Below are 109,928 nucleotides of genomic sequence, written 5' to 3' on the forward strand. Positions count from 1 at the left end.
TTTTTTTTCTTTTCTTTTTTTTTTTTTTCTTTGCAATGAATAACTTCACTGTTCAGAGTCCCGTTTGATGTGAGTTTTCCTAATTATGTATTTCTTTGGGAAATTATGTCAAAATCAGCAGGTTAACTTGACGTGGAGATGAGTGGAAGCGGGTGTCAGGTGGTATTGTGGCACTCCGCAGTCGCGATGCCCAGACAGATGGTGCCAAGCAAGATCCTACCGGACACTTTCATACACTGAAAATAAATAAAAATTATTAAAGTTTGTCGGTAATATAACCAGAAAATCGGAGAAAATATTACGGTACAGTCAAGTGTTATAATCAGCCAGGGTGGCATAAAAATGTTAAAATGTATATACTTTCAAAAAAACAAGGTCAAGCTAAACAAATTACCATAAACCATTGACAAAGACAATTTTTTTAGGACGAAGCTTAAAAAAGAAGTTATACACACACACACACACACACACACACACACACACACACACATATATATATATATATATATATATATATATATATATATATATATATATATATATATATATGTATATAAATATATATATATCATAGATGGGTCTTACTAGAAGCAGCCGAGGTCCACCGTGATAATTAGGGAATCCTAACGATTGTTTTATAGAATTTTTATTTTCTCCAGTTTCTTTTCTTTTCATTGATCGTTGAGTTCTAGAAATTAGCTATCTGATTCCAAGTACATTTCTGTGAGCCTGGACCCGTGCGCATGTGTGTGTAGGTGTGTGTGTATGTAAATGTGCGTGTGTGCTTTTGTATTTATGCATGATGTGTAAATCTAAGTTATATGTTCTTATATGATAAAGTTACACTTACACAAACACCACACACAAACACACACATATACACACAAACTTACACACACACATACTCACAGACTCACACACACACACACACACACACACACACACACGCACACGCACACACGAGTTTAAGCAACTGTGTCGGACACATGTGTCTGCGAACTCCTGCTCCTCGGGGACAATGGCGCTTACAGCAGCAGCCTAAGGTCAGTCTGTTGATCTCGCCCCACTAGACTTGAGGAACCTACTGTTAGTGAAGTGATAAAATATGCAGCCCTCCATTGCACCGACCCAGTGATACAAATCTAAACGAGGGTGCGGTTACCCACTAATCAAAGCAAACAACATGTAGGAAATAATTTAGTGTTCACTACAGGTCAATTCGCATGGGAGGAGGGGGGAGGGGTAGTATTGACCCTCCTCACTAACCTGACACCATCCCTCTCAATCTAAACCCCCAAGGGACTTGACTTAGTAAAGTCAAATCTCTTGGCTCCCACCCACAGCACAGTACAACGCTGCATCTGTCAACGAATGCGCACCAACGGACGGCCTGACCTTATCTTCATTGGTAAGGCCCTGAACATCCGGTCATCAATGCTGCGAGTGGTTATCACAAGGGAAAGATTGCCACGCCCTGCATACACATATGAACAGTACTGTATCTTTACTCAATATCTAGAACTTTTGTTTGAAAAACCTCACTAGGTTTTTATTTTTTGACTGCTGTTTTCTTTTCCCCTGACATGTTTGATGTAATATTGATCAGCCAGTACATGTCCTGGTCTACAGAAAAAAGAATACAAGTTTTTGTATTTATTTATTTATTTATCTGAACTCTCTTAAGGCCTCGAACTGGCACCAGATGATTTTTTTTACAAGGGAAGGATGAGTTCCTCGTAAAAATTAGAATAATGAATAGAAAATTAAGATGACAGTAACAACAACAACAAAAACAAAAACAACAACAACAACGACAGCAACAGCAACAACAGCAACAATCACAAACCCACAGGAGAAATGATAAGGAAATGATAATAAGATCTTTCGTATATATTGTCTGAAGATGTAATATACAAAAGATCTTACTGTCATTTCGTTACAATATCACCCGTGGTTTTGTCGCAAATATATATATATATATATATATATATATATATATATATATATATATATACATATATATATATACACACATATATATATATACATATATATATATATACATATATGCATATATACATATATATACATATATATATGTATATATATATATATATATTTGTATATATATGTATATACATATATATATATGTATATATATGTATATATATATGTATATACATATATATATATATATATATATATATACATATATATATATATATATATATATATATATATATACATATATATATATAAATAATGGGTCAATTTTTCTCACGTTAGATTGAAGGTACTCCAGTTCAAAATTTTGGTGGAAAATTGCGTAACATGATTCATATTTTCAATTCTTATATATGTATCTATCTATTGATTGATCTAATTCATTCATTCGTTTATTCATTATTTATCTTTGTGTTCATCTGTTATTTATCTATTCATTTGTTTAGTGCCTTTTCATTTATTGTTTTATTCGTTCATTTATTCACTCAAATTTATTTATTAGTTTATTTATATATTTATTCGTTTATTCTAACTATTCATATAATTTTTATTAATTTATTGATAAATTTATTTATCTATTTAAATATCTATTCATCTATCCATTCATTAATTTGTTTATCTGATAACTCATTTAATGTTTGATTATTTATCAAATTATTTCTGGAATCTGGATTTACTGTAAACTAAAAGGTCTCCAGATGTCAGGTTTTCTTCCAACGCAAACAAAAGCGAATCTCTTCATTAGGTCTGGCCTCACGAGACCGATCATTTTATTCAACATGACAGTTGCTGAGAGAATATTTAGAGGAGACACCATGTAGGAATGAAATATCTATTACATACATATATCAACGGCTTTTTCCCCCTTGCAAGGGAGGTAGCCAAAGTCAAAAGGCATAATTCCACTCCCACCCATTTCATCCCCACATACTCCACACACATTCACCACCCCTCCCTCCCTCCCTCCTTCCCTCTTTTCTTAGCTCCTACTGGATGACAGGTCATACCTGCATCGCCCTTTATGAAAGATCCAAAACACTTTTTCGAGTATACAGTGTATTTGTAAGTTTCAACAAATGAAACGTTTTACGTTTAATGAAGGTTCCATCTTCACGTGGTGTCTACTTTGACTATTGATAGATTGCTTCAGACCATTCCTCTGCACGTGTAAACTGAAGTAGACTTCTGACCCCGGCTGTCCAAACGTAGAATGGCTTTGTGGGTTGCAAACTCACGCCCACATAGACACACATAGACACACTCGCCCACATACGCCCACATAGACACACTCGCCCACATACGCCCACATAGACACACTCGCCCACATACGCCCACATAGACACACTCGCCCACATACGCCCACATAGACACACTCGCCCACATACGCCCACATAGACACACTCGCCCACATACGCCCACATAGACACACTCGCCCACATACGCCCACATAGACACACTCGCCCACGTACGCCCACATAGACACACTCACCCACATACAAGCACACATACACGGGTACACATACACGCACGCATATTGCATACATACATTCGTGGTGGTGAGGTGTCTACGCCAGGAGACGCTGAGTAGCTGCAGCCGAAGCGGTCATCTTTGCCCTGCTGGGAATCGGAGAGGAGTGTGGGACTCGAACCCACAACCAAGCGAAGGCAAGACCAGCACGCTTTTCCGAATGACGTCACGAGCGCGCATATATGCACACAAGCGGACATTTTCACACGGAATGAAAACACAATAAAATGATGATTATTTACAAAAGAAAAACAGAAAGCCATTGGACAAATATTCACACAGGCACGTGCTGTGTATAACACTGTAATACAACACTTGAAATAATTATGTCGGCTCTCTGATTCAGAACAGATCATGGAAGCCATTAAAAACTTCCAAAATAATTACGAAAATATGTATTTCCTTTTACTCCTCTTGTATTAGTTACAGGTCAAAATGTAATTTGGCTAAAATGTGATTTCGTTACTCATCTTTCTCCAGAGGTCGTGAGGACAATGTGCTTTGTCACGATACGTATCTGCATATACTCTGTTTCATTTCCTTTCGATTTGGGGTTCATTTCTCTCGTGAATGACCAACAAATCCCTCTCTCCGAATCCTCTCTGCCCTGAGAGGACAGAACTCACTTGCCCCAGACCGCGCTGCAGCCACATCATCCACCTCTTCTAAAGTTACCAGAAGAGGAAGCTGAATGACCGCATTACAGATAACTGTACAGGGTGTACCACTTTACCCCATACTATATAACACGTTATGGAAGACTACATGTTACACTATGACGCATACCAACAACACAATATACTCTTTATAAAGGATTTGTAGGAAAATTCCGTTCAAACTGTTGCGGTCCTCAGGGAGACGGGACTGCTCGGCCAGACAGTCCAGGGAAGAAGAAGAAGAAGAAGAAGAAGAAGAAGAAGAAGAAGAAGAAGAACAACAACAACAACAACAACAACACCAACAACAACAACAACAACAACAACAACCATGAAGTCTTATAGGTCCTGTTCACGATAGTGGCTTGAACCGCGGTTCAATTACAATGGCAGTCAAATGAGGCGTTCACACACAACCGCGCAGGTTTTCCTTGATTATGCGGTACTGCCGCGGTTTCTGCGCGGTTCAGACAGATTGTGTTAATATCGCCTTATACAAGGATACTGTAGCCCATCTAAAATGATTTGACTAAATCATCTCAAAATACTTTGTTAACAATAATTACTATCCTTTTTATTTCAGCGTTCACTATTTGGTTATTAAGTCTATTTCATTCGTTAACCACTCTATTGATAAACTAGTTCATGCCTATTTCCTTTTTAAACCTAGATTTGTCCAATTTAAACCCATTACTACGAATCCTGTCCTGCTGTCTTAATATGATGACCTTGAGCGCATCACCTTTGTTAAAACCCTTGACCTATTTGAATACCTCTATCAGATCACCATGCCCTCTTCGTCTTTCCAGAGATTGTAAGTGAAGGTGCCTAAACCTCTCTTCGTATGGTAAACTGTATACAGATATACATACACAGCCACGCCCACACGGACAGAAGCATGCGCGCGCAGATGTACACATATTTACGTACATAGAAGAGAAAACAGAACCAATGTACACATGATTACACACAAACAACACACGCACACACTCGAACACACAGTCATAAAGGTAGTCTTAGAACACAGGGACAGGAAGATAGCTGACAAGTGAACATGGAATAAAATATTCCCTTTTGTAAATTGGGGTGGGGAACCTTTTTAAGTGTGAGTGCCAAATCAACTAAATCCTTAATACAAAAAAATTCTCGCAAGGCCCCAATACGCCGCCCAGCGCAATATGCGGACCAGTGGTCATATAGTACAAAAGAAGTTCGAAATTTATTTTATTTTATATTATTTAGTTATTTATTCTATTTACTTATTTATTTGTTTATTTATCTTATTCATTTATTTATTTATTTATTCATTTTATTTTATTTTTTAAGTAGAAATCTGGGTTTTGCGTGCGGAAAAAAGTCGTTAGCGTGCCGAATTTTGCACGCGTGCCAAATGTTGCCCACCTCTGTCCTAAGGGTTTAATTTACGCAGATAAATGCGACAATACAAGAGTAAAGTTTGGTCTTTCCTAATTCCCACATCTTGGTAAATACATTCAGGCAAACAAATCTATAAACACACATGATGCATACATGTGCGCACGCACACATTCACGTACACAAAGTGTATGTACAACTTAATCTAAATATGGAGAAATAAGACCTTGCAGAATGGCTCTACCTACTAGATGAGAGAGAGAGAGAGAGAGAGATAGAAAGGGGGAGAGTGAGTGAGAGAGAAAGAGAGGGGAGAGAGAGAGAGAGAAAGAGAGAGAGAGAGAGAGGGGGGGAAAGATAGGGGAGAGAGAGAGGGAGAGAGGGGCGAAAGAGAGAGAGAGAGAGAGACAGACAGTTCTGTTTAATGCTTGGCGTAATAGACGTTGGGCCAGTGTAAACACACACCGCTGGAGTGTGTGTGCACTATCTAGAGAGGAAAGCCAGATGCCTCTAGATTCTTCACCAAAGTAAAGCCACATTATGTCCCCGGCTGTCGCCAGGCATTTTTATTCAGCTAACGGCGTTATTTTCCCTCCAACCTCCGATTAATCGGCGGTACCGACTACTTCCAGAACTTTTTCCGCCGTAAACTCACTATGGGAAACTATTTTGTTTTTCAACAATTTACGTAGAATGTCATTTGATATTATGCTGGAGGAAAATTATTTTCCTCCAGCAAATTTGCTCCAACATTCGGAGGAAAAATAGCCCAGTGTGACAGAGCCTCAAGGGGCAGTCTCCGGGTCGCATGGAACTCTCCATTTGGTGATAGCATAGTATATCTACAGCTGCTGGTGATGAATATATGCGTCTAGCATCAGCTAGGATAAAGCCTTTAAAGGGCGTCCCTATGTTGAAGGGTGTTATGAAACTGTTTGTTTTCGTTTTATATATATACATACATATATATATAATATATATATATATATATATATAAAATATATATATATATATTATATATATATATATATATATATATATATATATATATATGTGTGTTGAGACATTCTGACAGGTTGACGTAAGTGGGAGTAGGAAACACAGGAGTCTTAGTCTGAGTTTATTCATGACTAACACTCCTGTTTCCTATTCCCACTTACGTTATATATGTATATATATAAATGATATATATATATATATATATATATGATATGTATATATATATATATACACATATGTATATATATACATATATATTATATATATATTATATATATATATATATACTGTATATATGTGTGTGTGTGTGTGTGTGTGTGTGTGTGTGTGTGTGTGTGTGTGTGTGTGTGTGTGTGTGTGTGTGTGTGTGTGCGTGCGTGTGTGTGTGTGTGTGTGTGTATGTGTGTGTGTGCATACATTATGTATATACTCATATACAGTATGTTTAATGTTAAAAGTTATAGGTAGTACTCTATGTCAAGATTGTTTGTTTTCTTTGTTTTTGATGAAGTTGAGAAACAAGTCAAATAAATCCTTGAAAATAAGAAGTTTCTGATTATAATCACAAAGCTATAGATAAGGGGTTATCACAATGGACTATTTTTCCTTCAACCTCCGATTAATCGGCGGTACCGCCCACCTCCATCACTTCTCCCGCCGTAAAATCACTATGGCAAAATATTTTGTTTTTTCAACAATTTACATAAAATGTCATTTCATATGGTGGAGGAAATGATTTCCTCCGCCACATCAGGTTTCTTCCCGAAAGTCGGAGGAAAAATAGCCCAGTATGATAAGGCATCTAGTTACATGACGGTGCAGAACTACTTACTTTGGACAGAAATGATCTGGAATTAATCAGAATAAAATCCACAAATGACATCCATCACTTGGTCGAAGAGGCTAAGTTCTGTTTTTGGGAAGACTATATATTCCCTTTTTTCTTTTTCTTTTTTATCTTCCCTTGTTCATGGCGTATATTGTATGTTTTCTTACAGTGTCATGTTTCATATATTATAGTTTGTTTACATTACCTTGGAGACAATCTATTATAGAACAAAAGTGGTACATCAAAAACGTCTCAACGGATTCCATACAAATAAGAAAAACAATTAAGATATACAATTCAACAACTATGTCCATATGATCAATGGCTTTGGTGGTTTTGAGTGTTATATCAGAACTGTTCGATTTATTCTAATAGTTTCATAAATAAATGTTCCGTTCCAACAAAACGATGACGTCATGTCGTTTCCAGGGGAAGGTATTAATTTTTGTGTCGCTGAAAAATATCAAAACAATTCCACATCTGAAGCTCATGTTGAAGTTCATTGGGTACATGCCACTGTTTCAGACACAGGATTCAGTCGATTTATGAAACCTATTACAAAACCTTGCGAATCCATTACATATTGTCAATAATTTATAGGCTTCGGGAAAGTTTCCTAACAGTTTTTTTCACGGTTATGATTTTTATTCCATTGCGTTGGAGTTTATTTGAAGAATTTTCGAGTCACATAATACAACATATGTTCATGAATAAGCCGAAAATTACGTGAAATGTGAGTTTATGTAAAGATTTACAAATTTAGATATTTTTCAAATGTTCTGTGACGTCATGTCGTTGTAAAAGCTTCTTCATAGTCGAGCGTATTTTCACTAAAGGACAGAAAACATATTCTAATATAGATTTCCCTAATTTCAAATTAATCTCAAGAACTAAAATTACCTGAATCGAATCCAGTTTCCTTTTTATCAAAATAACATGAAAACAATTATAAATAAAAATCCCAACTTGCCAAAGTATCCAAACTCCATAGAAAACGTTATTCACTTGTTTCAGAAAATTTTCCTTTCTTATTTATCATGTATATCTAATACCAAAACATCGTGGGGCTTGTGCCCTTCTCGACCATGCGTTTCCACGCTTACACACAAATCCACGCACACACAACCATACACACACACGCTCAGAGAGAGAGCGGTGAAGAAGTTCGCAGACTTACTCGACAGTACGCGTGCTTCGCCTTTGTGAGCTAAAGCTCGACTAAGTCGGCAGATTGCTCTCAGTGCCAGACGACGATGGGGAGGGGACGGGAGGAAGGGGGTGGAGGCAGGGAATCATGGAGTTGGCAGTTATATTTTGTCGAATTTAATGATCTTCGTTCATTTTCTTCATTGTGTTTGTGAATTACACTGAGGCTGTTATGCCACCGGTTGTTATATTCTTATGTTATTATATATCTTCGCTAAGCTGGAACGAAATGTAGGTAGGAAAGTAAAGGGTTGGTATGGAAATTAACTGGCATAGGACAGTGAGAAATACTGTATATAAATACCGACTACATATATATATACATATATATATATATATATATATATATATATATATATATATATATATATATATATATATATATATCAGTATATTTTGTCGGTAAAATTTCTTTTAGACATATGTTTAAGATCAGGGCTAAATCTATTTCAACTATTGCTTTCTCCATTCGTCTTATGAACTTTTTATATTCCAATGGTAGATCAGACACAAGTCTACCGTGGCAGGAAAAGGTAATTATCAAATATGCTGGGGAGGGTGATTGTGCATAGACGGGGCTTTTATGGTTCTGTGTAAGTAAACGAAATTGGCTGAGTCTAATGCCCACGTGTATGATTAAGGTACCTAATGTGTTAGTTTGTGTTGTGAAATGTATATTTTCTTAAAAGAAAGAGAGAGAGAGAGAGAGAGAGAGAGAGAAAATCTGATTCTAAGGACATACAAATACTCACCTTTTCCATAATCTTCTTCTTCCTCCTTCTCTGTCATTTTCTGTCCCCTTCCCGTCCCTTCCTCCCCATTCCCCTAAGTCCCTCTTCCTAGTTCTACTTTTGCCCTCATCTCCCCTCTGCTCCACGCCTTTCCCCAATAGCCAGGCCTTATCGTCACCCTTTCCCCTTCCCCTTTCGCCTTCCCCTTCTACTTCCTCTTCCCCGTTTCCCTTCCCCTTCCCCCTCCCTATCCCCTTCCCCATCCCATTCTCCATCCCCTTTTCCCTTACCCTATCCTCTTCCCCCATCCTCTTCCCCTTCCCCCATCCTCTTCCCCCTCCCCCTCTCCTTCCCCTTCCCCTTGCCCTTGCTTAACCCCTTTTCCATCCCTTTCCCCTTCCCGCTCTTTCCTCTTCCCGCCTCTTCCCCTTGCCCATCCCCTTCCTCTTCCCCTTCCCTTCCTCTTCCCCTTCCCCCTTCCCTTTCCCCTCCCCTTTCCCCTCCCCTATCCTCTCCCGTTCCCCCTCCCCTTCCTCTTCCCCTTCCCCTTCCCTATCCCCTTCCCCCTTCCCTATACCCTTTCGCCTCCCCTTCCCCTCCCCCTCCCCTTTCCCTTCCCTTCCCCTTCCCCTTCCCCTTCCCCTTCCCCTTCCCGACAGCAAGCTTCGCTTGCAGTCGTTTTGACGGTTGCGTCGGTTAAAACCGTTATATCTCAATTCGTCAAGATGGCGGCGAGGAGAGGGGAGGGACCAACGAGTACTTGAAGGGAAATAGATGTGGAGGAGGGGAGAGGGCGAGGGAAATGGGAGAGGGGAGAGAGCGAGGGGAGAGGGCGAGGGGAGAGGGCTAGGGGGGAGGGTTAGGGGGGCGAGGAGGGATAGGTGAGGCGGAAGTAGGGAGGGAAAGGAAATAGGGAGGGAATATGGGGAGGGGAAATGGGGAGGAGAGAGAGGTAAGGGATGGGGGAATAGAGACGGTTAAGAGAGAGGGGAAAGGGAGAGGGGAAGGGAAGAAGACGATGGGAGAGGAAAGTAGCTAGGGAAAGGGAATGGGGAAAGAAAATTGGGAGGGGAAAGGGGGAGAGAAGATGGAAAGGGGAGAAAGGGAGGAGAGATGGTTAGAAGGGAGGGGGAAAGGGAGATGGTGACGAAGAGAGAGAGAAGAGAGGGGGAGGGGAGAGGGGAGAAGGAGAAAGAGGATGGAGAGATAGGTGTAGGGGGGAAGAGGGGAGAGGGGGGATAGGAAGAGAGGGGAGTGAGAGGGAAAGGGGGAAGATAGGGAACGAGGGAGAGGAGAAGAGGGGGAGAAGAACGAGAAGGGGGAAGAGGGGGAGAAGGACGAGAGGGGGAAGAGGGGAAGAAGGAGAGGGGAGGGAGGGGAAGAGAGGGGAGAGGTTGTGGGTACCGCATCTAATTAATTGATTAATTAAATGAATTGTTAACGCTTATTCTAGATTGTTTGAAATATCTAGATCAGTGATCAGCAACCATCAGAACGAGGGCGTGGCGTCATGTACTGTACATTTGTACAACATATGTAGCTATCAATTATCATGATTTGTTGACATGTCTTTCCCAATCTGAACTTATTTTGTTTTATTTTTGTATTGCGGCTCCGACAGCACAAAATGCTTTATTAAAGTTTAAAAAAAAAATGGCTATAAGGATTACCGATCACTGACCTAAAGCCCCAGTCACACCAAGCTCACGACCGGTTTCCGACCACCTTCGACCAAGCGATTGGTCGGCGACACAAAACCTATGGAAGGAATTGAAATGGATAAAGTTAATGTGGTTGATACGATGAGAATCTATGTACTGGGGAATATTCAGTGTGTGTTGTAATATATCTATCTATCTATGGATCTATCTATTTATCTATCTTATTACCGACAACCAACGATTTCCAAAGACAACCTGCAACTGGTCGGCGACTACCTGGTCGCCGGTGGTCGGAAACAGGTCGTAAGCTTGGTGTGACTGGGCCCAAAACTACAAGTATATCCAAAACATAGGCAGCACCAATTTCCAGTATTTTGATCGATAATTTCTATTATTGATGATCGATTCGGTTTAACGTCGCTAGCTGCCCACTGTCAGGAGTCTAGGACGGTGCCTCTTACTCTAGAGGAGTTTGTAGCGCGAAATTTAATGAACCATACCCTTGGTCCAATTCGCTAGCGGCAAGGTTCGAGCTGCCGTCACCTCGACCTCCGCCGCAAGTAGCGACGCTCTAACCCACTCGGGTCATTGATTTTATAAATAAATTTGTTTCTTGAAGCTGGACACTGCCTTATACATATTTACCTAACTTTGAGCAGCGACGAGCACAAAGTTTCAAAATTAATCAAAGTACTCCAACTTTAGTTTGTGTAGTTATTGTGGATTCTGTGGACAAGCAAGAGCACGAGTACTCCACATCTGTACTTAATTGCTTCATAGGAAGGGGGAACGTCTTCAGCTCAACTTAACAAAGTTTGATATAAAGAAATATAATAATAATTCTAACAGATAATAATAACAATAATTATATCAGTAATAATGATAACAACAACAGCAGCAACAACAACAACGAAAAACAACAACAACATAAATACTACTACTACTACTACTAATGATAATAATAATGATGATGATGATGAAGATGGTAACAATTATGATAATGATAGAAATGATAATAATTATAGTAATAACAACAGCAACAGCAATAGTAACAATAACAATGACGATGATCATCATCATCATTTATGCAGGCTGAACATTTGGGCTGATCTTTTAAAGTTTTCCTTTATGTGTTGGTTCATTGTTTGATTGATGGGTCTATATATTTATTTACTTGTCTCTTTATTAATCTGTTTATCTATTAATTTATTAATTTATGTGTTTATTAATATATTTATCTAATTATCTACATATCTATTCATATGTCTATTTATTCATTTATTTGTTTGTTGTTTGTTTTTTGTTTGTTCATTCATTCATTATTTCAGTAGTGGGGGCATACGGACTAATCACGTGGATAATTGCTTTGAGCGGCCGGACTACTTTGAACTGGGTCAGGCCTAACTGTTCAATAACTACTTAGATAATCATATTCGTGTGGTTTAATGAGGAATTTACGAAAGGACTCTCTATGACGCTCTTGTATAAGGACTACCTTACCTTACTCTTCAGAGGAGTCTTTACTCTTTTCGCTCGGGAAGGGAAGTGGTTGGGGGTGGGGGATTCTCATAGTTGAATAAAAATCGCCCCGGCTTTACCAAAAAAAAAAAAAAAAAAATAGATAAATAAAAAAAAAGTTGGACAGCTTCACTACGATCTCTTTAGATTCGATTTTGTCTTCTCGCGCACCCCATAATTTTATGCATTGCTGTTCGCCTTTGGTCTCTTTGAGCAGACGACCCTTATTCAAAACTAATTTGTATCGTTAAAGACCCTGTCACACCTACGCGACTTAAGCGAGTTCGTTTGAGTAGAAACGACTTCGGTTACAGTCTTTTATTTTTTGAATCTACAAATGTCAAATCACCTTTGCGTCATATAATGAGAAGGTGAATGACGAACTGAGAGAAGTTAAAACCTGTACAAATGTTAGACACATTGTTGAATTGTCCTAAGAGAAGTGAAAAATACTTTAAACGAAGTCGCCTTCGAGCTTTTTAAATTCACAACATTTAACGAGAACCTTGAATGTGTAATCAGGACTTAAGCAACGCTGTTTTTCTTTGGCTTTCTGGAGCAGGTGACCTCTTTACAACACTAAGTTTTTATCGCTAAGCATCCACTCATTGCCACTAGTTTTCGTTTTGTGGACCCCCTCGGGTACTTCCGTGGCTCTCCCAGGGACCCATGGGTCACGTGTTGTGAGCTGCTGGGCTACGTCACCTCCGTACGAAACACTTTGAAACCACGAACGAAAATCATGGCACGGGAGCCCTTCGACGCAGTGACGTATGGTTTTTTCTTTAGCTAAAGGTACGTCTTCCTCAGCGCGATTATCGCTTAACTATGATCGTTCACGACTCAATGATGATCGTCAAACGATTGTCTAGTACACTAATTCTTCGTTTTTGAGTGATAGGGCTGTTATGCTACGAGCTGCAAAGTATATTTTAACCGGACGTACCAACACTTTTAGCCAAATATGATTCCAGCTACTTGTCCAAAACAAGCCTAAAGGTGTGGCGGCACACATGCTATTTACTTTTGCTATTTGGTTTGAGTAGGAACGACTTGGGTTACAATATTCTAGACTCACTTAAAGACATCTCAACAATGTGTCTAACATTCGTATTTTAGGTTTAAATTCTTTTAGTTCGTCCTTCAATTCCTCACTCTATGGCGAAGGAGTAATTTGACACTTGCAAATTTGATAAACAAAAGATCGTAACCGAAATAGTTTCTACTCAAACGAAGTAATAAAAACAAGAAGCCTTGAGACCTGGCGAGGCTGGGAATCGGACAGGCGGGAAGTGAGACTTTCTATTGGTCAAATACGAACAACAAAGACGACGACGTCTACCAATCAGAGGTGAGGTAGTTCATTTCAAAAGTAACGGCTGTCGTGGTGTGTGTCGTCGTTCAGTTCTTTACGTTACGTTATGGTTGTGTTACGTTACGTTACGTCAAGATTAAGTTACGTTACGGTGTCGTTTCTTTATCGTTACGTTACCGTTGCGTTACGGTTACGTTGCGGGGGTACTGAACACAGGTCATTTTCATTATACAATATTATACTCAAGATCGCATCTTAATCCAAGTGCCAATGTCGAATGGCGAATCTAACTCAGTCATCAAGCACCACAGCACAACATAAGAATGAAGGAGACTGCAAGAGACCATAAGGCCTACATTTGGCAGTTCTATGTCCCGTACCTACTGCCATCCCCTGCATCTGAAGTGCTTCATTGGGTGAAAAATGTCATTTGAGGCGAGTATGGTAATTCCACTTTTTACTCTGTCTAGTGTTTTGGTGGATTTCTCTTTCTCCATTTGGTGTTTATAAGTCATTTCATGTGGTTAATCCAGTTTGCCACCTGGTAATTCGGTTTAGTTGGAAAGAGATCTATATAGACGTCGAAATATTAGACCCATCTTGATTAACCCTTTGCCTACGTGTTTCTGTGTGTATGCCTGAAATGGTTATAAACTGTGTGTATCCCAGTAATGGTTATAAACTGGACAAATTTAGATTTAAAAAGGAAATTGGCAAGAATTGGTTTACTAATAGGGTGGTTGACAAATGGAATGAACTTAGTAACCATGTAGAAAGTGCTGAAACTATCAGTTGTTTTAAGAAACGATTAGACAACTTTATGGATGGGGATGACAGGTGGTGATGGATACGGAGCTGCCTAGTGTAGGCCTTATGGTCTCTTGCAGTCTCCTTCATTCTTATGTTCTTAAGTTTGTGTGCATTGTATTTGTGTATGTGTGTTTATTTGTGTTTGTGTGTTTATTTGTTTTGTTTATATAAATCTATTATGCTCATAGAACGACAAACCTAGTACAGTAGGTACTTTCTATTTATACATAGTGTGCGTGACGCGTATGTCACGTTACTACGTACAGTGAAGCTGTACGGCAATAATAAGAACACAAGAAAAAATAAAACTGGAGAAAGACCATAAGGCCCACGCTAGGCAGTTCCATTACATCCTGTAAGGGGAAATATATTGGTAATCGAGGTGAGTTAGCTTTAGCATCCACCAAAGTGTGGGTATCGAATTAGGATAAGGATAGTGTCTAGATCACCGTTTATCAACCTTTGTACCCTTGCGTAACCTATAAAATAAATTGTATGTCTCAAGGAACCCTTGCGCAAAGAAAGATTGAAAAAAAAAACATACCATATATTTCTCATTTTATTTTCATCGTAATAATAGGTTAGATAGGATGATGTTTATATTACATTATTACAATAACCAAGAATATGTCGTGCGTGTTTAATTATATTACGTATATGAAATTAAATAAAAAATCAAAAGTGCATTAGCTTATCTCACTTGTTCTCGCGGAACCCTTAGGGACCTTTTGCGGAACCTTAGGGTTCCAGGGAACCCTGGTTGAGAAACGCTGGTCCGGATTATTGAACGTTAAGAGAAAGTGACACACATGTATTAGGTCTTGGCTTTGGGGCAATAAGTCTTACTGAGGGACATTCGAGGCAGTAGTGGGGAGACTGTTGGCGTTGAGACTGTCGCATAGCTTGCAGCTGGAGTACTGTGGTACGTCTCCCGCCTCAGAGACTTGCCACAGTGGTCTGTAACCCAGGCGGAGCCGTGCAGTCTCAATATTGTGTCTCCTAACGAGGAGTCCGTGCTTGAGATATCTCGGGAGAGAGAGAGAGAGACGAAAGTGGTCATAGTGTTGTATTGATACGATTTGTGCGCGCAGTGCATTCATGCGGTGGAGTGGTTGGAAGAGCGGCAGAGTGTATGATCTTGTAGCAGAGGGGAGAGGGTGTGGTATCGTCGGGCAGTGGCATTAACAGGCATTTTTGGTGAGGAGATCTGCCTTTTCATTGGCAGCGATTCCAATGTGGGAGGGAATACACGGGAAGCTTATGGTGAAAGTGTTCTTGAGCTGTGATTAGCTGTTGTAAAATGTGATGGATGAGGGGGCGGTGTATGGGTTGTGAAGACGTGACGGCCTGTAGGTCGGACTAGGAGTCACACATTACCACGTCATTCAGTCGCCGCTGACACGGTAGGTTAACAGCCAGCGGGAGTGCCCGTACTTCGGGCTACCGTCTGTCTGTAAGGACCCGTCCACGTAGATACGGTGCGCGGCAGGGACGGAGGAGGACATTGAGGTGATGTTCCAGGGCTAATTGTTTCTGGAGGAGCGGTGGGTCTATCTTTGAAGTGGGTGTGAAGGTGACACGAGGCTGTGGAATCCTCCATGGAGGCGGTCCGTGAACAACCTCGGCCATAGGGACTTCGATGTGAATACGCTGCAGGGTGGAGCACACTGAGGGTGTGGACGCCGGGACGCAGTGGAGGGCGGGGTGCGACGGGGTCAGATGGGGTGAGTGGAGGCACTTGACGCTGAAGATGTTAGCGTGTATTCTTTCAATAACTAAAGGAAGATTAAGTTTGGTCCGCATGTTTACTACTCTAGTGGAGGTGGGGCATCCAAGAGTGTACCGCATCACTCTGTTCTGGAATCTTTCTAAAGGCACCAAGAAGGTCTTGGAAAGTTGTGCAAGGGAGAGTTAGTCTATGACTGACCGAATGAAGGCAACATAGATGGTTCTTGCCAAATGGATGGATAGTCCAGCGGCATTGTTGGTGAGCCATGTAAAGGGGATAAAGCGCTGATCTAACCGGTGGAGGTCTTGGATGCGCTGCTGAACAGGTATGGCTGGAGTGATGCGTACTGGCGCTCCCAGGTACAGGTATTGTGCGCTGGACGGGATGACACTGTCCTGCGGTGAACACTGGCAGTGTTCCGGAGGCCCTAGGAGAGAATACTCGATTCTTTTCTGGGGAAAGGAGGAGGCCAGAGGCGGATGTCGACTTGTAGAAGGATGAAGGTGCTGTAGGACGGCAGCAGAGGTGGAGTGTACACAGATATCGTCAGCGTAGCAGGTGACAGTTATGCCGGGAATGTTGGGGAGAAGGGATATCAAGCGGTGCATCAGGACGTTAAAGAGAAAGGGACTTAAAACCCTACTCTGTGGAGTACCAGGTTCGAATTCCCTGGAGGTAGTGCACGTTCCCTGGAATAGTACACGTGAAGTCCTGTTTGAGGGATAGCCACGGATCCATCTCAGGAGGTTGCCTTGGGCGCCAAATTCTACGAGCTGGTCGAGAATAATCTCCCTGTTGGCTACGTCGAAAGCACTCTTGAGATCAAGAAACGCTATCACACATGTTAGGGGAGAGGCGGGCACGTAGGTCCATCAGGCTGTGGTGTGTGCTCCGCTGTGGTAAGAAACCACACAGTTGCGGTGATAGTTTATCCTGTAGGCGAAACATAAGTCGAGTAAGAAATGTACGTTCGAGGACTTAACAGAAACAGGAGGTGAGTGAAATAGGCCTATACTTGTCTGTGGCAGGTTTGGGGATGGGCACAATGTTGCTAGATGTCCATGCACGAGGTACACATCTCTTGCTAAAGCAGTGGTTTCCAAACTATCTTACCTGACGCCCCCTTTTACAAAGGATTACAAAGGCGGAGCATGCCGACAGGAGACCTTTTGGTCCATATCTAGGTCGGATGCGAAAAAAAATCATATTAATAATAAAACAATAAATAAAAACTATAATAATGTAAATAACAAATAAAATACATAAATAAATGCATAGGTATAGTTAAATAATAAACAAACAGGTAAATAGTAAATAATAATAAATTGACATATAACTAATGATAAATGAAAATCAGACAGACAAATGATAACAAAACAAAAACAGTAGACCCGCACGCCCCCACTCCCTCTTTTGTTCATGTAAAATGATTCTTGCATTTATTTCATAGCATTGTTCAGGAAAACAGATTTCTGTTTGTATTAAATTTTAATAATGAAAGCCACTCAAACAAATAATAGTACATTCCAGAGACATTTTTCTAAGTAACTAAAAACGAAACATTTGGTTCAAAGGGAGCGAAAAAAAAAGTTTGAACATTAGCAAATTGTGGTTGGTATCGGTGACGTGTCCAAAACGTGTAAGGAGAACTAGCTTATAGAAAACGGGTTGGAGTGACTGCTATCATTATACTTTGCATGTATGTAATGGCAGATATTTGATCTTTGAATGATTTTATTATTCTAAATAACAAATATTTTTGAGCAGACGACTTCACGCCCCCCTTGTATCCTCCTCACGCCTCCCTAGGGGGACGCGCCCCCTAGTTTGGGAACCACTGTGCTAGAACAGAGGTTGTAGGGTTGCAGCAAGGGATTGCCAGGTGCTTTAAGAACTTGATTATTGATAGCTGATGCCATCATCCCCGGGAGCTGTTGTTTTGCTTGTGACAAGAGCGCGACGCAGTTCGTCCTCAGTGATGGGTACGTGGTCATCCTCATTCGTCCGTAATATTGCAGCCATTAGACGCAGGGTGCGGATATTCTTGTGGGTGGAGAGTGCCTCTTGAACGGGGCGGGAAGATTGTTTGCCTGTGCTTGTTCAGGTCAAGTACTTAGCAAGTCCAGTGCAGTGTATTCACCTCGGATCTGCTGCAGCCTCTTTTCGAGACAGCCAGACACCACCCTACGGCAGTGAGCTCAGAGCTCATTATTAGCATATCTCTGGGTAGGTCTGAGACCGCTCACACTCCACACACCGGGAATGCAAGGTCACAACTCCTTGACTAACGTCCCGTACCTACTCGCTGCTAGTGTGTGTGTGTGGGTGTGTGTGGGTGGGTGGGTGTGTGTGTTAGGATGTAATCTAGAAATAAGAATTGTTTTCTACTTGTTACAGAAAAAAAAATCAATTATTTTCTTTAAATATGTAAATTAGTATAGAGGGCAATGACCGGGTTCTATGACAATCGCGAAGCACCCTGAGAAGATACAAGTTGCCGGTTTATCAATTTTCCTGACTCTTTTTTTTTTTTTTTCCACCAGGTTATGAATTCGAGAATGTTCTTGATTTCTCTCCCTATCTCTATAAATCATTGCACGTGTCTATAGATATTATCCCGCCACTGTTAAGGTGAAGTGATATCTTCTAAACACCAACAATTGTGGAAAGTTGACGAAGCATTATGGGAGTTGGATCTACGTCGTTGCTGTTGCCCAGATTACTATTTATAGAGCAAAGTTGGTGGTGGACCACGGCAGAAGGAATTATGAATCTATATATTATTTTCTAGAAAATATTGAGCCTAATATTCTGGTAAAACAGAATCCACAGCATTAAAAACGTATGCTCACCCAATTCCCCATTCCCAGCACACAGTCTCGTATGGAAATGTATACCCGTTGAATTAATGAAATACAATGATCCTACATACTGTCACAATTTTTGAAATTGTGACACCCGGCTCGCTGTCCCCCCTTCCCATTTTCTCGTCTGTTTTCTCACCGTTTCAGCCCTTCGTTCCCTATACTCGGGGGAATTACCAGAGTCCTTAAGACTTCTAGTAGCTACATCCTGTCCTTTCTCCTCCTCGTTATCCTCTTCATCTGTCATGTCATTTTTGACAATCAATTTCAGTGCCTTAACGAAGGGAGAGACTTCTAATTATCTAGAAACACCCCCCCCTTTTGATTTGTGTTCTCAGAGCCAGGCTCAACGGTTTTCGCGCCCACACAAAGCGCCCAAACACACCCCCTCCCCCCCCCTGCGCGCTGCCACATATTTGTTTAAGCTAGGCAATTAGAATAATTAGGATTGTGTCTAACCCGCTCGTGAACAGTGTCTACCTCAAGGAACAATTGCAACTGTGTCACCTCCCACATGAACATTATTCGTAGTACCCTTCACAACTAGGGACGGAGACGTAGAACTATTGGCAACGTCGGAAGCCGGCTAGCGGACATCGTGACCTGACCTACCGCAGGACACAGGCAGTCTAAGCATCGAGTTCATCAAAGGAGGTCAGACCGCTCGATCTCGGAAGACCAATAGTGTCCTTTCCTCCCTCATGTGACTGTTGGGGATTTATATCCTCGTGAGCAAATCGAGTGTCGATTATTTGGGTATAAACCCCTCAAGCAAAAACTCTGAGTGTAGTGCGATTGACCGGGAATACGCCGATGAAGTGACTTACAACCCCCATCACAGCGCGCCCAGGCCGTCCACCCCCCGCCCCCACCAAACGAAGCGGCGCCGATCGAAGCTCAGCAGAAGACCATGCTAATTGAAGACGTCTCCACAAGCAAGACACTTATTAAGTACTAATTCATTAACAATTTCTTAAGCTAGGAACGCGCGCAGGGAATAGATAGGATGTATGTATGAAATCCAACTGTTAAAACCCTTATTTAATCAAGATATATTTCTAGTGTTTAATTATTTAAATTCATTAAAACTCACAATAGGAGTTCTGGGTTTCATTAGCCTAGGACGGTTCACTTAATGAGTTGTCCCATCATACCCCTCCCCCCTCTTTGATTTACTCTCACGCTTGCCTTGCCTGTATCAACATGTAGTTATAGTGAATGCTACACTGCAGCTAGGGTCACCTATTAATTAAATCTAACATTTAACCCGAATCTCAGGACGGAGTGGGCAATTAGTATGAGCACTAGGGAGTAGTACGTTATAACCTGAAGCACCAGAGGTAGGGTACAGGGGACCAGTACTCGAATGAGTAAACCAACAAGGAGAACGAGGAAAAAGGTCAGATCATAACTGTTCTCGGACCCTACCTTAGACATATACCATATCATTACTGGCAAAACAATGTTTGATACAAATTTGTTAACATCAATCATTGTTATACTAAACTAAACTTCTGAAGAACATAAAAAAAGGGGGGAGTTCAGAACAGTTATGAGTGAACGCAGATTTGGATGGTATTACTCATGGAATCAGGTATCCCTCACTAAGCTACGAGTACATAGAATAAAAGCTGTTCTCTGTCCATAGCTGAGACATATAGTAACCCTTGACTTTTTTCTTGAAGGTAACCTTATTATTTGACTTTTTAATGGACACAAGTAGTGAGTTCCATAATTGAGCACCTGTGAAGTGAAAACTGTTTTTGGTGAAGGGACCTGAATGAGGTACAATAAGAGACTCTTGACTGTTCCGGGTTCGGTTCTCAGCCGATAATGTAAAATTACAGCTCACATATGAGGGAGCAGAATTATGAACGACATTGTAAACCTGGTTTAGTTTCAGCTGCTGGACACGATATTTTACAGGTAACATTCCTACCTTGCTAAATTCTTCTATACCAATATGACTACGTTGAGGTAAATTTAGTATGAATCTAATTATCTTATTTTGTGCAACCTGTAGCCGAGACTGGTTTTTTCTGCTCAGACTACTGTACCAAGAGCTACAAGCGTAATCAAAGTGATGTTGTAACAAGACTGAGACCAGAAGCTTCTTTGTTTCCAGATCAAAATTTCTGGCTTTTCTGTAAAAAAAATTGACTTTATGTGAACACTTGGATACAATCTTATCCGTTATGGCATTCCCTGAGAGAGACTGATCTAAGGGTAGATATAATGCAAGAAAGGGACGGATGGGCAGACTGTGCTTTCCTGGATTTACAAAAGGCGTTTGATAAAGTACCACACAAAAAGCTATTAAGAAAACTCAAAACAACAGGAGGTGTACAAGGAAAATTATTGAAATGGAAGGAAGATTTCTTTCAAGGGAGAAAAACGAGAAGGGGTTTTAGAGATAACTCGACCTGGTAAGAAATTATAAGTGGAGTCCCACAGGGTTCAGTATTAGCTCCGATAATGTTTGCTATATATATAAATGACATGGATGAAGGTGTAGAATGTTATATGAATTTCTTTGCAGACGACGCAAAACTACTAAAGAAAGTACAGAAAAAAAATTGTGAATCACTACAGAGAGACCTGGACAAAGTCTGGGAATGGAGCCAAAAGTAGAAAGTGAACTTCAACATTAAGAAATGTAGTATAACAGAGTTTGGAAAAAGTAAATATATATATATATCTCTATATACTTATATATATCTATATATATATATATATATATATATATATATATATATATACATATACGAGTACTATATACAGTATATATATATATATATATATATATGTATATATATATATATAATGTATATATAAGATTGAAGGTGAAAGAAGTAGACGAGGAGTAATGTGAGAATTTCACGCCTTAACGTTTCGACCCCCAAGGGTCTTGATCACAAAGCTAACAACTCACACGTAACAGGATATTTTATACACGGACGGGTCATCTTATGGGACACTTCGGAGAGCTTCTTATTTTATTTACGTATTCTTTTATTATTAATAAATTTGTGGCTTTTGCTAGACATATAAAGCCTTCTCTATGGTTAATGTTGTTATTAGTGTTAATGTATGCTGCCTCAGTTATCTTCCAAGAAACTAAGGAAGACAATTGAGGCAGCATATATCAACACCAATAACAACATTAACCATAGAGAAGGCTTTATATGTTTAGCAAAAGCCACAAGCTTATTAATAATAAAAGAATACGCAAATGAAATAACAAGCTCTCCGAAGTGTCCCATAAGATGACCCGTCCGTGTATAAAATATCCTGTTACGTTTGAGTTGTTAGCTTTGTGATCAAGACCTTGCGGGTCGAAACGTTAAGGCGTGAAATTCTCCCATTACTCCTCGTCTACTTCTTTCACCTTCAATCTTATTTGTCATAATATAGTCAATATGTATATATATATGTATATACATGTGTATATATATATATGTATATATAATGCATATATATGTATATATATAAATATATATATCAGGACAATATAAAATCGGTACAAAGGAAGTAAAGAAAGTTAGCTCCGAAAAGGACCTAGGAATAATTATCACTAAAGACATGTCCCCAGACAAGCATATAAACAAAATAGTCTGAGAAACCTACAATTTACTAAGATCAAAAAAGGTGGCTTTTAATTACTTGGATGAAGTAATGGTTAAAGAAATATTAGTCACACTGATAAGACCAAGATTGGAGTACACTGCGACACTATGGACACCCAGTACAAAAAAGAAAATAAGGAAATTAGAAAGAATCCAAAGAGCAACGACGCCGTGTTTGCAGCAGTGTTTTCTGCAGTATTTGTAAATTTTGTTTTTTATATTTACCTGATGTAAAGGCCTTTGTGTGGTCCGGGTTTGAGAAGCAGTCTTGTTGACCTGTGTTTCCGTAAGGTGCTCAGCATTTTTCATAGTCTGGGGTTGGAAAACTTCTACCTGAGAAGGTGAGGTTTCTCACGTGGTGGCTTCAGCTTTATCTAGGTAAATGCCCTCCGGTGAGGAAACTAGGACATTTGAGCCACTGTAAGTAGAACTGTCAGGGTGAAAAGCTATCCCTCTAAAATTTTGGATGTACTTAGAAATTGATTCATCATCCAACTCTAATATCTTTAAATTACTATTGTAATCATTAAAATTAATTATAATGAAATCCATAAAAAGGACTGTATTCGTCAACAAACTCTATATATGTATATAGATATACATACAATTAATTTTTTTTTTTTTTTTTTCTGTCGCGGTTCGCCCCGACAGAACGTTTGGGCCAGGGGACAAAATATTACTTTTTATTTATCTATTGATTCATTATTTCTAATGAACAATCACTTTCACTTCCTATCACAGCATAATATCTACATATTGTTACGAAGGTGATGTTAGGTTAAGCCAGTATGTATCTATGTGTAATGCGTAGATTTGTCTACGTAGGTAGTGTATGTGATGTCATACGTCAACCAGTTCGGTAATGCCCAGCACTACTAAATATCCTGGTAGGCCTACATCAATCTATTTCTTTTCATTTCTTCGAATAAAGAACACAAATGAAACTATTACACAGTATAAGTGCATATCATACAAAAAGGGTTGCCGTTGGGAAAGCAATACCTCAGCGATATAAACCCGTATGAACGAGGGTGCACGCAGATTGGACTAAGGAAAAAAAAGTCAAGTCTTCATTTATACAAGGTTTTTGTAGATTATAAGTGGTATATAGAGTGAATGAAGTGTTGATATTCATGTAGCAATAGAAAGGAAGAATGTAGGCTACGGGAGGCAGGTAAAAGGAGCTTCCTGGTATTGTTAAGGTTAGCCAAAGGTATCGTCAGACAGTAGGCTTAAGAATCTACAGTCTGGAGGAAAGCGAGATTTTTTTTTTTACTTTATTTTCTTTATTTTGAATATGAATAATGTAACATGTTCTCACATCTGGCACTCACATGGTCAAAGAAGAGAAGGAATGGAAAAGGGAATTTAAGTAGAAGAGAAGCGGGGAGAGTCCCGGGAGTTCCTGGTGTGATTCGATGGTGGTACGTGAAGAAAGCAGTTCTCCAGTCATCTCGGGGCTTCTCACCTGCGGTCAGGGTAGAACATTATTGGGGATTGCTACATCGGACGATCTGACGTGGTCGGAGCAGGAGAGGGGGAGTATGGAAAGTCAGCATCAAAGGTCATCCGGACTTGCTTGTGGCCTGCCACCGTGACCAGGATAAAGGCAGGAGCAGGCGGAGGGAAGCTTGTAGATATCGATGAAGAGACCCTTGTAGGATTCGCAGGGGTCGAAGGAGAGGAGGCGGTGGTAGATGTACTTCTGGGTGCAGTGGCTATGGTAGCAGGGAGCGAGGCCACGGCACGAAATATCGGGGTACAGGCACGTCTCGAGACGGGCCGTCTGGGTGTAATAGTGGACGTCGTTGACGATGACTCTCCAATTGCCATCGACGTTCTGGGCGCGTTTGGGCATGGCGTAGGCCACGTCCGAGGGACAGATGAAGCCCTCGGGACCACTCCAGTGAGTGGTATCGTAAGGAGAGTCACCGGTCGACGCCCCCGTGTAGAAGGAGTCGTCGAAGGCCTCCTCCTGATCCTTGGTGATCATGTCGATCAGGTCGTCGGCGGACTGGTCAGCGATGTCATGGTATTTCTTGGCGAAGACGTTGTCTGCGGAGATGGCTCCCTTGATTTCGTACTCAGGGTATTGTTCATCCTCCAGGCAGTAGGTGATATTGGAAGTGGCGGCACAAGCAGGGCGGGCCTTGGGATCACAATAGGAAGGTGGTGGGTGATGTCCATAAGCGGGCTGGAGTTGGTGTCCGTAAGAGGAGGGATGAGTGGCCAGAACAAGTCCGGCGCACGCCAGAACGACCCACTGCATAAGGGAGAAAATTATGTCATATTTCAAATTAAAAAATAAATAGTATCTCGCAACATGAAGAGAGTAGGTTTCCACACACATATTTCCCCTACGCGTGAAGTAAAATGTGAATAATCTTATGACAACTGTAACGAGTAAACAAGGTGCAAACAAGGCATACCAGAGTGAAGACCATAATGAAGCGTGTCTGCGTTGTGTGTATTTGAATATGGCCAATCAGTCTTTATATACAACTACTTGGCCTGACGTATTGCAATGTGTGTGAATACAACTCTCACTTATTACATAAGTCTTGTTGAGAAAGTAAGACGTGTCAGGTGGGAGATTGACTGCATTTGGTGTCCTCTGATCCATTAGCATTACTTTTATCCCGCAGGGTGATGCACTACCGTGTTCGGTCTGAGGAAAGGCTAGAATTATATGCTGAAGGATGTTGAACCCTCTCAGTATGGTGAAACTCCTTCAGATACATGAAATATCCTGGGGTTAAGTAGAACAACCTTTCTCAAGGGTGTCGTTCTTTCGAGGGGATCGATCGTGTTTGTTTCCGTCCCTTCAGTATGGTGAGATCTCATTTGAATGAACCTGTTTGTCGTTGGAATATAATTACAATGGATTGCAACGCCAAAACATGCCATTGAGAGACGTTTCTATCCACAGGAAGATAATCAACTGAGAAACATTGCGATAAGTTGCAAACGGGTTTACTCAGTTGAAAAAAAATCGAACTGCGCTACATACAATGGCTTCCACAGTAAGTTTCCTTTTTTATTCCATGCATGATTTCAGTAGATATTCAGGCCACCCTATAATGGTATCGATAATCCCTTGCCGATGCTCCCTCACACATTTTTCCTCCTCCAAGTATTCCATGGCTGCCATTGTAAACTGTTAAGGGCCATTTACACGGTCGAACAGTTTGACAAACCCGGTTTGTCAGGCAAGTGTTTGAAGTGATGTTTGACCGTGTGAATGGGATATTTGGTCGACAAACACGTTTGTCGAACGTGTTTGACAACCAAATACCCTATTCACACAGTCAAACATCACTTCAAACATTTGTTTGACAAACCGGGTTTGTCAAACCGTTTGACCGTCTAAATGCCCCTTTAGGCTGGTTGAAGCAAACTCTGATAGAGAGAGAGTGGTTTTTATTTAGTAATAAACTTAGGCGCCAATGTTATGATAGGGCTCGCTCTAAGGGCGAGAAAAGGAAGAGGGAACGAGACGGCAAGGGAGGTGACGATTGTGTATTTCAAGTCATGTCCCAACTTGGTCTACTTGCGGGGGAGGGGAATGGGGGGAGGAGGTGAGAAAGCAATAGGGTAGCCAGCCAGGCTCACAGTACGATGCTCCGAGGCAAACTGGAATGGTTTCAAGGAAGCATTTTCAGAGGCCAAGACTCTGCGCCATACAGGAAGGTGGAGATACATACAGCTCCACATACTCTCATTTTTGTGTCCAGTTTTAGGTGCTTGTTTTTGGAATACTCGGATCCTTGGTCTGCCAAAGGACAGTGCCGCTTTGTTGGTGTTGCCTAGTACGGCTTCGTCTATCGTCCCAATTGGAGTTACAATGCTGCCTAGATATTTAAAAGTTGGCACCATTTGTAGTTGGGTGCCATCTATGGAAAAAATTGGTACGTCTTGATTAGGGATGTTGTGATAAAGGATAATTTCAGTTCTTCTTGCATTCACCTAAAGTCCCAATACTCTGTAGATATTGGAAAACACATTTTAGATGTGTTGCACTGAGTAGGCTGTATGGGAAATGAGAGCATCCTTGTCGGCATACTGAAGTTCTATGACCTGACGTTTATTTTATTTTTATTTTTATTTTATTTTTTGGGGGGAGGGGGGCTTGTAGCCTACGGATATTGAAAAGACTACCGTCAAGTCTAATTACCAACTGTACTCCATCCTCAACAATTAAGGTATCCTGCACCAGGGTCATTATGGTGGATATAAAGCTGTTCAATAGAACAGGGGCGAGAGCATCACCTTGTTTGACCCGTACTTGTCTCGCCTCCATATATGTGGACATCGTGGGTCCCCTGCCCATCTCCGAGTGACACCGCTACCTATTCACGGCAATCGACCGTTCAACGCGTTGGCCAGTAGCAATACCCATGGCCTCCTCTTGCGCTGTCGCCCTTGTATCCGCATGGATCGCCAAATTCGGCTTATCTGACCACATCACATCAGACAGTAGCACTATATTCGCCTCATAACTGTGGACTTCCCTGGACCACCACATCACCCCTTACAACCCCGAAACCAACGGCAAAGTGAAACGACCGCAAAGAACGCTGAAAGCCGCCCTGATGTCCCGTTGTATAGAGGCATCATGGCGCAGACAACTTCCGTGGGTCCAACTCAGCCTGCGGACCTCACCAAAGGACGGTTTCGACGCCTCACCCGCCGAAATGGTTTACGGCGACTCCCTCGCCATACCAGGCGAGTTTTTCCCCGACACTACCCCTAACGAGGACCTCAATCGGCTCAGGCACATCGTCGGAAAGTTCAACCCTTGCCGACAGACCTACAAGCCAGCAAACCGCCGATACGCCTCCAAGGACATACACTCATCAAAGTACGTCTTCTTCAGAAACGACGCCAGATCGCTGCCGCTCACTCTGCCCTAGTCAGGTCCCTTTGGAGTGGTTCAGCTAAAAGAAAAAAACTTCCTCCTCAGAATTACGGGCGCGGATGACTGGGTATCGAAAGATTGTCCCAAGCCAGCATACCTCCATAAAGACAAATTCAGCTCTCAAGGACAGTCCGCCCGCTATCTCAGCAAAATCGACACCCTTGTTTAGGGTAAAATATTGTGAAGGTCCTGCCATCTACATGAGATTAGGTGATTAGCCGCGGGGCACAGTACATGAGGTTGCTGGTGACAACAGGAGGTCAGATCAGGAAGCGCGTCGACCTCACGGAGCTAGGCAGTTAAGTGACCGCGGCCGATCGACCTACCCTCACCGCCGCTCCTGATTGGCTTGTGCCTTACACTACCAGAGTTACTACTATAAATAACCCAAATATCCTGCAAATGAATGAGGCAACAAAACTCGAGGTCAAATTTTTGACCGGCTAATATACATCAACGGTCAGATTGAACATTTGAATACAGGTATGTAGGATATCTTAAACGGAAATCTTAGACGAGTGTTCATAAAGAAAACACTTTTTACTAAATCTTTATCTAAATTGTGTAATTTCCTGAACGAAATCCAAATCATGTACCATAATTCTGAAAAAATTAGAGGATGTATGTATTATCGTACGGTTATCAAAATACCGGGACCTGACGATTGGCACCCAGGAAGTATACAATATTTCTTTGTACCTTCCTTAGCTGCAGGAAATTAATAGAAAGTGTAAGATTTTTTGTTTTATTTCGAACATGAGTATTGTAATAAGTTCTCGCATCTGGCACTCACATGGTCAAAGAAGAGAAGGAATGGGAAAAGGGGATTTAAGTAGAAGAGAAGCGGGGAGCGTCCCGGGAGTTCCTGGTGTGGTTAGATGGTGGTACGTGAAGAAAGCAGTTCTCCAGTCATCTCGGGGCTTCTCACCCGCGTTCGGGGCGGGGCATTACAGAGGGTTGTTCTATCGGACGATCTGGCGTGGTCGGAACAGGAGAGGGGGAGCAACAAAGGATATCTGGACTTAATTGCGACGTGGTACACTCCTTAGTGAGGAGGCACGTGGCAGGAGCAGGCGGAGGGAAGCTTGTAGATGTCAATAAAGAGACCCTTGTAGGAGTCGCATGGGTCGAAGGAGAGGAGGCGGTGGTAGATGTACTTCTGGGTGCAGTGGCTCTGGTAGCAGGGGGCGAGGGCACGACACGCGGCCTCGGGGTACAGGCACGTCTCGAGACGGGCTGTCTGGGTGTAGTAGTGGACGTCGTTGACGATGACCCTCCAATTGCCGTCGACGTTCTGGGCGCGCTTGGGCATGGCGTAGGCCACATCCGAGGGACAGATGTAGCCCTCGGGACCACTCCAGTGAGTGGCATCGTAAGGAGAGTCACCGGTCGACGCCCCCGTGTAGAAGGAGTAGTCGAAGGCCTCCTCCTGGTACTTGGTGATCATCTCGACCAGGTCGTCGGCGGACTGGTCGGCGACGTCATGGTATTTCTTGGCGAAGATGTTGTCTGCGGAGATGGCTCCCTTGATTTCGTACTCAGGGTATTGTTCATCCTCCAGGCAGTAGGTGATATTGGAAGTGGCGGCACAAGCAGGGCGGGCCTTGGGATCACAGTAGGAAGGTGGTGGGTGATGTCCGTAAGCGGGCTGGGGTTGGTGTCCGTAAGTGGGTCGGGGTTGGTGTCCGTAAGGTGGGGGACGAGAGGCCAGAGCAAGTCCGGCGCACGCCAGAACGACCGACTGCAAAAGGGAGAAAACGATAACATATTTCAACTAAAACCAACAAATAGATGAAAAATGTATTTCGCAACATGAGGAGCGTAGGATTTTACACTAGTTTTCTCATTAACGGTGTAGTAAAACATAAATAATTTCATGACAACTGTAAGGAGTAAACAAGGTGCGACCAAGCGTACCAGAGCGAAGACCATGATGAGGCAGAAAATGCGAGTGTCTGCGATGTTGTGTGCATTCGAGTGCAGCTCACCACTCTTTATATACGACTGCCTTGCCTGACGTCACCGCAGGCGTGTCAATGCAACTCTCACTTCTTACGTGAGTCCTGTTGAGGACGAAAGATGTGTCAGGTGGGAGAGTGACTGCATATGGTTTCCCTGTGATGTATTTCCGTTACCTTTCTACCCCGGGGCGATGCACTACCGTGTTCCCTCCGAGGGAAGACCAGAATCCCTTGCCGAAGGATCCACAACAACACTCTCAGTACGGTGACGCTACCTCAGTTGAATAGAATAGCTGGGCGTTAAGTAAATCGACATTTCTCAAGAGTGTTGTCCTCTCGAGTGGATCGATCGTGAATGGCCCTATCCCTCTGGCATGATGACGACGTTGTAGTGATTGCCTGCTTCTATCCTGTGCCCGTGACCTCAGACTCTTTATCGCTGTCCTGGTCCCCTCGTCTTGCTCATGAAATACCTACAGCGGGGAATATTCTTCAACGTGGAAAGGGATCAATTACTCGTATGAGATTTTACGCCCAAGATATAGTTTATTCTTTACTTGTGTCAGTGAGGGATTGGGTAGATATACAAATTGTTACATATATCTCTAAAATGAACAAATGAACCCATAAATAAATAAACAAAAAAAAGTAAACAGTAGAAGACAAATTCATGAATGGCTAAACAAGTGAATAACTGAAACCAAACAACTGAATAAATTAGTAAACGATTAGATGAATGTACGAATAAACAGATAAACATGTAGATAAACGAAGATATGGATAGACAGGTAAATAGACAAATGAGAGAATAAGTAAGTAAATACAGAAATCAACAAATCGCTAAGCTATACGACAGTAGCAGTCAAATGCGGACATTCGATAAATACATAAACCAATAAGTAAATAAACAAATAAATAAATGAATAAGTCGGTAGATAAATAGTCAAGCAAATAGATGACATTCCACCCCAAAGCCACAAAGGCCTTGAGGCCCTGGTTGCCTCACATTTCGAAAGGACTTCTCGATCTGCGCCAGTGATTCTCAACCAGGGGTAAATTTACACCTCGGGGGGTAAAATCTTACATAGGAAGTGGTAAATAGTTGATTACCTGATAATTGAATGATAATTCAATTTAATTTTATTTGATAAATTGTGTGTACATTAGAGAGAAAATGTGTGTGTGTGTGTGTGTGTGTGTGTATGTGTGTTCAGTCCGAGGGAGAGAGGTAGGAGGGGGGAGAAAGGGAGAGTGTCTGTCAATCCTGTTCAGTCCTGTTGGACTGTGGGTAAGTGAAGAAATACATCAAGCCGAAGGGGGTCAATGCCTGAGGGAAAGTCGAGACTCCTTGATCTACGCACTCTAGCGTCGGAGTCTCCTTCGCTCCGACCGATTCCCGACAGGATCTTCCCGGGCGATGGCGCTGACGCTTGACGCTGAATGCACTCGATGATGCGAGAGGTTCTTGGGCGACAATGTCCAACGACAGCCTGCTATACTCGGCTTCATCGATGGTGTTAATTCTGGTGTTGATATTAATGGTGGGCTGAAAGCGTGGTGTTGTACATCATCACCACCTGGTTGTGTTGACCGGGAGGAGCCATTGCACTGGCATTGGGAGTAGTCCAAGCACCTCGACAATTCCGCAGGTTCGGGTGGATCCTGGAGACCAGCAGTTTTGAGGTGATGCAACCCGTCCCCGATATCGACGTTTAAAAAAATAGATGAATAGATAAATGAATGAATAAATACATAAATTAATAGATAGATAAACTAGTAAATAGATAAATAGATAAACGAATAAGCAAATACATAGATAAATAAATAAGTGAATAAATACATAAATATATAAACATGAGCATATATGTCAAAACAAATTGAAATGTATATGGATCTGATTGAGAGTCTTCTTGGATAGACACTACTATTTGTTGATGAATTTTGGCGAACTTGTGAAGCTAAAACTGGGCATTAAATCTCTATTTGGAGGAACTGACTGGATGTTTTATGTAGTCGACATTCTTTGGCTCTTAATGCCATCCCGACGAACCAACTCACGGGACATTCTTTTATGAATAAAAACTGACCTCCGCTCAAAAAATGTCGCTCATCACTTTTGGGATTGCTTGTACTCCGTTCAGTTACCCTCCTTAAATATCTCTTTTTTTATATTTCTTTGATACCACCACGTTATTGCCAAAACGAGCATATTCCTAATGAGTTCTCTTCCGGAAGATTTATTTTTTCAATCCTAACATCTTAATCTGCTCCCAGTTAGAGATGATTCTCTGTCAGTTGGGTCAGCCTTTCTCCATTCTTGTCTGTCCTGCATTATTTGGTCTTTTCCGAGTTCTTCCAGTGTGTTGGTATATCGTCCTTTTTAGTATCTCCAAACCTGCGTATTTCCACATCTTTCCTTTTCGTCCTTCTGGTCTTGTATCATTTGACGTCCAATTCCATCTTCTCTTAGCAACTTTATCCTCATCCACCTTTCAACTAAGTTGCGCAATTTTTCCTTGTTACTAGAGTAATTCCCACGTCTTCTCCAATTTTCCCAATCCATTCACCCAAGATGAAAAGGAATTTCTGTATTTAAGTATTTCAGCTTACAGAAGAAGGATAACTTATAAAACGTTTCCTCTTAGGGATGCTCGCCTTCACTGCTAACACAAACACCAGTCTTGCGGAGTGAAGCACTTTCCAGAATTCGATGTGGTTGACGCTGCGTTGTTTTATACAACTGACCAGGGCGTCACTGTATTGATGACCTACACGTGACCTGTACAACATTTAGAATCAGATTCTACTCTTTCCTCTGATCAGGTTTGGATCAAATACTCTTTTGAGAGGCCAAATACAAATGCGTTTGAAAGCGCGATGCAAAACTACAAATATATTCATTCCCAAATTAACAAAGTTGCAAAAGACGGGAAGCCAAACGCATTCTAGTCATCACCTAACACGTCTTTCGTCGTCCTGAACGACATTTGCATAAGTGAGAGTTGCATTCAAGCCTGCGGTGACGTCATGGAAGGCGCTTGTATATAAAGTGTGGGGAGATGCACTCAAATGCACACAACAACGCAGACACTCGCATTTGCTGCTCCATCATGGTCCTCGCTCTAGTATGTCTTGACCGCACCTTGTTTACTTATCGCAGTGTCCATTTGTATAATGTAATGTTTACTTATCCTTCAGAGGAGACGTTAGTCTGGGAAGCTACTCTGTATGTTTGAAACATGTTATCGTTTTCTCTCTTTTGCAGTCGGTCGTTCTGGCGTGCGCCGGACTTGCTCTGGCCTCTCGCCCCCCACCTAACGGATATCAACCCCGCCCCACTTACGGACACCAACCCCAGCCCGCTTACGGACATCACCCACCACCTTCCTACTGTGATCCCAAGGCCCGCCCTGCTTGTGCCGCCACTTCCAATATCACCTACTGCCTGGAGGATGAACGATACCCTGAGTATGAAATCAAGGGAGCCATCTCCGCAGACAACATCTTCGCCAAGAAATACCATGACATCGCCGACCAGTCCGCCGACGACCTGGTCGAGATGATCACCAAGTACCAGGAGGAGGCCTTCGACTACTCCTTCTACACGGGGGCGTCGACCGGTGACTCTCCTTACGATGCCACCCACTGGAGTGGTCCCGAGGGCTACATCTGTCCCTCGGACGTGGCCTACGCCATGCCCAAACGCGCCCAGAACGTCGACGGCAAGTGGAGGGTCATCGTCAACGACGTCCACTATTACACCCAGACGGCCCGTCTCGAGACGTGCCTGTACCCCGAGGCCGCGTGTCGTGCCCTCGCCCCCTGCTACCAGAGCCACTGCACCCAGAAGTACATCTACCACCGCCTCCTCTCCTTCGACCCATGCGACTCCTACAAGGGTCTCTTTATCGACATCTACAAGCTCCCCTCCGCCTGCTCCTGCCACGTTCCTCCTCACTAAGGAGTGCGCCACGTCGCAAGCAAGTCCGGATATCCTTTGTTGCTCCCCCTCTCTTGTCCTGACCACGCCAGATCGTCCGATAGAACAACCCTCTGTAATTCCCCGCCCCGACCGCGGGTGAGAAGCCCCGAGATGACTGGAGAACTGCTTTCTTCACGTACCACCATCTAACCACACCAGGAACTCCCGGGACGCTCCCCGCTTCTCTCCAACTCAAATCCCCTTTTCCATTCCTTCTCTTCTTTGACCATGTGAGTGCCAGATGCGAAAACTTATTACAATATTCATGTTCGAAATAAAGAAAAAAATCTTACAACCCATATTAATTTTCTGTACCTAAAGGTAAGGTTACACTAGTTGACGAAATGCTTGCAGACCAACTTTTGCATTCGTTCATACTATCATGAGTGGTTACACGGAAGTCTAACCTTACTGTGTAGAGAAATTCCCACCAAACGGGTAAAGGGAGCTGTGTGTGTTGGTCGAGGGCTAATAATACACACTGTAGGTTCTTAAGTACATTCAGCCTTAAACACTAACACAGTTACAAGAAGGTACAATATAATAACAGAGTCAAAGCTAGCGCCCATGCGTGACTCTGCGTCCCCTCTAGTCTCTCACTCAAGCACTGTTGCTAAGCACCTATGCATGCCTACCCCGGGCATGTGAGTTGCCACATGTCGCCAGACGGGGATATCAATAACCCACACCTCCCTTCCCCCTTTCGCGCCCGCAGACTTTAGTCACGGGCGGACAATCTGCGCTGGAGTCTCTTGGAGCGACGCAAATCAGCAGGCGGGTCCTCGCTATGGGCCTCGTGTGGATGGGAAGGGGTGCAGGTGACAGGTCGCAAGAAGTGGCGGTTACGCTGCAACACACGGCCACTTGTGGTGCGTATTTCATAGGTCCTGGCTTTGCCAACGCGCATGACAATGCCGACCTTGTCCCAGCGGTGGGTCTTCGGGTCCTGGAGCCGAACATGCTGGCCGATATACAGCCTGGAGAGTTCACGTGCATGGCTGTCATACCGAGCTGCAGCATCCTTGGCCTGGGTTGCTGCGCGGCGGTCACATTCCTCCGCTTTGGTTTGCCACTCCGTGGAGAAAGCATCTGGGTGGGCCGGAACGCAGGAGCGGAGGGGGTGGCCATATAACACCTGAGCTGGGGAACGACCAGTGAAGTTGGGAGTATTCCGAAGTTCCAGGAGGCCTCGGTCGAATTCCTCGCAATCTATGTTGCCTGAAGGGGCCACTTTGAGGATGAGGTGCTTGATGGCCTTCACAGCGGCCTCGGCATGGCCATTGGATTGCGGGTAGTGAGGTGATGTGACAATGTGTCGCACACCCCATCGTGCTGCAAAGCTCCTGAACTCCTGGCTGGTGAACTGGGGGCCTCCGTCTGTTCGCAAGCGGAGGGGGACACCAACCTCCCGGAAGTAGTTGCAGAACATGCGGATGGTGTTGGACGACGTCGTATCGCCTTTGCAAGGGACGACCACAGGCCAGCCGGAGAGTCTGTCAGCGATGACAAGGAATGACTTGCCTGCAACGGAGAAGAAGTCCGCTGAGACCGACTCAAAGGGCCTTGTTGGGTGGTCGTCGCTGAGTATGGGTTCCTTCTGCTGGCTAGGTTGGAGATACTGGCAGGGTTCACACGACTGGACCGTGTTTGCAATGTCCGAATTGATGCCTGGCCAGAAGACAGTTTGACCTGCCCGACGTTTTGTCGCCTCCACGCCCCTGTGGCTATCATGAAGACGGGCCAGGATGCGGCGGCGAAGGGCGTTAGGAACCACAATTCTCATGCCGTAGAGGACGAGGTCACCATCGGCATGGAGGTTATCCCGAATTTTCCAGTATGGGAGCAAGGGCCTAGGAAGGGCATAGCGGTCCGAGGGGAATCCGGACGTCACACAGCGATGCAATTGGACGTAGTCTGGGTCGGTCCTAGCTGAGTCACGTAACTCCTCCAGAGTCCTATCTTCATCGACGTGGGACTCTGTCACAGCTCTCACCGTGGCTATCGTATGTAGAGATGCAATGGAGTCGGTGCAGAGTGTGTGGTCTTCCGGCGCTGGGTAGCTCACTGGGGCACGGGATAGGGCGTCCGGGATGCGAAGATCCTTTCCGGCACGCCATACTGCTGTGAAGATGTATGGGGACACCTTCTCCTTCAGGCGCTGGAGACGTGGGTTCTCCACTGCGTCCAAAGTGTAGCTGTTCAGGATGGGAACCAGGGGGCGATGGTCGGTCATCAACGTAAAATTCTGAAGTCCCATCAAGTAATATTTGCATTTGAGCATCGCCCAGACGGCGGCGAGTAATTCTAACTCGATGGTGGCATATCTAGTCTCCGCCTCCGTCAAGAAACGGGAACCGCATTGGATTAGGCGTAGGCGTCCGCTGCCGTGGTCCTGTAGTAATGCAAAACCAATGCCGTTAAGCCGAGATGCATCCGTCTGGAGGATAGTTGGCAGGGTTGGATCGAATGAGGCGAGAATTGGGGGGTCGATGAGGGCGGCTTTCACCCTTCGGAATGCCTCGTCATGATCCGGTGTCCAGAGAAATTGTCTCTTAGGGCTCATCAGGGGCCGGAGAGGTTGGGCAGCTGCGGATATCTCCGGGGTGAATTCAGCCAACTGGTTAACGAGACCCATAAAGGACCTAAGGTCTGTTAAATTTGCAGGAGTTGGAAAGTCCCTGATAGCAATCACTTTGTCTTGGTCAGCAGCGATACCTGCCACTGACAATGTGAATCCGCAGAAATCCACCTTAGGCGCGGCGACCTTAAATTTTTCCTTATTAATGGTGATGCCAAATTCACGACATCTGGTGAGGACTTGGTGGATGCGGGTAAGGTGAGTGGTGTAGTCGGCATCGTAAAGGAGGATGTCGTCCACCACTTTGACGCAATTCTTGACACCTTGCAGTGCAATGTCACCTCGTAGGCAATAGGCATCGCCTGTTGCTGCAAATCCCATTGGTCCTCTGCAATATTGGAATCTACCATGTGGAGTTATAAAGGTGGTAAGGTGTCTATCCTCTTCGGCGAGTTCGATCTGCCAGTAGCCGCAGAGAGCGTCCATGGTCGTGAAGTAACGAGCTGAGGTCGGTACGCTACGTACAGCATCAAAGGGTGTGGGCGACGGATGGGGTGGGCGAGCCACCTGTGCGTTAAGTTTGGACAGATCCGTCGTGATCCTCACACCTCCATTTGGTTTAGCTACGGCGACAAGTGGGTGGCACCATTCTGAAGGTTCGTCGCCAGCCGGTCGAATAATCCCTTGAGAGACCATGGACTCGAGCTCGTCCTTGACGTGGTCTCTGAAAGCCAGGGGAATTTGCCGGGGTGTATGGATTGCAAAAGGCACAGCATTATCCTTCAGGTGGATTCGCATTGGTGATCCCACCATGGGCTTAAGTGGTGTGGACTGAAGAGCTGCTTTAGCCACCAGAACGTCCTTAAACTCCTTTAAGAAGTACTCCTTCACGTCTGAGGGTGGTGTGGAGGCAGAGAATGGGAGTTCCACACACTTCTTAACGTGCTTCACCTCCAATATTGGCTTAGGGAATTCCTTGGGAATGATGGCCAATGCCTTGCAGTGGCTGAAGGAGAGGAGTGGGGTCTGGATGTCCTTGTGTACTCGGATCTGAGCAGAGCACGACCGCTTACCTAAAGTAAGGGTAGCCGTGAGCGTGCCAAGGGCAGGAGTCATTTCAGATCCGTCGGCTGTGAGTGTGGTGGTCTGCGGGGAAGCGTGTAGTGTCCTTGTTGAAATGGAAAGGTTTCTCAAGTGCTGTGGTCCTATCACAGTGATATCCGCACCGGTGTCTGGGATCATCTGCAAGTATGACGATTTACCACCGTGTGTGATAAGGACGCTGACGTGTTGAGGCACCGCAGGGCTGGGGCTAGGAGACATCACTCGACGGCAGGACGGCTGTGGGGTTGGCGGGTGTTCCGAAACATGTCCACCGCCAGAGACTGAAACACCTCGCTTGTGTTTCTGACGAGTCTCCTGCTTGCAATATGTGTCGAAGTGACCAATACGGGAACAGAGGCGGCACTGGGTCTTACTAGCGGGACATTTGATCGTGGAAGGAAAGTGTCCCTGCCGACCACAGTTGCGGCAGGTAGCCTGAGCCGCAGGGCATGCTCCTGGCTCATGGTGCCTAGCACAGCACTGGCATGGGTCCGTTGCCTTCGATGTCGGTTGCTTAGGGGTTTGCCTGAGGAAACTTTTCTGCTTCTTCCTTCTTTGGTGGTGGGTCAATGCTCTTACTTGTGCAGGTTGGGCACGAATATCAGACGTAGCACACCTGGCTGCCTCATAGGAGCGGCATGTATTGACCATGTCCTGCAGTGAGCACTTGTCGTCCAGGGATATGAGTCGCTGAATCAACTCATCATCCCGAACGCCCATAATAATCACCGACTTCAACTGAGTCTCTTCGCAAATTGGCGATTTACCAGGGCATATGTCGATCTCCTCGGCACTGCGACGCAACCTTACGTAGAAATCTGCAAATGTTTCGCCTTCCATCTGCCTGCAGCTAAGCAATCCCCTCCTGCGTATTGCCTCGTTCCGCAAGCCCTTGATGTGTACTTCCAGAGCAGCGACCACCTCATCGACGGTCTTGTCTGTAGAGGGAGGTATTTGCAGGGTATGCTCTAGGACACGTTGTGTTTCAAGGGTGAGACACATACGTAATTGTATGAGCTGCTTCTCATGGGGTAAGCTATACAGGTCGACCATGGTAGCGTAATCTTGCCAACGTCGCTTCCATTCGCGGAACAATTGGTAGGTGGCATCTGGTTTAAGTGGAGGTGGCGTCTGAGCATTGGCCTTTTGAGTGGGTGGAGGAAGCGGGGGCTGGCGATGACGGATGTCATCGGAGGCCGCAAGGTGCTCTGGGGGAGAGTGAGCGGGTTGCCGTTCCGGGTTTATCAATTTGAGCAGAGCTTCAAATCTAGCCTGGTCTTCTCGTCGTCTGCGTTCGTCTTCTGCTAACCTCGTCTCTTCAATCCATTTCACGAGGGAAAGCATGTCTGTCGGTGTGGTTGGTGGGAAGGATGCGGCCTGTTGCTCATCGGAAAGATCTGGCTGCAATTCTTCCTCCTCCTCCTGCTCGACTGCTCCTGAACGAGTATTAGGCATTTCGCTAGAATAAAGCTAATAGTGTGGGCCCGTAATGCGCGGATGAGTACCCGTAATGAGCGGGTGAGTACGTAAGCTGGCGGGTACCTGGGGCCCAGTAGGCCTGCGGGCGTGTAAGCGAGGGAAAGTATCGCGCACACGTCCTGCCAATGTTCAATACAAGCGTCTCCTACCGACAAGGAGGCAGCAAGATTTTCACAAATACCACTCACAATGCACTGCGACACTATACGGGGAGGCACTATAAACCACACGTGTAAGCACTAGACACTATACGAGAAGGCTCCACGCATATACGCATAACGCGTCACATGGATGAACGCAATATGGCGTCGGAGCACTGCCAGTCACTAACGAACACTTGCATATGCCGGTTTTTCGTTTGAAACACTTATGTTGTACGTGCGAGCGTGTAACTCTGTCACTGGGACTGCACACGTTCGTGAGCCCTTGTCGCACACAATTACGATATGTGGGTCACGGTACACCAAAATAATGCAGGACACGGTACACCAGAATAATGCATGTATAGGCTGAGTTCATTGCGTTGCACTGCCCTGTATGCACTAACAATGTTATATATCTCACTGCGCCATGTGTGTGTTGGTCGAGGGCTAATAATACACACTGTAGGTTCTTAAGTACATTCAGCCTTAAACACTAACACAGTTACAAGAAGGTACAATATAATAACAGAGTCAAAGCTAGCGCCCATGCGTGACTCTGCGTCCCCTCTAGTCTCTCACTCAAGCACTGTTGCTAAGCACCTATGCATGCCTACCCCGGGCATGTGAGTTGCCACATGTCGCCAGACGGGGATATCAATAACCCACAGGAGCTACAACAAGCCCCATCCTCTGTCTAGGATGAAGAACTCCCATTGGCAGATCCAATGCCTATGCCACTTTCTCAAATATTTTATCCCAAATAACTTTCAACAACTCGCGATCTCTCTAAAATGCATATCTGATGATCTTTGCATATTTTTACACACACACGCGTTGATCCTTTCCTGTATACTACAATTAGGTAAATACACACACATAGATTATCGAGCACTAGGCAAAAGATATTTGTCATCCATAGAAAATGGTAATTGAAGGGCTGACTCAATGCGAGAAATTATATTATCATTGTTTCTTAATGTAGTCGGGATGCCTCACATCTCAAAGCGCCTCTTGTAGTCGTATCTTTTCTATTAGAACATGGATAATTTCAGTATTCCACTCCATCACGGTGAAAAGTGTAGCTATGAAGTAACTGGTGATAAGAATTTTCGCGCGTAAAAAAATGACGAATGTTTACATACAGCAGTATTCAGATGACTATTTGATTATTGCCACAATATACATTCCATAAAATTCATTTTCTATTTCAAGATAATTTTATACTGTTAAACGATTTATCTGTTATTACTGAATAAGTTGTATATATATATTTTTAGATATGTGGTACAGTATGAATAATATCATCATATATCGTCAATTTCTTTCCCTCGGACGTCTTCTCTTCCGAGGTGTGGACTACAACGGAATTGCGTTGGGCGTTCGTGGGCTTGGATTCCAACCCAAATCCTCCAACGTTGGACGAAATCCATCCCTAGGCTCGGAACCTAACCCACCCATTGACTAGTGTAACCGTTCCTTAAGGAAGGTACAAAGAAATACTGTTTACTTCCTGGATGCCAATCGTCAGGCCCCGGTGTTTTGTTAATCGTAAGCTAATGCATACATCTTCAAATGTTTTCAGAGATATGATACATGATTTTGACATGGTTTAGCAAATGACACAATTCAGATAATAATCTACTTAAGAGTGTTTTCTTTATGAACGCTCAACAAAGATTTCCGTGATATCCAACATACCTGTATTCTAATGTTCAAGTTGACCATTGGTTGATATTAGCCGGTCAAAATTCTGAACTTGAGTTTTGTTGCCTGATTCATTTCGAAGACCTCTGGGTTATTTGCAGTAGTAGTTTTAGAATAATAATTAGGGGATTCAGAACTTTTTTTACCAATACTTTTGTCACATCGCCTCTTAACTTGGCTGATCAGAGGGGGAAGAGTCTTTAAATAGAATGTAAGTATGAATGATATGAAATATCTCTAATCAGTGGGTACTTATTCTAATATTGTCACCCATTCAGTGAGCTGTGGCTCTCTCCACAGGCTGTTATTTATTCTTATTTTTTCTCTCTCTCTCATCAGGATTACGGATATACAATACTCTATTTTGATTTTTTAACTGTAGGTACTGACATAGTATTGCAATTCTGGTGATGGTAATTTCCTATGGACAACTCAGCTGCTTAGTGGGTGGATTCAATTTTGAGTATGTATGTATGTATGTTTGTATGTCTTTTGTGTATGTATGTTTTCCTCAGTTTTCTTCTTCTCATTTATTAGTTTTCTGTATGAAAACTACGGTTTAACATTTCAGTGATACATTTGAGAACCTACCGGTAACCTGCGTGGATTCTCTAAATGTAGTTGCTTTAGAAATACGATATCTTGAAGGCCTTCTGAACCGAAGACGTGATCCCTTGGTTAAAGGTTTCCAAAAAAGAGAAGTCCTTCTTCGTCCTGAACTCAGGGTAATCTAACAACTGTTCCGACGTTAAGGCCCCTATACATTGTCAATCATGATTGCACAGTTATCGAGATTATGCAAGCAGTGTTTGGGCCACACACTTTCAGTAAGATTGAGCAATCATTATTTACCTCTTGGAGTTTGTAGAGTGAAAATGAGTAAAGTGGCTACATGCATAGCCATTCTTGGCTACAAAGGAAAGACTGAGCTGTTGGCGAAACCATCGCCACTATCATTCATGATGGTGTAACTACAATGCTTGAGCTTACAAAATCAAACCATGTTGGAAATTCCTCAATCATCTGCGCAAACACTCAATCACACCCACTCACACAGGATATGCTTGCGCAATCATGAATATTGTACAATCATGATTGACAGTGTATAGGGGCCTTTAGTGCGCACATTATACCAAGGGACTCTTACGAGTTCGAAAAGAGCTCAGAAGGCCACGGGTTAGTATTTACTTTAAGTAATTTCTCAAAGTTAATTCCCGATTTATTGAACCAAAATAGTTACATAGATTTAATAAACAAAAGAAAGAGGAGGGGAGTTTAATTGTATCTTATTTAAAGTTACGATAGGCGTGGTTCAAAGTTTCAGGAAAGATTCCTGAATCGAAGAAAATAACACTGAGGTAAAGTTTCCCGAACTAAGGTAAACACTAAGATTCCCAATAACAATGACCACATCTGATGTCTTTTCTTGCTGTGGCAGTTCATTTTCTCGTATTGTTTGATTTTTTTTTCAATTTAGTATATTCATTCATTTCTCCATTGATTTATTCATGTATTTATTTACTCATTCTTTAGGGTGGCTATCTCTGGTATGTAATTGGGGCTCTGTTTTTTCTTTAACATCTTGTAATATATCTGTTGTTGGTCTTTTAAATTATATCTCCTCCACAGCTGTGTCAACGAATGGAAACTCGTATATGTCGAGGATCTCCACGTTTTTTTTTTCTTGGCATTTTCGTGTAGTTTATAAATATTTTCTTGGATGTCATGTGTAGTATGTAAATATCTAATATATTGTAGGTTGTATTTCCTTATTTGCGATTGGTTTGAGCTTATTTCTGTTTTGGCGTCTGTTAGCGTTTGTTTAGTTTCATTTTTGTTGGAAAAGGGTGTTTATTCAGCTAATGTGGGTGGCGTGGATTGTAGTGTTAGTTTCGTTTATCTGTTAGTGCTGTACGTATGTAGTGTCTATGTAGAAACTGAGGCATCTGCGTGTGATTCCACTGTAATATATTTAGTGGGTTTTTTTTTTGCGTGTTGTTGCGTCGTGGCTGCAGTCTCAACTCTGTGCATTCATTGTGTTGGTAGATCCATTTGTGGCACAAGTTACATTTGATGGATATGTGTGAGTTTACAAATTTTGTACATGGTGGATGTGGTGTACACGTACCCCACAAGCATGTTTGTGCCTAAAGTGCTAAGTTTATGCATTGTAGAGTTGTGTGGCAGTTGATCTGATTCAGTGGTCGGAAAGGCTAGAAAGGGTCACCGCAATTAGGTCGCGTCTGGTCATGGCGTCGGGTGAGTCCCTTGTATATTGTTATAGTCACTGGTCACCACCGTCATTTTCTTCTGTCAACCTCCCGAACCACGGCTATTCAACGACTCACGTAAACGACCTATCAACCCCTTGCACCCAAGTCAACAAGTTGCTACCAGCTTAAATGGGTTGTTGGTTTGATCCTGTTTCAAGCCGGACTCGAAGCTGACGAGGCCACGTCATAGCTCCGTCCACTTCGACCACTTAAGGGCGGTCACCCCCGTCGGAACCCAGACTCGCTCTCCAAGACTCGCTCCCCGAGATTCCCTCCGATATCCAAGAACCGTGGCTTCAAAGGTCTCCATACGCTCCGTTCCAGTCTGTTTCACCAGCCGTCCGACCACCGGCCTTCTCTTCCAGGACAAGCTTCATTCCGTCTACAATTAATAAGTACCCCCATACTCTTGTACCTGGTAGAAGTGGAACTCCCCCTTCTTTTCATTTGTCTTTTGCTATGTATTTATTGTATATTATATGTTATCTTATTACTATGTCCCAGTGTATCTATGTACCTTTATTTAACTGTATTGGTGATGGTGAATATTAATAGTTTTTATGGTATTGGACTTCTCGACTTGCCTTTACGTGTGTATATTTAATCCGAGAGCCATTGCGAACATAATTTTTTTTACGGCTGCTCCGTGCCTTTGTAAACTATCACTTTCCACCCCATATAGACCTGGCCACTACTCTCGAGTCCTGGAGTACTTAGGCACATTTTAAGCAAGTCCTTAATGATATATACTGCCCGCCCCGAGCGGGCAGACCATTCAGTTAGTCAGTTAGTTCTCTGTACTCAACTTGTTACACGTCACTAGGCCTTCGCGTTCGGCCCGTCACCTCGGGGTCCACCACGCCACGTCTGCCTCTGACGCTCGTATCTGCACTAGAATAAAGTAAACAAAGAAACTGCGCATCACACTCTCCCTATGTCACCTTGCCCAAGTAACACACCCATATGTTACAATGGACATGTGTATAAATGAATGAACGAACAAGGGGCTCGGGTTTCAAAAACTTAGTATTCTCTAGTCATACATGAGGCTTGAGCTCTGGAATTCCAAATTCAATTTTGAATAGAACAAAATAATGAAGAGTTGTGTTTGGTCTGTCAGTGCTTTGAGCCCAGGGTTACATAAGAATGATGACTATAGGAAGCAGTTGGGCTGTCATTGCTTTGAGCCCAGGGTTACATAAGAATGATGATGGTAGGGAGCAATTTAGTCCATCAAAACACCCCCACACCACCACCACAACCTCTACGAACAGGGGAAGCCGAACGATGGGGTCGTAGCTTCATTGGCTTAAAAAAAAAATCAGAGTTGGAGTAAAGGGGTTAATATAGTTTCAGGCCATTTCATTTATGCCTCCGCTCCAACTGATTTGAAACTCAAACACACACACACACACACACACATACACACGAACAAAATGTATAAGATAATAGATTGCTCACTCAAAGAAGGAAAGGTACCACAAGACTGGAAAAATGCCAATATTGTGCCAATATATAAAGGGTGAGACAAAGAAGACCCATCAAACTATAGACCGGTCTCCCTTACAAGTACAATAGCTAAAATATGTAAAAAAAAAAAAAAAAAAAGTAATCAAAAGTAGATGGACTAAACATCTGGGAGAAAACAATATACTGGATCCAAAACAATTTGGTTTTAGACAAGGAGGATCATGTGCTACAAACTTGATTTTTTTCGAGGTTAATAGATATAATGCAAGAAAGGGATGGATGGGCAGATTGTGCTTGCCTGGATTTACAATAGCCATTTGATAAAGTACCACACAAAAAGCTATTAAGAAAACTCGATATACAAGGAAAATTATTGAAATGGATGGAAGATTTCTTTCAAGAGAGAAAAACAAGACGGGGTTTTAGAGATATAAACTCGACCTGGTAAGAAATGATAAGTGGAGCCCCACAGGGTTTAGTATTAGCTCCGATAATGTTTGCTATGTATATAAATGACATGGATAAAGGTGTAGAATGCTATATGAATTTCTTTGCAGACGACGCAAAACAACTAAAGAAAGTACAGAAAAAAAATTGTGAATCACTACAGAGAGACCTGGACAAAATATTACTTTTTATTTATCTATTGATTCATTATTTTTAATGAACAATCAATTTCACTTCCTATCACAGCATAGTGATGTTAGGTTAAGCCAGTATGTATCTATGTGTAATGCGTAGATTTGTCTACGTAGGTAGTGTATGTGATGTCATACGTCAACCAGTTCGGTAATGCCCAGCACTACTAAATATCCTGGTAGGCCTACATCAATCTATTTCTTTTCATTTCTTCGAATAAAGAACACAAATGAAACTATTACACAGTATAAGTGCATATCATACAAAAAGGGTTGCCGTTGGGAAAGCAATACCTCAGCGATATAAACCTGTATGAACGAGGGTGCACGTAGATTGGACTAAGGAAAAAAGTCAAGTCTTCATTTATAAAAGGTTTTTGTAGATTATAAGTGGTATACAAAGTGAATGAAGTGTTGATATTCATGTAGCAATAGAAAGGAAGAATGTAGGCTACGGGAGGCAGATAAAAGGAGCTTCCTGGTATTGTTAAGGTTAGCCAAAGGTACCGTGAGACAGTAGGCTTAAGAATCTACAGTCTGGAGGAAAGTGAAATTCTTTTTACTATATTTTCTTTATTTTGAATATGAATAATGTAACATGTTCTCACATCTGGCACTCACATGGTCAAAGAAGAGAAGGAATGGAAAAGGGGATCTAAGTAGAAGAGAAGCGGGGAGAGTCCCGGGAGTTCCTGGTGTGATTCGATGGTGGTACGTGAAGAAAGCAGTTCTCCAGTCATCTCGGGGCTTCTCACCTGCGGTCAGGGTAGAACATCATTGGGGATTGTTATATCGGACGATCTGACGTGGTCGGAGCAGGAGAGGGGGAGTATGGAAAGTCAGCATCAAAGGTCATCCGGACTTGCTTGCGGCCTGCCACCGTGACCAGGATAAAGGCAGGAGCAGGCGGAGGGAAGCTTGTAGATATCGATGAAGAGACCCTTGTAGGAGTCGCATGGGTCGTAGGAGAGGAGGCGATGGTAGATGTACTTCTGGGTGCAGTGGCTATGGTAGCAGGGAGCGAGGCCACGGCACGAAATATCGGGGTACAGGCACGTCTCGAGACGGGCCGTCTGAGTGTAGTAGTGGACGTCGTTGACGATGACCCTCCAATTGCCGTCGACGTTCTGGGCGCGCTTGGGCATGGCGTAGGCCACGTCCGAGGGACAGATGTAGCCCTCGGGACCACTCCAGTGAGTGGTATCGTAAGGAGAGTCACCGGTCGACGCTCCCGTATAGAAGGAGTCGTCGAAGGCCTCCTCCTGGTCCTTGGTGATCATGTCGATCAGGTCGTCGGCGGACTGGTCAGCGATGTCATGGTATTTCTTGGCGAAGACGTTGTCTGCGGAGATGGCTCCCTTGATTTCGTACTCAGGGTATTGTTCATCCTCCAGGCAGTAGGTGATATTGGAAGTGGCGGCACAAGCAGGGCGGGCCTTGGGATCACAATAGGAAGGTGGTGGGTGATGTCCATAAGCGGGCTGGGGTTGGTGTCCGTAAGTGGGGGGATGAGTGGCCAGAACAAGTCCGGCGCACGCCAGAACGACCCACTGCATAAGGGAGAAAATTATGCCATATTTCAAATTAAAAAATAAATGGTATCTCGTAACATGAAGAGAGTAGGTTTCCACACACATATTTCCTCAACGCGTGAAGTAAAATGTGAATAACCTTATGACAACTGTAACGAGTAAACAAGGTGCAAACAAGGCATACCAGAGTGAAGACCATAATGAAGCGTGTCTGCGTTGTGTGTATTTGAATATGGCCAATCAGTCTTTATATACAACTACTTGGCCTGACATATGTGTGTGAATATAACTCTCACTTATTACATAAGTCTTGTTGAGAAAGTAAGACGTGTCAGGTGGGAGATTGACTGCATTTGGTGTCCTCTGATCCATTAGCATTACTTTTATCCCGCAGGGTGATGCACTACCGTGTTCGGTCTGAGGAAAGACTAGAATTATGTGCTGAAGGATGTTGAACCCTCTCAGTATGGTGAAACTCCTTCGGATGCATAAAATATCTTGGGGTTAAGTAGAACAACCTTTCTCAAGAGTGTCGTTCTTTCGAGGGGATCGATCGTGTTTGTTTCCGTCCCTTCAGTATGGTGAGATCTCATTTGAATTAACCTGTTTGTCGTTGGAATATAATTACAATGGATTGCAACGCCAAAACATGCCATCGAGAGACCTTTCTGGTCACAGTTTTGTCAGATGAGAAAAAATATCAGAAAGATAATCAACTGAGAAACATTGCGATAAGTTGCAAACGGGTTTACTCAGTTGAAAAAAATCGAACTGCGCTACATACAATGGCTTCCGCAGTAAGTTTCCTTTTTTTATTCTATGCATGATTTCAGTAGATATTCAGGCACCCTATAATGGTATCGATAATCCCTTGCCGATGCTCCCTCACACACTGTTCCTCCTCCAAGTATTCCATGGCTGCCATTGTAAACTGTTAGGCTGGTTGAAGCAAACTCTGATGGAGAGAGAGTGGTTTTTATTTAGTAATGAATTTGGGCGCCAATGTTATGATAGGGCTCGCTCTAAGGGCGAGAAAAGGAGGAGGGGACGAGACTGCAAGGGAGGTGACGATTGTGTGTTTCAAGTCGTGTCCCAACTTGGTCTGCTTGCGGGGAAGGGGGGAAGTGAGAAAGCAACAGGGTAGCGAGCCAGGCTCACCGTGTGATGCTCCGAGACAAACTGGAATGGTTTCAAGGAAGCATTTCCGGAGGCCAAGCCTCTGCGCCATACAGGAAGGTGGAGATACATACAGCTCCACATACTCTCATTTCGGTTATTCTTGCATTCACCTGAAGTCCCAATACTCTGTAGGTATTGGAAAACACATCTTAGATGTGTTGCACTGAGTAGGCTGTACGGGAAATGAGAGTATCCTCGTCGGCATACTGAAGTTCTATGACCTGACTTTTTTTTTTTTTTTTTTTTTCTTTTAGGGAGGGGGTCTGGTAGCCTACGGATATTGAAAAGACTACTGTCAAGTCCGATTACCAACTGTACTCCATCCTCAACAGTTAAGGTATCCTGCACCAGGGTCATTATGGTGGATATAAAGCTGTTCCATAGAACAGGGGCGAGAGCATCATCTTGTTTGACCCCTACTTGTTTCGCCCCCATCCATGTGGACATCGTGGGCCCCCTGCCCATCTCCGAGTGACACCGCTACCTATTCACGGCAATCGACCGTTCAACGCGTTGGCCAGTAGCAATACCCATGGCCTCTTCTTGCGCTGTCGCCCTTGTATCCGCATGGATCGCCAAATTCGGCTTACCTGACCACATCACATCAGACCGTAGCACTGTATTCACCTCATAACTGTGGACTTCCCTGGACCAGCTGCGCTGTACCACCATCCACCACATCACCCCTTACAACCCCGAAACCAACGGCATAGTGAAACGACCGCAAAGAACGCTGAAAGCCGCCCTGATGTCCCGTTACACCGAGGCATCATGGCGCAGACAACTTCCGTGGGTCCAACTCAGCCTGCGGACCTCACCAAAGAACAGTTTCGACGCCTCACCCGCCGAAATGGTTCACGGTGACTCGCCATAACAAGCGAGTTTTTCCCCGACACAACCCCTAACGAGGACCTCAATCGGCTCAAACGTTTTGGCGGAAAATTCACCCCTTGCCGACAGACCTACAAGCCAGCAAACCGCCGATACGTCTCCAAGGACCTACACTCATCGAAGTACGTCTTCCTTAGGAATGACGCCAGATCGCCGCCGCTCACTCCGCCCTACTCAGGTTCCTTTGATGTGATTCAATGAAATGAAAAGGCTTTCCTCCTCAGAATTAAGGGCGCGGAAGACTGGGTATCGAAAGATTGCCCCAAGCCAGCATACCTCCAAAAAGACAAATTCAGCAAAATCGACACCCTTGTTTAGGGTAAAATATTGTGAAGGTCCTGCCATCTACATGAGATTAGGTGATTAGCCGCGGGGCACAGTACATGAGGTTGCTGGTGACAACAGGAGGTCAGATCAGGAAGCGCGTCGACCTCACGGAGCTAGGCAGTTAAATGACCGCGGCCGATCGACCTACCCTCACCGCCGCTCCTGATTGGCTTGTGCCTTAGGCCGGCCATACACTATCATGTACACCTGACAGGTACGCCTGAACAGTCACGCCTGTCAGGTATACCTGATAGTGTATGGCGGGAAAAACTAGCCTCTCAGGCGACCTGACAACTGATGAAAATTCGATCAGTTGTCAGGTCGCCTGAGATAATAAGGAGAGAAAGTACAACTCATCTTCTCGAGAATCCATGGCATACCTGACAGGCATAACTTTTCACCTGTCAGGTGTACATGATAGTGTATGGCCGGCATTACACTACCAAAGTTACTACTGTAAATAACCCAAATCTCTTGCAAATGAATAAGGCAACAAAACTCGAGGTAAAATTTTTGACCGGCTAATATACATCAACGGTCAGATTGAACATTTGAATACAGGTATGTAGGATATCTTAACCGGAAATCTTATATGAGTGTTCATAAAGAAAACACTTCTAAGTAAATATTTATCTGAATTGTGTAATTTCCTGAACGAAGTCCAAATCATGTACCATAACTCTAAAAAAATTAGAGGATGTATGTATTATCGTACGGTTATCAAAATACCGAGACCTGACGATTGGCACCCAGGAAGTATACAATATTTCTTTGTACCTTCCTTAGCTTTAGGAAATTAATATGGGTTGTAAGATTTTTTGTTTTATTTCGAACATGAGTATTGTAATAAGTTCTCGCATCTGGCACTCACATGGTCAAAGAAGAGAAGGAATGGGAAAAGGGGATTTGAGTAGAAGAGAAGCGGGGAGCGTCCCGGGAGTTCCTGGTGTGGTTAGATGGTGGTACGTGAAGAAAGCAGTTCTCCAGTCATCTCGGGGCTTCTCACCCGCAGTCGGGGCGGGGAATTACAGAGGGCTGTTCTATCGGACGATCTGGCGTGGTCGGGACAGGAGAGGGGGAGCAACAAAGGATATCCGGACTTGCTTGCGACGTGGCACACTCCTTAGTGAGGAGGCACGTGGCAGGAGCAGGCGGAGGGGAGCTTGTAGATGTCGATGAAGAGACCCTTGTAGGAGTCGCATGGGTCGAAGGAGAGGAGGCGGTGGTAGATGTACTTCTGGGTACAGTGGCTCTGGTAGCAGGGGGCGAGGGCACGACACGCGGCCTCGGGGTACAGGCACGTCTCGAGACGGGCCGTCTGAGTGTAGTAGTGGACGTCGTTGACGATGACCCTCCAATTGCCGTCGACGTTCTGGGCGCGTTTGGGCATGGCGTAGGCCACGTCCGAGGGACAGATGTAGCCCTCGGGACCACTCCAGTGAGTGGCATCGTAAGGAGAGTCACCGGTCGACGCCCCCGTGTAGAAGGAGTAGTCGAAGGCCTCCTCCTGGTACTTGGTGATCATCTCGACCAGGTCGTCGGCGGACTGGTCGGCGACGTCATGGTATTTCTTGGCGAAGATGTTGTCTGCGGAGATGGCTCCCTTGATTTCATACTCAGGGTATTGTTCATCCTCCAGGCAGTAGGTGATATTGTAACTGGCGGCACAAGCAGGGCGGGCCTTGGGATCACAGTAGGAAGGTGGTGGGTGATGTCCGTAAGCGGGCTGGGGTTGGTGTCCGTAAGTGGGGCGGGGTTGGTGTCCGTAAGGTGGGGGACGAGAGGCCAGAGCAAGTCCGGCGCACGCCAGAACGACCGACTGCAAAAGGGAAAAAACGATAACATATTTCAACTAAAACCAACAAATAGATGAAAAATGTATTTCGCAACATGAGGAGCATAGGATTTTACACTAGTTTTTCCTTAACGGTGTAGTAAAGCATAGATAATTTCATGACAACTGTAAAGAGTAAACAAGGTGCGACCAAGCCTACCAGAGTGAAGACCATGATGAGGCAGCAAATGCGAGTATCTGCGATGTTGTGTGCATTCGAGTGCAGCTCACCACTCTTTATATACGACTGCCTTGCCTGACGTCACCGCAGGCGTGTCAATGCAACTCTCACTTCTTACGTAAGTCCTGTTGAGGACGTAAGACGTGTCAGGTGGGAGACTGACTGCATATGGTTTACCTGTGATGTATTTCCGTTACCTTTCTACCCCGGGGCGATGCACTACCGTATTCCCTCCGAGGGAAGACCAGAATCCCTTGCCGAAGGATCCACAACAACACACTCAGTACGGTGACACTATCTCAGCTGAATAGAATAGCTGGGCGTTAAGTAAATCGACATTTCTCAAGAGTGTTGTCCTCTCGAGTGGATCGATCGTGAATGGCCCTATCCCTCTGGCATGATGACGACGTTGTAGTCCTTACCTGCTTCTACCCTGTGCCCGTGACCTCAGACATCCCGCCCGACTCTTTATCGATGTCCTGGTCCCCTCGTCTTGCTCATGAAATACCTACAGCGGGAAATATTCTTCAACGTGGAAAGGGATCAATTACTCGTATGAGATATTACGCCCAAGATATCGTTTATTCTTTACTAGTGTCAGTGAGGGATTAGGTAGATATACAAATTGTTACATATATTTCTAAAATGAACCCATAAATAAATAAACAAAAAAGTAAACAGGAAAGGACAAATTCATGAATGGCTAAACAAGTGAATAACTGAAGCCAAACAACTGAATAAATTAATAAATGATTAGATGAATGTACGAATAAACAGATAAACATGTAGATAAACGAAGATATGAATAGACAGGTAAATAGACAAATGAGAAAATAAGTAAGTAAATACAGAAATCAACAAATCGGTAAGCTATACGACAGTAGCAGTGAAATGCGGACATTCGATAAATACATAAACCAATAATTTGATGAACAAATGAATAATAAATGAATAAGTCGGTAGATAAATAGTCAAGCAAATAGATGAAGAAATTGGTGAGACATAAAACTGTTGGAGTCTAATGGCTGAGGCGGACATTGCACCCCAAAACCACGAAGGCCTTGAGGCCCTGGTTGCCTCACTTTTCGAAAGGACTCCTCGATCTGCGCCAGTGATTCTCAACGAGGGGTAAATTTACACCTCGGGTGTAAAATCTTACATGGGAAGGTGTAAATAGTTGATTACCTGATAATCGAATAATAATTTGATTTAATTTAATTTTATAAATTGTGTGTATTAGAGAGAAAATGCTAAGTGTGTGTGTGTGTGTGTGTGTGTGTGTGTGTGTGTCTGTGTCTGTGTGTGTGTGTGTGTGTGTGTGCGCGCGCGCAGTCCGAGGGAGAGGGAGGAGGGGGGAGAAAGGGAGTGTCTGTCAATCCTGTTCAGTCCTGTTGGACTTGGGGTAAATGAAGAAATACATCAAGCCGAAGGGGCTAATGACTGAGGAAAAGTCGAGACTACCTGATCTACGCACTGTGGCGTCGAAGTCTCCATCGCTCCGGCCGATTCCGGACAGGATCCTCCCGGGCGATGGCGCTGACGCTTGACGCTGAATGCACTCGATGATGCAAGAGGTTCTTGGGCGACAATGTCCAACGAGAGCCTGCTATATCCCGCTTCATCGATGGTGTTAGTTCTGGTGTTGATATTAATGGTGGGCTGAAAGCGTGGTGTTGTACATCATCACCACCTGGTTGTGTCCACCAGGAGGAGCCATTGCACTGGCATTGGGAGTAGTCGAAGCACCTCGACAATTCCGCAGGTTCGGGTGGATCCTGGAGACCAGCAGTTTTGAGGTGATGCAACCCGTCCCCGATATCGACGTTTGAAAAAATAGATGAATAAATGAATTAATAAAAAACACAAATAAACACACCAATAAATACATATAAAGTAAATAAGTAAATAGATGAATGAATAAATACATACATAAATAATAAATAAATAAGTGAATAAATACATGAATATGAGCATATATGTTAAAACAAACTGAAATGTATATGGATCTGATTCAGAGTCTTCCTAGATATATACTACTATTTGCTGATGATTTTTGGCGAATTTATGAGGTTAAAACTGAGCATTAAATATATATTTGGAGGAACTGACTGGATGTTTTATGTAGTCGACATTCTTTGGCTAATGCCATCCCGACGAACCAACTCACGGGACGTTTTTTTATGAGTGAAGACTGACTTCCATTCAAAAAATGTTGCTCGTCTCTTTTAGTGGTTGCTGTCCCTCCGTTCAGTTACCTTCCTTAATTTTTTTTTTCTATGAAACCACCACTACCGTGCAATATTAACTTCAAGGGTAAAAGCGCTGGTTATTGCCGAAAAAGCCATCAAATTTGCTAAATTGCCTCTCAAGATCGTAATGTCAGTGGAGGGTGGTTTTAAGAACAGAATTATACAAACGAGCATACTCCTAATTAGTTCTCTTCCGGAAGATTTTTAATTTTTCAATCCTAACATCTTAATCTACTCCCAGTTAGAGATGATTCTCTGTCAGCTGGGCCAGCCTTTCTCCATTCTTGTCTGTCCTGCATTCTTTGATCTTTTCCGAGTTCTTCCAGTGTGTTGGTATATCGTGCCTTCCAATATCTCCAAACTTGCGTATTTCCACATCTTCCCTTGTCGTCCTTCTGGTCTTGTATCATTTGACGTCCAATTCCATCATCTCTTAGCAACTCTGTCCTTACCCACCTTTTCAACTAAGTTGCGCAATTTCTCCTTGCTAATAGTGACTCCCACGTCTTCTCCAATTTTCCCAATCCATTCACCCAAGATGAAAAGGAATTTCTGTATTTAAGTATTTCAGCTTACAGATAAAGGATAACTTATAAAACGCTTCCTCTTAGGGATGCTCGCCTTCACTGCTAACACAAACACCAGGATTGTGGAGTGAAGCACTTTCCAGAATACGATGTGGTTGACGCTGCGTTGTTTTATACAACTGACCAGGGCGCCACTGTATTGATGACCTACACGTGACCTGTACAACCTTTAGAATCAGATTCTACTCTTTCCTCTGATCAGGTTTGGATCAAATACTCTTTTGAGAGGCCAAATACAAATGCGTTTGAAAGCGCGATGCAAAACTACAAATATATTCATTCCCAAATTAACAATTAAAGTTGCAAATGACGGGAAGCCAAATGCATTCTAGTCATCACCGAACATGTCTTTCGTCGTCCTGAACGACATTTGCATAAGTGAGAGTTGCATTCAAGCCTGCGATGACGTCATGCAAGGCACTTGTATATAAAGTGTGGGAAGATGCACTCAAATGCACACAACAACGCAGACACTCGCATTTGCTGCTCCATCATGGTCCTCGCTCTAGTATGTCTTGACCGCACCTTGTTTACTTATCGCAGTGCCCATTTGTATAATGTAATGTTTACTTAACCTTCAGAAGAGACGCTAGTCTGGGAAGCTGCTCTTCATGTTTGAAATATGTTATCGTTTTCTTCCTTTTGCAGTCGGTCGTTCTGGCGTGCGCCGGACTTGCTCTGGCCTCTCGTCCCCCACCTTACGGACACCAACCCCGCCCCACTTACGGACACCAACCCCAGCCCGCTTACGGACATCACCCACCACCCTCCTACTGTGATCCCAAGGCCCGCCCTGCTTGTGCAGCCAGTTCCAATATCACCTACTGCCTGGAGGATGAACAATACCCTGAGTATGAAATCAAGGGAGCCATCTCCGCAGACAACGTCTTCGCCAAAAAGTACCATGACATCGCCGACCAGTCCGCCGACGACCTGGTCGAGATGATCACCAAGTACCAGGAGGAGGCCTTCGACTACTCCTTCTACACGGGGGCGTCGACCGGTGACTCTCCTTACGATGCCACTCACTGGGGTGGTCCCGAGGGCTACATCTGTCCCTCGGACGTTGCCTACGCCATGCCCAAACGCGCCCAGAACGTCGACGGCAAGTGGAGGGTCATCGTCAACGACGTCCACTACTACACCCAGACGGCCCGTCTCGAGACGTGCCTGTACCCCGAGGCCGCGTGTCGTGCCCTCGCCCCCTGCTACCAGAGCCACTGCACCCAGAAGTACATCTACCACCGCCTCCTCTCCTTCGACCCATGCGACTCCTACAAGGGTCTCTTTATCGACATCTACAAGCTTCCCTCCGCCTGCTCCTGCCACGTGCCTCCTCACTAAGGAGTGCGTCACGTCGCAAGCAAGTCCGGATGTCCTTTGTTGTTCCCGACTGACTTCCCATCCTTCACCCTCTCCTGCCCTGACCACGCCAGATCGTCCGATAGAACAACCCTCTGTAATGCCCCGCCCCGACTGCGGGTGAGAAGCCCCGAGATGACTGGAGAACTGCTTTCTTCACGTACCACCATCTAACCACACCAGGAACTCCCGGGACGCTCCCCGCTTCTCTTCTACTCACACCCCCTTTTCCAATCCTACTCTTCTTTGACCATGTGAGTGCCAGATGCGAGAACTTATTACAATACTCATCTTCGAAATAAAACAAAAAATCTTACACTTTCTGTTAATTTCCTGCAGCTAAGGAAGGTACAACGAAATACTGTATACTCCCTGGGTGCCAATCGTCAGGCTCTGGTGTTTTGATAACCGTAAACTAATGCATACATCCCCCAATGCTTTCATGATTTGGACACGATTTAGGTCAAAACTTACTTAGAAGTGTTTTCTTTATGAACACTCATATAAGATTTCCGTTTAAGATATCCTACATATCTGTATTCAAGTGTTCAATCTGACCGTTGATGGATATTAGCCTACCAAAAATTTGACCTCGAGTTTTGTTGCCTCATTCATTTCCAAGAGATCTAAGTTATTTACAGTAGTAACTTTGGTAGAATAATTTGTTGGTTAAGAACTTTTGATTTTGGTCAATACTTATGTCGTATCGCCTCTGAACAAGGTTGATCAGAGAAGTCTTACTTAAATAGAATGTATGAATGATATAAATACGGATGTCGATAAAATGTCCCTTAATCTAATTTTGTCACCCAGTCAGTGAGCTGTAACTCTCACTGCAAGACACTCAAATGATTTTCTCTCTCATCGCATTAGGCATTGCAAATATGCAATTATCCATTTTGGAACTTTTGGAACTTAAAGCAAATTAAATTGCGGTCACCTTAGGTAATGTTCCTACCAAACCCTACTTCACTTAAGGACCGTGGGGCTGCTACGTAGTCTGTGGAATCCTTCCGAAGATCTCCGCTGACTGCATTCAGAAAAGTAGAACAAAAGAGATCAATGAAAAGATTCCAGGCGTCACGAACTTTGTGTTTTTGACTGGATCCACCTCACTCACAGATTCAGAGAAGTTCTTTTAAGTCGGTGTCATGCCAGATGGACGCGTGTGACATACGGGTTTATGTCACTGGACTATGGTGCCGAGGAAGGAACTGACACTCGGTGTGGCTTAAGCGCTTTATTCAGGTGGAATACTGGTGCATCGTTCGGTTCCCTGCGGGAGGAACCAAACGCGAAGGCCTAGTAACGTGTGTACAGAAGTATGGCCCAACTGTCCGGGTGTGGTACAGTGTGAGCAACTGGTTGACTGAGTGTCTTGCCCGCTGATGATGATGATTTTTTAATGCGAGGTATGGTGGAGCCCGCCGCTGGTTTGGGCGGCAATGGGACGCTACCCAGGAGCGTTGATATCCTCCCATGGTCTATCGAGGTATTGGAGCAGCTCGCACTACCCTCAGGAGCCTTGCCCGTTCGGAGCAGGCGGTACATATACCCAGGGCCGATCTGACGCCTTGACCAAACGCGACCTAACTGGGGTGACTCAACCTAACCTTCGAGCGTCGAGTCAGGTCACACTACCATCCAACTCTAGATGCATCAACTTGCACGGGGTACATGTGTACGCCACACGCGTCCCAGATAGACGCGTCCCAATTAGACTAATTTCATAAACAGTACCCGCTATTGCCTGTATTAGTTATTGATTTGATAGTTTTGTGTACATTCCCATAAAGTATCGATATTTCAGTATATATTCTATATATTGTACAAGATGCCATCGGATGAAACTTTGTGATATAAACCTATTTGACATGAGTAATTTGTACACTGTGAAATAGATTAGAAGTGGAAAACCAGATGTTGCAAAAAAAAAAGTCAAAGAATTCCTCTGTTGATGTATCTCCAGCCAAGTACTGCTCTCGGATACAACTTCAATTTGCATGTCCATGCCATGCCGAGGTGGGTCTCAATTAGTTTTTGTAAAATAGTGGAGTGATGACAATACGGAATCCCCATAGCAAACACCCTTGTTCAACACTAGTTTCATCTTTGCGTTGGGAAAATGTTTTTATGTCTTGGTCATTTTCAGGATAATTTTGACATCCACTTATAGTACAGTGAAATACCTTGATCAGCACAGGATTTGGTAACAATTTTCTTTTTAATTTCTGGTGTGTTACAGTAGTCAATAATCACTTTCTAAGGAGTAGCAGTCAACAAATCCCACATCACATTTTACAATATTACCCAAAGGAAGCCTGGGCATAGTATCAGCATCACCGTGAGCAGCAGTATTTCTATAATCAATTTTATATTTGAATGAAGCCAACTTAAGAGCCCATATTTTCAAACTATCAGATGCCTGTGGTGGAACCGGCTTCTCGAGACTCAATAGGAATCCCAGAGGGCTATTATCAGTAATGTGCGTAAATGGGCGGCCATAGAGGAACTGTCTGAATCTTTCAACACCATATACAATACTCAAAACTTTCTTATCCATCTGGGAAGATTTTTTTCCGAGCAGCAGTTGATATACAGACGTAGAAGCAATAAATCTGTAATGGCCATCTAACACATGCATCAATACCATGTGAGGAAGCGTCACAGGATAAGTATAAATGTTATTCGTATGTAAGAAAAAATACTTGGTGTGCTATTATTACAAATTGTACAAGTAAGGAAAAATCAGTGGATAACGTTAGTGATCAACACTAGCGACATCTAATGACTGAACTACTATACTTGTACGTCCATTCATGTTTATGTCGTCTGCAATGATAGTTTTCTTATGTTCATAATATTCTGATAATGCTTCGATAGACCTGAGCAGAGGATCGTAAACCCCAAGGGAATTTGTTTGACCAAGCTATTATCATTTATAAGCACCATGTACGGTTTGTTAACAATAACTTTTAATGTGTATATTATTGTCGATTATAATTGTCAGCAGAAGAGTAAACAGTTTAGAAATAATATAACATTTGCGTAGAAGTAAACATTTGGGAATAGGTCAGCTGGTACTGTAAACAGTTCTGTTAATTTTTTATAATGATACAACACAGACTTTACCAGACATCTCCACAACAAAAATCTATTTTATAGAGTAACCAAGTAGATGACTTAAACTTAATGTTAGTCAAGAAATCAGGGTATGCTGATATAGAATTAAGAATACTTGTGACTCCGCCCATGGTAGAAGATCATAATGAAATATAATATACAATTAACCCATTGAGTAATGAAGGTTCTTTCCAGCTGAATAGAAAGACACCCTATAAACAACAAAATAAGAATAATGAGTGATGGAATAAGAAGAGACCTTCATGTGATATCCCTCACCTTTTCCCTTTGATTACCCAAGCTTTTAATTTGCACCAGTGTTGAGTGTCTGTTGTGCCTCACATTAACAGCACCTACAATTGCTGTGTTTAATGATTGAACACAGCAATTGTAGGTGCTGTTATTATATGCTCTAGAAGAGCATTCTATGGGTCAATGGCTTTAATATCAAACCAGTTCCCCTTCACGGTTGTTCTGGTAAGACTGCATTAAATTCAGGCAATGACCTCTCGGATTGTTGTTACTACATGTGAAAAATTTGGAGTACTGGATGTTGTCGTATCATTGGAACAGCTTGTACACCTCAATCATGTCTCCTCTATGTCTTTGGTCTTTCAGTGTTGGCAGCTTCAGAGCCTCAGATCTCTCTTCATAGGGGCACTCTCTTAATGCTGGCACCAGTCTGGTTGCCCCATGACCATGTTGGACCCATTCAAGTAGTTTGATATTCCTTAGTACATGCAATGACCAGCACTGGGCTCTGTAGTCCAGGATGAGTCTGACTAGTGTTGTATAGAGGGAGTAAAAGATCTCATTGTAGATGAACATGAAGTTTCTCGTGATAATACCAAGTCTGCTATTTGCTTTGGCCTCTATGTGCACTAAGGATTTCAGATCGACAGATATGTGTACCCCTAGATCCTTCTCCGTAGTGGTTTTGGGCATTTGTGAAGTTTCATCTCACCCACTCGCACAGCAATTTGTATAATTTTTATATCTGTATTACAACAACTCGAACAACTTTTAGTAATATTTATTGTAGGAATTAAAATTAAGAGATGGTGAAAAAATAATTCCTGCAACCTTCTTGCTACCTGTCACCAAAGTGCCATTTTTTTTAGAGCATCACCCACTATTTTTATATGAAACATATGTTTTTCTTCCTATTCTAACCTAACCTAAAATTACATACAGGGACAGACATATATCTTGCACACTGGACAGCTATGACACCACTTCGGTGGAAGGCTGTGGGAATTATCTTTTCACCATCCCTTAATATTAATTTACATTATAAATATTACAAAGAAAAGTTGTTAGAGTTGTCATAGTATAAATGCAAAAAAGATACAGATTGCTGTGTGAGCAATTGAAATGAAATGGCGAATAGCGGGAAGGTTGTGGGAATTATTTTTTCGCCATCCATTAATATTAATTTCCACAAGAAATTTTACTAAGAAAAGTTGTCTTAATATAGATACAAAAAATATACAAATTGCTGTGTGAGCAGGTGAGACAAAACTTCACAAATAGGGTACCTAGTCATGGTCTAGAATGTTGTACAACTGGTAGTCTGTGCCCAGGTTTTGCCTACTAAAGTACATAATTTTACACTTCCAAACATTGAATGACAATAGTCATTTACTGCTCCACTCTCCAATCCTGTTAACATCATGCTGTAGTGGTTCAGTATCCCCTTGTGTCTTGATGATTCGATAGATCTTAGCATTGTCTGCAAATATGTTTACCTTTGACTCCAGTTCTTCCACCAGATCATTTATGTATATAATGAACAAGGTTGGCCCCATCACCGATACTTGCAGTACTCCACTTCTGACTGGTATCCATTCTAAGTTGGTCCCTCTTATAACCACCCTGTGGGACCGCCTAGACATTGTAACCATTCCTCTAGAACATTACTTGAGTGGTAAACAAGAATCCTTGAACCTATCCACCCCTCACTCAAGATGATATACACAGTCCACCGAATGTATTAATAATTAAGCAACATTCTGCTCAAACATCTACAATAATCTCCCAGCCCCTGGCACTCCACAACACATCTATACAAAGACACACACACACACACACACATTCAGATAAAAAAATAATTATTCCACAATAGATCTCCAAATTCTGTAATTTACCAGGTTCCCCTGACATCAACCCAATTGAGAAATTACTCCCAAGACAAATAAGAACTACACAAGCATGATTGACTTCACATCATTCCACATTGAAATAGCATCAATACAAAATTCATGTGACAGACTCCAGTCACACAGAAGACACAAGATACCTCATTTTACACAGCCCTACTCTCACTATATCCAGATATTAACAGAAATCTCTTATTTGAATGACTTATTTGTTAAACCAGTAATCTAGGGGTCACAGGTTTCTTGCAAAATATCTAGCATAGCAGGTTCATTGATTCTGTGATAGAATTGTCTGGTATTACCTATAATTTCTTAGTGCAGGGATACTCCTCAGCAGACAGTAATTCTTAACCTTCTTCAGTGTTCATACACCCCGAAATATTGTTGGATTACTTTGTACCACCATATCAAAAGAAGTCATAATTTTAGACTTGTATGTTTCAAGTTAAGACATATCTTGGATAATAAAAGAACTTTTAGGAATGATAGAAAGAACTTTTCTAGTGCTTATTCATAATTAGCCATTGTGGCTCACTCCCCAAAATAGATATATACACTCCTGGTTGAGAAACACTGCCTTGTAGAAAAGAAGTTTTCTTCCAGTTGAATAAAAAATTCATATATATGTATATATATATATATATATATATATATATATATATATATATATATATATATATATATATATATATATATATAGATATATATATACGGTATATTGTTTATTTTTTTATTTTTTTATTTTTTTTTTTTTTTTTTTTTTTTTTCATAAGTGCACACCTACACAATAGAAAATTAGTTACAAATTTTGTAAATTTTAGTACATCAACGTAATATACATTTTCTTGGCAGAAATAAAAAAAAAAATTGTTAAAAGGAAATAAAATAATGAACAGAAATGTGACAATAGGTTTGAGATGCCTTGTCATTTGACCAGTCCTGTCACTCTCAGTTTGACGATGGCATTGGCATTGTGTACTAAGTGTCCTCCCACTCCAAGTGACATGATACATATTTTTAAAACAGTGTTATGGCATTGAGCTTTATGCTTTTCTTCAAACTATGAAACTCCTCTACACCCCACAGTCCAATTGGATGCCAAAACCGGCTGTCAACTACCCTGATGACCTCTAGAATTACAGGTACTGCATTACTAAATGCAGTAATTTCTTCAAAACAAAAATGGCATCTCAACCAGTCATCACAGTTCTGTTCATTAGTGTATCGTTTTTTGCAACTTTTCTATTATTGATTTCCACTAAGAAAAACATATATTACATTGATATATTGATTTACAAAATGGATAATTTTCTATTGCTATATCATGTAGGTGTGCACTTCTAAAACTTACTGAATTCTCTAGTGCAGTAACATTTTACAGTGAGTTGATATTGGTCAGTCTTGTGCAGTGGTTTAGACCCAGAATACCTGCCACAATTGCTAGCTCTTTATTGCTCTTGGTTCATGACAGAGTAAGAATGTGCTGTTGTCAAGATCATAGGCTGGGCTATAGTTTCAAGCATGTTTATGCATGATGCTCTTATCTAGATTGTTTTTACTTATCATCCCTGACACATTACCATTGAATTAAGGAAGTGGAAGGGATAGTCATTTTAGCGAGTTCTTGCCCAGGGTCTTTTATGTATGATTTACTTCTGTTTCTACAGCAGCATCACCATTTTACCAGAGTAGATTTTCTTCTTCAGCACAGACTTGTTTACCATTTATGAAATCTATTTCATGTATATTTTTACTGTTTAGTTGTTATATTAAAAAACTGAAACATATATCTTGAGCTTTTTTCTGTTCTAAAATGTGGTGATATATCATTGGGGTGGGAGTTCATTGCATCACAGAAAAAAAATATGCTATAAGATTAAAGAGCAAATTCAATATTCAAATGTATGACAAAAAAAAAAAAAAAATTGATTGCAGGTAAGTTCCCATTTCTTTAAGGATGAGTGCATGGTGTAACTACCATTATTGTGCCATCATAACAAAAGTACAATTTTCACAGACTTGTATTTCTTTGTTGCTTTAAGTAGACAAGTAACTCTGATTTGAGTCACTGCAATTGAGGTCTTTGAAAAAATATATATACTGTCAAAAGAGATGTATTTCTCTCAATATAATTTTTATCTCACTGACTTTTTCAACATGCATTCTCCATTGTTATAGGTTTTCTGTGGAAAAGAATTTCATGCTCTCATGTTGTTTTTTAGAGTATACATCAGACTGAAGAAAAGTTCTTACTTTTTCAGATTGCATTGTTGTCTTCATAAGCTTGATTTTGTGTTTATCACATTTTTCATTGTCATGACACCACTTAGATCAGGATTATAACAGAAATAGATTGGGCACTCTATGAGCTGCAAGCTGTCATGAGTCCAACACATGATCCATGACTATGTTAAATCAGTGGCCACATTACCTTGGAGATGCACTATACAGGTTTTGTTCTGGGTCAGGGACCAATAGTGGGTACCTGCATGTGATGGTCCTGCAAGGTAGACAGTGAAGCTGCCCATTTTCAAAGCCCATCAACTCTCACCTCCATCAAGAGTGGCTGACACTTGGTCATGGTCTGGTCCCAAGATCTCTTTTTATCAACCTTAACTGTATTTTTTATACTTTTTTTTATGCATAGGGAGTTGACAACTAGCAACCGCTCTCCTCTTCCTACCACTTTCAGCCAGTGACAGAGAAATAGTCCCTCACTGATGCGATGCAGGTACAGTAAGTCCTTGTTATACGGTACATATGCGTTCCTGAAAACCTTACCGCAAATTGAAATTACCGTATACCAAACCCACTATAACATGTAATAATAGGATGTGGCAGATGTACCTTCTCCCTGCTCTTTCCTCTTCAAAATATCTAGCAGATACCGTATCTGTGAATTTTTCTTACTGTAAATAGAATCGAGGGTAGTAATTACCAAATACCGTAACTGTGAATTTACCGGATAAAGAATTACCGTATAAGGAGGACTCTCTGTAGTGGGTCCAAAGTTTCTTCCCTGAGGGATCTATGGGAGGTTCCAAGGAACCATACCAGCCATTTTGGGGCTACTGGCTTTCCACCTCATGAAACTCAAGGCAACAATTGATTGATTGTTTTGGCTAATGCCAGAAAATTTGTCAATTGATTGAACAGAATTCATAGGAAGTGGGGTTTGGTTGCTAGCTTCCTTTTTCTCTTTAGGGGTGGTGAATGGAAGTGGAGTATGTTAGGATGAAATGGGTGGGAGTGGATTAATGCCTTTGGCTACCTCCCTATTAAGGGGAAAAAGCTCTTGATATATGTATTTATTTTGAAATTCAGGGCTTGTAGGAAACTCAACATTAGATCTTTTGATAATTTGTTTTAACCTGCATTCTATTTGGTTGCCACCTGTATGAGTTGGTATCTGGATTTCAGATAAATTTTTGCAGCTTGATAATGAAGAGATCAAAACCATTTGTAATAGACAGAAATCTCTTCATGGTGATCCTGGACTTACCCACACACCATTTTCCCCTTTTTGTAAATCTTATTTTTCAAATAATTGGTACCCATAGTCCCCGCCCCATTTTTTCTTCTTTTTTTGTAACATGAAAATTCATTCTTAGGAGGACATGATTTTATTTTCCATTCTTAGCACTCCGCATGCAGATTCTGTTGAAGGTCTCAAGAGATTTTTTCCATGTAGTTTTACTTCCAGTGAGCATGATAATTAAGAGCTTGAACCACTGACACAATACTACCAGATTATAGGTGAGGTGAGGTGAGGTGAGGAAGAAATAATGGGGGACTCAGCAGCAGCATCACTATTGGCAGAATCCAGTTCAATGGCACCAAGCACGCTGGAACGAGCAACACTGACGAGACGCACCAGAGAGCAGAGCCAGAATAACCAACATGCAAGGTAATTGGCCAAAGCATGTTTCATATTTATATCCATCCTTGTGTAAATAAAAAAAAAAAATTGTCATGTCATATTTTAGAGATTGGTGGTTTTGTGTTGAAATAAAAGTATATGAAAAATACTGCCACTGTGTACATCTGTATGTCATTAAAGGTGACTGAATGGGGCATTATAGCACTAGGAATCCCATCTTTTATTTTATTTATAATATATATATATATTTATATATATATATATATATATATATGTGTATATATATATGATATATATATATATATATATATTTTTTTTTTTTTTTTTTTTTTTTTTTTAGTCGTGTCAAAAAGTATGCTGACTCAGCCATCCCCCATATCAGGAGGTTTAAGGCCTATGCATATGATATAGTTCATAGTTACATTCAGATATATTTTCAGAAGAGCTTTGTATCAGTATAATAGCAATAGAACTATATAAAGCTTATTAGAATACTTCTGAATTGCTTGATATCTTTTCATTATAATATAGTGATAACCCTGTAGTAGGGAAGAAAGACTACTGCCACAGATTGTTCCCATTTGAGGTGAGGAGGAGAGCGGGGTTGGAAAAGGATTTGGGAGATAGAGTTGATGAAAGAATATTAGGATGGTTTGGACACATGGAAAGAATGAATGAAGAAAAATTATTAAAAGAAGTGGATGGAGTGAACATGAGGGGGCAACCAAGGATGAGATGGATGGAAGGGTAAAAGGGGTGTTGAGAAAGAGGGGGGTGTCTGTTGAGGAAGGATGGGAGAAAACAGAAGGTAGGGGTGAGTAAAGAGTGGTTGTGTATGGACGATGATGTGATGCATGGCAGGGAGTGGGTGGGGGATGGGGTGCTTAGAGAGTATATGTGAATGATATTCTGATGCAGCCTGTATGAAGGGACAGAGAGAGGGGATTGCCAATTAAATGAAGCAGCCTTGCCATGGATGTGCTATGTCTTGCTACATTGCCTCTGACCCAGTGGAGTGGGCGAAATGCAGGGATGACTTGTCATCCAAAAGGATCCAAGAAAAGAGTGAGGGAGGGGTGGTGAATGGGAGTGGTGTATGTGAGGATGAAAGGGGTGGGAATGGATTTATGATTTATACCTTTGACTTTGGCTACATCCCTTGCAAGGGGGAAAAAGCCTTTGGTATGTGTGTATGTAATATAGTGATTGCAATTTCTATTTGATATACAGTAGTAAACCCACTGAAGATGTGTATTGGAAACCCTTTGTAATGCATTTTGTTGTATTAGTGCATGTAAATTGTACTGGTAGCTTAAAAAATCATGCTGGTTGATGTTGAATTGGATCCTCTAATTGTACAGTAAAAAATACATGATGTGTGATGTTAAAGCAGATCATGTAGATTTTACCTGTACATGCAAAAGCTTGTGTTGGTCAACTTAGAACTGCATCCTCTCTTTGTATTGCATTCTTATAAACACATAGAAAGCTTTTCCTGCCACTGTGGTAGTTAGCTACTGGGTATTTGGTACATACCATAAATCCCTATATAGCTGGATGGCAGCCATTTTGTGTACACAGTAGATGTAGTGAAGCATTGCATCGCAAAATGAATTCCGGACATGAATGGAGGATCACAGCAGCCCAGCAAACGAGTGTTTATTGTAAACATGATTATATAATATTTCTTCACAAATAGATCTTAGGGAGGAACCAGTCACTGTCACCAGCTTCCTCATGAACATAAGTGTCTGGTAAGAGCAATCCATGGCAGCAGGTAAGGTAAAAGTTTGCGAAGAAAGGGTCATGCAATTCTAAATTGCTCAGCCATGGGCTGCCACAAATGATCATTAGGCAGCCCTTCACTATGTGAAGATGGGAAGTATATGCCAGGAAGTGTATACCTGTGGCTGAAGCTACAACCTTTGCCCTTTGCACTTGGGACTGTTGGGGGCAGGTAACAGTCACTGCTGGGAATTGAAGAGAAGTGCAGGGCTCAAACCCATGAATAGGAAGCTGCAAGACCGTTGTGCTTCCTTTTGTGCCACCAGCACATGACTATAGAAGAGATGCCATGAACTTGCATAGAAAAGCCTGGCAGATATCAGAATAAGATGAATAGGTACTACCAAACACAGGAAGGTTAACTGTGATACAGAATTTTTAACCCCTTCCATGCCAAATGGGTTCCATGATGATGAATGAAGCTGTATTGAAGCTGCCAGAATAAAAGAATATGCCACCAGTAACCACTGAAAGCTCTGACTGACCCTTATGCAGAACAGGAAGTAAACATAAAGCTGATAAACCTATTTTCAAGATATTAAGAGCTTGAGTAACCCATAGGTAAACTTGGGGGGGGGGGAAGGGCTAGCTCTGTGGTATGTTTCTTGCAGCAGGGAAGATCCAGGTGAATATTACAAGAGTATGAGTGATTCCAACTTGAGGAGAGAAAAAATTTCCCCACTGGGATTCAAATGCAGTAATGATGTTCCCCAAAGAGGTTTAGATAGATATCCATGATCTGGTAAGCTCATTGGCTAGGAAACATGAAATTGATGTTAAAGGTCAGAGTGCAATAGATGAAAAAAAATTCTAAATCACCCACTCCTTTTTAGAAATGATTTTGTAAACTATACCATTTGATTCCACCATTGCAATAGTCATATTTTTATTAAAATACATGTTTATAAGACTGGATTTCTGAAGATTTCAGAAGATCCCAAGGTGTGCAGCCATTCATCACACATTGGCAGAACATCATAGTAGTCAAACATTGTATCTTGATAATAGCACCTTAGACTTGATTATATCTTTGCTTACACACAGTTTCCATTGAAAAATGTCACAAAATTGAAATTGAATCTGAAGAAGAGGAGTTGGACAGTGGAGTTCATTTATTATCTGTCCAGCCATATATGTTTGAGCCTGTAATATGATGCCAAATGTCAAAAAATGATCGGGAAATAACTGAAATTGGCGAAGTTGGCCTTCTTGATGATGATAATGAAATGGGTAGTCTGACCATAGTAATGAAGAATGTGGGGAGGAACAGAATCAGGATACAGGACAGAAAGAATAAATACTGACTGGTATGTCTAGGGATAGGCTAGTGCTAAGGTGAAACTAGATCATCTTATTGTTAGTGTTAACCTAGTCAATGAATTGGTGTTGTGGCCATAAGCCTAACCATGACTTTACTCACCCAGCCAGGGGGGTAGGGAGGGGGTCTGGGGGATAGCCATATGCCGAGGCCTAGTGCCAGTCATGACAGTCTGTCTCTTGTCACATAGGCATAGGCCAGCAACATAGATCATAACTTGGAAGTGTTGGGACAGACATATTCAGCTCCATGGTCAGTCATAGGGCCTAGGCATGTAATTTGTGTAGGCTCTCATGCATATTTTGTGAATCTGCACAAAATTATGCATATTCTTTAAAATTTGCAGCACCAATAATGAATTAATAATTAGGTGCACAAATAACAAATCCACTAGACATGCACACATCATGAACCCAACCTTACTTAGCCTAACCTTTTTACAAATCTTCATGTGTGCATGTCAAATGGATTAGCTATGTGTGTCAAATTATGAAATTATTAGTGCTGAACCTTTTATGGATACTCATAATCTGCGTAGATTCACAAAATGTGCATTACATAGGCTACCTAGCCCTATAGTTTTTTTTTTTTTTCTTCTTTTTCTTTTTCTTTTCGTTTGCACAGAACATCCCCTAAGTTACTCCTCGGAATCATGAGAAATGACAAAAAAGTTTGGGTAAACTTTTGCTTCCCCAACGTTAACTGAATTTTTTTTTATTATTTCTTTTTATTTTATTATTTTTTTTTTTTTATGTAACCCTCTTATATAAAAAAAGACAAAACATACATGAATGTATGTAGCTGAAATTTATATAGAGCCTTGCATAAGGGAAAAATTCAACTAAACTCATAACTTTGAGATATAAAAATTATGAGAAAGAAATCTATTGTGCCATAAATGGGTCAAATTGGATTATTTAATGATGTAACCCACAAAAATCCATGACCAAAAAGTTAAAGATATATTATCCCATCTCTGTAATATGCCTTGTTGAATATACTGCAGTCATAGAAAGGGACTTTTATATTTTGTAAGGGAACCATGTGCATGAAGAATTTTGTATTTATATGTGTTAGGATATATATTATGTAAATAGTATTTTCTTCTTCTTTCTTTGACCCAAGAATAAAAAATATGTATATATACCACAACATTGACATTTCTCCCTAACCCTCTATGCACTCATTTAAATCTATCCAAAAAGTCTCCCTTTCCTCTAAACTCTTCTCACCACCAGACCCATATACACTTACAAAGACCCACATCTCCCTTCCCAGTTTCACCTTCATCCACATTAACCTTGAAGACAGCTACTTCCACTCCACCACATGCTTACCTATCTTTTCACTTACTAATATAGCCAACCCTTCCTTGTTTTCTCTTCACTCCTGACTGCATCTGGTGGGAAATGATAATTTGGATTGTATGAGTAGAAAGCTGACAATAATACTGACAACATGCCTCCTACAGGAGGTATGTTATCAGCATTGATTGCTTTCATTATGGGACATTTGAAGAACCAAAGGATGAGGAGACGAGAGCTAAGACCAACCTTATTGAGGCCGTAGGTGGTGGAAATATGGGATATGGTGAAATATCATGATATTGGCCAAGATGCATGAGATTCAACATAAGACAGAAACTAGAGGGAAGGAAGAGGAAAAAGTCAAGAATACTCAAAGTTGTGCCTATATTGTCAAACACGACTCTTTGCATGTTCTCAAGAAGGTGGGAATAATTAAGGTAGGAAAGTCAGTCTGGTTTAAGTTGCTCACTGGACATATGGAGTTCCTTGAAAATTAGAGATGCAGAGATGAATGGAATGGGGTGGGGAAGGTTGTGCTTGAGTAAACTGTTCTATGAACACTTGGTATAAGATGTGAGAAAGCTTTTGGGTATGACTTATCCTTGTACATTTTTCAACCTTTCCCTTCAACATCCTCCTTCACCCCCCCATATAGTAATGATAAATAAATAAATGAATAAGGAAATATAGTATGGGTGTGATAATGTAACTTATGTATATATTTTGCATGTTTATGTAGAGTTGAATTACTTAATAGACATTAATAATCACTCTATATTTTAATTTCAGTGCAGAACGTGAAGTTCCTAAGCAAACACTTGGTCAAGGAGAAAGTGGTGTGTTCTGGGGTCTTGTTGTTATCCTGCTTCTTGTGGCAGGTGGAAACCTGTTGCTGACTTTCTTTGTGATGGGGGTTCTACGACTTGGCTATGGCATGGAAAGTGTTGAATTTATTCCAGGTGAAAGGTACGAGAACTGGGTTTTTTAATATTTTTTGTTGCAAATTAATAAAGTTTTCTGATTGCTAATCATGCTGTAAATATTTAATATCATCTATATGACTGATACATATATATATATATATATATATATATATATATATATACATACACACAGTAAAGTTCTGATTATCCAATGTCTGATATAACAACAATCCTGATATAACCGGACTTTTTGACAAGCCCTATTAATAAAATTAAATATAAATATTGATACGCTGCAATGCCAATATTTGAATTTTGCAAGTGCTCTCAGCAGGCAATGGAAAAGTCCCAGATAATCAGAACTGTACTGTGTGTATATATATATATATATATATATATATTATATATATATATATATATATGTGTTGCAAACAATCACATCACTGTGCATATATATATATATATATATATATATATATATTAATGTTTTCATTTTTTAAAAAGGGTTACCAAGTTCTTTGGACACACTGATCTTGGTAACATCTACAAGAGAGATGGTATTATATATGGGTACAACGATTTCCCTTTCGCTATTGAAGGAGACAGAAGCAAGGTAAGGCATGAATATATTTTTGTTCAGATTAGCCAATATTGATATGCATAAGTTATTTTTTGTTTGATCTTAATCCTTAACTTTTTTTTTCACACTATATTATCTTCACATAATGTATGTGTATATTTGCAGGTTTCATTTGGGTTACGAACTAAAAACAGCCCTTCCCTGGAAGTCGGCCCAGAGGAGATTGAGATATCAGGAGTACATAGTGTTAAGGTAAACATCATTTTATAGTGTTCCTTGTGAACTGAAAGGAGGTGTAAACAGTGGAAACTGTTAAGATCCATTGACTTAATTTAAGTGTATGAGCAGAAATTTGGAATGTAATGGAGGTAGAAAAAAAAATTAAATGTCTTTTAGAAGTATGGTGGAGGGTATGGTGATGGATCGAGTGAGAAATGAGGGGAAGCAGGGAGTAGAGGTGGAAAAGGAGCTGGCAGATTGGGTTGATGAAAAAATACTAGGATGGTTTGGGCACATGGAAAGAATGAGTGAAGAAAGACTAGGAAAAAAAAAGACTGTGGAAGACCAAAGTAGGTGGAGTGAACCTGAGGGAAAGACAAAAAATAATAATAATAATAATAATAATAATAATAATAAAAAAATAAATAAATAAATAAAAAAGATGGGATGAAGGAAACTTTGGGTAAAAAGGGGACATCTGTTGAGTTGGAAAGGGAAAAGACAAGAGATAGGTATGAGTGGAGAATGGGTGTGAAAAGACTAGAAACTGATACAGTCCGAAGGGATTGCTCTTTGTCTTCTCTAATTACTTGTGAGTGGTGATCATGTCAATGAAGTGGTAGAAGTAAACCACATCAGGCTGTCAGGCCCTACTGCGAATGTGCCGTGTCTCTGCATTGCATCTGACCCAGCCAGTGGGAGCAGGGTAGAAAAGGCCCTTCATGCAAATGAAGATAAAATAAAAGATAAAACAAATGGGTGGGTGGGTGAGTGTGTAACTTGGCTGGTTACCTCCCTTATGAGAAGGAAGAAGCTTTATGGTATGGAAGAAGCTTAACCCCTTTCCATACGGTGCCGCACACGTAGGCGTCATGGGGAGCGAGTGTATTCGCGAGGCTGCCATATCGGCGTCTTGATTATATTTATTGTAGTCGCCCCTCCATAATGACATTCTTTCTAATTCCTTTGTAATCGCATTTTCTATGGTTATCAAAATTCACGGGTGAAGAGAGAACGATCAATATAAGCGGTGACTATATTTTATGATGCGAGTATTATTACGACACGTCGTACGGCTGGCATTGGCTGCTGCCACCGAGATCTAAGTCCATGACGCCTACGTGTGCGGCACCGTATGGAAGGGGTTAATGGTATGTAGGTAGATATTTAGAAAATGCATATGCATCATTAAGAAAAAAAAAAAGAAAACTGTTTTTATTCAACTGGTTATAGATCCTCACTAATAAAGCTGTCTTCTCTACCAAGTATCCCAACTTTGGTTTGCATCTAGGTAGATATTTAGAAAATGCATATGCATCATTAAGAGATAAAAAAAAGGAAAACTGTTTTTATTCAACAGGTTGTAGATCCTCATTCTAATAAAGCCGTCTTCTCTACCGAGTATCCCAACTTTGGTTTGCCAAGTGGAGTGCAGAACCTGCGAGTGAGAAAAAGCCACACCTCCAGGGTCACCAGCCCAACATTCAAGGACCTTAACATCAACTCTGATTCAACAGTAAGGAGTTTACTTAATAGACAAAACATTGAATCAGCTTGTGTATTTTTACCTAGTTGTATTATACGGGAAGGGAGCTATGCTCGTGGTGACCTGTCTTTGTATCTTTCAGCATCAAGTGTATTCTTAAAATCGTGAATAGTATTTGCACACACTGTTTTTTTGTCTAAGTGTATGTATGTGTATGTGCATGTGTTTTTACGTAATTGCAGAATACAGGAAAGATGCATTGCTTGTTGGGATCTCCAATCCTCCAATTTTATCATACCTAGCCTCAAATTCATGTACAATTCCAACTATATCTATATCATTGATATCTAATTATCACATTTAGATTTGAACTCACTGTTTGAGCTTAGGCTATATCACCTTCTAAGCTATTCCATGTATTTATGCATCTATGTGGAAAAATGTATTTCTTCTCATCCTTTACAAATATGGTCTTTCTAATGTGTTCCTGTGACCTCTTAAAGTCCTCCCATCTTTAACCAAGAGATCTCCTCTGTCAATGCAATCTATCCTTGTAATCATATCACCTCTTTCTCTTCTATCTTTCAGAGTTGGTAGATTCAGTGCCTTTAGTCTTTCCTCATATGGTTTACCTGCCAGGCTGGGGACCAGTAGTTGATGACCTTTGTATTCTCTTGATCTTGCTTAAATCCTTGACTGTGGGAGCCATACCACTGATGCATATTCTGGTCTTAGGTGAATTAGGGTTCGATGATTTTCTTCTTCTTCTTCTTCTTCTTTCCATCATCTCTTCATCCATATAGTGAAACACCACTTTCATTTTCTGCAGTAGTCCTTATGTCTCTCCCATAATCCTGCTGTGTCAGGTGATAGGTTGTCTTTTATCTACACTGACAAATCTTTCTCATCTTTTGCTATTGTAATGGGTTCACTTTCCAAGGAATGGTTTAAGGATGGTATTTTGCCACTATTGCCCATTTCCATTACTTTGCATATTTTGGTACTGAACTTCATTTCTCATTCTTGAATCCATGCAAAAATAGTATCTAGATCTTTTTGCAATAGTTTACTGTCCTCATTTTTCACTCTTTTCATGATTTTATGTCATCTGCAAACATGTTGGCATAGCTTGTTGTTCCTTCCATCATGTCATTGACATAGACAAGAAATATTATTGGTGCAAGCACTGAACCTTGTGGAACTCCACTCTTTACTGCTCTCCATCTTGACACTCTTTACTACTGACCTCCTCTATCTTTCCTTCAAAAAATATCTCATACATTCTAGTAGTTGCTTCTCAGTCCTACAATGTGCTCCAATTTTCACTTTAGTTGACTATAAAGTACTTTATTAAAAACCTTCTCTTGCTGACTCCCTATAAAAGTGTGTCTGTGTATGAGATGCTTACTGGCTGAGATGTTTAGGGTATTGCAACATGTGATGGAGGTTGGGAGTGGAGGCAGTTCAAGCTATGCATTGCAAGTTCATAATAAAGGAGCACTACATTTAATTCACTGTTACACGCATGTGTGTGTTGTATGTGTATGTTTGAATGTACCTTCATCACTTTATTATATGGTGACTCCGACCCTCTCAAAAAAATGATGCTACAGACAAGAACATCCTTGTAGCCTTAGCACCTCATGGATAGGGGGTCATCCCTGTCTCCCACCACACTACTCAAGTGCAGTCATTCAATCGTAGGAAATAATTTGGCTCTAAGAGTGTGTGATAACCATTTATATTAAATAATTTCATACTAGCTTCTGTTATATTCTGTGTATATTATTTACTTTATAATCCTTCCCAGATACGCCTAAAGGGTAATGAAGGCATGAAGATTGATGGTGGTCGCATGACATGGTCGGCTGATCAGGATATATACATCAAGAGTGTCAATGGATCTATCCTTTTGGAAGCAAATGATGGAATTTATGTTGATGTCAACAACCTTCCCTTGGCAGGTGAAGTTGACCTGACAAAAGATCGTGGACAGTACAAATTATGTGTGTGTTTACCACAGGGGCAGCTCTTTCGAGTCCCAGTGCCTGCGGATAATAATCAGCGCGTGGAGGAAAGAAAGATCAATTGTGCTTCATTCCTAAGTCCGTGTAGCAGCATCTAATGTCGCTACGGTGCATCACTGAAAGAAAATTCTTCCCCTTTCTCCTAAGCCATTTTTTATTTATTGATTTATTTATTCTTATTAGCTGTATTCAAGTACTGTACTTCCATATGATTAAGCTAATTTAGCATAACAGGAATTTGCCAACTAAGCATTTAATTCTTAAGTAATTTTATTTAATTATTACTAAGCAAGTATGATAAACAAATGCTGCGATATTTTACACATTGCAAAGGATATGTTTAAAAAAGTGCTTTGTTTCTAGCAAGTTTGTGAATGTATGAGAACCTGAGAGAATCAGTGTACAGAAATCGCAGCTAGATTTTGATCTCACTTTTTTTTTTATTAGAGACTGTTATGCACTGAAATAACTACAGTATAGAGAAAAGTTTTGTACTCCGGCTGTATTTTAGTCAGGTTCAAATACTGTAGCAGCTTGTGATGTGAAAATTAAAGCAATTACATACGAATGCAGAATACCAGTTGCAAATTGGTGCACAATGAATATTGAAGCTGTGAATAGTAAAAATGAGTTCTGTTGACTTTTTTTCAAAGTATATAAAAATTGATATACCATTACTCAGAATTTATACTGAATAAGAAACTGGAGTGACATGGATATGCACAAATGAAATTTACCGATCACTGTATCTTAGCAAAATGTAGCTTGATTTAGGGTTTTATTGCCAATTCTTGGATTTACGATTTTCAGAGGCCTGGAAATGTTCTGTTGAATTTTGTTATACAAAGATATATATATATGAAGTGACTTATGCAATGGAATGTTGATTTGATGCAAAATTTAAGTTCCAAAGGAGTTCACTTTAAACCAGGTTCACATGGAGTCAGTGATCGTTTAATAGAATAGATAAGATTATTAATTCCTGAAATACAAAGAATCTTTCTTTCATTATAGTTATAGAAACCAATGTGCAGATAAACAGCAAGCATTAGAGTAAACAACATATCTTTAGCAAAGGAACATTTATTTGTGGTTATATACGTGTATTTTGTCAAAGGATGCATACATAATATACCAAATGATCCTTTCCCCATTATAAGGGAGGTAGCCAGCCAAGGCATGCACCCACCCTTGTGTAAACAAATATTCATAAATCAACACTGCATAATAGATCAGGAAGCTTATTGAATCAACTTAGCATAATAAATCAACACAGCAGAAATCACAAGACTCAAAATGATCAAATTACACCTCTCATCTGATGTGTTTCCTCTATTTATGGTTTATAGGGCAGAGAGAAGTGTTCATGGTATTGCACATTTAATTAACTGATTTGGTAAATGTAGTCATACTGGTATGCAGCATGCATACACACAGGTCACATGTATCTTCAAAAGGAGGGAAGGGGAGACTAGATCACCTTGTAAAAATGTACAAAGTGACAGGAGATTATAGATAAAGGCAGTATTCACCAAGCAACTACATTCAAAGAATAAGATAATAAATTAGGAAAAATAGTAGGAAAGAAACTCCAATATAACATATCAGTACTTCCATTACTTAGGAATGCTATATTCCTATGTATGCCTAATCAGTAGTAAGCATGGAATATGGTCAACAGAAAGAGGCTAATTTCAGTTTACAAATAGTACTTGAGAACCACATTTGACTATGCTTCCACAGTGTAGTTCCCAATAATCATTAAAACAAACACTGACACCTTAAAAACTGCACAAAATAAAACAGAGTAATAACAGAATGCACCAAAACCACCCCAATAGAACATCATCACACAGAAACCAAAATCCTTGACAAAAAACACCACATGAAAATGACAGGCACAGTTCTTTGCAAGAAGAGCCCACAGTTCTACCCACCCATCTTATTATGGAACTCAACCACAACCCGCTAAATTCAATAGAAAAAGAACACAGTGGCAGAATACTACTCTAACAACAATCTACCACCCACACCACCTAACATATCCAATCAAATACATGTACACTCAATCACAAAACAAGCACTTCAGGACCATCCACCAAAATCCCAACTACTACAGACTTCTCCAGATGTTAACATTACAGAAAAATCCCTCCCAAAAGAAGCAAGAACCAGACCAGAGCAAGACTGCCTTCAATCACCATCCAGTATTAAAACAAACTGACCCAAATGCAATCATCACAAAGAAGACACCAAACATCTCATCCAATGCTGCTCCACCTCTACCCAGACAGCAACACTTTTCTTCTTTAAATGTCTTGTGTACTAATTTGGTGACTATGTTGGCTACCTGGCATCTGTGGGTCTCCTGTAACTTAGAACAACAAATTGATTGATCAATACCACTAATTAAATCGATACCATGACCCTAAAAACCCCTGGCAGCAGTTCAGTATTACCCACAAGGATAGAAATGTTGGTGAACTGTTAGTGATAATACCTACCTGTCTACTAACCCTTTTGTATCAGATCAGTGTGCAGAAAAGAGATATAACACAGAACACCAAATTTCTATGGAAATATACCATATCATCACCCTCACAAAGAAATTGCCTTACTTTTTTTTTTTTTTTTTCCCTCCAATTTCTGGATTTTTGCCTAAAATTCTTCATTGCATGGTGTTCCAAGTGGTACAATTGCCAATGTCATATCTAGTGTCTGAGTAGGTTAAAACTACATAAGGAGTAACATTATGTCCATTTAAACAATGGGAAAATGAGGAAATATTTCAATTTCGTGAAAGGTTGGAAAAATGACAGACACTTTCTTTATGAGGCTGACGAATTGTCTTACATAAAAAAAGAATACATACATAATATTATTTACACACATACTCGTACATATCAAAGAGCCTTTTCCCCCATTTCCCCAGAACTTGGGGAAAGTGGGGTCTCGCTTTGAATTGGTGATTATAAATCAATTGCATTAAATCAACATTCTGCTGTAGTTGATTTTGTAATCAAAATCTAATATGCAAATATAAAAACAAATACAATTGTGCATTAAATTGCATCCCATAGTTATGAATGTTCTTTGCATATGGTCTTATGGTTTTGATGCTGTGTATAAAATGGCTGTGTATTAGCCACTTATATTTCATAGGCATTTTATGTTAAAAGTGCTTATGAAGTAAATTACAAGCTAGTCTCAAAATATCTTGTAAGAACTCTAGTCAGGTAAAATATACAGCTGTGTCACAAGAAATATCACAAGGTATGTGTATAATGTATCATATAAGACATGATAATTAGATTGAATATACATTTCTGTCTTTAATACATCAAGCTAGTCATATAATGTGTCATGTAAGACACAATACGTAACTAGTCAAGTAGAATATAAAGTTGTATGTCTCACTTAAGACAGGATTATCTTAGTCACATATGTAATATAATGTATTACATAAGAAAATATAGAATGATGTTTTGTATTTATTATAAGTTATTACTTTGCAAGTAAACATGGACAAATTTTCTGTTATTGTTTGAGATTTATTTTATATAGAGTTGCATTTATCTATTGGTTGTATCACATTCAAATTTTCAAGGTTTCTACTACCCCAGGGTATGTTCAAAGTTGAATTAAACTTAAAAGTTATAATTAAAGGTATTAGATTATAAATTATTATATTAAATTATACATACATACATATACCAAAGGCTTTTTCCCCCTTACAAGGGAGGTAGCCAAAAAGAAAAAGGCATAATAACCATTCCCACCCATTCCATCCCGAAAACACTCCACTCCCCTCCACCCTCCCTCTTATCTTGGCACCTCCTGGATGACGGGTCATCCCTGCATCTTGTCTACTGCCCTGGGTCATGTTAAATTATAGATTATTAAATTATGAATTGTTATACATTACTAAATTATTATGAATAATTATAACTTATTAAATTATTAATTATAATAGGTATTAAATTATAAATGTAATTATAAATAATTAGAAATATTAAATTATGAATATATGAACAGAATATATTACAGTTAAATAATTCACCTTTCCAAATGAGATGACTTAATTATGGTGTAGCTCATTTGAGTACAAGTACCAGTAATGCCATCTGCCATGTTTACAAGAGTACCTGATGAAGCCAGCACAATCTGTGCTGAACTAACTATCCATACTCAGGCACAGCCTAGTGTCATTTGGAATACTGACTTCTTACACATGTTAAACAAGCTCTCATCAAATGTTTAATTCAAGTCACCATGTCAGTGTGGTGCATCAACATTTTGTGTCGAAGTTTTCTATCTATGAGGAGTAGCAAATATGGTCACCGAATGTGGAAGCCATGGCTATTATGACCAAGTTCCCTGCTCTCAGAATGTGGCTGTTGTTAGTGGGTCTATGTTATTGATTTCTGTCTCTGCAGACTGAGGGCCATGAAGCCTCCCACAAATTTCAACTGGACTCCACTCAGGCCAAAGGTGTAGCTTGCAGGGACAGGAATAAAAAATGCAAAAAGATAGCCAGAGCTTTGGATTTGGCTGGGCCCCCATGCACATCCCTGTTGGCCCAGCTGTATCACACCTACCTTGTGGTGTCCCCAGGCTAATTTGAATCAAACTGGCCATTCTCACAATTTATGTCATAATGTATGCGTAACTCTTGGGATTTTCTGCAGTCATTTTGGTGACATCTGGTTGGGAATTTTTGTTGTCATTTCCCTTCACTGACCATTGCTCTCTGGATTGGAAAAAGGGCTTTCAGCTCATTTTTGGATCAATGTCGGCAGCAGGTCACTGGGTTTCCTCAGCCCAAACCTCAAATCCACCAAGAAAAGGGCCTGTTTGCGTGAGGTCATGGCACCTCCGTTAGGAAAAAATATCACATTAAACCTCCAACCTTCATCAGTCTTCTTCACAATCCCATGCTGGCCAGGAGGCCTTCACACCCAACTGAGCTGCTGAACTGCACTGGGTAAATGTCTTAAGCCCTGGCCAATACACCCTGTTGGAATTAAACTTTTCAAGAAGACCTGGAGGTGGTATTGCTATTAAGGGTCTATTTAACCTTGAAAGTCACACCACCAGAAGGAACCTATCTCGCCTCCAAGTGATCTCACACACACACACAACTTGATGGTACAGTGGTAGCGTTCATGGCTGCGGCTGTGGCGGTCCAGGTTTGAATCCCGCCAAGGGGGTGTACATGTGTATGTAGGGTCACAGCATTACCCATACATCAGTCATATATGAGCTCTGAGCTCTCTTCTGGGATGGAAATAGCTGTTGATCAGAAGTCCAACGTGTAATCCAAGACCATGGTGAATCACCTCATGGAAGTTACACCATGAGCAAGAAATGGAAATGATATGGGAATTACCTTGATAATTCTAGGAATGTAACAGACCATGTTGATGGCATGTGTAGGTTAGGTCAGTGTAAGAGAAATGGAAATGTCCAATGAAAATAAAACTCAAATCGCAAGCCATGGCAAATGAAGTAATCAGCAAGTCTTGGAAGTTAACATGAGAAAAAAAACTAGAAAAATATTTAGATTAGGAAAGATACTAACAAAGAGGAAAGAGCAAAGACATGAAAGATTGTAGAGGAACCCAAAACCAAAAATTATCAGAGGATGAAGATTTTTTTCTTCTTCTTCTTCTTCTTTTTCTTTTTCTTTGCAAGTTCTCAATCAGAGGGTGAAGAAATGGTTTCTGAAAAAAACAGGAAGGCAGGATCATAATGGAAACACTACAAGGAAACTTAGAGTAGCATATGCTAATGTTGATGGTTTACTTTTATCTAGACTGGAGACAGATGACTACTTAAAGGTAAACAAGCCTGATATTTTGTGTCCTGTGGAGACAAAACTCTCAAAAATTTTACCTACAGATGGGGAGCAATGGATACACCTGGAGAAGAGACAGAGAAGATAAAAAGGGTGGAGGGGTAACGTTTGTGGTGAGAAGTAACAAAGGTGGAAGAAGCAAATCTGAGTGAAGGCAAGGCTGAAGCAATTCACCTAAAAATTAGTACTAAAAGGCACAATAAAAGAGACTTCATGGTGGAAAATGTCCCCACCTCCCCCAAGACAAGGCCTTGGAATGAAGCTGAATATCAAGAAATGTTATTGGATACAGCTCTTTTCCTAAAGAAAAATATTGAACAAAGTAATAGTATAGTCCTTATTGGAGATTTTAATTGTAGTGAGGTCAACTGGGAGGAATGGAAAGAAAGAGGCACAGCAAATTCCTTTGAAAGTACTCTGTAAAGTATAGTAATGGAGAAAATAATGACCCAATGGGGAAAGGAAGTGACCCGGATAAGAGGAAATGACATTCCCACAAGATTAGAATTGTTACTAACCAAAGAGCCAGACATCAGCTCATTGAACTACCATTGCCCCATAGGAAAAAGTGACCACATGACAATTTAATTTAAGCTGGAGGAAATGGAAATAGAGCCAAGGAATAAATCACTTAGGATAGGGAGACTCAATTTTAGGAGAGCAGATTACTTAGGGTTGAAAAAATTCTTTGAAGAAGCAAACTGGGAGGAATTCATGAATACCATGGGAAATCAAGGATGTAGATTAATTTGGAATTGTACATGGATTGGAGGCTAGGTATGATAAAAAAAATTAGACCATAAGTGACAGGACACAACTAGCATTGCTCCTTTCCTGTATACTACAATTAGGTAAATACACACACACACACACATGGGAGGTTTTCCTTAGCTGAGTAAAATCAGCTGGTTTTAGCAAAAAGTATACAATGTTATCTTTCATTTATATGGTTTAGAATTCTCAGTCCAGGCATTTCTTAAACATCTTGTAATCCTTGGTAGTTCTGACCAACTAACTTCAAGTCAACCATGTCTCTATTTTGATTAAATTTTCCACCATTTTGGTCCTTAATATAATGCAGACTCCTACTAATTAGGGCCCAGTAAGACCCATTAACATATGGTAGGGCCTGATAATGCCTGGTAGGGCCCAACAACATCCAGTAGGCCCCAACAACATCTAATAGGATCCAGAGCAATTGAAAATGTTTATTTGTATGATTTTGTTGCATACCATTTTGTTTAGGTGTTGATTTGATTGAAAAACATTCCAAAATAATATCAGGCAAAAGGCCTGTACCATTGCTTGAATGTGCTTATTTACTCAATGTGAAAAAATTAGGCATGTTATTTTGTCCTTAGGGTGTCTTAGACTACATATATTACATAATTTAGATATATGATTGTGAGTGACCAGTGAGATTTTTTTTTTTTTTTTTTTTTTTTTGTGGGGCTAGTACCTACTTTGACCTCAACTTTGCAATTGGTCCAGAACAGTTCATATGCACAGTTTGTTGTCCATGTGATGCCACTGTTATTAGTAGAGGCACCCTGATCTCAGGGAGGGTGGGGGGCACCCCTTAACCACAGGCAGCAACAGGAGGAGGGAATGCCCCCAAGAAGATGAGGATTACCTCAGAAGGGGAGACCGTGAGGTGTGTTCAAAATAAAGATTGGTAAGTGAACAAAGTGATAAAATAAATACGAATCTTATATTAGAACATGGTGTTCAGAAATTTCTTATTACATATACCAAGGGCCTTTTCCCCCCTTACAAGGGAGGTAGCCAGAGTCAAAAGCATAAATCCACTCCCATTTCATCCCCACATACTCCACTCCCATTCACCATCCCTCCCTCTTTTCTTGGCTCCTCCTGGATGACGGGCCATCCCTGCATCTCACCTACTGCCCAGGGTCAGAAGCAATGCAGCAAGAACCAGCACGTTACAATCGTGGTCGAACAGCCGGAATCTACTAGCGCTCTTGTACGTCTTCCTCTTAGACATCCACGATCGGCATAATGCTTGGGAATGCTGTCTCTACATTAATTGGGCGGTAGCTGGCACAACAGCCGCCCCTTTTCCGTTTCCCTGGTCACAATGTCTAGCTGTATGCCCTGGTTCTCCACATTGGTAACAGATGGTCTGCCCCGGCACCTTCCACAGTCCCTCGCCATATGTCCCGGCTTTCCACACTGATAACATCTCGTCACCCTATGCGGCTCCCTCCATCCGCTGTAGTCACCCCAGAACCCGAGTCTTTCATCCTCAGCTGGTGTCGCACGGTTATAGACACCCCTGAGTCCTTTGTGGTTCTCTATAACTCTTGTCGGGTGAGTCATTGTATTGGCACCTCGCTTGGTCTTGTGAAAGGCCTATTGATTGGTCGACTGCCATTTCGGCTAAATCTTTATCTTTTCCTGCCCTGGTCTGAATTCTGGCCCGGGCTACCAAAGTGCCTACGCTTACAAATTGCACCTTGTATTTGCCGTGGCCCTGCGGATATGTAGCCTGGAAAATTATTCACGAGTGCCAGTCTAATTGACTGTTCCAAAATTTCGCCAGTCCAGCTAACCTAATTTCGTTGGCAAACACATCGATCTGTTCGCCTGCCCATCGTATTCTTCAAAGCTGACCAAACGCGTTAAAGATGCTATACGCGAAAGCATCTTTCAATCTTTTTCGTATCTTCTCTGTATCTGCTTGATCTGGACTCTTCATCTCTAGATATATTGCCAATGCGTCAGCTTCTAGATTGAGAACTATGTATCTAGCTACGTCAACTTTGCCACTAATTCCGCTTTTTTTTAAGCCTGGGGACTACTATCGAACGACTTTATGGTTATGCTACTCATCTTGAATGGTTTCCCACTTGTGCTACTCGCCTTCCCTATTGCCTAGATAGTTTATAGATTTGAAAAAAAAGTGCAATTCTTCATTCTCGTTGTCGCAGGACACACCAATAACACCTTTAATTACTCACTACTGATACCTGTCTAATCCTCTTATTTAGGCCTATATATCAATTATCCTTCCTCCACTTTCACTCACACCTTCTCTCCCTTCGTACCACACTCCCGCGCCCCCTCGGCCGACGCCACGTCCGCATATTCTACGAGTGACTTTTCCCCCTGTACCAGGCGTTATACATACCCTTGGGCCATGCTACATAGTGTGCTTGAAATACAAGTGCTTAGACCTAGAACATGTAGTTCGAAGGCATCGAGCCATCAAGCGGATATCTAAATATAGAATCCATACACAACAACAACAGATTCTTGTCTTAAAGTAGTTATTATTTTCATTGCCATTATTATTGTTAGTATTTAAGCCACATTCAAATCTATGCAAATATTACGGTTTCATAATCTAAATTGCGGTATCCTTATTAATCTTAAAATAAAAAAAATAATATACTTCATTGATTGTAATTCGCTTTCACAGAATTATTGGCATATAGATTAGTTCCAAAGCGTCCCAAGAGAGGTATATTAGACCTAGGGAACGCGAAGAGTTTAATGATGCGGGCAGTTCAGATTAGAGAATTATAGTCGAGACCAGTCGTATGTGCGTTTGTAACCAAAATTTATCACCAATAAAACCACAATGTTTTAGTGAAACTTATTTCCACCATTGCAACACGGGGGTGACAACTGTGCACATTCACACCACAAATAACAATGGTGGTAATAACAATGATGTAGGTTGTATTGTAAATACTACATTGGTGAATAAAGTAAAGTCTGGTGGTTGCTCTTGGCTTTAATGTGCCAGACAGCGTTCTGCTCTACAAATACAAAGTAAGCTCCGTTCAAACTTCGGAGGGTTGCCAGAAACATTGTCTATATACATATATACAGTTGCCATATCATAGAAGTGTAAAAAGGTTTATTCGCGTCGACTTGAGCGAGAGCGAGAGACGCCGGGATTCAGCCTTTGTCCGCGTATGTGTTCCTTTGTTCAAGTAGAGGGCTTGACCTGAGATGCAGAGAGTATATTCTTCGCTAAAAGGGCGTCGCCAGGAAAAGTTGGTGAGCTGGGTCACTTGGACAATGAAAATTCCCTTTGCGACGTCGGCGACGACGCCGGAGTAGCAGTTCGTAGCACATGTGTCCGTGCCCGCATGTGCACGCTAGGCATCGAAGAGAGATGACAGACATGCTGAATATCGAAGATGATACCAGCGAAAGGAGATAACAATCATAATAGTAGTGATAATAATGCTCGTAATAAAAATAATTATGATAAAAATAATAACAGTAATAACAACAACAACAATAATGATGATGATGATAATAATAGTAATAATGATGGTACTAATGATATTACTAATAACAGCAACAATAATAGCAATAATAATGATGTTAATAATAATAACTATAATAATATTAATAATAATAACAACAATAATAATAATAATAATAATAATGATAATAATAATAATAATAATAATAATAATAATAATTTATAATAATAATAATGATAATAATAATAATAATAATAATAATAATAATAATAACAATTGTTACCTCAAATATTACCGAGTTGAAATAATAATACATATACTACACACATCATACATATACCATACATATATCAAGGCTTTTTCCCCCTTACAAGGGAGGTTGCCATAAAGGAAAAGGCATGAAATCATTCCCACCCATTCCATCCCCGAATACACTCCACTCTCCTCCACCCTCCCTCTTATCTTAGCACCTCCTGGATGACGGGTCATCCCCGCACCTTGTCCACTTCCCTGGGTCAGAAGCAGTGTCGTAAGACACAGCACATCCACAGCAAGGCCGCTTTATAAATTCGGCGATCCCCCCTCTCCGTCCCCCCATGCATAAAAGGAGAGGACGGGGAGAAATCCCTTTAGGCTGCGTCAAATTTTGCTCACACATACTACCTCACCCCACATCCACTCCACCTCATGCATCACAACATCATCCATATACAACCATTCTCCATTCACCCCTGTCTTCTGTCCTCTCTCGTCCTTCCTCGACAGACATTCCCCTCTTCCCCAAAGCCCCCTTCACCCCATCCATCCACCTCATCCTAGGACGTCCCCTCATGTTCACTCCCTCCACATCTGCCTTCCATACCTCTTTTACTAGTCTTTCTTCGCTCATTCTTTCCATGTCTCCAAACCATCCTAATACTCTTTCATCAACCCTATCTCCCAACTCCCTTTCCACCCCTGTTCTCCTCCTCACCTCCTCATTTCTCACACTATCTAGCCTAGTAACCCCATAATACTTCTCAGACACCTCATCTCAAACACATTCAAACTCCTCTCTTCCTCTCTTATGTTCCATGTTTCTGCTCCATACAGTGCTGTTGGCACAATCACTCCTTCATACAGTCTCCTCTAAAAACTATCCACTTCCTCCAGTCGCTCTCCCTTAATGCTCCCTTACAAGGGAGGTAGCCAAAGTCAAAAGGCATAATTCCACTCACACCCATTACATCCCCACCCACTCCACTCCACTCCCTCCCTCTTTTCTTGGCTCCTCCTGGATGATGGGTCATCCCTGCATCTCACCCATTGCCCTGGGTCAGAAGCAATGCAGCATGACACAGCACATCCACAGCAAGGCCGCTTCATTTAATCGGGGACCCCTCCCCGTCTTTATCCATCCCCTCATGCAGAAAAAGATAAGTCGGAGAGAAATTTCTTTGGGCTGCGTCAAAATATCATTCACACATAACTACTATATTGTCAGGTCCAGTCTCTTTAGTCGCATCTACCTCAGATAGTAGTTTTTCGATTCTTTGGATGTTTGTAACTAGGAGAGGAATTGTTAAATGTGGTGACGGTGATATGTCCAGAAGGTCTGCATGTTCTTGTGTAAAGACAGACTGAAATTGCGGGTTTAGTGCATGTGTTTTTCCATGTGAATGTGTAACCAAGGAGTCGTTGTGTAGTACTATTGCAATATCGGTAGAGTCTTGTCTGCGTGCTTTCAAAAAGCTAAAAATTTCTTGGGGTTTGTCTGTGTTTTTTGTGGAGAAAGTGGCAGTGTAACTAGTTTCGACACGTTGCATTAGTTTCTGGAATGTTTTCTGTAGTCTTCCTAATGTCTTGTATCATTGTACCGTTTTGCTTCGTTGTATGCTTTTATTTTATTTCTGTGTAAGGTCTATAATTGTTTATTGAACGAGGGTGTTGACCGTTTTCGCGTAAGTTTTCTTTGACCTGATACATGCCCGCGAATTCTTATCTCTTTATTCACACAATTCCATCCATTATCCCTTTATCTACACTTAACCCACCCGGTACTCCAGAGATATATATCCTCCAATGATATCTACTACCTGTGTTTTCCATTCTTATAAACATGACCATACCATTCCATGTAGGTCTACTCGACCTTTTTTCCGATCCCTTCCGTGCCCGTGTTCCTAACGATCCCTATATAATATTGTCAAAATCGACAACACATTGTTGATTTAAAATACTCTAGATTCTTTCATATATGAAATATTTACTATTAGTAATTATACTCTTTGATATATAACTTTGATAAAACTTTTTGATTAAATAAATGATGAAATCAAATAAGCCTACAAGTTATATGACATTGATCGACAGTAAGAGCAAAATTCAAAGTATTCAATTCAAGAGTACGTGAATCGAAATAAAGGTATCAGAAACGTTATTTATATTTTATGCGATTGTCTTTTGTTAATTCCCTCGTGTTTGGATTTTTGTGGGCTTTATACTTCCCTCGATTGCAGTGACCGAGTGAAATTCCGGGGAGTGGGATTCACTAAAAGACTGTAAAGGCGATTGCCCTGTGTAATTTTGTTCAAGAAAAAAAATTAATAGGTCACTACAATGGCAGACGAAGAAGCTGTAAGTGAAATATCTACCTATTATTTTTCACGTACAAATAATACTAACAAATTATGAAAAACAGATGTCATGAAATTTTTAGATTAAAGATACATATTGTCCATTTATATATTTTCGTAGGCCAATCGGTTGCATTAACAATGAACTCTATATGTATGTTGATCAAATAGTTAAAAAGTTAAAATATATAGGAAGATTAGCATGGAAACGTGTATAGGATTTCAGGATTTAGTATGAATTTTTGTTGCAGATTTTGGACTGTCAATATATTTTAAATTTTGAATTTAGTATGTCACCAGATAGTTTGAAGTATAAGTAAACATCCATTTTGTTCTGAGCAACATTAACATTTAAAGTAGTGAATATAGTTTGATTTGAAAGAAAGCACTGAAGATGGTGTTAACATCCTGTGAACCCGGCCATTCCATGATTATGATAACAGAATTTGTGACCAGTACTTATTTTTGGGAACGAATGAGGTAAACCATTAAGTTCCTCAAGGCACTTTAACTTTGAAGTTATGTCCCCCCCCCCCCCTTCCCCATGGTATCCAGTTGACTCAGCCCCTGGATGATTCATCCTCGGGTCAATTCAGCCCCGGTTAAGTCAAAGCAGCCTCGCGTTTAGTTAGTGTACCTCGTTCTATTGGTAGGTCTCTTTTTTTAATGACACTGAGGAATAGCTTAGTTGAAAACCAATACAATTTGGCCTTGGATTGATTCGGCCACTGATCAGTCTGACCCAGTCCCTGGGCGAGTCAAAACAGCCACATATTCAGTTAGCGTGGTTAAAACTTCCTTGTTCTATTAATAAATCTATTTTATTTGTACTAAGGAATAGCTTAGTTGAAAACCATTCCCAGAAATTATATTTTTATTTTTAAAACCTATATTCTTACTGCTAAACATCTTATGCATTAAGTTAGCATGGTTAAAACTGCCTTGTTCTATTAATAAATCTCTTCTTGTGACATTGAGGAACAACTCAAATGAAAACCCGTTTCCAAAAATATATTTAAGTAGACATGAGATATACATTTTGCTCAACATACACTCATGCATGCATGTTAATGAATCTGACTGACACTGAGGAATGACTTAATTGAAAACCATTTCCAATTTTTTTTTTATTTAAGTAGACATGATATATATAATAATAGTACATATCAATCAACGTATTTAATATTTTTATTTAAATACATATGTTGGCATGCACAGAATTGTATCTAAAGAACAGTGAACATTTCCAAAAATAAACGTAATAAATGCGTGAATGTGAAATTATTAAAAACTGAAGGATTCCTTGTTATATGCTCATTGCAGATTACATTGTATCAGACCAGCATCTTAATTTTTTTTCTATCATTTTATAAAGCTCCGAATAGTGGAAAGTATTTTAATAGAAAATCCAGAGAGAGAAAGGGGATATGTATATTAGGTCTTGTAACTTGGTATGGATACTCGTAAACACATAAGCCATTACCATAATGTTTCTGTACATACCATGAGCAGATATACTGGTGTCTGAAGTAGTCACAAGATATCCTAGTAATGCCCATTGCTAAAACTTGAAAATCCCTCCATGAGAATTGTCAGGTAGTATGTGGGGGGGAAAAATACTAAATAAGAATGATACCTCTCCTCAACAGGCTGATCAAGAATAGATTTCCTTTAGCTGAATCATTTCTGGCAATGTACTTGGGGAAAAAAATATCATGAATAGACTAAAGGAGTTTCTTGTTTGTAATAATGTTAAATGAAGAATGTGTATATTGATTTAGGGTTATGTTGGCCAAGTAAATTACTGTAGAGTGCAATGTCTGGAGGCAGCAAGCAAGAGGTGACATTGAATCGGTAAGTCATGACATGACTTGAGCAAGTCTTAAATCCCTGAGGTTCAAGAAGGCTTTCATGCTAAGGCACCACATGGCAGATCATGAATTAAATTAGAAAAGAAAATATTTTACCTTTCTTTAAGAGATGAGTCATCATTGTTTTTTCCTTCACAGATTTTTGATCCGAGTCTAAAAAAGAAAAAGAAAACGAAGACTGGGTTTGATCTTGATGCAGCGCTTGCAGAAAGCAGCCCAGTTGAAACATCGGCTCCCACCCCTGATAAGGACGATGACTTGGATGCTAAGGATGATCTGAACATGGATGGTAATTAAGTACTTTATTTTGAATGTACATCTTTTATAGAGGGGATGGTAATTAAATATTTTATTTTGAATGTACATCTTTGTAGAGGGGATGGTAATTAAATACTTTATTTTGAATGTACATCTTTTATAGAGGGGATGGTAATTAAATACTTTATTTTGAATGTACATCTTTTATAGAGGGGATGGTAATTAAATACTTTATTTTGAATGTACATCTTTTATAGAGGGGGGAGTGGGAAAGGTAGCTGGTAGGTAAGGCTGATGAAAGAATATTGGGATGGTTTGGGCAAATAGAAAAATGAGTAAGAAAAGACTAGGAAAAATGTGTGGAAGGCAGAGATAGATGAAGTGAACTTTATGGGAAGACCATAAATGAGATGGATGAATGGATTGAAGGGGCCTCAACTGAAAGGGGAATGCCTGTTTAGCAGGGAAGGGAGAAGGCAAGAGAGGTGTGAGTGTAGAATGGTGAATGGATGATAAACTGAAGCAGTCTGAAGGGATTTCACTTTTTCACAATTTTTGCATTAGGGGACAGGGAGGGAGGGTTATGAAATAAGTAACCAACGGGACCTTGCTGTGGGTTTGCTGTGTCCTACTACATTAGTAGTGATCCAGGCAAAGGACCAGAGACAGATGGGTGGGGGTGGGTTGTCTTGGCTGGCTACTTCCCTTGTAAGGGGAAAGATGCCTTTGGAATATTAATATGTAAAGGCCTTTTATAGCATTCCAGTTAATGTTCATATTGTTTTACATTTGCTGGTGCTAGTAATTACTAGTGATGTGCCAGAACCAAAAAATTTACCGATACCGATATTTTTTTTAGCATTTTACCGATACAGGAATTTAATGGGTTACCGATACCGATATTTTGCGCATTGCTCACAATGCCTTGTACTTTATTGTGCACTTTTTCATAAAGCTCTGGGATAGTTGTGTTAGAGATGTATTTCCTGCTTGGGATCTTATAGTTTGGTTTTAAGTGATTAAGGAGCCTAGCAAATCCCAGATCTTCTACAATAGATATAGGTTGACAATCTATTGTGATCATTTCAGCAATATATTTGTGTACCTCTTTTGCTGGAGCACTGTTGATGTCCCAAATCTTTTTGTACTGGAGAGTAGCTTCAAGAGTTGGCTGTTGAGATACCTGTTTTGCACTTGAACAGCCTGTTTGACTTTGACTAGAAGTTGAAGTTGAAATTTTTAGCTTTTTGGTAGGTGGAACATTTAAGAATGAGGCAAGTGTTGGGTTTGATTCAGCTGCTTTTTTTCTGCTCCAATTCGGCATTTCCAAACTCATCAGGATGTGTTATGTTAACCCCTTCCATACGGTGCCGCACACGTAGGCGTCATGGGGAGCGAGTGTATTCGCGAGGCTGCCATATCGGCGTCTTGATTATATTTATTGTAGTCGCCCCTCCATAATGACATTCTTTCTAATTCTTTTGTAATCGCATTTTCTATGGTTATCAAAATTCACGGGTAAAGAGAGAACGATCGATATAAGCGGTGACTATATTTTATGATGCGAGTATTATTACGACACGTCGTACGGCTGGCATTGGCTGCTGCCACCGAGATCTAAGTCCATGACGCCTACGTGTGCGGCACCGTATGGAAGGGGTTAAAGATGCTTTCTAATATTTGTTGTTGTTTGGGTTTGCCTGTTTATTCCTCCTCTGCTTAATATTGTATTACAGAAATTACAGGATACTTTTGAAGAATCATCTTTGCATACTGTCACTAGATTCCATATAACACTTTGCTTTGACTTAGGCATTATTGCTAATTCTGGCAATTCTAATTGTAATTTAATAAATTTATCACAATATTGACTATCTGAAAAATGCAAGTTCAAATATTAAATATAAATAAATAATTACAATAAATAAATATTAAGAATGAGATCGAAAAGGGTAATAGGATAATAGCCATCAGCTAGCTCTCTTCTCTTCTTACATAAGACGCAAATGATTCCACAACCACATGGCGTGAAAGACACCCTTTACTTTATATATTTATATAAAAATTATTTATTTGTTTCATGAATGAAAAGTGGTGGTAGATAGAGCGCTAATGGATTATGTAGTGGTAAATAGGATTATGATAGGAAGAGTTAAGGGATGTACATGTGCTAAGGGGAGAAGGTGGGGGAATATCAGATCATTTTTTGGTGGAAGGTAAGTTTGAGAGTGGAGGATAGGTGGAGGAAGGAGGAAAGGGACAAAAGGTAGGGAGGTTCTTAGAGTGAACTCCTTGAATGAAAAGGAAAAGGAGAAGGGAGTAACGAAAAGAAGCTGAAGGAGGAGTGGGGAGGGAGTAAAGGATAGAGCAGAGATGGGTGTGGAGGAGGAATGGGGATGGTTCAAGGAGGGAGTCTTAAAGTGTGCAAGGATGGTGTGTGGAACAAGAAGGACAGGGGGAAATAGAAGAAAGGGTAGTGAATGGAGGGATAGGGAAACAAAGAAGGTTTGTAGAAGAGAAGAAGCGAGCATTCACACAGATTGGTTACAAAAGAGGACAGGGAGTCATATGAGAGGTACAAAGAAAAGAAAAGAGAAGTAAAGCAAAAGGTAAAGGAGGCAAAGAGGAGAGCAGATGTGAAATGGGGTAGGAGTATGACAGAAAATTTTGAAAGTAATAAAAAGATGTTTTGGGAAAGAAATTAAGAGAGGAAGAGGAGGCGAATCAAGTAGGGAAGAAAAGGTAAAAGGTACAGAATGGAGAGTTGATAATGGAAGAGATGGTCAGTGAGGGGAAGATGGGAAGGAATATTTTAGGGATTGCTAAATGTGAAGGAGGATAGGGAAGGAAAGATAGCTGCAGTGGGACATACGAAGAAAATGAGAGTGATGAGTGAGGAGATCGGCGGAGAAATAAGGAAGGATGAGGTGAAGTCAGTTCTAAAGATGATGAAAGCAGGTAAATGCACCTGGTCTGGATGGATGTCATGCAGAATGTTCTTGAAAAAGGGAGGTTTCAGTGATGGTCGGACAGGTTGGTGAGATTATTTAATGTTTGCTGGAGAGAGGGGGGTAAAGTAAAGAACATAAGAACATAAGAAAATAAAGGAGAACTGCAAAAGACCATAAGGCCTACACTAGGCAGCTCCGTATCCATCACCACCTGTCCGTCCCCATCCATAAAGTTGTCTAATCGTTTTTTTAAAAACAACTGATAGTTTCAGCGCTTACTACGTGGTTACTAAGTTTATTCCATTCATCGACCACCCTATTTGTAAACCAATTCTTGCCTATTTCCTTCTTAAATCTAAATTTGTCCAGTTTATAACCCATTTACTAGCGAGTCCTGCCCTGTTGTTTATAACTGTACCGAGGACTGGAGTAGTGCCTGTATAGTTCCTCTTTACAAGGGAAAAGGGGACAAGTGTGAATGTAGTAATTTCAGAGGGATTAGCCTGTTGAGAGTGGTTAGTAGGGAAGGCTATATGGAGAATCTTAAATTGAGAGGATTAGGAGAGGAACCAAGGAGTAATTGGTGAGGAACAGTGTGGATTTAGGACGGTAGAGGTTGTGTAGATCAGATCTTTTGTGGTAAGACAGATATGTGAGAAAGCTATAGGAAAGGGGAAGGATGTTTTTTGGGCTTTTTATGGATCGGAAAAGGCTTATGATAGGTAGACAGAAAGGCACTGTGGGAGGTTATGCAGATTTTATGGGATAGGAGGAAAGCTTTTTGGGAGCTGTCAAGAGTTTTTATGTGAGTAGTAGAGCATGTGTTAGGATTGGAAATGGAGAGAGTGCGTGGTTTTGAAGTAAAGGTGGGACTTCGTCAAGGATGCGTATATGCGCCCTGGCTGTTCAACTTATACATGATGGGGTGGTGCGAGAGGTGAATGCTAGGGTAGTGAGTCAGGGATTTGGAGATGGTTAAAGAAAAGAAATGGAGAAAAGTGGGGAGGTGAGCCAGCTGTTGTTTGCGGACGAACACTGCGCTTGTGAGCAGGGTCAGAGGAGGGATTGAGGAAGGCTGGTGGCAGAGTTTTGGGAGAGTAAATGTGATAGAAGAAAGCTAAAAGATAAATGTGGGTAAAAGTAAGGTGATGAGTTGTACAAGGGGTGAAAAGTGGCAGTAGACTGGAAGTGAACATTAAGGGAGAGCGACTGGAGGAAGTGGATAGTTTTAGATACTTGGGTGCAAGTGTAGCAGGCAAAGGTGGAGGGTAGAATGTAGATTGGATAGAGAAGCGAGTTAAATTGCCTTGGTGGTTTAAAATAGTAGTAATGAGAAATAGACATTTTGGGAATGGATGCGAAGAGGAGACTGTAATGAAGGAGTGATTGTGCCAACAGCACTGTATGGGCATGAAACGTGGAACATAAGAGAAGAAGAGAGAAGGAGTTAGAATGTGTTTGAGAGATGAGGTGGTCTGAGAAGTATGGTGGGGGGTTACTCGAGGCTAGAAAAGAGTGAGAAATGAGGAGGTGAGGAGGGAGAACAGGGGTGAAAAAGGATTTGGGAGAGAGGGTTGATGAAGAATATTAGGATGGTTTTGGACACATGGAAAGAATGAGTGAAGAAAGACTAGTAAAAGAGGTATGGAAGGCAGATGTGGAGGGAGTGAACATGAGGGGACGTCCTAGGATGAGGTGGATGGATGGGGTGAAGGGGGCTTTGGGGGAAGAGGGGAATGTCTGTTGAGGAAGGAAGGGAGAGAGACGGAAGACACAGGTGAGTGGAGAATGGTTGTATATGGATGATGTTGTGGGAATGCATAGAGGAGGAATAAGGCGGGGGGTGTGGGGGTGGGGTAGTAAAAAAAAAAAAAAAATTTTTGTGTGAGTAAAAAATTTATGACGGCATCCCGCCCGAAGGGAATTCTCTCCCCCGTCCTCTCCTTATATGCAAAGGGGGATCGGGAGAGGGGGGTCGCCGATTAAATGAAGCGGCCCTTGCTGGGGTTGGATGTACTGTGTCTTGCGACACTGCTTCTGACCCAGGGCGGTGGGCAGGGTTCAGGGATGACCCTCATCCAGGAGGATGCTCAATGAGAGGACGGGTGGGAGGGGTGTGGAGTGTATTTAGGGATGAAATGGGTGGGAGTGTTTTTATGCCTTTCCCTTTGTGGCTACCTCCCTTGGAAGGGGGAAAAAGCCTTGGTATATGTATGTATGAATGAAAGTAATTTAACTTAAATTTTCTCTCAAGGTATCGGTATCGGTATTTATTTTTCAATACCGATACTGATATACCGATACCTTCTATTTTACCGATACCGATAGCTTGAAAATAAACCGATATTTACCGATACCGATACCGAAGCTTCGGTACATCACTAGTAATTACATGCAATTATTCATTTACTTATTTTATTTTTTATTTTATTTCTTTATTTATTTATTATTATTATTATTATAATTTTTTCATGGACTTATGAAATTATTGCCTATATTTTTTGTTGTATCTTATTTGCATTTGCAGTGTAGTGATAGTAATTTGAAAACATCTGACTAATATTATTTTGTAGAATTGTTCTTATTTGCATTTGCAGTGAAGTGATAGTAATTTGAAAACATCTGACTAATATTATTTTGTAGAATTGTTAGGGAAAAAGAAGAGCAAAAAGAAGAAAAAACCCTTCAACCTTGATGAACTCGGGGATGCTCTTCCGGAAGCCAGCACTCCTGCTGATGCTGGAGAAGACATTGCTGTCACGGGAGAACCAGGAGCCGTGGATGAGATTGACCTGAACATGGACTTCACAAGGACCAAGAAGAAAAAAATGAAGAAGAAGAAGATGGACTTGGATGAACTCATTGGCATTGAAGAACATTTGCAAGATGGGGAAGATAAGGAGAATGGTAAGATTTGTTGTTACCGGGATGGGCTGCAGTATAGAGACTTAGGTTATGGATTGTGATTTTATCTATGCAAGTTTAAATCTACTCAATGGCATACTGTGTTTTATTGTACTAATTTCTGGCAGTGAGAGGGGTTATTAAGGGTGTACACTGTATGCTATATGAGAGGGAAAGTGCCAGAAGGTGTGGGACCATTTCTTGTAGGAGGGGGGGGAGCAGTCATCAATTGTTAGCTGTTTATGTGAGAAAGTCGAGGAAGTTCAGTCTGAAGTTGATAAAGATCCTTGCCTCAGTCAGAAGATTAGAGTAACAGCCCAGTAGAGCTGCATGAGGATGTTGAAGGGTTTGTACAAGAGTGGCAGTTGTCGACAAGTCTATCAAGATAAACACCACTTGAGGACGGAGTCTTCGTTAGTAAGACGTTTTGCTGGTTACAACTTTTTCAAGTACATGAAACTGTAACGAGCGAAACGTTTTTCTAATAAAGGCTCCATCCTCATGTGGTTTTTATTTCAGTAGGTGTTGAAGATGGGTGGTAAGAAGATGTCTTTGATATCCATCTTGGAGAGCCACTTCATCCAGTTATGAATTGTTGAATGTAAGAACCATAGAGTCATTTTAAGAATCCCAAGTAAAGTGTATATGAGAATCATGACCTATTCTCTACATACCAAGGGCTTTTTCCCTCTTAGAAGGGGGGGCCATGTTAAAATGCACATGCCCACTGGATGATTAGAGAAACAGGAGTGGATAAAAGGGGAGTGATGCATTTCTTTTTAAAAGGAAGTGTTGTAGATAGATTTTTACCTATAGACAAATCAGTTGAAGATCTGTGAAGAGAATGGTAATCCTTACCTCGAGTTTCACTCACAGCAGCTACCAAAGGTCATCAGGCACCTCGAGTTTCACTGGGAAGAAATGTTGCGTTACTGTGGGACATTGTTGCCAGCTTGTAAGAGGGGAGTAATTACCAACTGCCAACTCTCATGTTTAAAGGTGGAGGAAATACAGTTGAACTTATAGAGATTAATCTTGTGCCTAGTTCAGTGATCAAGTGTCCTTCGGGGTTGTACCTTCAAATAAAGGCAAGAGCACTGATGGATTTTGAACTTGACAGTAGATATAGGTGTGGGATGGGGAAGAGTGTGACAAAAATTTGAAAATGATAAAAGAAAAAAAAATGGAAGGAAATCAAGAGAGGAAGGGGAGGTGAGTTGAGTAGAGAGGAACAGGTAAGAGGTGCTGATGGACAGGTATTGATAGAAGAGGTGGTGAGGGGAAGATGGATGGAGTATTTCAGAGCTGTTGAATGGGGAGAGATTGGTGGTAGTAGTGGAAGGTGCTGAGGGAATGACAGTGATGGGAGAGGAAAGTGGAGGACATGCATATACCAAAGGCTTTTTCCCCCTTACATGGGGGGTAGCCAAAAAACAAAATCATTAGAACCACTCCCACCCATTCTATCCTCTACATACTCCACTCCCCACTACCCTCCTTCTTCTCTTGGCAGAAGGAAGATGTGGTGTAAGTAGCACAGCTATAAAGGCATTTTGAATTCATGAAGTAACGACATGCATCAAAGTTTTTAACTTTACTTAAATCTTTTATCATTTACTCATGCTATCAGAGGAAGTTAGTACTGTGGAGGAAGTGAAAGGTGAGTATCGTCATTGGCACTTGACTTGGGTGTCTTTTGACTTTGATTTAGCAAGATTATGGAGCTGGAAGAATGCATATTATATTTTTTATTTATTTTTATTTTTTTTTTCTCCACTTTTTATGACAGCTGCAGTGCATGATTAAGAGTCTTTTAAAGAGTACAATTCACATCTTTTGTTATGTATGCACTGACGACCGCCAGCAATGAAAAAAAATATATATTTGCCCCTTATTTATTTTATTTTTTGCCACCCACAACCATTGATAGCATTTGGTAGTAAATGAAAAATGAAGTTGAGGATGTTGTCTTTAGCATGTTAAACACCAATGTCCTTTTATTTTTACCGCACTGTGCTTTGTAGTTTGACCATGTGCCAAAATTCCATGCAGACTGGGGTAATGATACGAGAGTATTGAATGTGCTGAAGCATCTTTCCTGCATATGTCAATTCAAAGCACTTACCCACATAATGTATGAAAACCCAATTGATCACCCCTCCCTTCTCATTACCTTGGGATAAAGGGTTGCCCTACCTCCTCACATACAATGCAAGAATGCATAGATTTTCCATACTAGAACCCGACCACTAAAGTCGGGCAAGTTTACCCCAATTATTTCACTTTATCTACCTATATACAGTAGTAGTAATTCATAGTCAATATTCAGTGATTCTCCCCTTTGGGATGTGCCAAAGAGGTGGAGTCCGAGACAGGAAAGATGAGAAAACAGCTTTATTTGTAAAGGTAATGGTGAAGTTCCTGAATGGTCTGCCTGTAATTATATTTATTTTTCATCATTCAGCCATGATTAGTGAAAAACTTGAACGCCAAGGTTTCAGTTAACTTCTTATGGCAGGTCAGGAGAAAGATGCTTGAATCCTGCCTGAGGAGAACAGCTGGCTTTGAAACTTGTTTACCTTTTTCACAGTGATCTGAAGTAGATGTTTTTGTTGTCAGAGAGTGGTGATGTCTGGCTTGAGAGTGACCGTGACTACACATATGATGAGCTCCTGCAGAGGGCTTTCAACCAGTTGCGGGAGAAGAATCCAGAAATGGCTACGGGTGAGAAAAAGAAGTTCATCATGAAACCACCTCAGGTGATTATTTCATTATTTATTTTTTTTTAGTGTATGTGTCTTGCAACACTGCTTCTGACCCAGGGCAGTGGACAAGATGCAGGGATGACCCATCATTCAGGAGGTGCTAAGATGAGAGGGAGGGTGGAGGGGTGTGGAGTGTATTCAGGAATGGAATGTGTGGGAGTGATTTTGTGCCTTTTTCTTTTTGGCTACCCCCCTTGTAAGGGGGAAAAGCCTTGGTATATGTATGTATGTTTCAGAAGCATATACCTGTCATCCAGGAGGAGCCAAGAAAAGAAGGAGGGAGGGGTGGTGAATGAGATTGGAGTATGTGGGGATGAAATAGGTGGGAGTGGATATGCCTTTGACTTTGGCTACCTCCCTTGTAAGGGGGAAAAAACACTTGGTATATGTATGTATGAATATATGCAAAGGCAGCCAATATTCTAAATATATGGATGGGAATTCACCTGTTCAGAATTGGAGATTATGTAAGTTTTAAGTTTTCTCATCAAGTTTGGCCGAATTCACTCGCCCGTCTCTGCTTTGCCTCAGCTGTGGGGAGGGATTAGGGCGGTTCAGGAACCAAAGGCCGAGGGCATGAACTGGTCTGGGTAAGTCACCAAAGAATCAAGAGGTCACTGTCGTATAACCTTTGACCTGAAGTGCTATTTCCTTGGTCTTTAATGTAGTTTGCATTGAAATGTCGTGAGAGTTTTCTCAGTTGTCATTTGACTTCACCATTCTGTTCCACAGGTTGTTAGGATCGGGTCAAAGAAATCCGCATTTGCCAACTTCTCAGAGATCTGTCGGCTTCTTCATCGTTTGCCAAAACATTTACTGCAATTCTTATTAGCAGAATTGGGTACTTCAGGCAGTATTGATGGTAAGTAGCAGTAACTTTGGCATGGTATTATGCAAGACAAACTCTTTCATTATTCAATTGTAGATTGATAGATTTGTACACTTGACCCTTGATGTCATACTTCTGACATTTCACCGCCATGAGAGATATAAAGATGCTCATATCCAAAAAGAGGTGTGGAAGGCAGAGGTGGATGGAGTTAACAGGAGGGGACGACCATGGATGAGATGGATGGATGGAGTAAAAGGGGCATTGAGAAAGAGTGGGATGTCTGTTGAGGAAGGAAGGGAGAAGATAGGGTTGAGTGGAAAATGGTTATACATGAATGATGCTGTGATGCATAGAAGGAAGTAGGTGGGGGATGGGGTTAGGTAATACTTGTGTGTGAATGATATTGTGATGCAACCCAAAGGGATTTCTCCCTGTCTTCTTGTTTTCTGCATGAGGTGATGGAGAAGGGGGGGGTCACCGATTAAATGAAGTGGCTTTGCTGTAAATGTGTTGTGTCCTGCTACTTTGCTTCCAACACAGGGCAGTGGGTGAGATGCAGGGATAACCCATCATCCAGGAGGAGCCAAGAAAAGAGGGAGGGAGTGGTGGGGATGGAATGGGTGGGAGTGGATTTGTCTTTTGACTTTGGCTACCTCCCTTGTAAGGGGAGAAAAGCCCTTGGCATATGTATGTCTGTCTGAAAAGGTGGGTAAACCATTTGACAAGCATTACACTAACAATAGTTCATTGCATCTGTGTCCCTAGTTGTTGTTTTATGGAGATGGTTGAGGAGAAGAGAGAGTTGTGCATAAAATTTAGATTGATCTTGGTAATTATGCAATAATGTGAGGTTAAATTAGTGCCATGTTAGTATAAACAAGTAATTAAATGTTGATGTGAAATAATTTTTCATTGTGCTAAAGTGAGCCTTCTTTTCTTGCGACACTGCTTCTGACCCAGGGCAGTGGACAAGGTGCAGGGATGACCCATCATTCAGGAGGTGCTAAGATAAGAGGGAGGGTGGAGGGGTGTGGAGTGTATTCAGGGATGGAATGGGTGGGAATGATTTTATGCCTTTTTTCTTTTTGGCTACCCCCCTTGTAAGGGGGAAAAAGCCTTGGTATATGTATGCTAAAGTGAGAACACCTTATAAAATTATCTTTTCTTTCAGGTAACAATCAGTTGATCATTAAGGGTAGATTCCAGCAAAAACAGATAGAAAACGTCTTGAGAAGGTAAGAGGGTCAGGAAAACAAATGTTACATGCATACCAAAGATTCTTTGCATGGGGGTTAGTCTAGTGAAAGCTTGCATCCATCCCACATCCAGCAAAAACAATTTATTGTCCCTCCCATCTTAACACCTTGTGATTAATTGTAAAGTGAGTTTTGTATACGGATGATGATGTGATGCATGAGGTGAGATGGGGGATGGGGGGTGAGGGAGTACGTGTGAGAAGTAATTTGACGCAGCCTGAAGGGATTTCTACCCAGGAGAGGGGGGGGTCGCCGATTTAATGAAGCTGCCTTGGTGTGGATGTGCTATGTCTTGTGACACTGCTTCTGACACAGAGCAGTGGACAAGATGCAAGGATGACCCATCATTCAGGAGGTGCCAAGATAAGAGGGTGGAGGGGAGGGGAGTGTGATGGGGATGGAATGGATGGGAGTGGTTTTTATGGTTTTTGACTACCTCTCTTATAAGGGAGGGGGGGGAGCCTTTGGTATGTGTATGTAAGTTTTGTATTTCTTATTACTACTGATGTATTGATTCCAGATATATCAAGGAATATGTCACCTGCCACACTTGCCGATCTCCAGACACCATCTTGCAGAAGGATGCCAGATTGTATTTCCTTCAGTGTGAACAGTGTAACTCCAGATGTTCCGTAGCTCCAATCAAGTCCGGTTTCCAGGTGAAGTATTGGACATTGTTGATCCGTTATTCACATTTGGAGACAAGTTTGACTAAATTTGTGTTGTTTTTCTGAATGGCTTCCAACATTTGAAGACTTCTTCTCATGACTTCTTGCCACCTGATGGTTAACCTGTTTGTTCTATTTCACTCATTATTTCCTTTAGTAATAAATTTTGCCACTACCGGTGCATTCTTCAATATAGTCAGGAAGGCTTTTATTTGTATGTGTGTGTGTATATATATATATATATATATATATATATATATATATATATATATATATATATACATATATTTTCCTATGGATCCCAAACCTGCATAAATGAGAGGAATGTGAACTAAACATATTTTTCTTTTTCTTTTTCCAGGCTGTGGCAAACAAACAACAGAGACAGGCCATCAGAGCAAGCAAGAACTAAGAAAAATTATATTAGGATTTATGTTTTCCAATTGATCCTACTAGCTTAGCTGTTTGGATGAGAAAAGATATATCTGCCGTTATTTGGTTATTAATGAAAATTTGGAACTGTTGCCTCTCTTTAATCTAATATTTGTATCTATATATCAATCCACATGCTTTCCATTATCCCATGTTATTCGTGTTCACAATAGAAATAAAATTGTTCCATAGTGTTCCTTGTGTTCTTCACCAAAGCTTGGTAATACCATGGCCACATTGACTAATTCAGGCCTTGCTGTGGATGTGCTGTGCCTTGCGACACTGCCTCTGACCCAGGGCAGTGGACAAGGTGCAGGGATGACCCGTCATCCTGGAGGTGCTAAGATGGGAGGGAGAGGGGAGGGGAGTGTATTTATGGATGGAATGGGTGGGGATGATTTTATGCCTTTTTCTTTTTGGCTACCTCCCTTGTAAGGGGGAGAAAGCCTTGGTTTATGTATGTAGTAGTAAGAGTACATAACCAATCCCATGATTTAGTGACCACCTAGTGTTGCAACAGACAAACGTCTGTTGCATTAATCGTTTCTGTTGAGCAAGGGAGATATGCAGAGTTGAGAATTGCTGTGTATAGATGATACTGTGATGTAAGGGAGGGGAGGGTTCAGGAGTGGTTGAGTGTGTGTGATATTTTAATGCAGCCCAAAGGGATTTCTCCCAATCTCTTCTTTTCATGCACAAGGGGATGGGGTCAGTGTTGATTAAGTAAAGCTGTATTGCTTCAGACCAAGGGCAATGGGCAGTATGCAGGGATGACCCATCATCCATGAGGAACTAAGATAAGAATGAGGAAAACCAACACAAATGATAGCAATGCACACATCCCTCAGTCCATTGTCACGTGACGACATATTCCTCCACTGCACTCGCCAACTAGTTCTTTGTATTAAAGAAAATGGGGGATGCAGGGACAAGTATTGCCTGCATTGTAACTATGAAATGGTGGTAGTTAAGACTTGTAAACCATGGACTCCCTGCCCACAATGCTAAATGAGACACTGAAGGCAGAAAGGAGTTTAAGTGTATCTGAGATGTATTTACAAAGTATGTTAGGGATTGCAAGGATTAATTTTGTGAAAAATGAGGAGCTGAAGTGTAGAGTGGGGTTAGAAAGAGCTGGCAGGAAGGATATACAAAAGAATGACTGGATAGTTTGGGTATATGGGAAGAACGAGTGAAGAAAGACTAGCAAAAAGAATGTAAAAGGCATAGGTGGATGGAGTGAACTTGAGGGGAAGACCAACTATAGGATGGGGTGAAGTGGCCTTGGGTGAATGTTGAGTAGAGAGAGGAGGCAAGAGATTGTGAGTAAAGTGGTGAATGGATAATAAAATGATGCAGCCTAAGAGAATTACTTCTTGTCTGCTCTGCTAATTCTAGAATGGATGATTGTGGACAATATGATACACAAAAACCCTATGGTTGTTTCTTTTCAAAGCCTTAATCTGCATTTTTAAAACACGTCTCCAGTGTTTTCATTGCATGCGTATATATACGGTGTGGGTGCAAGAGGTAAGTACAAGGGTAATGGGCCATGGATTGGAAATGGTTCAAGAAAATGGAAAATAAGTCAATTGTTGCTTGCAGGATCAGAGGAAAGGAAGTTGAAGATAAATGTGAGTAAAAGTAAGGTGATGAGATGTACAAGGGGAGAGGATGGCAGCAAAGTGGAAGTATCAAGGGAGAGAGGCTGGAGGAAGTGAATAGCTTGATACTTAGGGGGAAATGGAGGAGTGGAGGTGGAGATAGAATGCAGATTGAGAGAAGCAAGTAAATGCCTTGGGGGATTAAAAAGTATATTGGGAAATAGACAATTGGGAATGGATGCTAAGAAGAGATTGTATGAAAGAGTGATTGTGCCGACAGCACTATGGGGCAGAAACGTGGAACATAAGAAAGGAAGAATTTAAATGTGTTTGAGATGAAGTGCTTGAGAAGTATGGTAGGGGTTACTAGGCTGGATAGAGTGGGGGTGGAAAGGGAGTTGGAAGGTAGAATTGATGAAAGTGTATTGGGATGACGTGGATACATGTAAGGAATGAGTGAAGAAAAATTAATAAAAGAGATGGAGGGAGTGAACATGAGGGGGCAACCAAGGATGAGGTAGATGGATGTAGTAAAAAGGACATTGGGAGAGAGGGGAATGCCTGTTGAGGAAGGAAGGGAGAAGACAGAAGATAGTGGTGAGTGGAGAATGGTTGTGTATGGATGATACTGTGATGCATGGAAGAGAGAAGGGTCATTGATTAAATAAAGTGACCTTGCTGTGCCTTGCTCCTTTGCTTCTGACCCAGGGCAGTGGGCGAGATGCAGGGATGACCTATCATCCAGGAGGAGCCAAGAAAAGAGGGAAGGGTGGTGAATGGGAGTGGAGTATGTGGGGATGGAATAGGTGGGAGTGGATTTATGTTTTTTACTTTGGCTACCTCCCTTGTAAGAGAGAAAAAGCCCTTGGTATATGTATGCATATATATGTGTGTTTGTGTGTACCAGGGCCCACACATGGGGTGAGGGGGGCAGGGGGATGAATATACCCTGGGGGTGGCACATTTAGGGGGTCGGCAATTCTAGTCTGGACATGCCGCCTACAAGGCTGACAAAATAATTATAATAAAAAAGAGGTCAAAGGAGCCCTGAATATTTTACCGAATATGAAATATTTTTCCTTTATCCTTTCTGCAATAAGGACGTTAAATAAAAAAATTAAATCTGTTTAACTATTTTGCAAGCCAATAGCTATAATAGGCAGCAAGGAATGGTGGAGATTGGAGGTGGTGAGGGGGGACTTGGGGGGAGCGGCACAGAATCTTAGCCCGGGGCGGCACTTAGGCATGTAAGGGTTCTGATATATATATATAGTAGTAAATGTCCATCACAGAACATCCGATAAGGACAAATCTGGAGTATATAAGATACCATGTCTCGATTGTGATAAAGTGTATTGGGGACAAACAGGATGTGATCTACCCACTAGGATCAAAGAACATAAAAATTCTTTAAAATACGGCCAAGAAAACTCAGCTGTGTTCCTCCATTCTAGCCTTTTGGATCACAGAATAGATTGGAAGAATGCAGCTACAGTATACAATTCACATTGTAGTTTCAAAAGAAAAATTATTGAGTCCTCATTAATAAAAAAGTTTCCAAATTATAATACTTCCAAAGGTCAATGGTCACCTGATGCCATAACTAGTATGGCAGTTGACAAATTCATCTCCACAGGACGTAACGTCCGACCTCACTCAGGGCAAGTGACCTGAGGCTTACTGAGTTCCCCAATGTTACTTCCTCCTCTGTATATAACCCCTTGTCTATGTACCTTATAATTGCAACTGCTGAAGAGGACCACAGTTAGTGGTCGAAATATACGGTTTACTCTGTATCTCAGCTTATCTTTCTCCGAAAGTGGGTTTAAGTTATTTATATACATATGTATATACATATATATATATATATATATTATATATATATATATATATGTATGTATGTATGTATATATGTATATATATAATATATGTATATGTGTAATATGTAATACAAACGCTCCTCAACTTACGTTTTAGTTACGTTCCGAACGGCCGAACGTAAGTTGAAAATGAACGTAAGTTGTTACTGTACTATACATCCGTAAATTCTATTACCGTATCTTACAAAACACCCCTAAATCATTCATTATACACATAACATTGTAAAATAATAACATTAATTTCAAATAAATTAAATTCAAGCAACATAAATTGAGATGGTGGAGGAGGAGGAGGAGGAGGAGGCAAGGCACTTTCAGTCTGTCGTTTGTGCAATGTAAACAATGGACGCAGCGTCATGCGTAAGTATCGTTTGAACTACGGAGAGCGCGCTAAACTAAAAAATTCACTCATTTTTTTTTTTTTTTTAATTTTTTTAGTCAGTTCAAACGTAAAACGAATGAACGTAAGTAGAGGAGCGTCTGTATATATAATATATATTTATATATATATATATATATATATATATATATATATTTTTTTTTTTTTTTTTTTTTTTTTTTTGGGGGGGGGGGTTAGGTTCAGACAAGCCAGGGAAATGAAACACACAATAACACTAAGGCACACAAGATTTAATGAACACTAGGCTCGGAGGTCACGGACGAGAGCTCGTAGGGGGAAGGTCCGGAGTGAGGGCCTCGTCAAGTGTCGTGGGCTGAGAGCGAAGGGCCACAGGAGGGAAGGTCCAGGGTGAGGGCCTTCAAGTGTCGTGGGCTGAGAGCGAAGGGCCACAGGAGGGAAGGTCCAGGGTGAGGGCCCTCAAGTGTCGTGGGCTGAGAGCGAAGGGCCACAGGAGGGAAGGTCCAGGGTGAGGGCCTCGTCAAGTGTCGTGGGCTGAGAGCGAAGGGCCACAGGAGGGAAGGTCCAGGGTGAGGGCCTTCAAGTGTCGTGGGCTGAGTGCGAAGGGCCACAGGAGGGAAGGTCCAGGGTGTGGGCCTTCAAGTGTCGTGGACTGAGTGCGAAGGGCCACCTGAAGCTTGGAGATGTTGTGCCCGAGGCGACTTGCTGGAGAGAACTGGTTGACTTGAAGCTTGGAGATGTTGTGCTTGAGGCGACTTGCTGGAGAGAACTGGTCCCAAGGCGATTTGCTAACTACGGCGAGTATATAGGCCTAGTTCGAGTTATGCGACGGCCAGTCTGGTTTTGACCAGCGCCGCGTCACCACAATATATATATATATATATACATACACATACACACATACACTTCGACAATGGCCCTGGCTCATTGCCATTCCAGTGCCAGCAGACTCGCCATCTACCGTAGGGATCCCGTGGGACCCTACGCCCACAACGCCCATCTTGGATTGGGTGCGAGTACCCCCGCCTATCTCGCTTTGCTCGCCGGTGGCACGGGCGCTGCAGTTCTAATGGGACGGCCCTCACCTTAGCTTCTCACACATAGGAAAGTGTTATTTTACGGGACAAAATGGCTGCTTGCCACCAACTCACGTTAGCGTGCACGTTGGCTGTTCATCCTGCCCAGCTTGCATGCTTGCTCGTGTATAACACTGAATGTCAGAATGGGAATATTTCCACCGGCTAGTGTTGTCCATTAGATGTACTGGCTGTACATGCTTTGTGTATACATACATATACCAAAGGCTTTTTCCCCCTACATGGCGGGTAGCCAAAAAGAAAAAGGCATAAAAACCACTTCCATCCATTCCATTTCCTATATATTCCACTCCCTCCCTCCCTACCTCTTATCTTGGCACCTCCTGGATGACGGGTCATCCCTGCATCCTGTCCACTGCCCTGGGTCAGAAGCAATGTCGTAAGACACAGCACATTCACAGCAAGGCCGCTTTATAGATTCGGCGACCCCCCCCTCTCCGTCCCCCCATGCAGAAAAGGAGAAGACGATGAGAAATCCCTTCAGGCTGCGTCAATTTTTTTCTCGTACATACTTCCTCACCCCACATCCCCCACCCACTCCATGTTTGTAACTTATGTAAATGGTACTTCCTATTGCAATAAATATATTTAGTATTTGTCGTGTGTTTGGCTGTCTTTTTTATATACCTAATATGTAGAATACAGGCAATTAGGAGCAACGATCCTTGGAACTCGTCTCCTATTCTCTAATTTTCTAACATACCTAGACTCAAATTCATTACAAAGGCGATTACAAAGGATTACAAAGGCGGAGCATGCCGACAGGAGACCTTTTGATCCATATCTAGGTCGGATGCGAAAAAAATCATATTAATAATAAAACAATAAATAAAAACTATAATAATGTAAATAACAAATAAAATACATAAATAAATGCATAGGTATAGTTAAATAATAAACAAACAGGTAAATAGTAAATAATAATAAATTGACATATAACTAATAATAAATGAAAATCAGACAGACAAATGATAACAAAACAAAAACAAATAATATAAGATAAATTATAATCATTACAGCATCTTACTTAGGTATTTATCTCACTGATTCTTAAAGCTTCGAACTGAACTACATTGCACTACCTGTGCAGGAAGTTTATTCCATTCATTTACTACACGGTTGGCAAAGTTGTTTCTACCTACTTCTAAATTTAATCTATTTCCGGATAGTTTGAGACCATTGTTTCTTGTCTGATTCTCATTCAATGTGAAAATTTGGTCACTTTGATGTTGTCAATTCCCTTTAAAATCTAAGACCTGTATCAAGTCACCTCTGAGTCTACGCTTTTTTAGGGAAAACAGATTCATGTGTTTTAGTCGATTTTCGTATGATTTATTTTTGATATTTGGAATCAGTTTTGTGGCTCGCCGTTGTACTTTTTCCAGTCTGTCAATGTCTTTAATGAGATTCGGTGACCATACAGAAACAGCATATTCCAAATGTGGACGAACTAACGATTTATACTGATAATTACGCTGAGATCCTTTTCACTATCCACTGTTGTTTACGAATTTCTAAATTACTTGTTATCGTACATACATACATACATATACCAAGGCTTTTTCCCCCTTCCAAGGGAGGTAGCCAAAAAGGGAAAGGCATAAAAACACTCCCACCCATTTCATCCCCAAATACACTCCACACCCCTCCCACCCTTCCTCTCATCTGAGCACCTCCTGGATGACGGGTCATCCCTGCACCCCGCCCACCGCCCTGGGTCAGAAGCAGTGTCGCAAGACACGGTACATCCACAGCAAGGCCGCTTCATTTAATCGGCGACCCCCCCTCTCCGTCCCCCTTTGCATATAAGGAGAGGACGGGGAGAAATCCCTTCGGGCTGCGTCAAAATTTACTCACACATACTACCCAACCCCCACCCCCCGCCCATTCCTCCTCATGCAGTCACAATATCATCCATATACAACCATTCTCCACTCACCTCTGTCTTCCGTCCTCTCCCTTCCTTCCTCAACAGACATTCCCCTCTTCCCCAAAGCCCCCTTCACCCCATCCATCCACCTCATCCTAGGACGTCCCCTCATGTTCACTCCCTCCACATCTGCCTTCCATACCTCTTTTACTAGTCTTTCTTCACTCATTCTTTCCATGTGTCCAAACCATCCTAATATTCTTTCATCAACCCTATCTCCCAAATCCTTTTTCACCCCTGTTCTCCTCACCTCCTCATTTCTCACTCTATCTAGCCTAGTAACCCCGCCATACTTCTCAGACACCTCATCTCAAACACATTCAAACTCCTTCTCTCTTCTTCTCTTATGTTCCACGTTTCTGCCCCATACAGTGCTGTTGGCACAATCACTCCTTCATACAGTCTCCTCTTCGCATCCATTCCCAAATGTCTATTTCTCATTACACTCTTTAAACCACCAAGGCATTTACTCGCTTCTCTCAATCTACATTCTACCTCCACCTTCACTCCACCTTTTCCTGCTACACTTGCACCCAAGTATCTAAAACTATCCACTTCCTCCAGTCGCTCTCCCTTAATGTTCACTTCCAGTCTACTGCCACTTTCACCCCTTGTACATCTCATCACCTTACTTTTACCCACATTTATCTTTAGCTTTCTTCTATCACATACTCTCCCAAACTCTGCCACCAGCTTCCTCAATCCCTCCTCTGACCCTGCCACAAGCGCAGTGTCGTCCGCAAACAACAGCTGGCTCACCTCCCACTTTTCTCCATTTTCTTTAACCATCTCCAATCCCTGACTCACTACCCTAGCATTCACCTCTCGCACCACCCCATCCATGTATAAGTTGAACAGCCAGGGCGACATAACGCATCCTTGACGAAGTCCCACCTTTACTTCAAACCACTCACTCTCTCCATTTCCAATCCTAACACATGCTCTACTACTCACATAAAAACTCTTGACAGCTCCCAAAAGCTTTCCTCCTATCCCATAAATCTGCATAACCTCCCACAGTGCCTTTCTGTCTACCCTATCATAAGCCTTTTCCAGATCCATAAAAGCCCAAAAAACATCCTTCCCCTTTCCTATAGCTTTCTCACATATCTGTCTTACCACAAAGATCTGATCTACACAACCTCTACCCGTCCTAAAACCACACTGTTCCTCACCAATTACTCCTTCTGTTCCTCTCCTTATCCTCTCAATTAAGATTCTCCCATAATCGTACTTACCGTTATTTTTACCTATGTGCATTACCTTGCATTTACTTGTGTTAAATTTCATCAGCCACTTTTCAGACCATTGCTGTAATTTATCTAAATCTTCTTGAACATCTAATTGATTGTAGTGATCATTTGCCATGCCGCACAGTTTTGCATCATCAGCAAATTTTGGAAACAGTTCCAACTTTATCTATATCTTTGATTTCCAGTTATCATATATTTAGATTTGAACTCAAGTATTGTTTGAGATCGGGCTATATATCACCTTCTAAGCTATTCTACATATTTATACATTGGCTTTACAGCTTGTTTGGAAGAGATTTCCAGAAGGTTGAGTTGGGAAGAGAAAGGTTTGAAGATTAATGGCGAATGTTTGAACCGCCTAAGATTTACAGATAACATTATTCTTATTTGAGAAAGAAAAGACCTAAAGTAAAGAGATTGTAGTTGATGGTGAGAGTCTTGAAGAAGTTGAGGAGTATAATTATTTAGGCCAGATGGTGAAAGTGACAAGATCATAATAATGAAATAAAAAGACGTATTACAATTGGTTGGAGTGTTTGGTAAGTATAATAAAATCCTGAGAGGCTCTCTACCTTTATGTTTGAAACGTAAAATTTACAATAACTACATTCTACCTTCAATAATCTACGGGTGTGAGACTTGGAAGCTGACGAGGGCGATGGAAACAAAGCTAAGGACTGCACAGAGGAGAATGGAGAAGTCAGTGATGGGAATAACGCAGAGACCGAAAGAGAGCAAGTTGGGTGAAAGACCAGACAAAAATGAAATATATTGTTAAAGCGATAAAAGAGAGGAAGTGGAATTGGGCAGGTAAGTTAGTGCGAACGACTGATGAGCAATGGAGCAAGTGTGTTATTGATTGGACGCCGCGAGATAGGAAGCGTGGAAGAGGGAGACCAGACAGGTGGAGAGACGAGATAGAGAAGTTCGCAAGAGTGACGTGGCAGAGGTTGGCGCGGTCGTGTGAATCATGGAATGCTATGAAGGAGGTCTTTGTTCAGCAGTGGACTCGGGATGGCTGATTTGATTGATTGATGGAAAACTATTTCTTCACATCCTTTCGACATGTGGTCTTAATTTACTTCCATGACCTATTAAAGCCCT

General features: G+C 41.4%; 10 protein-coding genes across 15 annotated transcripts in view; 4 read left to right on the top strand and 6 right to left on the bottom strand.

Moving 5' to 3' along the window:
• The window catches only part of LOC143036508 (uncharacterized), a 156,897-nt gene extending 148,299 nt beyond the window's left edge, over positions 1 to 8,598 (bottom strand). Inside the window, exons 1-2 of the mRNA XM_076203943.1 lie at positions 8,568 to 8,598; positions 1 to 236 (exon numbers count right to left, since the gene is read on the bottom strand). The exon at positions 1 to 236 is cut by the window's left edge and continues 3,163 nt beyond it. The gene's annotated coding sequence lies outside the window, so the exon portion shown is untranslated. The remainder of the gene's footprint in view (positions 237 to 8,567) is intronic.
• Positions 8,599 to 24,408: 15,810 nt separating this feature from the next.
• Positions 24,409 to 25,200, bottom strand: LOC143036279 (neurotrophin 1-like). Its single transcript, XM_076203526.1, has one exon. It carries the CDS (start codon positions 25,198 to 25,200, stop codon positions 24,409 to 24,411), a length of 792 nt encoding a protein of 263 aa, XP_076059641.1.
• A 3,331-nt stretch (positions 25,201 to 28,531) lies between these two features.
• LOC143036068 (neurotrophin 1-like) lies at positions 28,532 to 29,723 on the bottom strand. Its single transcript, XM_076203324.1, has 2 exons — positions 29,686 to 29,723; positions 28,532 to 29,509 (listed from the first exon to the last, which is right to left on the bottom strand). Exons 1-2 carry the CDS (start codon positions 29,698 to 29,700, stop codon positions 28,814 to 28,816), a joined length of 711 nt encoding a protein of 236 aa, XP_076059439.1. The 5' UTR covers positions 29,701 to 29,723; the 3' UTR covers positions 28,532 to 28,813.
• A 197-nt stretch (positions 29,724 to 29,920) lies between these two features.
• Positions 29,921 to 33,936, top strand: LOC143036280 (uncharacterized). Its single transcript, XM_076203528.1, has 2 exons — positions 29,921 to 29,994; positions 32,928 to 33,936. Exons 1-2 carry the CDS (start codon positions 29,921 to 29,923, stop codon positions 33,688 to 33,690), a joined length of 837 nt encoding a protein of 278 aa, XP_076059643.1. The 3' UTR covers positions 33,691 to 33,936.
• A 12,009-nt stretch (positions 33,937 to 45,945) lies between these two features.
• Positions 45,946 to 46,737, bottom strand: LOC143036281 (neurotrophin 1-like). Its single transcript, XM_076203529.1, has one exon. It carries the CDS (start codon positions 46,735 to 46,737, stop codon positions 45,946 to 45,948), a length of 792 nt encoding a protein of 263 aa, XP_076059644.1.
• A 3,128-nt stretch (positions 46,738 to 49,865) lies between these two features.
• On the bottom strand, positions 49,866 to 53,467 carry LOC143036282 (uncharacterized). Its single transcript, XM_076203530.1, has 3 exons — positions 53,462 to 53,467; positions 52,506 to 52,703; positions 49,866 to 50,881 (listed from the first exon to the last, which is right to left on the bottom strand). Exons 1-3 carry the CDS (start codon positions 53,465 to 53,467, stop codon positions 50,153 to 50,155), a joined length of 933 nt encoding a protein of 310 aa, XP_076059645.1. The 3' UTR covers positions 49,866 to 50,152.
• Positions 53,468 to 53,540: 73 nt separating this feature from the next.
• Positions 53,541 to 55,456, top strand: LOC143036283 (neurotrophin 1-like). Its single transcript, XM_076203531.1, has 2 exons — positions 53,541 to 53,659; positions 54,462 to 55,456. Exons 1-2 carry the CDS (start codon positions 53,541 to 53,543, stop codon positions 55,222 to 55,224), a joined length of 882 nt encoding a protein of 293 aa, XP_076059646.1. The 3' UTR covers positions 55,225 to 55,456.
• Positions 55,457 to 58,104: 2,648 nt separating this feature from the next.
• Positions 58,105 to 78,090, top strand: Scgbeta (sarcoglycan beta). 5 transcript variants are annotated; one of them, XM_076203947.1, is made up of 8 exons: positions 58,146 to 58,194; positions 63,172 to 63,255; positions 64,274 to 64,431; positions 69,604 to 69,780; positions 70,242 to 70,350; positions 70,483 to 70,569; positions 71,897 to 72,052; positions 73,833 to 78,090. In XM_076203947.1, exons 3-8 carry the CDS (start codon positions 64,310 to 64,312, stop codon positions 74,145 to 74,147), a joined length of 966 nt encoding a protein of 321 aa, XP_076060062.1. In that variant the 5' UTR covers positions 58,146 to 58,194; positions 63,172 to 63,255; positions 64,274 to 64,309; the 3' UTR covers positions 74,148 to 78,090. The 5 variants fall into 5 exon arrangements, with proteins under 5 accessions (XP_076060065.1, XP_076060061.1, XP_076060062.1 ...); XM_076203950.1 differs by lacking the exon at positions 63,172 to 63,255 and having other exon boundaries at positions 58,105 to 58,194; positions 64,344 to 64,431; XM_076203946.1 differs by lacking the exon at positions 63,172 to 63,255 and having other exon boundaries at positions 58,110 to 58,194.
• Positions 58,927 to 59,310, bottom strand: LOC143036284 (uncharacterized). The gene has a single exon (XM_076203532.1). It carries the CDS (start codon positions 59,308 to 59,310, stop codon positions 58,927 to 58,929), a length of 384 nt encoding a protein of 127 aa, XP_076059647.1.
• An 8,497-nt stretch (positions 78,091 to 86,587) lies between the features above and the next one.
• On the top strand, positions 86,588 to 100,896 carry eIF2beta (eukaryotic translation initiation factor 2 subunit beta). 2 transcript variants are annotated; one of them, XM_076203944.1, is made up of 9 exons: positions 86,588 to 86,766; positions 88,775 to 88,925; positions 94,489 to 94,752; positions 96,380 to 96,409; positions 97,369 to 97,508; positions 98,247 to 98,376; positions 99,518 to 99,581; positions 100,123 to 100,261; positions 100,632 to 100,896. In XM_076203944.1, exons 1-9 carry the CDS (start codon positions 86,749 to 86,751, stop codon positions 100,680 to 100,682), a joined length of 987 nt encoding a protein of 328 aa, XP_076060059.1. In that variant the 5' UTR covers positions 86,588 to 86,748; the 3' UTR covers positions 100,683 to 100,896. The 2 variants fall into 2 exon arrangements, with proteins under 2 accessions (XP_076060059.1, XP_076060060.1); XM_076203945.1 differs by lacking the exon at positions 96,380 to 96,409.
• Positions 100,897 to 109,928: the final 9,032 nt, after the last annotated feature.

Source organism: Oratosquilla oratoria, chromosome 20, assembly GCF_046742065.1.
Source record: "Oratosquilla oratoria isolate Oo_2021 chromosome 20, ASM4674206v1, whole genome shotgun sequence".
Classification (NCBI taxonomy): Eukaryota; Metazoa; Arthropoda; class Malacostraca; order Stomatopoda; family Squillidae; genus Oratosquilla; species Oratosquilla oratoria.

What these genes read in the sequence shown, in the direction of transcription:
- Scgbeta (XM_076203946.1), top strand. Translation starts at nt 64,310, where the DNA reads ATGGGGGACTCAGCAGCAGCATCACTATTGGCAGAATCCAGTTCAATG. An exon ending in CAGGAGTACATAGTGTTAAG is followed by an intron (nt 70,570 to 71,896) that starts GTAAACATCATT and finishes TTTATTCAACAG; the next exon opens with GTTGTAGATCCTCATTCTAA. An exon ending in ACATCAACTCTGATTCAACA is followed by an intron (nt 72,053 to 73,832) that starts GTAAGGAGTTTA and finishes AATCCTTCCCAG; the next exon opens with ATACGCCTAAAGGGTAATGA.
- LOC143036283 (XM_076203531.1), top strand. Translation starts at nt 53,541, where the DNA reads ATGATTCTCTGTCAGCTGGGCCAGCCTTTCTCCATTCTTGTCTGTCCT. An exon ending in TCCAATATCTCCAAACTTGC is followed by an intron (nt 53,660 to 54,461) that starts GTATTTCCACAT and finishes CTTAACCTTCAG; the next exon opens with AAGAGACGCTAGTCTGGGAA.
- LOC143036279 (XM_076203526.1), bottom strand. Translation starts at nt 25,200, where the DNA reads ATGTGTGTGGAAACCTACTCTCTTCATGTTGCGAGATACTATTTATTT.
- LOC143036282 (XM_076203530.1), bottom strand. An exon ending in CGCCACAGTGCGTAGATCAG is followed by an intron (nt 50,882 to 52,505) that starts GTAGTCTCGACT and finishes TGTTGGTTTTAG; the next exon opens with TTGAAATATGTTATCGTTTT.
- LOC143036280 (XM_076203528.1), top strand. Translation starts at nt 29,921, where the DNA reads ATGCACTACCGTGTTCCCTCCGAGGGAAGACCAGAATCCCTTGCCGAA. An exon ending in ACAACAACACTCTCAGTACG is followed by an intron (nt 29,995 to 32,927) that starts GTGACGCTACCT and finishes CTTATCCTTCAG; the next exon opens with AGGAGACGTTAGTCTGGGAA.
- LOC143036284 (XM_076203532.1), bottom strand. Translation starts at nt 59,310, where the DNA reads ATGCCCAAAACCACTACGGAGAAGGATCTAGGGGTACACATATCTGTC.
- eIF2beta (XM_076203944.1), top strand. An exon ending in TGGGGAAGATAAGGAGAATG is followed by an intron (nt 94,753 to 96,379) that starts GTAAGATTTGTT and finishes TCATGCTATCAG; the next exon opens with AGGAAGTTAGTACTGTGGAG. An exon ending in TCATCATGAAACCACCTCAG is followed by an intron (nt 97,509 to 98,246) that starts GTGATTATTTCA and finishes TCTGTTCCACAG; the next exon opens with GTTGTTAGGATCGGGTCAAA.
- LOC143036281 (XM_076203529.1), bottom strand. Translation starts at nt 46,737, where the DNA reads ATGTGTGTGGAAACCTACTCTCTTCATGTTACGAGATACCATTTATTT.